The following is a 121,896-nucleotide window of genomic DNA, read 5'->3' as shown; positions in this document are numbered from 1 at the left end:
GGCGCCGCCCCGCGCCGCCCAGCAGCTCCCAGCCCCGGGCTGCAGCCTGCCTTGCTCTTCCAGGACGGCTCGCGAGCACCCACGCGGTGTGACCTTGCTCCGCCGTGGCAGTTTTGACCACCTCGCGTCCCCTTTGGTTTGGGTGCTCTCACAACCCAGCACCGGCAGGTCGGAGCGTCCCTTTGCGAGCCTTCCAAGCAAGTGATGTGTTGGGCACCGGTCCCGCTCGCGGGCTGTTTATGGGCAGGGCTGGACCTCTCCCCAGGGCCCCCTGCTGCCGGAGTCAGCCTCTGTCCCCCAGCCCAATTCCCCTCGTGCTGAGTTAGCTGGAATTTCTGCACAGCGGAGTTTCTCCTGGCGTGGGCTCACAGTAACGTGGCAGCGGGGGATCGTTCTGGGAAGCATTGACCTTTGCAGCGGCGTCCAAACGCCCAGCATGGGTCCTGCGTGGTTTCCAGGAAAGGGGCTTGGCTGGGAAAGCCGGCACGAGCACCGCGCGGCGCTGACGCCGGCTCCGCTCCCAGCGCCGCGCGCTCCCAGGCCGCAGCAGGTGGGCCCAGCCAGCCTCGGATTAATCATGAGTTTAATTAGTTGAAAAGACGAAATAACTTAAGAGGATAAAACCCCCTTTTGGTTTTCAGTGAAGTTTCCGAAGCCCGGAGAGAGAAGAGGAAGAGTCGGCAGCGTGAGCCTCTTCCCGATAATTTAAATCATGGCTTGCCTTACGAGCTGTGCCTAATGACAAGCACATGGTAACGCTGACATGCGGCTGCCGCTGTCTCCCGGGGATGTTCAGCACACAGGCGATCGTTTTCCCAGTGAGCACTACATAAAAAGCCCAAGCCCACGCCGTTCTCCGAGTCGCGTTTCCCTATCAACCTGCGCCGTTAACGGCTTCACCCAGAAAAAAAAAAAAAAAAAAACCCCGCAAACGCACTAGTTTATTTAAACCGCTGAGGCACGGCCACGTGTTCCGGCTGCGACGCCTCTCGCTGCGGCCAGGTGTGGCGGTGACTCAAGGTGTGCTGGTGACTCAGGGTGTCTTCCCAAACCCGGGAAACCGCCGGCGGCAGGAGCCGGCTCGCTCGCCGCGAGAGGAGTTGGGACACGTTACGCTTTGGCGGGCGGAGAACGCCGTGTGCGCTGGCGCGGCACCGCAGGGTTTGAAACGGGGCTAGGTAAGTGATTAATGTTCGTTTAAGGAGTCAGTGGGAGTTTTTCTCCTGAGGTCATACGTAGCCGGCTCACGCCTCGGTGTCACAAGCGAGGCACGCCAGGATCGCTGGAGGAAACCGAGGGGGGATTTTCTGAGGGGTGCAGCGGGGATGGGACCAGTGCAGACTCATCATCTCGCTTGTCGAAACCAGCTCCAGCCACCCTTGCTCCTGGGGTTACCAGGCTCCAGGTACCAGGCACAGGCAGGAACGTTCACTCTTCCGTCTGCAGATTTCCCACGGTTTTGTTCTGCTGGAGGCGGTTCTGTGCCTGCCGCGCTCGGCGGTGGGCTGAGCCCCCGGGCACTGTGGGGGGACGCGCACCACGCTTGTTTGAATTTGCCAATCGCTATTCCCACGAGATGCCGATTTTATCTTCTTCTGAGGCATCTTTTTTCCCTTCTGATTGTAGGTTCTTTCCCCTGATGCTGATCCCGTGTTGCACGCCCAGGCTTTCCCCGCCGAGACGCGTCCCTGGCTGCGGCACGTGTCCTGCCTGCAGTGACCCAACGACGGGACCGCGCTGCGCCGGTGGAGGGTGCCGGCCGTGTCGGCGCAGCAGACGTGAGGCGGGGGAAGTCGATCGTGCCTCGGAGCAGAGCAGAGGGAAAGCTGAAGCGTGCAGGGCAAACCAAGGTGTGCTCAGTTCAGGGCTCCCAGGGGAGGTGCCCTGAGAGGGGGCCCCAGACCCGGGCAGGGAGATGGGTGCCGTGATGCCCGGGATAAAGCCGCCGCCACAGCCCCCACCCGGTATCGCAGCACTGGTGATGCTGCCGGGCCAGACCCAGACCTGCCGCGACGCAGCACCCAGCTTTCGCTCACCCCGCTGTTATTTTCCAGCCCTCCTTTGCTGCAGGAGGTCTTTCTTTGTACACATTTGGTTTTGTCCGCGCTTCCCAAGGCTTTCAGGGGGTGATGTCTCAAGACAAGCAGGAGCAGCAGCAGAAACTGCATCCCTGTTTTACAGAAAACGGTTGCTGAGGTGCGCTGACCCGCTCCGTGTCACCGGCGAGCGTGCTGGCTGCACCAGGGCATCGCGCGTGGCCCGCTCTGCCCGTGGCTGGGCTCAGGTGCCGCCGGCCTCGGGCACACAGGTGGGACCAGGTGGGTGCTCTTGTCCCACGAGCTCTCACCCCTTGTTCCCCTGGCCCCTTTTCTTCCCCTCAGTTTATAATTTCTGTTCCCTTCTGCATTCAAGGAGCTTCCTGGGAGTGGGATGAGCAAATGAGAGAAGGCACAGCCAACGTGACCCATTCCCAGCCTGCGTCAGTGGGACACAGGGAACCGAGAAGTCAGGACCAGGCAGTGCCACGGTGGGCTGGTGTCGGTTTGGGTCCCGGGTGAGGAGCTGGACCACGGGCTCTTGGGCTGAGCGTGGCTCATAACCGTTGATCTGCACCCAGACAGAGCTGGGTGAAACTCTGCGTCCTAATCGCGTCTCTTCATACTTCTTTTAACGAAATGAGAATTTTTGCCTCGTGTCGACCAAAACGAGAATCTGACTGATAGATCCTTTCAGGGAAAAAGTAAAAGCCTTAATGAAAGATGTTAATGAAAAGGAAAGTTCGGTTTGTCGGTATCACTCCTAGTAAAGAAACGGAAGCGCTTGGGCAGCCTGGTGACCCTACAAGCGTTGCCAAAGGGTGCCCACTTCAGAGCCACGTCCGGCCTCGGGGCGCAGTGCGGGCTGGGGCGGTCGCTCCCCCCGCCCCTTCCCTCGCTGCCCAGCTGCCTGCGCTGGTCCCCAAAGGCCCCTTCTTTCCCCCTTGTAAAACGTGATGAGCTTTCTAGGTTCCATGTTTCAGAGGTCTTTGCAGGAAGCATGTTCCAAAAAAGCAAATTATTGCTGCCTGCTGCTGCGTAAGGCGAGAGCAGGTGAGAGCACCTTTCATCCATCATCCCCTAAGTAGGTTCAGTTGTTTGGGAGTGTTCAGTACCCAGCAGACTTGTGACAGCGCTGTAGCACCAAGTCAACAGTTAAAAAGGGAGATAAAGAAAAACTAGCATAATATTGTCTATTTTAACAAGACCGTGGATCCGTGGTGGTTTTTTTTTTTTGTGGCGGTTACAGAGCACAGCACTGTAGCTTTCACTGATTTCCAGCATTCCTTCCAAGCACGCGCTGAGAGGACGGTTAGCCTTTACAGAAAAGCTCGCTTTTGCCCCGAGAGGCTTAAAATGTCACTGATGGGAGTTTGTCCAGCAAACAAGGTCACATCCGAGGCACACTTCTGCTGTTTGCTCAGGCCTTGGTTGGCTCCCCTGAACTGGCTCCCCAGGTACTCGGCCTGTAACGCCCAGCTCTGGGCACTGCCTCCTCCCAGCCTGAATGGAACCAGCACACACCAGTAAACCTTCTGATGCCCTTTAGCTTACATCAGTTTTCTGAGAAACGCGGTCAGGAAGCTTGGAATGACCACAGCTATCAATCACATCCTTACACAACACCCTCGCTGCTGAGAACTGCGAGTACTTCATGTGTTACCGTCTAGGTCAACACAGAATAGGAGGCTTCCAAAGCAACTGTTTGCTTACCCTTTGAAAGCCATGACATTCTCCATCTTACACAACGTTTAGGGAGAGGGCTAGAACAGCCTGCCGTGACTAAGCAGTATTGGACATCCAAGGCCTCGTATTGCCATACGTTTGGGAGGGCAATCAGGGCCTTGGTCGTTGCGTGTTTTGTCCCCTGTCGCCATTCACCCGGGAAGAGCACCAGGCACCCAACGCACCAGGTGCTGGTAGCCTCCCCTGCTCGGTTTGGGGCTTTCCCAGCTGCTCCAAACTCAGCAGAGCTCCAGCTGTGCCATGACGTAGCTGTAACGAGGGGAGTGGGGCCGGGAGATTTGATCATTTTTCTATGGAAGCGCAGGGAATGATGACTTCCCAGCTATCGCTACGAGGACATGAGCTCAGCGAGAACGTGCGTTGGGTGGTCTGGCACCCGAGTCCCAGGCACGCGGACTTAAGGGCTTTTTTAATTATGAAGCGTAAGGGACCAGATAAAGCGTGGAAGAGTTCAGGCCAGCTTCAGGGACAGCCTCCAGTGTGCTTGTTCTGCCTCAGATCACACAGCTTCCCCGATGCTGGTTTCTATTTCTGTCTCTGTACTTCCTCCCGCAATACTGGAGCTCAGCAGGTGATTTATTGGTCTTCTCAGAAGTTAAGACAAGGACTCTTCAGTTGGGAAACTGGAAGATAAGAATAGGAGTGTACATTCCCCACTTCATGACTCTGAACCTGAACAAACCAGCTCTGACACGATGAAACCCCAGTTCTTCTTTCACCCAGTTTCGCGTGTCGCGCACCGATGTGACGTCACGCAGGAACAGCCCAGCCTGTGATTCAGCACCTCTTGTTTACAGAGATCCCCTGCTCTTTGACACCACCGCTGTACTCACGGGACACTTACTGGGTCTGTCACAGCCCACGGCGTAGACCGTCCTGTGATCCTGCCTCGTCTCACAGCAGGGAGATGAGCTGGCAAAATTTCCAGCACGCTGAGGATGTGGGTGCCGGCTCAGGAGAGCCTAATCCTTGCAGAGGACGGGGCTGCGGGAGATTAGTTGCTTTCGATCCAGTAGTTGTCCTTCCCTCTTCCACAAGCGGCCAGCTGCCTTTGCTCCCACCGCTTTCATCTCCAGAGCAAAGATTTTCTGTTGAAAGCACGGTGGTCACTATATGTGAGTGTTGTGCCTCATCTGAAATGTAAAAACAAGGCTTGTTCGTGTCAGAGGAGCAAAATCTTTCAACAGGGTGGGATAACCCTTCGTATCTCACAGGTCATCCTGTTCCCCTGGCAGGAAAGCACATCTGAACAAGCAGTGGGCTTCGCTCACAAACGGGGACACCCAGCAAAACCTGAGAGTGAAATTCGGGGTTCCTGGGTATTCATTCACCTGTTCCCGTTTAATGGGGTAGGCAGCGAGGAGATGCTGTGTGCAATACCAGTTTCTGGGAACAACACATTCCTTATTCCTCTTTATGACTGTCTCATAGAACCCTTGAACCATTCTTTTTTTTTTTCCTTCTTCCTGGGAGCGTGACTCAAAAATTGCTAAAGGATCTACAGATGAGATGGTATCAGGTTATTTGACTTCTAAGAACTAGCAGAGGAGTTTCTGGCTATGAACTGAGCGGGAACACAAGCAGGAACACAGCAGAAACCGTTCTGTAGGTTTCTGTTTCAGCAAAGCATTTAAGGATATCCTTAGTTTACAGTGAATTTAGTTCATCCTCAGAGCAGTGCTTATGGTATTTACCGAATACAGGCGTCCTAAGGCTGCATGGGATCAGAGGTTTAAATTACTTCTTCCAAACGTTTAGCATGAGATCAATCCAGCTGAAGGATGTCTGCCTCAGACCATGACGCTTTACTCGGCAACGCTGTGCTGCCTGTCTGCCAGCACCTCCTCCCCGGCTGCCGGGCGATTCCCTCGCAGAGCGGCAGCGCGTGCCACAAGCTGTGCGTAGCTGCTCGCTGGTGCTTCACCTCCCGGGCACAGCTGGCAGCAGATGATTCTGGCCTGACGAACGCGGGTTTAAGCACTGGAGGCCTCCCTGGTGCGTGCTGGCTCCTGTCATGGCCACAGTGGCTGGACAGAGGACGTGTGAGTGCATTTGTGGATGGCAGAAAGACAGTACCATCTATGGACACGCACCGAAAGAAGTTATTACTCATGAGTTAATAGTGTTAGTAAAGATTGCACATACTTATCCAGCAAGGATTCTGTTCCAAAGAAAGGATGCTTCATCCTGTGAGCTCCTCAGCAAATATATCCACTGCCTCATCTTCACAACTGCTTCAGTTAGCGCGTGACAACATGGCCGTGGGAGAAGTGAGACTGCTGCAGACATCCTCAAAAAAGGATGCGAGGAATGCGGTATTCAACAGAGGACACCGCTAGTGAAATCAAAATTTGGAAACGGCAGCCTTCAGCTTTAAGGAAAGACAACGTCACTGAGAAGGAATGAGGAGATTCCTCCAGAAAGTGATTTTATGTGTTTAAAAATAAATGTCAGGCAAAACTCCACAACTTGGTAATTAACTGCAAATGTTCCTCCTCTTCTTGCTTCTACTTGATGAGCACCTAGTTTTTGGAAGTCATTTGGGTCGTTTTCTCCCCAGTGATGTTGCATGCTGTGCTGCCCAAGTTTTCTGCACCAGTCCTCAGTCATTTTCCTACATGAGGTTCTGACTTTTAGCACCAATTCGTTTCTTTCTTTTATGAGCAAATGTAATTAGCGCTCCCTTCCGAGGTAACGAGTGTCGTGGGTGAAGGCCTGTGACCAGATTTAAATTGCACAGATGCATTCCTATGAGAGCAGGCGCTACTGCCAGCTGGGACTATATCCGTGTGAAGCGGTTTTGGATATAAAAAAGCCTGAGCATGCAGAGAGAAACTAATGGAAAGCCCCCAGGAGTTGCCACGGAAGCTGGTTTTAACCAGAGGAGCAGAAAAACAACTTTAAAAGTGGTTATAAACTTTTTTTTTTTCAGAAGCACAAGAAACAAAACCGAAGGGCAATGCCGCAGCAATGCAGTCCAGCAAACAAAACCAGGAATGTTTCGTGTGGGATTTCCCAGTCATAGAAAATATCAGTGTGAAAAAAGTACCTGCTCTAGTTTCTCTAGCATCCTTTGTTCTGATAAGAGCTTGTCAGAGAGCAAAGGCTGTTCCCACCTCTCCACTGCCTCTTATCTCCCTGGAGATAAGATTTGGCTCAAATCTCAATAGAAAACTGTGTCAAAAGGGGTTTTTGAAAGGACATCCAGCCTATGACCGGTTTTGTGGCAGGGTCAGTTCAGCTTGTTTTTCTTGATTGCCCAAATTGCTTTTGGGAAACCTGTAGCCAAACACTCAGGAGTAATTTCTTTCAGTCTCTGAAAATGGTCCCGAGGCTGACGGCAACCTCAATCTTTTGGTAAAAGCTGAGGAGCACAGCTGCAAGCCAAGGCAGAACCCACCTTCCTGTATATGTGGACACTGCTGTCTGTGGCTGCCAGTTAGTTACCATCTACGTTAATCAGGTTGGTTTGCTTTGGTTTTGTTCGTTTTTTTTTTTTTTTTTTTAATGTAAAGGGATAATGGTCAAGACCAGTGACAGTACGGCTTTTTGCCTTTCTTAGCAGATCCCTCCAGAAGTTCTCTCCTTGAACTAATACCACTTGCCAGCAGAGAAGGCCCTGGATTAAAAAAAAAAAAATTTTAAAAAAAATGCCTAAATCAATTCAGAAACCTGAGTGCTTTGCTCCGGGTTTTTAGCTGAGAGCTGTCGCAACCCTACATCTTCCAAACCCGCAATGGCACCTCACAGCTGTTCAAGAGCACGCACTTCTGGAAATCAGCACTAACCCATCAGTCTCATGCCCAGATAAAGCATCATCACGGAGGAGAAGGAAACTTCAGACTTGCAGCAGCGTCCTTCGCTTGCGAGTGCTATCTGTGGTGTGTAAAGGCAGCTCCTCACCTGGAACGAACTGACGGATGTGCTGGATGCGTTGGTGTACAAACCACGTTACAGAACGTATCAGCAGTCCGGAAGTAGGATCATAACGAGGAAGAGACTAAAAATAGCTCGGTTAGGAATAAAACCACCCTAGAGCCCTGGAAAGGATGTTAAGTCCACTTCTTTAAGCTGAGTTCAGTTTATCAGAGAGTAGGAAGGACGGCCGGGTGGCGCATACCCCATCCCTGCCTTCTGCTTCCTTCTTTGCCTTCCCCTGAACAGGCAGCGCTGGCCAGAGCCTCACAGATGTTGGCCTTAGGTCAAAGCTGTACCTGATCTGTCCCGCTGGTTCCCCTGGTTCTGTGGGAGGGGACGTCACGGCAAGCGGGATAGGCTCCGACATCAGCACCACTGAGACTCAGCCCCTTAGGCCACCGCAGTGCGGCTACTACGTCACTGCTGCCTGGACAAGATTAGGCAGCGTCAGCAAAAAGTGCTGTAACTCACTTATTCTGTGTCTTTCCGTAGCTCCAAATGAAGACGACATTGCCAACGGGTGGATAGCACTGCGATTGAGAGAGTACTCAAAAGGGTCAGAAGTGGGGTTTGTGTTTTGGTTTTTTTTAAGGAGTGCTCTTGCCTCCCACTAACAGCTAAAAAACGTTTGCGTAGCAGGGAAATTCCAGACGGGTGAGAGAAAGTTAATCTCCTGCCAACGTTCAAACAAGGCAAGTAGAATAACTACTATGATCATCAGACACGCAGCTTTACCTCAGTGTAAGGCATGCGAAAGGAAAAAGTGATTACTAAGTAAGTGTAGATGACGAGTCTGTTTTGCCTTGGGAAGATAAAGCAGCTCTTCAGAGAAATAAATTGCTGTGACGAGGCATGGGCAAAACAGGCCCCTCTCAGATGTATCCAAAAATCTGAGAAACAGATTACGTGTGAGCTACTCAGAAACAGCCCCACCTCGGTCCAAGGTCTTGCAGTGGAATCGCTTGCAATGCAGAAGCTTTTTAAATAAGTCTGTGCTTCCTGTAAGGACTTAAATAAAGCACAAGTCTAAAAGATGACAAGTTGTTGATTAAATCAAAATATAAACTAGTTATCAGCTACCAGCACAATATTCTAGACTATCCCACTGGATTTTTTTTTTAGTGGAGCCTATGCATTGACAACCAACCCTTTTAAGAACACCTTTCCATGTGGATTTGGTTCTATTCCACCAGTCTGTACCAAGGTATCCTTAGCAGAACAGACCTGCGCACAGCGACCGAAGCTGCGATAAAACCAGCTGAAGGAGGAAGTCCTCAATATCCTCGCGTAGCCACTTATGACCGTACAGAGCAGATACAACCAAAACCCCCAGCTGATTTAGCAGCACGCCGCTGTCTTTGTGCTTCGTGTAAAGTAACTGCACGTGGTACGTGATCAGCAAGAGCCAAGGCCAGGTTGGGTTTGCACAGCAAGATCTTCGTCTTGCACCTGGCAGCTGATCAAGCTGAGTTCCTTCACTGTGGTCAAGCTGCAGCACGGAGGACACACCAAAGCAGTTCGACATCTGGCTTGACCGTTTACCCGCTGAGCTTCCCCAGCACTCGGGAAATCTTTCCACAGCTTCAGGTAGGTGTAAGGGTGGAAAAATCTGACTGTGAGGCTCTTCCCTAAAACAGACTTTGGGAGCCAAAGAGCTGCATCTGTGTGCCTCACGCAATGGCTGTTACTGCTCTAGAATCTAATTTTGAATTATACCAAACTTTTCACTGCTGGTTTCAGAGAAATTCTCCCCAATTTTTTGTGGACATCAGAGGATGCTCATACTTCTATATCGCAGCTGGTGCATCTTTCTGAAAGACTCTCCCACCCTTGAGAACTTGGCATTCTGAAGTCAAAACGTTTGCTTTAAGACCTCCTGCTGATATGTGCCACAAAGCAGTCTTTGTGTCTAGAAACTTCTGAGAACAGCTATGGCCTGGAGCTCAAAACTGTTTTTTCCTCTCCCTGGTCTCCTAGGGAATAGGAAGAGATCTGAGAAGAGCACGTGGAAAGCCTGGAAAACCCCTGGTGTCCCATTAAACAGGCATTTCAAGTTACTTGACTGAAGTGTTTTGTCTCTCAGCAAGGCACTTTTGTTCACCAGTCACTGTTGCACGCCTTCAGCTTAATTGTTAGCACCAGCCCTGCCAACTGAAACAAGAGCCAGGACCACAGAGATACCTTGAAAACTCTCAGACTTTCGGAGACGGCCAAGTGAGAGATATTTCCCTTCCAGTCAATGGCCACCAGGTACCCAATACTTTTGTAGACTTGAAACACTCAGCCCTACATCACATGCAGCACCTACAGAAAGGGGCGCTTCTCACAGTAGGTGAGTGATCTTTGTGCATTCACAAAGTGCATAAGAAACCTGAGCCGGGTTGCGACAGGAGCCTAATGAGATCTCTGGGGTCTGAGCTAGACCTACTGCAGCTTAATCCTTCCGGGACACGGCGCTGACATTGGCACTATTCAAATTCAGAGTCGGGTACTCTGTCACACCACCTGTGAGCAAACAGAACGGTCACCAGTGCTAGGAGCAACTCAGACATGAGAGGAGCAACACCCACTGCCAAACCACTTTAAAATATATGTAAAAAGAGTAATGCTAGTGATATGTCAGCAGAATTACTAGCTGAGTAGGCTGCATGAGAAGTGAGCTCTATATGACTGAGTTGCCTTTTTGTTCTTTCCTGCATTTCAAAAAACTAGAGGTCTAAGTACCACTACTTCCAAACATCAGTTGTTCCAGCAAGAGAAGTCCAAAGAAGTAGGAAGCTTTATTGCATATTGATTTCTCCCTGCCTAGAGGTTCAGCTTTTGGCCTAGAAAGATCACAGAAAGGGCCTCAATTCATGACAGTTACAGAAGATACCAATTATTCTGACAGTTAAAGAGAATGCACACCAGAGAGATTGGCAGTTAAAGCAAGGCAGTGCTTCTGGAGCTCATGTTCTGTTCAGAACACAACACTGTGCAGTTGCTGGCTTCCATATCTGCATTTACCACAGTTAAAAGTTACAAATCAATATGCCGATGAAAATCGAGTTATAATCAACACTGTCTCTCCCCGTTATACAAACGGCAGCACAACGGGGCCAGTAACACCACCTACAGTAACCACGGGGCCGGAGCAGCAAGGTATCGTCTGTCAGGAGGTACAGCCGTTCCGCAGGCTCCCCTCCCCATTCATGGTCACCTACACAGTTCCTTCAGAAGTTCCTTCATGTCACTGGCCCCTAGCCTGTTAGACTAACAAATCAAGAATCACAAATTAATACAGTAGAAAATTAAGTCCTTTGCATCTGCAACAAAGTGTGCATTGCCACTCGGTCTATGCTCTCAGACCAACGGCTCAATACTTGATGTAAGAGATTCCCACCCCCCACCCAGTTGGAATCCTTTGCTCAAGTTTTTTAGACATAGAAATACAATGTTTGTCTCCAAACTTAGGAAAGAATCAGGTGTAATAGGAATCCGGTGGAACACCTTCTCTAAAGGGAACACAGAACTGTGTGGAAAAAGACTGTCCGTTCCTCGGCTGACTTCCAGCTTCTTACGTGATGTCCTTCTTCCTCGGGGGCCGGTGAATATTCCTCACCACACACTTCACCATCCATTCAATTCCTTCGTTCACGCCTTTGCTAAGGAAATAAGATAAGTAGACAAGATTAAAAAAAAAAAAAAAAAAACAAAAAAAAAACCCTCACAACAACCAACCAAGAACAAAAACATGACTCACGTAGTCCCTAACTGAGCCCTTGGAAGAGCGAGTGAAGGGTTCTGCCCTGCACTGATTAATTGGCATTACTACATTAGTTTCTCATACACGCAACAACGTGGATCTGATTTCATTCTAACTCTGTATGTAAACTCCATCCTTTATTTTTCTAGTGTCTATACAGGTCCACATCCAATTAAGTTAGTCATCAACTCTGTGGAAACCTTGGGATGAACAAGCATCAAACCACTTGACAGTCAGCTGCTTTGAGGTTATTTTTGCTACGAGCCTCAGGCTAGTTCTATCAGATCTTCCAGTCACGGCTCCAACTTTCCTTAATCATCTGTGCTGAGGCAGCTGAGCCCCAACTCAGTGGTCTGCACAGTTTCCCAGTCAGGACTTCCACAATTTATTTTTTTTTTAGTACAAACTCAAACTGAAATTTTGAAAGGAAATTCCACACAGATCAAAACTAGAAGTGTTTGTACAAACCCCACAACAATCGAAAAGGTTGCATTTCATAAGATGATTATCTAATACTTCTCTTCCAGTCAGTGCTTAACCATTGCTCTTGTTCTTGTGGTCATTCATCTGCTTAATGGCATTTGATTCTGAGCAATGCAGACCACAGAGATTTGTCTCATGGTTTAAGAAGGTTTTTTTTTGATACTTTACAGTAGCTTGTATAATAATAAAGCTTTCTTGCTAGATTAAAAAAAGAGATTTCAAAGGTTTGGATTCAGTACAGGCAATAATTCAGACAGGAGTATTTCCAGCCATCTGGAACGGTACTTTTGAGTTACGCCAGACAGCACTTTTCGCTCAAAGAACTGAAAGTGTAACCAAAGTATTTCAAGACTCAATGTGCAAGGTCACGGCATGCAGCTGTCTAGGCCTGGAGAAGAAACACAGCCTCCCAAACTTTGGTCTGTTCTAGTTGTTGTATCTGAAATCACAGGCATCTCCAGCATAACAACGCTCTTGGAGACAGTTATATTATCCACATAACAAAGCTCATCTGCACGACAAAAACTAGGAAAGCAAGAGCGTAATTACTGCGCCAGCAGCAGAACACCACTCATTTCTCTGGCAGTGTCACAAACACCTCTATTTTCCACTGACTTCTTACAGAAAAGCCAGGAGCTGCAGCAAGCCAATGCCTGCAGAGGTTATTGTGTACAGAGAAAGGATGATAAAGGACAACACTCAGCAGCTCCATACACCTCCGAGTCCTGTGCTCCCAGCCAGCAGTACATTTTCATTGTGTTTCACAGCTGGGAGTTACAGCTGAAGTTCCCAACCTAATGTGAGTCCAGGGTTCACGAACAAGTACCTGTCACTGCTGGGAAGGAAGCGCAGCTCCCCCTCAGGGGTTATTAAATCCCGTAGCACGGCTCTGCATGCCCGACGCCCTGCAGCCGTTCAGGTAACCGAAACGCCGTCCATTCTCGTACTTACCCAGTGAGAGCAGAGCAGGCTTGCGTCAGGCAGTCTCTCTTCCCAATTTTGTTAATGCAGTCACTAAACGCCGTCTTGATGTCGGGTATTGACAGACAAGTCTGCAAGGGAAACCAGAGAAGAGCTCACTTTCTGTGCTACAAGAGATGGTGACCTTCTTCCAAAATCCCACCACATCCACAGTTCTGCTTCAGTCAACAACGCTGTTAGGTTAAGCCCCCTCCCCACTAACACAGCAAAATCACTTCTTTACATAAAAAAAACCTGAACGTATTCTTTTTTCACCAAAGAGTTTGCAGTAAGATGTCACTACACCTGTTTTGAGGAACAGCTTTTTCCCCTTGGGATGAAGAACCGTAACACAGCAGAGGGGATAGCACCACTGAACTATCAATTCAGAGAAGTCTTGTTTTAGTGTTCAAGGGGGAGCCATGAACTGGAACCCTGTTTTACAGCAGAGGAGGGGGCAGATTACCCATCACTTCAACTAGGAGCAGTTGAGCTTCTCCCGCTCAGAAGGAAATGTCAGCTGCGGCTTCTAAGTTCCCTTCGTCTCCACCTCCCTGTCTACATTACAAAATATTTGTTTACAGATGTGTTTTGTTTCTCAGCTGAAACCACACAAACCAAGGGCAAACTAGGAAAGCTGGACGTGTGGTCACATACATGGCGTAGTATTACAACAACAAAATCCTCAGACGACCTTTCTGGAATGATGTTACCTGCCATACATTTCAGAGGAATCACACAACTGGAGGAATCGTATTTCTAACTCAACTCCCAGAAATGATGCACTGCAAACCATCCTTCCTTGAAGGCTCTTCAAGGCATAGCCTAGCCAGGACTGACCTGCCTGCACAACTGAATTCCTTTTAGGAAGGGTTCAGAACAGCATTACCCAAATTAAGCCTCAGGAATGCTACATCCAGAAATACATCAAGCAGCACGGCTCCATTTCTGGAGTCACCTGCAGAAAAGCATGAGTGGCTGCTTCAGGCAAAAAAAAAAAGGTTGGATTGTAGAGTCTTTATCTGTTTTCCAAATCCACTCCAGAAAAGACAATGCTGTTGCTTGCCCTCCTCTCAGGATAAAAGCGGAAGTACAGGCTCTTCAGCCACCTCAAGAGTAACGGATCGGGAGAATGAAACTAGAACAGACACAACAGAAAGGTGGCTAGCCTAACTAAAACTATTTAATCAAAAGCCTAACCAACCTGACCTATGTTCTGTGCTATCTCTTTTTACAGCCTTATTTTAATTTAAAACTTCAGCTTGTTTAAATTAAAACAAGCTTATTTAAATTAGAACTAATTTTACAGGGAAGCTGTGGCATTTCTTAGGTTGGAAATCAGAACAACTGTCATGCAGAAAGCTTATTTTCTAGCACCTGTGTGGAAAACGGGTAACACTATCAGTCTTCAAATACATGCTGCTACCCACCACGACTCCTCGTTTTTCAAAGACGAGGCGGCTTTTCAACACTCTGGAGATTTCAAATTAAATTTCCAAAATTCATCTTAAGATTAGGAAGGCAAGACTTCCTCCTAAAGACATCATACAATACCCAGATATTTTCATACGCTTTTTTTTCAGCTCAGTTTTTCCAGTATTTTTAATAGTGTTCCAAAATAAGACATTCTGTCCTCAAGTTTCAACACTTCATTGCACAGCTCAGAAACACAGTGCTTTTATAAACCTTTAAACAGCCGCATTCACATCGAAACAGCAAATATAAATTCTTATCCAGCAGCTTTTTCTGCATGAAACAGTAGGTAAGCCAAACTGCCTAACACTTTCAAAAGCGGCATTCTGACTTGAACGGAGTCCACATGAATTGTTAGGTATTAGACATTTAATTCCCCTACAAAGCAATAGCTTCTGTAATAAAAAACCGAAACAAACTCCCTTCCACAACACACATTTGACCCAGTCTTTTAATTAATTACAAAATAATCCAGTTTTGAAGCTCCCGATAAACACAGAGCATTCTAGTACCCAAAAAAGCCCCAAAACCCCACAGTGCTGTCATGATCTCAGAACTGGTGTTTTCCAGTCTGTTACTGTATTTCATCTGACAACGCCAAACACCACTCGTGCTTGGCAGGGCTCAGTGGATGCATTTTACCCTAGAGCAGTGCTTACTAACAGCAGAATTATTTTCCAGCGTCAGGACCAAAAAATTCTTACATTTCATGCAATTTCAGGCATTGAGTCAGAACTTTGTCATCTTATTGTGACAAATGTAAACTTAAAAAGAATAATAATCTACGTCAGATGTACTCCTTCCAACATATTCCAGCACAAGTCCCCTGCTGGCCTTTAAAGATGTAATCATCAGGAATTATCTTTCATCTGCAAATACCAGCAAGGTTAAGACACCACTTGTCCTCCCTTATCACGATCCACGTTAACGACAGAGGGAGGCCGGTGAGAATTCCCCACTACCGTCACGTGTCTGGAGATCAGAGCAGAAAAATCTCCATCAGTGATAACCCTGTAATGTTCCATTTTCTTCCAGAGGTCTTCAATTCTGCTAGATCAGTGGAAAAGAAACAGATCTTCTAGTTTTCTAAACCTTGCTTAAGTGAACCTGAGTAATTACCGAAAGACAAGCTACAGTGCCTTTAATGTTCTGTTAACAGCATTGATGTCTCTTGGCTCTGTGGCCGTATCCAAGATCGTAACCCAGGCTTAGGCCTCTAAATATACAATTTAGGGATTTCTTACAATTCCTCCAGCCGGTACAGGTTTGCTAATCTCTTGTCACAGTTCTGCGACTGCATGAAGGCACTAAAACTGTGGACTGCTCTTGAACCCTCCAGAATGAGCACGGAGTCAGTCATAGTTTTTATCTGTTCTGAACACCTCTCTCTTGTCGTATAAAGAAGCCCACTCACTCAATCATTTCTCTTCAGTCTGGCTCGGGTGCCAGAGCAGCTGGCGTTTGCAATATACCCAGAACAAAATACGCATATACAGCCATAAGGACAATGGGAACAGCTTCCCAGGTGCCTGCATACGGTTTAATTCTCAACGGCTAAAGGCAAGAGCGCAGACTGCTCCCTGTCGTAAAGCTGTAACGTTGCATGGAAATAGGGGAGATAATATTCTGGTTTCCACATAGGAAAAAACAGTCGATTTCCGTACATACCAGAGTTCACAGCAAAGTCAGGACCAGAAACCAGGACTCCTGTCACTTAATCTCATGGTATCTTTTAAGTGGAACTAATTTCTTTCATTTCTATGACTAGATAATCTCATTATCATCCAAAAAAAAAAAATATCTGTTGTGTTGTGCCCAAATCGTCCTTTAAAGCCTCAAGTATTTCCCACAGGCACACTCACTGAGATAGGTGTAAAGTCCAGGAGAAGGAGCTGGGAAGTATCTGCGCACTTTGAAACAGATCCTGACCACGGCGGCCAGAGGTGGTACTGCGAATTTTACTGACAGTCTCTGGCTCCATCTAGAGATCAATCACTCGAACTGCAGCACTGGAATTCCAAGCACAAAAACATGGGAAAAAAACCACGACCACTTCAGGCACTCTCTTCCACGCCGCAGGAGATGCGGACTGCCCTGGCTGTGTCACTTACACAGTCACACCACAATGCCCACTAACTAGTGAAATACAAAACAAGAGATTGGCAGGTCTGGATACGCTTGAAAGATTTTAAATTCTACTATCAAGAAAAAGCATTCCTTGCCATTCACTGCTGCCGTTGATGGAATGCTCTAGAACAAACAGAAAGTTTCACTGAACAGATCTTATCTGGTTAAGGGAAAAGGGTGCTACTGCTTCACGTACATTTGTTGTGCTGTCCCCAGGTAATAGTAGAGCAGCATAAACAAAGTGCACTAAACATTTTTTTTCTGAATAAACAGTATCAAGATACTAAGTCACGGTACAAGAAAACCCAGCATAGCTACGTAGTCTGTTCTGCTTACATTAAAAGTTCAAAACAGCCGAGATGGTCTCGCCTGTAGTAAGCTCACTTACACCACTGGAAAAGAGTTGGAGGGGAAAGGAAAATATCAAAACTAAATTCTCAGCAATTCTTTCCAGCAGCAGGATATCGCCATAGGATGAGTCCAGGAACGTGAAACAAGTTTAGTGTGAACACAGAGCTCACCATTCCAAGGCTTATTTGCTCACTTAACAAGTAAATCTGCAATAATCTTACCTCTACATCCTGCTTGTTAGCTAACACCAGAATGGGAACCCCTTCCAGAGCTTCGCTGGTAATCATCTTCTCTAGAAAGCACAGAAAGAAAACCAGAGAGGGTTAGCCTGTTTTGGAAGATAAAGGTGTGCAAACGCCTGACAGAGACTATCTGGACACAGGGGTGAAGCAAAAGGCTCCTTCTTGCATTACAGTTTCATTTGATACAATTTTTCAGGTCTATTTTCCTCACAGAATTTTTTCCAGCTCAAACTCCAAACTTTATGTTGATCAACAGGCACGATACTGGGAATTAATGAGGTGATAAATATAGAGTAAGGAATAAAAATTACAAAAGAATTAGCACAAGCACAAAAAGAGATTCCAGGTCATTAGAGGCAACAAAAGTCAGTCCCGTGTCACAGACAGGACAGACTTCAACAGAAAACCCACTACAGATGTGTCAGCAACAGGCCGCACAGCTTACTTGAAGGCCGCAGGAAGAGACGTGACAGTAATGCAAGAACTGTGCCACAACACATCATGAAACGCGGTACAGGGGAACACCATCTACTCACCAAAAGCTCTTTTAGATTCCGAGAGCCTCTCCTCATCAGTGGAGTCAATAACATAGATCACTCCGTGCGATTCAGCGTAGTACTGAAAGGATAACACCAAAATCAGCGTATCTAGCCGGTAGGACCATTTTTTCCTCTTCCCGATTTGTTTTTTTCACTTGACAAAGTTTTGATACACACGGAAGAGATCACAAGGTACAGCCAGCTGTTTCCATAGCATGTCTGGAGAGAAGAGTGGTGGCACACAGCATGCACTGCCTGTTTGCAGGCCTACTGAATGCAACAGGTGAAAAGGCTTATCCATCCCCCCAAAAAGCTCTCTCTCCTGCCACAACCCTCAGATACGGGTCGATAATTGTTGTCTGTAAAGAATAACGCAACTATTAAGCATTCATTTTTGCTAATCTTGCCCAGATATAGTTGAATTCCTGGAAAAGTGTTGATGCTAAATACCAGGGTTACCAATAAAGCCTGCATGATCACTAAATGTTCACACTGCTTCAATTCTAAAAGAGAAAAAAACCTTTATAAGAGAAAAAAAAAAATCTCCAACCTTGTCCCAAAGAGACTGTAGCTCCTCCTGTCCACCAAGATCCCAGAACATTAGCCGCGTTTTGCCAACATCAATAGTACCAACTGGAGGGAGAGAAGAAAAAACAATTCAACAAAAACTAAAGGTGTTCTCTGAAGCACAAACGCCTGCACACACCCCTAAGAAATCTGGGGTAGAACAGTCTTCTGGAGGAACAAACGACATGCTGTGGCTACTTTCAACAACAGAATGACACCTTCACCAAGAGCAATCGCTAATATCAGACAGAGGCGTATCAGCGCACATTAATACCAGAACCAGGCCAACTAATGAACTCCAGAGAAATTTAGCTTCACCTCTGAGCACAGCACTGAAATGCATACACAGTTCTTTCAGGACTTCAGAGTTTTTAACTCTTAGGCTAAGAAAGCCTATTTTTTCTCCCACGAAAAGGCACGGGGAGCTGGGAGATATGATCTCTGTTTCCAGGAACTATTTTGCCCTTGTCGGTTCTTAAACATTTCAAGCAAGAACCAGCTGTTGCCTAACTGTGCAGGAAAGCTGAGAAAATCCCAGACAGGTTTACTTACTGTTTAAGCCTACGGTGGTTGTGATTTTGGACAAACTCATCCCTTTGTAGTTCTTGTTAAATCGAGTTTTAGTTTGTTCGAGGAAGGTCTGAGAAGGAACAAGAAAAAGTATTTACTCTCCAGTATTTTACTGGCTGGGGTAATTCAAACCTAACTCAAACCTGCCTCTGCATTTCTGCACAACCCTGCTCCCACAGACACCGCCCTGTCTGGCCTCGGAACAAGCCGCTCTTCTTGTTCCCTATTTTAGCAAGGAAAGAAGGGATCACAGGTGATTACGGGATTAACAAAGCCTCAGCTACAGCTCTGAAAGCTTATGCTAAATTTAAGTACGAGGGAAAAGTTGCTTCTTTGGCATGACATCACTAAAATAACTCACAACACAGCTGAAGACAGACAGACCTGTCTGTCAGAAGTCTTCTCTTTGGAGGACGTTTAGAATTGCGTGTGCTCTCCACACAGTTGGTAACAAACAGCACTTACAGTTTTACCAGCATTGTCCAAACCGAGGATCAAGATGCAGTACTCGTCCCTCTGGAACATGTACTTATAGAGTCCGGACAGCAGGGTATACATCCTGCTCCTGCAACAAGCACCAGCAAACCATCAACAAACAGGTCACTTCCCAAAGCCTCTCATTCCACGATGCAAGTTTTCCCAACACCAGACACACAAATGACGTTTGTCTTTCATCAGCAACTCTCATATTTAGGCAATCTCAGGACAAAACACGGATCCAAGAGAGATCATCCAAACAGCTCAGGATCAAATCTTCAAATGCACACAAGCGAGGGGAGATAAAGCGACACCAACAGCTGCAGAAGCGCACAGGGGTTTTGTTGTTGGATTTGCACAAACAAGGCAGAGAAGATTTGCTAAGATCCAGGAAGCATCGGTACCAAGTGCTGCAGCTGACTCACACAACATTGCAGCAACTCTTCTGTTTAAATACAAAGGGAACCTCAAGGCAAAGCCTTTGAGAGGCAGCTGTCTTGGAGGAAGCGTGCAGATAAACACTCGCTTTGAAGTCAAACAACATTGCCGAAAGGGAAAGGGAAGAAACCAACGTTCCAGAGCAGAAGTACGGGATTTCTCAGGCTGGAACGGGGGGAGGACAGGGCACCTCCGGGCGCAGGGGCTCTGCCCAGCGAGAGAGTGGGGACCGCTCCCCTCCAGCCGTGCCTGAGGCCCTTTCGGGCCGGCAAGCGACCACCGGCCCGCTCCCCTCAGATCCGAGAGACCCTCCCGCCTCCTTCCCCTGCCACGGCCTGACAGCGGAGAGGGGGAAACCGACACCCCCCCCCAGCCCCCCCGCCAGGTCCCCCCCCCCGGCCCAGCGCCAGCGGCCGGGCCAGGCCGGCGGCGCCTCGCAGGCCCGCCCCACGCCCAGCCGTGCCCCGCGGGCCCCCGCCGCGGCCCTCGCCGTCCCCCGAGCGCGGAAGGCGGGATGACAGAGCCCGAAGCCCCCGGCCCCTCACCAGGTACCGGAGACACCTCCCGTCACACAGCGCCTCACCGCTCCCCGTCCGCACCGGCGCCATCCCTCGCGGGGCGCGCTGGGAAATGTAGTTCCCGCGCCGCCGTGGGGGCGATGCGGGGAGGGCCGAGTGGACTACAGCTCCCAGAATGCTCAGCGCCACGGGCCTCCGGGGACCCCCGAATGCGCAGGCGCAGTGTGGGGAGGGGGAGTCTCGCTGCCGAAGTGGCGTGAGACTTTGGCTGGAGAAGCCGGAAGTGGGGGCGCGGGGGGACCGGAAGTCGGTGGGGTGTCATGGCGGCGGCGGAGTAGGGGAAGGGGGAGCTGAGGCGTGAGCGGGGAGGCCGGGGCCGAGTCAGGTCGGGAGGCTGCTGGGGGCTTCGTGGCGGAGGGGAGAGAGTGCAGGCTGCCCGGGGCGAGGTGCCACGCGTGGGCTCCGTGAGGTCGAGTGGGCGCCGTGGCGGGGGAGGGCAGAGCCCGGCCTCTCCTCGGCCTTTCTCGTCGCCTTTCGCCGCCTCTTCGCTGCAGGAGCATCGCCTGCTTCCTTCCGAGGGAAGAAGCGGGACGGTGGGGTGGATGGTAGCTTCTGCGGACAAGAGCTCGTTACCCAAAAAGTTGCTCCTTTTAAGTGAGCTCTTTGGATGTGTTCTGAGCTCCCGGAAAGGGCGCAGTTGAACGCACCCGTGTTTTGCTGAGAATGGATGAGGAGAGCCTGGAAGCGGCCATTCAGACCTACAATGCCCAGCTGCAGCAAGTGGAGCTGGCTTTAGGGGCAGGCCTGGACCCGTCGCAGCAGTCGGACTTGATCCAGTTGCAGGAAGATTTAAAGCAGCTGATAGAACTGACTGAATCCAGCCTGGTGTCTGTTAAAAAGAGCAAACTTCTGGCTACGTTAGATACAAATGCCGCCTCCTCCTCTCCGGCAGGTCTGGAGCAGGACGCCAACCCGGAGAGCTCTGCCCACGATGAGGAGTACGCTGCCTTTAAGGAAGCCATTGCTGAGCTTGGAACCGACAAGAAGCCTTCAGCTGATAACGATGAGACCTCATCAAGGGGGGACAGAGAAACTGGTGACAAAAATGAATCAAAGTGCAGTGAAGGGGAGGAGGAGTCTGACAGAGAGGAGGAGGAGGAGGAACTGAGTGGAATGAAGGTTAAAGCCCCCTACTACAGTTCCTGGGGGACCCTGGAGTACCATAATGCCATGATCGTGGGGACAGAGGACTTGGAAGACGGCAGCGCCGGGGTCAGAGTGCTGTATCTCTACCCAACTCACAAGTCTCTGAAGCCGTGCCCGTTCTTCCTGGATGACAAATGCAGATTCAAAGAGAACTGTCGGTAAAAAGAAAAAGGAGTGGGAGGGGGGCTTGTGTCCTTCCTGCAGCTAACAGCGTTGTCCTTCGGAGGGATAAACCTCCTCTGGAAGGACCGTGTTTGGCTTTTGTACCCAATGACATTTTTCCCTGTTGTTTTTGTTTTTAAAAGTGTTATGGTAAGCAGTGGCATCGGTTTGGCTGGTTTCTGCAGCTAATGCAGAGGCGAAATGGGAAATCCTGTGGGAAAGCCGCAGAGATTTTACATAATCACTCGAGTGACTAAGTTAATCATCGGTTGAGTGTTTTAAAATAAAACTGCAGAGCTTCTCTGTCGATAGCGCATACATTCCAGTTGCAGAGAGGCTGTAGAGGCTCCGTTCCGCAGAGCTTAACGAGGCGAGGCCTCGAGCAACCCGCTGGGTCTGTGGGGTCGGTTGCGCTTTGAGCAGCAGGGTGGACCGCAGCCTGCACGTCGCTGCGGTCCTGTTTTATCTCAGAGGGCTTGTGAACGTTTTTACTGGATGTGTCACTAGCAAAGAAAGCTTCATGCTCTGGGGTGGGATGCGTGCTTTGTTACACGGCCTAAATAATACGCTTAAGGTGAAAAACAGATAACTTGTGTAATTGGAATAACGCGCGACAAAGCTTCCGTAGTTACTGGTGAGGATTCATCACAGCTGGCAGCTGGTTTGCATTTCCTTTCAGGAGAGGGGGCATTTTTACGTTAAACCTGCTCGAATGAGGCAGAGCTGATTTCTCTTCCGCCTTCCCCGGCAGGTTTTCGCATGGTCAGGTGGTCTCCGCGGAAGAGCTTCAGCCGTTTCAGGAGCCGGATCTGGGCGCGCTGGAGGTGGGCTCGGCCTGCCTGGCGAAGCACAGCGATGGAATCTGGTACACTGCAAAAATCACCGGTGAGCCGCGCGCGGGGCTGCTTTGCTGGGCTTCTGTGCGGAACGGGAGGGCTGACGCTCGAGTGAATATAAAGCTTGACGGAAAAACGTTGAGTGTGTAGCTGCATCCTTAAACTGACAGAGCTGGGAAAACGCTCTGAGTTTTGTCAGGCTTGGGAAGGGAATGGGCGGGGAAACAGGAGAGCGTTAGACAAAAAGGAGACGTAAGAGCAGGAATGTGGAAAGGAAATGACTGCGGAAGGGAAGAGGCAGGTGTTGCAGGAATTTGCCTGCAGATCAGGTCAGAATTGCAATAATCAGCACTTCCTTAAACGAAAGCTGGAGGAGGTGGCTCTGCCCATCAGCTGCTGATACAGGCTTCCCCGTGTCCTGGGGAGGGTCGGGGTTTAGCCTCTCTTCCCGTCTTTCTTTGACTGTTGGCAGGTCAGAGCGGCGCAGGTTAACTTCTCTTTAATTCTATTTCTGAGCAGCCCACCTTCCTTCATTTTTAGAAAGAAACCTTTAAGTGTCAGCACAGGCATTGTGGAAAGAGCTTTTCATCGCAGTAGGTGTTTCTCCCTCCCAGAGAAAAATCTAAAGCACAAAGAAAAAGCAGAATGTTTTAAAACACACGTTCCTTGGACCTTCCCCCCGTCCCGTGCCGTTCCACGGGAGCTGACCCTGTTTTAGAAAGCCCCCTGCCAGTTGTGCCTTGGAGACTGACTTGAGCTCTTGTTCCCTGTTTTTCCCCCTGGAGACATCGACAGCGGGTACTACACTGTGAAGTTCGATTCCTTGCTGCTGAAGGAGGCTGTTGTGGAAGGAGATAGCATCATTCCCCCCCTGCGAAGCGACGACGCTGCCGACTCTGCCGAGTCCGATGAAGACAGCGTTGATGATGCTGGTTACGCTAAAGGTAAGAGTGGGGACGGGGTGAGCCGAAGCGGTGCCTCGGTGAGGCAGCAGTAACTGCCGTGCCCTGTTTTGTTACTGGAAGCTGGTACAGAGAGAGACCAAGTGACTTCTTTGAGATTACGCAGACCGCGGTGTCCCTGTGCCCGTGCCAGTTACGTCACAGGGACAAAGTTGTGTCCTGCAGCTCTTTAATTTAGCCTGATAGACAGCACTGCATCCTAATAACGCAAAATTAGCATTGTGGCCTAGAGGGCCTCGTGCCAGAGACGTGAGCTGGATGCCCAGAGGACGTATTACGTGCCGCAGTGCCAGACTTTACTCCGATGGCGTATGTCAGTCTGTATCGCCAGCCTGGAAGGAAGGAAAGGAAGCGTACGCACGTCTGGATGGTTCTGCCCGGAACTGTCGAGTGAGATCTCCCATTTAGGTGACTCGCTACGCAGTGCTCGTAAAAGGTGACGGCTCAGTAGGGACCAAGTAAGGCTGGAGGAGCTGCTGGATGGTTCTAGGGTGGGAGAAGGACGTTGTACTGCCTCCTGAGGGGTTTTCCTGTGGTGTGCCCGCCCCAGGTGGAGCTTTTGCCTAGCAGCTTTGTTTCTGTGTTTGATTCTTCTCTTCTGTGCCACAGTGATAGATTCAGGAGTTCCGGAGAGCGGGGAATGGATTCCTGCGTGCAGTTCCTCTTTCGGCGGCTGGGAAGCCCATACTCGTGGCATTGGCTCCAAACTGCTTGTTCGGATGGGGTACGAGTTTGGAAAAGGTAAGGGGAGAAGGCGGTCCTGGCGGCGTGAGGGCCTGACTGCCACGTCGTCTCGGCCTCCCTAGAGCTAGTTAAGAAAACCAAGACTTTTTGGATGAATCTAAAACTTTTCTTTGCTGAGGGGCCTGTTAGCTAAGGCTCAAGCTGGGCGGTGAGTCGCCTGCGTGGAAGTGTTCGAAGGAACGGGTATTTAATCGAAGTGCGGGCGTAGCGCGCACCAGCCCCTGTGTGGCAATAGCAGAAATTGGGGGCGTTTGGAGCCGTGGTCAGGTTCATGATTAAAGCCCTGAGAACTGTTGTATGAGGTGTTCAAAGGCTTTAGGTAGAAGGGAACTGATCTGTGAAGCTTCTGATGTCTGTGTCAAAGCATCTCCTGGCTCCAGACGCAGACTTCAAAGCCTGCTGAACTAGCGTCTCACTGCACAAATTGTGTTGAGCCTGGGGGCTTGAGGAGGGCAGCCTGCTGCCTGCGTTTGTCTCCAGTTTTCCCGGAGGAGCCAAACCAGTTTTAAGAAAAACCTGAATTGAGAAGCTGAGAATGTCGGGCTGAACCTACTTTCACAGAAGCCAGCCTGGCAGATGGCCTCGGGCGTTTGACCGCATCTCTCGGCTGTAGAAGGCTCCTGTCGCAGCGTCCGCGTCCGCCGTGCTGTGGCCTTCGCCGCTGCCCTTGCCTTGGGTGGCGGTGGCGCCTTTTTGTACCTCAGAAGCCCGCGTGCTCGTTCTGAGCCTGGGGCTGTCGGCGTGAGCTTGTGGTGGGAGGTGACTCGAGAGGGGATGTCCTGGCTTGCGGTAATCGCTTGGTGTCTCTCCTCAGGGTTAGGGAAGAATTCAGAGGGCCGAGTGGAGCCGGTGCAGGCTGTGGTACTTCCTCGAGGGAAGTCCCTTGACCAGTGTGCCGAGGTGCTTCAGAGGAAGAAGCAGGGGAAGCTGGACCCAGGGAAATCGAGGAAATGCCGAGCAAAGGGAAACGGCTCTGGGCAGTTCCCTGCGGGCCGCCGTAAGCCTCCCCACAATGTGTTTGACTTCTTGAATGAGAAACTGCGAGGGAAGAGCAGTGGGGAGAAGGCTGGAGGGATGGCACTGCCGGAGAGGAACAGCAAAGAGATCTACCACGCTAGCAAGAGCACCAAGAAGGCCCTGAGCGTCCGCCTCTTCCAGACAGTGGAGAAGATTGAACAAACGCAGAGGGATATCAGAGGCATCCAGCAGGCCCTGGCACGCAACATCGGACGGTAGGAAAACGTTCTCTTTGGGACTGTAGGGTGAACTGAGACTTCTTGGTGCTTCTGGGAAGGGGTGGGCTTGAAATGAGGTGTGGGAGGGAGGAGTGAAACATACCTGGCTGGGACCTAGGAGGAGCTGGAGGAGAGAGACTTTAGCCTGTGCTTCAGAGCAGCTTGGACACTGGTGGATGTGTCCGGGGTCCTTTGGCTGGAATTCAGGCTGTGGCAGAGAGGAGCTCTCTGAGAAAAGGTGCTGGAGTCCTTTCCTTCTCGTGCCTGTCTCTGCGTGCTCCTGTTGAGCATCACAGGAGGACGTTTTCTAGCCCAGATTGTGCTGAGCATCAGGTTCTTCCTGGCTTTCAGCAGGTCACTTGCGCTGATCCCACAGGAAAGGGCACACCCCCCTGGGATGATGGCAAGTCTTTGGTCTTATCCCACAGGATGATATTGTAATTTTTTTTTGGTTTTCAGGCACAGCATTGCTACGGCTCAGCTGGAGGAGAAGCTGGCTAACGCACACAGGCAGCTGGGGCAGCTGCAGGCCCAGGAAGCCAGTCTGCAGCGGGAGCAGAAGAAGGCAGACACGCATAAGAAGATGACGGAGTTTTAGTCTCTGAGGAAGGCGCTGGACTGCAGTGATTGTCCGTCTAGGCAGCCTCAGAGCCTGGGTCAGCTGTCCTGCTCCTGTGGGCCTCAGGCTGCCCAGCCCAAAAGCTGGGCTGAAAAGCACCAGTTTCTGAAACTGGATGCCTCTGAGCTCTGCTGGGAGCGGGAGGCGTGCACACCCGTCCAGGCCTGGAAGCATTCGGCAAGCCTGAGCCTTGTGTAAGGACTAGCGACAAGAAATACGGTTCTCTGCTCTCTTGCACGCTTCTTTCCTCTGTTATCGCTGCAGTAGCACCTCCATCCAGAGTCGGTAGCTACTGGGGTGGTAACGTTGGCTCCGAACCAGCTGAGGAGGGGCTTTGAAAGCCCCACATCCTGCCATCAACTGTGGCTTGTGTTTGCAGCCAACTGACGAGCGCGAGTGGCGGCAGGGTCCCGAGCACATTCCGGTGAAGCAGGAAAGGCTTCTGCTGGGTGAAAACAGCAAAGGCAAATCGCTTCAGCTGCTCTCTACCCTCTGGTGTTTGCTGTGGGATTTATCTGAGAACTTCCCTTTTTCTGGGGAGCAGTTCTTGGGAGCCCCGGTGCGATGGGTAGAAAACTGGCAGCTTGGAGGGGGGTACTGGTGGCCTCGAGCATCGGATTTCATCAGTGTGGCTGTAAGAGTATCCCTGGGACATGCTGTAGCCTAGCTCGTTGCCTTGGCATGGGAGGCTGCGTGGTTCCACAAGAGGAGTGCCAAAGCTGGGGGAACAAGGCAGCAGAGTAACAGATTCTCAAACCTCCTAGCTAGGAACAACTCCCCAGGGAACCTTAGAATTTTTGCCATCGCTACTTGAGTTTTTCGGTCCTAGGCAGCTCCCTGAACACAGGTCCTTTTATTAAAAATCCTCAGGACCCAGACCCGGCTCAGACTGGGCCCCGGATGAGCACAAAGATCAGGAGGGCTGCGTGTGCCCAGCATGCCGCCCTCTCCGCGGCAGAGCTCCAGGCTCCGCTGGAAGCGCAGTGCCCTTCCCGGCAGCGTGGTCAGGCTTCGGACAGGAGGGATGTCGTCTCCCCTAGGTTGTGTTCTGCGGTGGCAGCAGCCGGTCCTTGCCCCAGGGGAGATGGTGGTTTCATCAGACTCGGTTTCTGGTGGGACTTGTGTGGGTTCTGGTGGGACTTGCTTCTTTTTTTATTTAAAAAAAAAAAAGTTTGCAATTTCATGCCAATATCTTAAGAACATGTTTTTTTTTTTTTTTTCTTAATTTAAGAAATTGGTTTCATTTTATTCTGTGAGTCATTTTTCTGATGAAAAGTTTTGCTCCTGTAGTATCACCTTTTTTATCTATTCCTAAGAAAACTTACGAAGCCGTCACCCTAGGCAGGGCTGCACCTACTTGTAGGGTCAGGCTGCCAAACTCACCAGAAAAATCTAAGGCTGAAGGAGATACGATCAGAGTTCAAGTCATGTGGGATTCAACGTTGCTGCAGACACACCTCAGAAAACCCAGAGCGCCAGCGAAAATAAACGAGATGAACGTCTTGAGGAAAGCTGTTGGAGTGACTCTGTCCCCCTGGAAAGCGCTTGGATCCGGCCGGGATGGGCACCGTGCAGATGTGAAAGGGGGCGTGGGCTGCCCGGGGCACTGCAGCGTCCGTCGGTTTCTAAACTGCCCGGACGATCTTCGTTGTTCTGAGCGCGTGTTCTCCACGCGCTGGGCTTGACTCGAGGGTTTGACAACGGTTGCTCAGTGCCCTTCCCTCACAAGTGGCTGCTTGTTTCCCACACTCGAGCGGTGACAAGAATTAATGTCTCCAGCAACGAGTGCTCACTGAAGTGGCCCGTGGTGCGCTGAGCTGGGTAGAGCAATCTCTCGGGTTGGTTTTGTGCTCTGATGCTATTTAACATCATCCTCTCTTTAAGAACTGGGTGTTTTAGCCCTGTCTACTGGCTCAGTCGTATTTTGACCCTTCCTTGAGATTTCCACAGCCTCGCTCGTCTGACTTGTACTCGAATAGCTGCTGCCTCGCACCCAAGGCGGGTCACGTCCCTGGTGAATAAAGTCGGGTTTTGTTTTTTCCCCTCTGTCCTTGTAAGGCGTTGTTCATTTGCAAGGTAACGATGACGTGCGGCGACCCGTTCTTTCCTTATGTTCACCTGCGGCTGGAGAGCCGGCGCTAAAACCGGCTGGGTGGGGAGCGGGGCGCGGCAGAGGGTGCTCTGCGTGCGGGGTGCCCGCGGAGCCCGTCTGCAGCGCTGCTTGGCAGCCGAGGCGGGGAGAAACCCAGCCTACCGTTGGGTGAAGGCACCACCTCTGCAGGCCAGGAAGCGAGCTGCGGTGTGTGCTGCGTGCGATCTGCTCGGGGCTGTCTGCTCTAGACGGAGCTGAGGAGGAGTGGGAGAGCTCGGATCACGATGTTTGAAATGTTCGGGAGTTAGGAGGAACCGCGGGATAAAAGAGACAAAATTCTGCAGGTTGGCTGGCAATGAAGAGAGCATGATCGGATTCCCGCTCCTCACGCTCATCAGCCCTTGAGTCTCTGCGCAGTAAGTGGTGGTGGCTTTCCTACCTGGCAAACCTGGGTACCTGCACCTAAACCGGGGGATGAAAAATACTTTAAAAACCTCTGGTCTGTACAGAAACTGCGGCGGGGTTGGAGATGCTGTTGCAGCTAGCTAGACTGGACAGGCAGGATTCCTCCTGCAGTGGAGAAGCATCGGCTGGGTTAAACTTTCGGTCGGCTGCGAGGAGGGCTGCAAGCTGTGTGCCGGTTAATGCTCCATGCTCTGGAAGGGACTGGGCTTAGAAAGGAAGAGAAGGTGGCTGAGCTCGGCAGCGCTGCTGGGGTCCCGTGGCTTGCGTCTCGAGGTTGAGTGGGGACCGATGGCTTGCGTGGCGAATGAGTTGTTGAGTTCAGGGGTGTGGGGCATTGCTTTGCTCAACAGAAAAATTCCCAGTTGTCTTGCGGGGAGGAGGACTGGATTTTTTGCTTGTATGTGGAACAGCTCTTGGGGAACTGCTGAGCTCCTGGCTGCAGGTGAGGAGGCTTGAGAGAGCGTGGTCATTGAAACACTGTAAATCTGAAATTCTGTAAAACTGCTGAGTTTCTGGCAAGAAAAAAAAAACACTGTGGTAGGCAGGTGATTCTCGAGAGAACATGCATCTCCTTAACGCGCCCATCCTGCATTTTGGAGTCTGGCTTCCCGTGACTGCAGCACCGAGGTCGTGCCAGAGCCGGTGTCCTGCCGCCCCTCGGTTCTGCAGAAAACCTCTAGCAGGTTCTGGACTCCTAGTCAGAAGCGCGGTTCTCTGAGCGTTTCCAGCGGTCGCGGAAGGGTGGGAAGAAGAAAAAGGCTGAAACGATGTCAGCCTTGACCAAAGCCGCGCGGTGGGAGCAGGCAGGTCGCTCCCCTTAGGGTTTTAAAGTCATATTTTCTCAAAAGCTGCTCCAGCACACGAGTAGCGACCAGGACCGTTACTGCGAGCGTGCATCCAAGTTTCGTGACGGCGTTTAGAAATGTGGTTGGCCCTTTCTAAATGAAACGGCTCCAGAGGAGTTTGACACCGAAATCTCTCCCTCCCGCTGCAGAAACGCAGCTGGAGAAGGTGAGACCTGTGCCTGCTCCGTGTTTGAAACAGTCTTAAAACTCACTAACCGTGGCCCGTGGCCTAGGGCGGATTCGGTGTTGTTGACTAGCTGTTACGGGGCTTTCCCTTTTCGTAATTGAAAAGGAAAAAAAAAAAGATTTACTTCTCCTTCTTGGGCCTTTTTTTCAGTACAACTCCCCAGGGTGCCTGAGCTGTCTTTGCAGCCATGCTCGCAAGCGCTGATGGAAATCAGCCTGTCAGGCTTGTCCTGGTTTCTCGCAAACGCGCTCGCGGTAGTTTCGTAGACTTTCTTCTCGTCGCTCTGCGCCGAGCGCTCTGTGCGGTTTTATCTGGGTAGATGAATCAGAGGCCGGGCACAGTCAGCAGCAGCTCTTAATGTGACAGTAAATTTAATCTTCTTTTCACGAAGCCCAGCTGAGAAACTTGCGCCTTTTGTAGGAGTCACAAAAACCTCCCGCGCCCTGGAATAACAAACCAACTGCGTTTGCCGTGCCTGCGCTCGGGTGTCACAAAAAGCAGCTCTCCCCTCCTCGGCGGGCCCTGGGCGTGCGTCGCACATACGCAGCGGCTGCGGCCGCGCTCATCTTCAAAGCCATCTTGGCTCGCGGAGCCAGCGCCTTACGAAATGCCGTCTGCTGCGTCTCCTGCCCCTGAGGACAGCCCCGGGACGGGGAGATGTGGATGACTTTGTTGGCAGGAAATTCAGGTGCACCTTTCAGGAGGTCTGTTTGAGACTTTGCCGTGTGAACAGCTCAGTCCTGCCTGAGCGGCTCAGCCAGGCGCTGGATTTTCCTCTCGGATTGGTGATTCCGGGAGAGCCAGCGTCTCGTCCCAAAGTGCCTCCTCCCAGTGACTGCCGTGCCCGAAAGAGCGTGGACTGGGCGTTCCTGCGGGTCAGAAACCCAGGAGCAACCAGCAGCCTCCTGCCCAAGAGAAAGTAGGTCAGAAGAATTTCTCTGTATTAATTTAAACTTAGGAAGCCTCTCCCTTCATTCTTCAATCTTAAAAATTCAGAGGTGGAGAATCCCCCCGCTGCGGGACAAGCTGCCTCGCGTGTGCCTGCTGAAAGCTCCCGCGGAAGGCCAGCTGCCGGCCGCCGTACCTCGTTGTAGTTTTGCCTGCGGAACCTCGCAGCCTGCTCAGCTCTGCCCTGAGCGCGGTGGCTTCGGCCGCCTGCGATCCCGACGCTGTAATGAGCTGAAGGAGTTCAGCCAGGGCTGTCTGAAGCGACTGCAGGTAATCCTCGTAATTAACGTACGCCCAGGCAGAAGAGCAGTGTTGTCTAATTAAACCGTCGTTGGGGAGGGAACAGCTTCCCTTCCCAGCTCTGATCTGAGCCAGTCCATCCAGCCCAGTTAGTCCCTAAAACCTCTCTGTCTCGGTTTCCGCGCTGGAATAATTGCTCTGCAGATGTTAAGGCTTCAGCGGGGGACGTTTCCAAGGACGTGGGAAGTTCTCGGAGAAAAGGGTGCTGCCAGCGGGCAGGGACTCGCTGCTCGGTGGGGCAGAGATGCACCAGCGACGCTGCCGTGTGACGGGGGAGCGGGGGCGCGAGGTCGGTCCCTCCGCGGGCGCAGAGCCCGCTCGCCCTTGGGCCGGGGCTGCCGTAGCACCCGAGGTTCACCCGACGCGGGGCGGCTTCTCACCGGAGCTCGCCTCATCTTTCCCAGCCGGATTTCAGGCACGTAAGAAGGTAAGAGGTGTGCGGCGTGCCCCACGGGCTGCGCGTCCCCAGCGGCGCCGGTGGCGGCTGTCCTGCTCGGCTGTGCCACCCCGATCCAGCCGTCTGGATCAGTTATCCTGGCTTCTTCGAGCCGTGCTGGGAAACTGCCTCGCTCCCCCTTCGGACCGGGAAAGGCGTGGGATCCTGATGGGCCGGGGAGCATCTGATCTCTCTGTGTCGGGCTCCCCGGCACCTTCCCACTCTGCTCCGCTTGCTCTGGCCTCGCCGCTGCCGCGGTTTGGAATGGGCGCGTGGAGGAAGGCCAGCTTTGAGCAAGGCACGGCTTTTTCTTCAGGTGGAGGACAGTGGTCGGAAGGTCAGGCGTTTTCTGCTCTCGCGGGGCGGCGCGGGGCGGCTGCAGAGCCGGGGTCGCGGTGCGGGGGTCTGTCCGTGCCGTGAGCTGGCCCGTGCTTGGCCACGATGCCGCAGCTCCTGGCCCCAGCGCGGGTTGAGCCGGGATGCTGCAGGGAGCGAGCCGGGTTCCCGCGAGAGCAGAAATCACGGTGGGGTGTGCGGGGCTGGGCTGGGCTCAGCCCCCCGGGAGTTCGGCGCTGCAAACTGGGGGACACTGGTGACGCCGGCAGCACTGTCGCTCCCACCCGGGATTTTCTCCCCGGTGTCCCATGGCAGGGGTGGATGGGGCTGAACCCTGTGGGGCTCAGAGGGGGAGAGGGCGAGACCCGCTGCAGAAGGAGGGTGTCCCGGTGCGGGCAGCCGAGGGAGAGGAGGGAGAGGCGACGGCGAGGCTGAAGCTCGCCCCGTTTCCGGGAAGCTGAGTCATCTGTTTGCCCATCCCGTCGGGGCCACCCCACAGCCCGCGCTGAGGAGCGGTGCCACCCCTGTCCCGCAGCCTGGGGCGGTGTCCCGGTGTCCCCAGAAGGCACACAGGCATTTTTGGGATGTCTCCAGAGGGTTTTCAGGGCCCCTGGGCATCGCCTTCTCAGCATCTCAGTGGCAGCTTGAATCCTGTTGGGTTTATTCCGTGGAGATTTTTTTAAAGAAGAACCAAAATCAGAAGTTTTTCTGGGGAGTGGCAGAGCTCTCACTGCGGGGTGTCTGCACCGGGCTGGCCAGAGCAGCGGAGGTGTCACGGTCACCCCCGGGAGGGCAGCGACTGGCCAGAAAATGGGGCCCCTGGCGCAGATCCCCCTCTCCAGAGCACCCAGAGAGACCCCCTGCCCAGGGGGCTGCACTGCAGGGGTCCCAGCAAGCCCCCCAGCCACAGATTGCTGTTGCAAGCCCTGGTGAGCCTGGCTGCACCCCAACTTGTGTTTTCTCTCCCCAGAACTTGGCCCCACAGCTGTGTCGGAAGCGAGTTCCCCATGGCCGCGGCCGGTGGCGAGGGGCCAGCGTGGACCCCGCTCCTGCCAGCCGGTGCTGCGCTGGCCCTGCTGGGTGTCCTGGTCTACCTGGGCGCCCTGTGTGCTGCCTGCAGACGGTACGTGCTGCCCGCAGCCCCTCTGCTCTCCCTCGGGGCTGGGGTCCCCTCGGTGGCGTTTGGTGGCTGCCCCTGGAGACCCCCGGGATCTGCTGCTCCGCTCGCGCCCAAGCCCCGGCTGCAGCCCCCCCTGCAAACTGGCCTGGCCCGATCCTGCACCCCCATCCCTCGCTGCCCTTCGCTGCACCCCTCGCGCCCAAAGGAGCCGGGACCAGCTGGGGACAGGGGCCGTGGTGTCGCAGGAGGAGCCCGGCGGGATGGGCGATGGGGCGATGCTGGGGACACCGACGCGGCTCAGCGGGGCGCAGGATGCACTTGAGCCCCCAGCCAGCGCGGACCCTGCTGCGGGGCTGGCGAAGGAGCGGGGTTGGGGGTTTGGGGGTGCCGCTGCTGCAGCGAGGGGCGATGCCCGTCGTGGCCAGGTCGGGGTCCCGGGGCACCTGCTCCTTGTCCGCCCGCCCCGCGCTCATCCCTCCTCTCCCGGCAGCAAGGGCAGGAAGAAGACGGTCCCTCCGGACGGGGTGAAGCTGGTGGACGAGGTAAGCGCGTGCTGGGGCCGAGGGGTCGGGGTCTGCCCCCGCTCCCAGCTGTCAGCCTGAGGGTGTGCGTTCCCCCCGCTGCAGTCCCTGCTCAGACAGACGCAGCTGCGGTCGCTCAGCAGGTCGGACACCAGGCTGCATGAGCTGTACCGCGTGAAGGCCGGGGATGACGGTGAGTGGCCGGCGAGCCAGTGGCCCTTGGCGGGTGCCCGCGCTCCCCGCACCTCCCGGCGAGCGCGTCGCAGCGTGCGCCCATGTGCCGCGGTGCCCGCGGGGCGCCAGCGCAGGGGTCGGTGCTTGCTGCATCCCCGCATCCCCCTCCTCTCCTCTCCCCGCAGCCCAGCGGCCGGCCAGCCTGAATTTCCCCTGCGTCGTGCCCCCCTCCGCCGCGGCTGACTCCCTTCACAGCTCCGGCGTCAGCGTCCTCCTGCACCGTGAGCTGCCCCAGATCCCCGGCCCTGCGCCCCCGGCCGCCTCCCCGGCCCCCGACCAGACCTACTCCAACCTGCTCTTCGCCCCGCTGCGGAAACCGGTGCCGGACACCGTCTACGAGTGCCTGGCGGTGGGGGGTAAGGACGCCACGGTGCCCCCCGCGCCCACCGGCACCCAGGTGTCCCCTCCGCGTGCCAAGCACGGGGCAGCCGATTACGCCTGTGTCCGGAAAGTGAAGAAGACGATGCCGGCAGAGGCGCAGGACGGGGCCGTGGCGGGGCCTCCCGCAGCCCTGCGGTGCTGGGACGGCGAGGGCGATGCCCCCCGGGCCAAGGTACCGCTCGGGGTGGGGGAGCGCAAGGACGAGGTGTGGGGCCGGTGCTGCGGGCAGTGGATGGGGCACATGGGGGGACCACATAACGCCCTGACACCCCGTAACGCCCGTGTTCGGAGCGGGGTGTCGAATATCTGCTCCCTTTCTGGTGGAGCTTTCAGGGGGTGCAGGATGGAGCCAAGGACCTGGGGGCAGGCGATGCCCCCGGTGCTGTGCTCCGTGCCCCACAAAAGGCTCCCTGGGTTGTGGAAAAAGCGGGATCCTGTGGTGAATCCGCAGGCGGGATCCTCCTGGGTGCCATGGGAAGCTGGGGAGAGGAGGGACGTGGGCACGGGGATACCCCGCAGGGGGCAGGGATCCCCCCCAAACACCCACCTTCGTTTTGCAGCTGGAAGAGATGTACTCGACAGTGTGCAAAGCCACCAAGAAGAAAACCCATGTCCCTGCGTCGTCCCCGAGGGAGGCGGGTGCTGGGTGGCCACCCCCCCGCCGCGAGGAGGGTGCCCCGGCCGGGACCTGGTCCCTGGCAGCCCAAACACCCCCCGACCCCTGCTACGAGTCCATCAGCGACAGAGCCTGGACTGCTCAGGGCCGCAGCCCCGACCCAGACTATGAGGCCGTGGACGTTCACTGGAAGAAGGCGGCGAAACGGGGGGACAAGCCAGGGAAGCCCTGCGCCCCTGAGAACTTGTATGAAAGCGTGGGCGAGATTTGGGCGGGGGAGTCCCGGCGAGGCTCGGCCCGGATGGCAGCCAACGGGCTGGAGGTGTACATCACCAACCTATAGCAGCCCCCGGCAGCGGGGTCCTCCCGTGGCACGGGCCCTCTCTGGCCGGATGCCATTGGGGAGGGGGGCCGAGACCCCAGGGTCGGGCGCACACGAGCCCCGTGCCGGCCGCATGGCTGCACCCCCGCAAGCGCTTTCCGTAGAGCTTTTACGTTACTTTTCTTTAAGCATCCTTGTCCCAGCCCCGCCCGGTGCCAGGAGGTTGACGTTGGGACGCCCTGAGGTGGGCAGTTTGGGGGTGCTGGGGGCCACCTGGGAGCCCAGTGGGACAGAGGTGATGGTGCTGCCACCAAGATGGGAACTGTGTTGGGACCAGTCGTGTTTTGGGATGGGCTGCAGGCCAGCCCCATGGCCCTGGGCAGCAGGATCAGGCCCCTTCATGAGTGGGGGTCTCCGTCCTCCTCGCTCTGCCTGGGGGGAGAGCAGGGCCCCGTCCACCCCCGGGAAGCCTGGAGCAGCTTTGCTCCGGTCACCGAATGTCCCTGGTTCTGGGGCGCAAGGGGCGGGCTCAGCTCTGGCCTCCGCTGCCCACTCCCACTTTTGGGACCGGTACAAGGGTGCCTCCGTGAGCAGCCGTCTCCCAAACACCATTAAAAGGCTGAGAGGGGGCGGGAGAAAGTGCTCTTAAACGGGATCCAAACCCCTGCTTCTGGTGGGCGCAGCCCCGCAGCGGTGCCGGTGTGGGAGAGCAGCTTGACGCAGCGCAATTGAGGGGGGGGGGGGAGGGGGGTGCAGCCGTCCTGCACGGATGGTTTTTGCGCCCTCGAGGTGGGGATGTGTGGCCGAGATGGGGTGGCCCATCCCAGAGCTGTGACGTGCTCTGGGACCCTGCGCGGGGCCGGTGGCGGAGCGTGTTTGCGCAGCGCTTGCTGCCCGCTCCCCTCCGTGGCGCTCCCATGGGTGCCGTGGCCGTAGCGGGTGCCAAAAACGCTCGGGACAGCGGGGTACGCACCCGGAGCCCTCGGACCCTGGGACTCAAACTTTCCTACTCTCCTGCCCGGGGAGAGTTCGGCACCCCTGCCCCACGGGACGCGCGGGGCGCTGCGCCTTGGGGTGGCTGTGAGGCGGCCGATGGTGGCCCCAGTTTCATGGGACGCCGCACGGCCGCTTTGCGCGGGTCCCCACCTGGCTCCACGGCGGCCTGGCGCCGCGCCGCGCGGCAGGCAGGAAGCCACGTACCCGCCCTCGGTGGCTTCACCCCCTCCGTCGAAGCGATGAAAACCCAAAACAAGGCGCTCGGCACAACCCGTTGCAGGCTGAGGACGTTGGAGCCGGGAGGCGGCTCGAGCGCTCGTGCCGCTTCGTCAGCCCCGCGCGCGGTGCCAAACCGCAGCCGCTCGAGATAGAGGAGCCGGCCCCGGCAGCTGCTCCCATCCCCCTGCGAGATAAGGGCGCCGATAGAAAACGGCGCGGGGCGGCTGGCGCCCGTGCCGCCGCGCTCTTCCTGCTGCCAGCCGCGCCGCACCGGCGCGTGGGCTCCTGCCCTCGGCCGCATCCTGCTCCCCGTCCCACCCCGCAGCTCTCCGGCCTACCACCCCAATCCCCTGGGAGCTGCCTTTGGGCAGCCTGGGAGCACCCTGTCCTTGCGGGACCAGGGCCGCGTGGCTCCCCAGGGCCGGTGCTGCCCATGGGGGTCGGGATGTGGGCATCGCTGCGCCGCTTCCCTGGGGAAAAGCAGGCTCGGCAGGCCGTGGGGCCGTGCCGGGGCTGGGGACAGCTTCTGCTCTGACGGCCAAAGCGTCTCCCAAACCCATCCCAACGGCAGCGGGAAAAGCCCTGCGTGCAGGGCTGCCCGGTCGTTTCCCCGCTCCGGAGAGCTGGACCTGCGTTTAAAGGCGAGAGCAACCCCCCCAGCGCTTGGGGCAAGGGAAAAGTGCCTGGGGCTCCGGCCGGAGGCTCAAAAACCGGGCGGCGAATGAAGGATCCATCCCAAAAACATCGCGTGGAGTCTCGTGGGCTGGCCGGCGAGGTTGGGGCCAGTGTCGGAGTGAGAAGAGCTGGGGACAGCCGGGTGCTGGGGCCCGGGCCTGTGGGCCCCTCGCCCCTCATCGCCGGCCGGGAGCCCACCCAAGGCCTGGCTTCCCGTCACGCTGCGAGGGGAGGGCGCTGCGAGGGGACGGCACCGCACAGTGCAGTTCCCACAAAGGGCAGCGAGCAGCAGCCCAGCGCATGCTGCACGGAGCTGCGTGCCGTGCGGTGCCGCACCCCGTAGGGTGTTGCATGGCGCCGCCTCGTGCATCGCACGCTGCAAGGTGTTGCACGCTGCTGTAAGGATCCGCGCCCCGTGTGGCTCTGCACGCTCCGTGGCTGCATGCAGCGTACGGCTCTGCACCCAAACCAGCTCTGCACCCAGACGGCTCCGCACGCCGTGCCGCTCCGGACCCTGTACGGTCCCATACCCCACACAGCTTCACGCCCCGGACGGCCCCGTACCCCATACGGCCCCGGGGGGACAGATGGCGCAGGCAAGGCCCCGGCTCCCTTTGCGACTCCACCCCGGAGCCGGACACCACCGCTCAGCCTGGAGCCGGCCACAGCGAGGGCATTTGGGTACCACGGGGGCACCCCCCAGGGATGCCGGACCCGGGACGCCGCCCTGCAGAGCCACCCCGCCTGGGAAGTTGGGTGGGGAGGAGGTGGGCTGGTGGCACCGAGCCCTTGTGCAAGGGGCAGGCGATGCTCGCAGGCGATGCTCGCGGGAGTTGCGCAAGACCGAAGCTGCTGGAGCGGCCAGCTCGGCGCTTGGGCCGGCGTTAACGATTAAACCGGAGCGAGGGGCGGCCGACGGAGCCACTGCCCGCGTCCCGCTGCGGCGGAGCCCCGGCTGGTGACCGTCCCTCCGGGGGCTGGAGAGGCGGCATGCCGGCCGCCGGTGCCGCGGGGGCCGGGCCGTAGGCTCCTCCGGGGCGGCGCTAACGAGGGCCGCGGGGCCAGGGCCCAGGACGGAGCTGCGGGATGGGGACGAAGGCTGCTCCGACCGCGCTCCTCCTCCTCTGCTCCCCACCAGCCACTGAGGATGCTCCTGGTCCCCAGTCCCTTGGCCAGGCACGTGGGGTCTTTCCCAGTTTGCTGCTTTTTTTCCACACTTACAAAAGCACCTGGACCCCAGGGTGGGGGTGACACCCCCCCCAGCCACCCCCGAGGGTGGGGGGCAATGGGTGGCCAAGGGCCTCGGGACCCCTGTCCCTCCGCCAGGCTGGGGGCACTGCCCCTCAAGACGGGGGATCCCCGAGACCCTGGCCCCAACACCCCCACGGCCCTGAGCCGTGTTGGGGGGACGGCCAGGGGGGGCCAGGCAGGGGCCACCAGCCCCCGCCGCCGCCCGGACTCTGTCCCGGCCTTCAGGCTGCGGGGCGGAAAATCAAACAGCAGCGGGGCCTGGGCGGCCCCACGCCAGCCCCCGTGGGACCGCGGGCCTGGGGGCACGCGAGAGGAGAGCACGGGTTTGGGGCCAGCCCGAGCACCCCGGTACCCCATGTACCCCAGGAACCCAGGTACCCCACACACCCCACGTGCCCCACGCACCCTGGTACCCCACACCCAGCCCTGCCGTTCGGGGTGCCTTTCGGCAGCGGCTCCTCGCGGCGGGCAGCGCTGACCCGACGCCATGCGGGGCTGGGGACCCCATTCCTGCTGGGAACAGCTCTCCCTCGCCAGGAATCCAGCGATCCCGCCCCGCTCCCCCCCAGCAGGAGGACACTGTCACTTTTGGGGGAGCCCTCTGACTTCCAGTGGGTCTGAAGCTTTGGGGTGACGTTGGGGGGATCCCTACCACTTTGGGGGTGTACAACTTTGTGAGGAGCTGTGCAGCCTCTGGAGAACCCCTACAGCCTATCGAAAGGCCTCTAACTTGGGAGGGGCGGGGGGGGGGTGTAACTTTTGGGGGGGACCCCGCGCGTTCTAACTCTGTGAGTTTCAACCGCGGAACTTCGGAGGAGCTGTCGGAGTTCCGGGGGTCCCCGAACCGGGGGGGGAACTCTTCGTTCCGCCCGGTAAGAATAAAATCGGAACTTTTTTGGGGACACCCTGCAACTTTTGGGGAGCCGCCCCGGGTTTGGAGGGCGGGGGGCACTTTGCGGGGTCCGCCCGCCGCTCCCGGAGGTAACGAGGGGGTCCGGGCTCGCCGGTTTAAGGGGTGTGGGGGGGGTGGGTTTAGGGGGGCGGCGGAGGGCGGGGCGGGCGAAGATGGCCGCTGCCGGCGGGGGCGTGCCGCGGCGGGGGGGCGTGTCCCGTCGAGGGGCGTGTCTCGGCGCGTAAAGTGGCAGCTCGAGACAGCCAATGGAAAGCGGCGAAAGCGGCGGCCGCCTTCCAACCCGCGTTCTTTGACCAATGGCGGCGGGCGGAGGGGGCGTGGCCTGGCCGGCGCCGACACCGGGCCGAGCGCGGCGGAGCCCGCTCCCCCGCCGGGCCCGGCCGCGGCCGCCGCCGCCGCCGCCGCCGTTTCCCTCATGGAGCCCCCGCGCCCTCCCGCGGTGCTGCTGGCCGCCGCCCGCCGCCGCCGCCGCGATCCTCCGCCTCCTCCTCCTCCTCCTCCTCCTCCTCTTCCTCCCGCTCCTCCTCCCCCTCCCCAGCCCGGCGGCGGCGGGGCCGCCCCGAAGGTACCGGGGGCGGCGGCGGTGACCGGGGGAAACGCGGGAGGGGGGCGGTGACAGCTGACAGCGGCCCGCCCGAAACTTTCCCCGCTGCTAAAATGGCGCCGCTCGGGGATAAACTTTGGGGGGCGGGCGGGAGGGGGCCGGCGGGGGGGGCGTGGGGGGTGTGTCCCCCTCCCCGCCCCGGTGCGAACGGGAAATCCCCTGGGATCGGCTCGGAGCGGGAGGAGGGTCTGCTGGGGGGGATCCGGTGGCTGGGGGCAGCCGGTGGCCTGGGGATTCGGTGGCCAGGAGAGGGATCCACTGGAGATCCAGTGGCCCAGAGAGGGATCTGGTGGCCTGGGGGGAATCCAGTGGCCCAGAGAGGGATCCAGTGGCCGGGAGATGGCTCCACTTGCTTGGCAAGGGATCCAGTGGCCTGGGGAGGGATCCAGTGGCCGGGAGATCCCACGAGCAGGAGAGGGATCCAGTGGCCAGGAGATCCAGTGGCCTGGAGAGGGATCCAGTGGCCGGGAGATCCAGTGGCCGGGAGATCCACTGGCCTGGCAAGGGATCAGCTGGCCTGGCAAGGGATCCAGTGGCCCGAAGAGGGATCCAGTGGCCTGGCAATCCAGTGGCCCAAGGAGGGATCCACTGGTCTGGGGAGGGATCCCCCAACTGCCGGTGCATAATCCAGTGGGTGCCAGCGCCGGGCACAGCCTGGCAGGAGGGTGCTGACCGTTGGAGGAGTCCCTGCTAGGTCCCAGCCACAGCCTGGTGGGATCCATTGGGATCTACCCCAGAGAGACCCCCCGGGAGTCCTTGGGATCCACCGGGATTCCGGCCGCAGCCCTGCCTGGAGGCATCACGCCGGCTGCCCTGGGCCACTTGCCCTCCTCGCCGCGATCAGGGGAATCCCAGTGGGATCCGGTGCCCGGGGGATCCCCCGCCGCTGCCCGCCCATCTCTCCCGCAGATTCCTCTCCCCTGGCCGCCGACGGGAGCCGAAACCTGGCTGCCACAGCTGGGAGAACCGCTGCCGCGCCGGGAGCCGGCCAGCCGCGAAGCGATGCTGCGGGTGCTGGACGCCGGCTTGGAGCGATGCTTGGCGCTGCATTCGGCGTACATCCCCGTGCCCCGCCACAGGTAGGACCACCGCGGCGGCGGGATGGACGACCGTTGTGGCCACCGCCTTGCTGAAACCTCCTGGTTTCGCCGCGCCAAGCCGGGCTTTTTTATTTTTTTCTCCGTTGGCTGCAAAAGGAGGACTTTGGCCGCTCGGCCGCAGCGGCGGGGTCTCTGGCTGTGACCGGCTGACCCGTGTACGGCAGCACCGAGGGCTCTGCCCGGCCGTGGCCCTGCCGGGGTGGTGAAGCAAGGTGCCACCTACGAGCCCTCGAGCCCTACAAGCCCTTGCTGAGCGCCGCAACCGCTCGAGGGCTCAGAAGGCATTGCCCCTCCCCAGCACCACATTTATCCCTCCCCACAGCACGAGAGATTTGCAAAATGGCTTCTGTTGCTCCTGACCTCTCGCTTTTTTTTTTAATTTACATTTTTTTTTATAGTTTTTTTTTTTTTTTCCACTTCAGGAAGTTGTTTGGCCCAGCCAACAGTGAGCAAACCCCGTGTTTCTCGGCGCTCGCGGCAGGATGCAGGTGCCGGTACCCTCCGGCGCGGCGCTGCGGACGCGCAGGGTCCCCCCCCCGCCAGTGCGTCAGAGCGGGAAACAGCGGCGTTTTGGCTGGTTCCCCGCACCGCGGGGTTTCCAGTCTGGGTGGCTTCGCCCCCAGCACCGTGTGGCCACGTCCCCCCACCTCAAACCACCCTCGGGGTGGGTGCAGACGCGATCGCTCTGGGTAGGGGGTCCCAGCACCTCGCTGTGGGATGGAAGGGGATGGAGAGTCCCAGAGAGGGGGCTCGTCCGGCCGCGCCGCAGCCCCCACTTCGCTCTCCCTGGCAGGAAGCTCTCGGGCAAGGCGGGCATCGACGAGGTGATGGCAGCCACCGTGCTCACCAGCCTCTCCACCAGCCCCCTGGTGCTCGCTCACCCGCCGGCCACCCCCGCCCCAGGTAAAATCGTGCCCCTGTCCCCACCCCACCCCATCCCTGGACACGTGTCTCATGGCAGGACCTGGCCTTCCTCCTTCTCCTCCTCGCCAGAGCCCAGCGGTGAGGTCTGGAAGGAGGCGCCCGCCATGTCCTCCAGCTGCAGCAGCAGCAGCAACACCAGCGGGGACTGGAGCTGGGACCCGCCCAGCGACCGCTCCACCCCCTCCACCCCGTCGCCCCCGCTCTCCAGCCACGTCCCCAGCACCTTCCTGCCCGCCCCGCTGCCGGACGAGGGCCCCGACGAGCCCGACGGCACCCACTTCGTCTTCGGAGAGCCCATCCCGCGGAAGAGGAAGGTGGGATGGAGCTGGGGATGAGGCTGGAGATGATGGTGGGGATGGGGATGAGGCTGGAGATGATGGTGGGGATGGGGATGAGGTTGGGGATGATGATGATGATGGGGATGAGGTGGGAGTCGGGGATGAGGTTGGGGATGGGGATAGCGAGGGTGGGGATGAGGATGATGATGGGGATGAGGTTGGGGGTGACAATGAGGATGATGCTGGTGATGGGGATGGCAGTGGGGTTGGGATGGGGATGAGACTGGAGATGATGGTGGGGATAGGGACGAGGATGAGGTTGGGGATGACAGTGGGGCTGGAGATGAGGTTGGGGTGGGGATTATGCTGGCGATTGGGTCGGGAATGACGATGGGGATGACGCGGGGACGGGGCTGCCAGCCTGACGCCTCCCTCCTGCAGAACTCCACCAAGGTGATGTTTAAGTGCTTGTGGAAGAGCTGCGGCAAAGTCCTCAGCAGCTCCTCAGGGATGCAGAAGCACATCCGAACCGTGCACCTTGGGTAAGTGCCTGGGGTCCCCCCGACACCCCCAGACCCCTCCGGTGCCGCTGCGGGGTCCGGCCGTGCAGGGAGAGAGCCGCCCCAGCCGGACCCCGCTCCCTCCGCAGCCGCAAAGCCGACCTCGAGCAGAGCGATGGCGAGGAGGACTTCTACTACACGGAGCTGGACGTGGACGTGGACTCGCTGACGGACGGGCTCTCCAGCCTGACACCCGTCTCGCCCACCTCCTCGGTGCCGCCCGCCTTCCCCGGCCCCGAGGTGCAGGCTCCGGTGCCGCCGCCGCTGCCGATCCCCGACCCGGCGCTGGCGTCCCCCCGCAGCCCCCCGGCCCCCTCCGGCCTCTGCCACGTCCACACCGACCACGCGTACCAGGTGAGCGGGGTGGGCCGCGGGGACGGAGGGGCTGCTGCTGCGCTCTGCCCCATCGCCGTCACCCTTCGGGGGCCCCGGTGACGCGGGGCTGCGTCCCCTCTCTTGGCAGGGCTGCCCGGCCCCACCGCGGCCGCCGGCGCCCCCCGCGCCCGCGCCGCTGCCGCCCAAGCTGCCTGCCGTCCCCAGGTGAGCCGTCGCCGTCCCCTCGTGTCCGCGCGTGTCCCCCACAAGCTCTTGACCCCCGTGACCGGCCCCTCTGCCCGCAGGAGGCCGCGGGGGGAGGCCAAGAAGTGCCGCAAGGTGTACGGCATGGAGAACCGGGAGATGTGGTGCACGGCGTGCCGCTGGAAGAAGGCCTGCCAGCGCTTCCTCGACTGACGCCGCCGCGGCCGCGGCCCTCCCTCCTTCTTGCACATTTTGCACTCGAGGTGCCTTCGCGCCCCCGCCCCCACCCCCACCCCCGCCACCCCGGGGCCCCCCCAGACTCAGGGAACGGCCCCCCCCCGAAAGCTTTATGCACACAGCCCTCCCTGCCACGGAGCTTGTGTCCCCCCTTTTATTTTTTCCTTTGAAAATAAGCTAAATCTACCCCGCCTTGCCGGCACCGCGGCGGGGGCTGGCGGGGGGCAGCCCCCTCCCCGTGCCGAACCGGGGACCCCCCCCGGGGCCGGGGGCCACCCATCACTCAAATAAGCTGTGCCTGCGGCTGGCGGGGGCTCGGAAAAGGGGGTGTCCGTTCCTGCCCCCGCCACTTGCTCCCGGGGGGACCCCCAGTGCCCAGGGCAGAGGTGGGCGCCTGCCCCCCTCCCCTTCCCCCCCCCGGGGGTTTTTACTCTTTCTAGCGTCGGTTTTCTCTACTTTTCGTACCGGGGAGCAGCTGCTCCCGCCGGGGCGATGCTCCGGGAAGTGCCTGCAGGAACGCGCCCATTTGCACTAAGCCAAACTGCACAAAGAGGTTTCTTTTTTTTTTTTTTTTTAATTTTGTCCCTTCTTTTTTTTTTTTTTCTCCCCCCCCCCCCCGTGTGTTTTTATTTTTTAAATAAAAATATATGAAAATTCATATTTTTAAATACTCCCTCGCAGGGCACGGGAGCGCGCTGGCCGCGGCACTGCGGCAGCGTGCTGCCTCCCGCCCCGGGCGGGGTTTTAAGGGGCTTTATTCCCCTCAAACCCCTTTCCCTGCCCCCAAAACCCCCGTTTCCCCCCAAACCCCGTCTCCCCTCTCCTGTCACTCGCTTGCCCGGGGGCAGTGGCTCAGGCCGGGGTTTGGCCGGGCCCCCCCCTCCCCACGCCAGGCTGGGGCACCGCCACCCTGCCCAGCCTCGCACCAGGGCAGGACCCCCCTTGCAGGGGGGGCTCCCTTAGCACCAGGGACCCCCCCCCGCTGTTTGCGGGGTCCCCCCCTTCGCAGGGGGTCGCACAGCTCCAGCCCCACGGGCCGGGCCGGTGCAGTGCCGGGCTGGGCCCCTGCTTGACCCCGCCGCAACGCCGACAGGGATTTGATGTGTCAGATCCAGAAGAAAAAAAAAAAAAATAAATATTTGGAAATTTTTTTTTTTTAAATTATTGTGGTTCTTTACTTACTTTTCAGACAGGCTCTGCACTGCAGGGTGGGGAGCCCCAGGCCCCTCCTGCATCCTGCTGGGATGGCATCGCCTCCTCCATCCTCCCGGGAGCTGGGAGAAAGGGATTGTAATCTCGAATAAAGCCCTAAAAATAGGGGAATTGCCCCCACCCCCCCACCACGGGGGACGAACCACAGGCGCCTGGGTGGGACGGGCATGGGGAAGGTGAAGGTGAAGGCAGCATCGCCCCTCGGCCAGGCTCCCCGCGGGGGCCGGGGGGGATTTTGGGGAGCGGGGTCCCTGCTGCAGCCCCACCTCAGCACCCAGGGGCGCGGGGGGTGCAGGGCCCCGCAGCATCGCTGGGCCGCAGCTGGGGGGGGGGGTGCCCACGGCCCCCAGTCGGCAGCGTGAGAGTACCGGATCCGTACAGCGCGCAGTGGGGAGGAAAAAATTGTCGTATTTTTAAAAAAAAAAAAAAAAACAAACCAAAACCAAGACAAAATTTTAGCAGCAACTTCCCAATTTATTGAAACTGATTGATTTTTGCAAGGATGTCTACGCTAAACCCATCACAAAGCCATCATCACCCAGAGGCGCGCCTGCCGCACGCCCGGCGGGCGAGGACGCGGGAGAGCGACTGGAAAAGGTCAAATTTACCTGAACTACATTTACAGAAAACCAGTACAACACAGCCCTCTTCTCCCACCGACTTCTGGTTACCAAAACCTCCTCCACCTCCCCAAAATATTAAACACATCTTCAATACAAACACAGGTTTATAATAATTAATATAAAGTCAGTATAATATAGAATATTCCCAGAAAAAAAAAATAATAATCAACAATCTTCAAACGCTGTCCTTTGTCTGTTTAGCTTTATTTTCGTAGACAGGTTTAAAGCAGGTTGAAAAATAAATATATATGAAAGCATACACACAGCACTCCTACTACGCGGAACTGAAAAAAGGCAGGAATTCCAAACAACAATATAGAATCTGAAAAATAAAAAGAACCATGACGTATGGCTTTCTCAGGAGCTGCACGTGTCACGGAATGAGCTCAAAGATTATCTTTCACCATATTGCAAAAAAAATCCAGTTTTTGCATTATTTTCACGGAGTTTCTTTCCTAAAGGGCGATGTGCAAACGGGGAAGCATCCAGGCCGGGGCGGGGGGCTGAGCCCCGCCCAGGTCACTGATCCCGAACGCGGAGCAAACCCCAACGCAAGGCGGCCTTGGCTTTGGAGAAGCGGAGTGTTTAAAGGCAGGAGCCGGGGGAAGAAATGCAACGGGACCTGACGCCACGGCGGCTTGCCTTAAATACGGAAAACATTCCTGTTGCAGTCCAGACGCTGATTTTTCACTAAAGAACAGAAAAGCGAGGAGAAGGAGAGTCACCTCACAAACCTTCCGCAGCCCCCTCACCTCCCAGAGTCGCTCTGCAACTGCCAGGCTCAGGGTGACCCTAAACCACGCCAAACCGGGACACTTATGAGTTTTAAAGAAAAGGTTCGGAAATAACAAATGGACAGAAGGCCACGCAAGGACCGCACTTGTCTCCGTCGGCCGAGACCCCTCCCCGGGGAGCGCCCGGCCAGGGCCACCTCGCGGACGTTTCGGGAGGGCGACGCTGGGCGCAAAGCGCGGCTGGCAACGCTCTGTGCGCGCCTGGCTTTTAAAAATGAGGGCAGTAACGAAATTCAGGGGGGGACACTTACAAGTAGGTATGAGCACTTGAAAAAAAATCAGTCGTGAGTTCTTGAGACCAAGCGTAAGTTTTTTACCTACAAGGGAGTTATTTTTTTTTTTTTTTGAAACTACATCTGTACATACATACACACACATAGATATATTTAGAAAAAATTAAAAAAAAAGGGAACCTCAGTGAAGTATACAAAGCCCTGAAATACAAATACAGAGGCGAGACGGGCTGGGCAGGACGGGCAGAGTCACCGGGGTTTTGCTGAAATCTCCGAGAGCAGACGTTTGCATAGGCAGCGGCTCCGCCAGGCGCCCGGAGAGGAGCCCGAGCGTCCGGTCGCGCGGAGAAACTGATGGGAGTTTTAGACAGTTTCGGCATAAAAAAAAAAAAAAAAAAGAAAAAAAAGCCCAAATGCCCTTTTCCACCCCAAGCCTCAGGAAGCGCCGGCGGGAGCAGGGAGGTTTAAAGCCCAATTCCTGCGTTTCCAGACCCGCACACCTCCATCCACCCAGAGCACGTGAAGCACGCACCGGGCGCTAGGAGTTTATTTGGCACACAGTGTGCGTTAGCCGTCGCAGCTCGTGCTACATTACGCGGTAGCATTGCAAAAGTTCCCTTTTCCAAGGATTTTTCCGGTTTTCTCTCCTTTTTTGGGCTGATTTTTTGCATCCTCGGCTCAAAGAGCTTCAAAGCGGCATGGCTAGGAAACACTTCCGCGAGCCTCCCTTCCGAAAACAAGGAAAGAAAAGAAAAAAAAAAACATTTCCAAAGGAATTGCAAAGTAAAGCTAAGCCTCCCGCCACCCCGATTGCAGATTTCGGGTCACCCAAGGGCGAGGGCGGGGAGCAGCGAGGAAGAGGACAGAAGAGGACGCGGAGCAGCATGTCCCGCTCCTCCCCGAAGGTACGGCAGCGGACGCAGGCGGGCAGCGGAGCAGCCGGGCGAGACGGAATGTCACCGAAACCGAGGGCTGTCGAACAGTTTGGGGTTTCAATTTTTTTTTTTTTAAATAGAATTTTACATACAAAAAGCAAAGCTACAGGTATCTCTGAAGTACTGTACGTATTTGTCTACAGGTACCGGGAGAGGCTGGAGGTTCAGGGCCTCAGACACCCCCTGCCCCCTCCGTATTTACAGGATAACTGACAATAAATACACAGCCGCACCCCGAGGGGCAAAGTCCGGGTAACGCAACGGCCACCTCGCTGCGGGACCCCCGGCCGCTGCGGCCGCGGGGGAAAACGGTACACGAAGGTCCAACGGTGAAACACCGGCTGGATGCCTTTTAAGTAGGGTAGGAGGGCTTCACAGGAAGCTAAAAAGCAAAATCAAATTGTTTTACAGATCAATAAAAGCGTTTCTGCGTGACCTGTTCCTTCAGGAGCGGCGCGGTCCGTTCTCCCTGGCCACAAGCGACCAGGCCACCTCGCTCCCTCAGCCCGGCGGAACGGCAGCGGGGACGGCGCTGGCACGGCCTCGCCGAGCCCAACCCAGGATTCGCGGCAAGACCCACGTTCCCAAGTCGTCGGCGCGCGACAAAACCGAGGGACCGGGAGCCCGGGAGGCTCCCAGCGAAGGCGATGGGCGGCGTGAAGCGGGGAAACGCCCGCGGAGAGAAGGCGGGAAGGGATGGAGAAGCAGGGAGGGGAACCACGGAATCACAGAACGGTTAGGGCTGGAAGGGACCCGAACGGAACGCCGTAAACCGGGATGCGACTCAAACCGGGGATGGAGGAAGGACCGGCTACCGCAGGTGCCGGGATCGGGGCTCCCGCCGCGCTCCACCAAACCCCGGCGCTGGGTGGCTTAAATCCTCCAGGCTTATTTGCTTGACTGGGGTTTACTGTACTTGTGATTTCCTTCGCTGGGGGAACGAGGCTTTCGGCCCTGCAGGAACGCCCCCCACCCGCAGGGCTCGCCCGCCCCACCACGGAGGAAGAGAGGGAAACAGCACCTTTAGTCGCTTGGCTTTCCGGCAACGGGCTGTCCTCTGCGGGACACTCCAGAACCACCACCCACGCGGCACAGCAAACTGCTCCGCAGCAGGGACAGAGGGAGGTCTTCAGCTTTTTTTTTTTTTTTCCTTTTTTTTTTTTTTTAAAAAAAAAAAAGCACCAGAAGCAAAGAGGAGAAGGGTGAAACAAACTTCTCGGAACAGGACACTTCCACCGCGCTTTGTCACCGCTGTCATTTAGGTGCAGCCGGAAAAGGCAACAGCGGCCGATACGAACAAGGAGAATCCAACCACCGGGAGCTGCCCCACAGAGACTGGCAGGAGATGCTGGGAGAGAAAGCTGGCTCTTACACTTGGGAAAAAAAGGAAAAGGGGGAAAAAAAAGGAAAAGGGGGAAAAAAAAGGAAAAGGGGGGGAAAAAAAGGAAAAGGGGGGGAAAAAAAGGAAAAGGGGGGGAAAAAAAAGGAAAAGGGGGGGAAAAAAAAGGAAAAGGGGGGGGAAAAAAGGAAAAGAGGAGGGGAAAAAGGAAAAGAGGGGGGGAAAAGGAAAAGGGGGGGGAAAAAAGGAAAAGAGGGGGGAAAAAGGAAAAGGGGGGGGAAAAAAGGAAAAGGGGGGGGGAAAAGGAAAAGGGGGGGAAAAAAAGGAAAAGGGGGAAAAAAAAAGGAAAAGGGTGGGGGGAAAAGGAAAAGGGGGAGGGGAAGGAAAAGGGGGGAAGGAAAAGGAAAAGGAAAAAGGAAAAGGGGGGGGGGAGGAAAAGGGGGATAAATTAAATTTTTGAGATTGGCAAGGGAAGACCAGTGCAGGCAGGCGAAAACGCGGCCCCAGCAAAGCCTACGGGGGGAGCAGCAGCGTCCCGCCCAGCTGGGACCTCCTCACCCTGGCTCCTCGCGCTTCCCCGCTCACCCTGCACTTGGCTAAACGCCTCGTTCTGCGACGGTTTGCATATATTCATGAAAAAGGCAGCAAGGAGGACAGGCAGAGCTGCCTGCGTCCCTCACAGCGCAGCATTTCGGCGACCGCGATGAGCAAGGCTGGAAGACGGGACGTGGGCAAGGCGCCAGCAGGCCCAAGAAACGCCATGACCTTTCCTTCTTCGATGGAGATTCTTTTGGAAGCTAAGAACCGGAGGAAAGAATTCATAAGGCTGTAATCTGACTTGCCTTTTGATCTATTTGGCTCCACAAAAACCAACAAAACCTCTCTTTAAATAACTCCGCAGAAGGCCTGCAGGACCAAGGGAAGCCCTCCAGCACACCGATTTGCTTTCACGACGTTGGCTCGTCCCCGCTGCCGCTGGGACCGCAGCGCGCAGACAAGCTGTTGGAAATACAACCACCACCAGAAAAACCAAACCGGCGTCGGACACGAACCCCCCCGGTGCCGGGGCCAGGGCGGGAAGGGCGCGAGGACTCGGGCTTCACCCGGGCTGCAGGAGCTCCACCGCACGCGCGTGCGGCCCGGCGGTCTCGGCCGCGGCCGGGGCCGCTCGGGAAGGGGAAGGCGAAGTCAGCCGTGCCGCTGGCGGCGACACCGCTAGGACAGCATCCGAGTGGGACAGAGAAGGACTTGTTTAGAAAACACAAGAGTTATTTTGCACACATGGACGACAACAAGGCTACTGAGTTTTTCCAACATACTCCTTCCTCCCCCACCCTCCCTCCCCCTACAAACAACAGAGCAAAACAAAAACCGGAAAAAAAAAAAAAAATCCCTAAGAAATCCAAGTAAAATCCTTGTCGTTCTCCCCAGAGTTGTCCTGCTCCTGCGGAGAGTCGACGTCTTTGTCATCATCTAAAATCACATCATCCTGTGACATGCCCACGTCGTCCTTCCACTTGATGTCGTCGTCGTCTCCCATCTCTTCGTCTCCTTCCACTTTGATGTCGTCCGGGTCTTCCATGTACGGCCCCTCCCCGGGGTAGCACTCGTCCGGAGAGCCTTCTCCTCCGTTGTGGTCCAGGTGGCCGGCCACGCCTCGGCCGGAGCAATCGGCACAAACGCCGTGGCGGCGAGAGCCGTGCTTTATCCCCACGCTGGCCGCAGACATGAACACTCGGTTGCACACTTTGCAGACGTATTTTTTATCTTTGCTGTGCACCTGGAAGAGGAGAACGACCAGAAGAGTTAATGTCGCAGGGAAGGACGCGCTCCCCCGTCCGCCTGCAAAGGCAAAGCCGCCGTCGCGGGCTTCCGTCGTCACCTCAAACCCACCACAGTTAATTCAACCCTGTGCCGTTACTGGAAAATGATTCTGAGACTGCCTTTCAATCAAACTGGTAGTTCTGAGAGGAACTTTTTAATTTTTTTTCTCCCCTTTTCTTCTCATTTTCCTGGGGTGCAATAGTTGCGTTGTACCACCACCAGGTGGAAAAATCTTAAAAAGGAAAAAAAAAACGCCACCATCCCCAGGCGCCAGTTCTCTGCAGAGCAGGGTGGAGCAACCCAGGATCAAACCGCTGGGAATGTCGCGGCAATTCAGTGCGGGAGTGGGATCTCCCTCCCGATCCCGCTGCTGCCGAGAACCAAAGAGCGGGAGCGCTGTGAATGCATCCCCTATAGCTAAAAAAAAAAAAAAAAAAAACAAAAGCCAGCCAAATGCACGTCTAACCTTATTTCTGACTAGTCTGGTGGCTGAAACATGGTTTGTCACAAACGCTGCTGGTCTATAAATCACGCTGCACTCCACGTCCAGGAACACCCGGGCACGGAGCTATCGCACTTCAGTGGGAAAACGCTCGGCAGGACACCAGGAATCACTTCAGGACTCAAACTTCACCACACAACGAGCAAAATCACGCGCTTGGAGAAGCACAAACCACCTCGTCAGAGGTGAAATGTGTGGCCGGCTGCTTTTGCCGTGTGTGGAGGGCAAGGAGCCTGCTCAAAACGCTCACCCGCTCCTCTCCCAAAGGAAACGGCCAACCGGTGCAGGGAGAGCTCCTCAATTCCACCACCACCACACTCGTCAGGTTCTTTCATTTTTTTTATATATATACACACACACAGAGTACACTTACAAATACATAGATATTGATTTTATTTATGTATATAATATTTCAGTTGGAAGGGACCTACAACCATCATCTAGCCCAACTGCCTGACTACTTCAGGGCTGACTAATATATACTATACATGTATCTTTTATTTTTGATATATATATAATTTTTTCTATATATCCTAATGCCACAGCGGGACAGCCCAGGAGCTCACCGTGGCCAGTGCCCCGTCGCTGGCACTGCTCAGAGGAGACGCTTTGGGAAGCGGTGTAGAAGTGGAGAAGGCTCCACCTTTCACCACGCCGCTCAGCGGCCAGCAATTTGGGGGTCGTCCAGAGCGAGCCGTTTGGTGCACGCCATCAGCTACCAGAGCCTCTGGGCACGTCCTGCCCGTGCCGAATCCTTTTCTGAACTCATTTATCCTTTCCCTACCCAGAGCGGCCCGCGGGGAAGGGTTTTGCTAGTTAAACACGCCCTGTGTGGAGAAGCCCTTCCTTTTATTCTAACCCAGCTGCCTGGCGAGGCCAGTTCCCCGCTCCTGCCCCAGCACGGGACCATCTGCTCTGCAGCCGGATTCTCCGTCACCCTCCGCTCCCTGCTCGTCCGAACGCTCATCTGAACAAAAGGTATTTGGGAAGCAGACAAGCTGACCCCCTCAGCCCTCGCTACCGCAGGACGCTCGCTCAGGCTTTGTGTTGCGCCGGTCCTGACCGCACTCAAAGCCCGCGAGCGCTTCTGATGTGCTCTGGCTCCGGGCTCCCTTTGCTCTCAACTGCAAGCAAAGTAATTGTAGTTTTCCTTTTTCTTTCTTTTCTTTTTTTTTTTTTTTTTAAACTATGTGCAAGCTCTTTTTAAAGCAGGTAGACAGGTCAAAGTAATCTAACAGGACCTACAGGCATCATTCATTTTTAACTGTTAGAAGAACCATTTTCAGGAATCAGGAGCTGAATAGCGTTACAGAGGGTGGTCGAGGGCGCAGAAAAAGGGCTAAAAGAGCCCTACAGAAAAAAAGAAATTACAAAACAGGTACCAAACTGATGCATAACCGAACTAGCTGTTTAAAAATCCTGACCACAACGCTGCCAGTTTAGTCGGTGTATTCCGACTAAACTACGTTACCGGGCTGCAGTTCACACATTCCGTGTGAACGACGCTACCGGGTGCAGCCGAGCAGAAATTGATCCTGCTTCCCTCATCACCAAAGTAGCGAGTGATAAACACAGCAACGGAGCTTGGCCCTCAGGATCTGAAAACGCCGTTAGAAAGACGGCATTCTGACTGACTGAATACAAATATTCCCAAGGGAGAGAGGGGGAAATCTTGTGCTGACAACACCCTACATTTCTGGGGGGACAAAAAAAAAAATGCTGCAGAATGAGTAACAGGGCTCGAAACCCGCGTGCTCGCAGCGGGACCAAGCCCACCGCTCGGATCTGCCTCCACGACACCAGCCCCGGGATGTCGCGGGGAGCGGGCCGTCCCCCGAGCAGATGGCCGGGTGCTGCGCCGAGCGGACGCGCGCACGTGCGCGGGCGGAAGGAAGGAAGCGGCGGTAGGCGGTGGGGTTTTGAACACCGGAGCAGCTCGTCGCGTGAGCCCCTCCATCATCCCGGTGCCGGGCACCGGGGCGCAGGCAGCACCGCCGGCACCCACGGCAAGCGGACAACCGGCTTCCAGCGGAGCGGGCAGCAGCGCTTCCCAGGAACGCAGGCGATGGCAGCAGCGGCACGGCCGGAGCAAGCCGCGTGGGTGGTGTAATGCCTGCTGCAATAACCAAGTTTGCTACGGATCTTTTAAAATAATTTTTAAAAATTATTTTGAAAAGCTATTGCAAGGAAATAGAAGCTCAGTACACAAACACAAACTCTTTCCCATCTGAATGTATCCTTTTAAGGCATTTGCAGTCACTTGCGATGCTGTGACGGACCAGGTAAGAAAGTTCAGTAGATACAGGATGACACGGGACAAGTCACTTCAAACTAGAACCAAGAAACTTTCGGTTAAGCGGTTCAGGGTTTTTTTTTGTTGGTTTGTTATTTTTTTTTAAGCTGAAAACCTTGAGGGTATTACATGGGTAGGACTTCCTTCTGGACACGGCCCGGTCACTGCAACGGGGCGAGAAACCTCGGCTTCCGCTCTGCCACCACCAAGGGAAGCACCGCTTGAGATGCAAAGATTTTAGAAAGAAAATCTTGATTTTACTTCAATATTGCAATTCCGAGAAAACAAGTGTTTCTATTCAATTCAAATTTTATATAAAGACTATAAAAATAGGCTTTTTAATCTGAGTTAAACTAAACCAGTCCCTTTTGTCTTTGGTTATCAGTTAAGGAACTGAGAAAAACAAGGGTTTTGGGGCGTTAAACCTACTTCCTTTTCCTACACGTTTTTATAACACGTCTTTTTATTTGATGCACACCAGCATTCACCTCTGCAGATTCACCTGAGAGCTGACAACTAAGCCCCGAAATGTCTGACGCACCAGAAATAAGAGGAGAGAAGCAAAGGCAGGAATCCAGCAGTTAACCCTGCCACCAGCACTTCAGACAGCTGCACAACTGCTTTTGTACAGGAAGATCACAGCGTCATCTGCATGAAAGGAAACACCCCGTTTTGCAGCTTAATTTTAAAAGAAACTTCAGATAAATGACAAAACAGGAATTCTTCCGGGACCTCACAACCCCCCAAATCTCCGTCCTGATCTGTTCAGCACATCCATTCCACGACAGCGCTGAGCCACTTACGGCTCTCTGGAAACGAGAGCAGATCTGTGTTGTCAGGGCCGCTCTTTTTCCAGGAACTGGCACTAGAAATTCGTAATCCAGCTGGTATTTTCTAAACTAGCTTCACTCCTGACACAAAAGAAGTCAGACAGATTCAGACGGACCCGTATCCTCTCCTGCGTGCGTTCACAAAGAGCCGATTTCACCGCCCCGGGTGTAAAACAGAACTTGAACTTAGTTCTCAGCAGAAAGAAGTCAGTTTACCAAGAATGATTCCAGCAGCAAAAAAAAAAAAAACCCTGAGAACTGAAATTAATTTGCAGATCACCTCCTTTTCTCTCCTGGAGGGTACAGGGCGTTCTCCTGTCCTCCTCACGGCGTGCAAAGACATCCCGATTCTCCTCGGTACAGAAGCGTACAGAGCAAGAAAAGGAATTGCAAGTTTTGTTACACTGGAACCAAGCTGCTGCTATTAAATTGCGTTACCGCTATTAAACGGCGCTACCGCTATTAAACGGCCTTCGCAGGAAGGTACGCAAGGGGACGCACGCGCCTGCAGGACTGGGATGAGGGAATTAAAAGTTCTTTGTGGCTTTTTGAGAACTGCAACCAGGAAAACACTAATTACTCTATGCACACCTCCTCCAGTTAGATAGTCTTTACATTCAAAATTTAATAGATAATACAAATATGACATTCAAAATTTAATAGATAATATAAATATGACATGGAGAGATAATATAAATATGGGAAAAGTTATTTAAATGACCTCAAGAAATCAATTCTTAGCCACTGAACTGCCAACGCTCATGTATTTTTTTAATATCTCACTGTATTTGAACCTCACAGCTACGATCCCCAGTATTTAAAAGAAAAAAAAAAAAATCAAATTTTCTCTACAAGCTTAATTAGAGAGGCAACAGAACTTGCTGGCGTGCACTACTGAAATAATTACGTAGAAACTATTTGCTCTTCCACAATATCACCTCTATATCAAACTTTGAGAAAGGTAGGGCAAAAAAAATAATAGGGAAGTCTTCAGAGGAGCCCCAGAAGGGAAAACAAAATCCAGACCCAAATGAGACGAAGCTCCCGTTCCCTCCAACGGGAAGGAACGGGCGGTTCCCACCCAGCGCCCGCCCCCTTACCAAGGTGTGCCGCTTCATGTGCTCCCGGCGGGTGAACTTCTTCCCGCAGATCTCGCAGGGATAGGGTCTCTCCCCGGTGTGGGACCGCATGTGCCTCTTCAGGATGCACTGGTGCATGGCGGAGAAACTGCAGTACGGGCACTTGAACTTCTTCCTGATGACCGTGAACTCGTTGACTGTAAGAGAGCAAGCGAGACACCCAGGTTACGTCAGGAACGCCCCAAAACGGTCACTCTTCTCGTTGACTATTTCACCGCTAAATTAGTTCACTATAAAATCACGCTCTCACCTCTTGCCCATCTTTATTTTTTTAATCCTCATGGCACTTTTAATCCTTATATTACTGCACTTATACTACATCATTAAAGTGAGGAACTTCAAGCACCTGCATCGCAGAAGCTTTTGAACAAAGCGGCACACAAACACTCAGCAACAGCCGGTAACAGACACTGCCGATTGCCTGCTAAACGGCAAACAGAGAGGGCTGACAAGCTGCTGTAATTCTGATTTATTAGAATTCATTACCTTAAATGCCAAGATCTAAAATTGTACCACCATTATTCGTGGAAGAAGTTGCTGGCCGTGACCAGAAGCCCACAAACCGAACACCCCGACGGTGCCACGCGCTTTTGTTTTATTTACGGGGCGACGCAAGAAGATCACACGCTCCAGGAGGATCCCAAAGAGACCAAAGCTCACCCAGAAGAAACAGGACAGCTACGACAAACATACACTACGTTACCCAACTCAACCAGTATTACCGCTGGGCATGGATACAGAAACAGGAAGGGATGCGTGACGTTGAACTACAGCACGAGCCCTGCAAGCCTCCTTACAAGACAACGGCACACAGACTTCACGGACATTTTTTTCTGTCCCTCCCAATCGTATTTGGCTGAACTAGAAAAGAGATGCATCCTTTCAAGTCATTCTGACATCGCTGATCCTTTTCTTCTGGTCACCTCCTTAGAACGCGCCGACAGTGGGCCCAGGGGACACGTACATATCCACAGCCCACGGGTCAAGATCTTAAAAGTTGCCATGATATGAGTTTTGTCTTCACCTTTGTTTTGACTATTTGGGATTAAAGATAGCCTCCACACAGGTAACTTTGTGGGAAAAAAAAAAAAATACTCCCTTTGATGAGCAGTTTGAATTGGATCCAATATTCTTACACTCTTCTCTCGTGCTCCTAACTTGCTGCTTTGGGCTGCTCAGCAGCTGTGGTGGCCCAACCTATGGGTGCTTTTTTTTTTGGTGAGGTTTTTTCAGCACATTTGTAAAGCTGTCAAGAGAATTTCCTAGCCCAAGGGGGGAAAAAAAAAAAAAAAAAAGAGCCCACTCACCTGGGCCATGGCTGCGATAGTGATGACGGGGAAAGCGAACGCTAAGGGTGTTTTTCTCACCCGTCAGCAAAGATTACTGGCTGCGGTCAGGCAGAATTCTGAAGGGCCGGTTTCAGGCGACTGCGTGCTCGCACGGCTTTGGGAACCTCCCAGAGCAGAGCCGGGAACGGCCTGGAACCTCCCTGGAGCCTCCCGGCGCCCAGAGCCCGGGGCAAGCTCTGGTTGATGGCCCACAGCTCGGCCGGGCTGCACGGCCCTTCTCCTACCCCATGCCTAACTTCTAATTTGCAGTATTTTTTTAAACAAATATAACAGAGAAAGAGTTTTCATATTCTGTAATGGAAAAGTATTTTTTGCTTTATTTTCTCCTTTGGATTTGACACCCCCTCGTCTGTACAATCAGAGGCAAGGAGCTCACTTTTCCTACAGGTCCTTAAGCAAGGACCACTTTTACGACACAAAGCTAGTTACGATGAATACGATTCCGGTTTCATCTCGTAACGGCTCGGTTATTAGCGACAGGCCACACAAACACTTCTCTTCCCCAGGATCACCGTAAACCTATTAGCACGGAGTCTAGACAAGGTAAGCAAGCTGTAAGCCGATCGCGGGAAGTCAAGAGGGGACACGTAACCTCCTCCCACCCACCCAAGGCCGCGTCCAGTACTGAACAGCACGAACACACGATGCGTGCAGACCGCAGGGCGAGCCGCTCGGCACGCCAGGTACAACCACCTCACCTGGGAGAAAATGGACACACTCACAGGAACCAGACACCAAGACCACAAAGCGGAAGCGCTTTGGAGAAGAGAATACCGCAAAATCCCGTGTTTCCTGCGTGCCCAGCCCGTACCCCATCCCGTCCCCTCCTACACGACCAGATGCCTGCTCTCGCTCACTGTCCGTACCTGTCCCGTCACTGCACTGCTGAGCTACGGGGCACCACCTGTACCACGCACACCCAGCCGCCTACGCGTTTGTGTTTCCAACAGCGTATTCGTAACACCTGCCGATTTCAAGATCCCTCGTGCTCGCTTCTCCCTGTATTCAGCTGGAGAACATTTTCAGCTTCTACTGTGCTTATATTTAAAAATAGTCAGGGAACACTTTTTGCAGCTGTAGTTTTATTGAAAACTATTTTTTTCACCAAACAGCCATTTATTTAATTTGTTTATCTACAAAAAGTAAACACCCGAAAAAGAACATCGTGAGAAAAATATTGCAGAGTCAGCATTTTCACAGTGCTGTTCAATATATGCACCCACAAGTACATACATTGAGCGAACAACATACCAGCCTTGTACAGGTATAACCTTTTGTCTAAATGACAGTATTTTATAGAGCTCAGGTATAGCAGCATTAAGGTCCTAAGAAACGATCTTTAACAAGATCGCGGAGACCGTTAACAGTAGCGCCACGGATAACGAGCTACGGCACACAGCTACGGGAAGAACAGCGCCAAGAAACGCCGACCGTCACACAAACAGTGCCACAGCAAAACCCTGTGTACTAAACTTCGCTGAAGTATTTACAGAAGATGTGCATTTTTAAAACCAACACAATAATGCCTGGAAAAAAGCCTTCGGGAGGTTATCTCAAGTAACTTTCCTTACCTCACGGAGGCTGTGAAACGAAACCCCTGAGCTGAGAGAAGTAAAACCCCCGTGCCACGCTGCCCGGTAGAGCTCCGTATTAACCCCGCGAACGGTCCGTAGTGAACCATCACTGAAATGCTACACTCGTTTGGTTATTAGGAAGAACCCACAAACTTGAAGAGAATCCTTGTCCACTTAATTCTCATTATATGTGAGATTAGAAATAGCAAGGTGCAATGTAGCTGTCAAACTTGCACTTCCCAGCATCTTCCCACGCCATTTTCTAACACAAAAATCCTGCTTTTAAAAAGTTTTCTGCACATACTCCGTAAGCCTCTGCCATGCTATACGCTACGTGCTAACCTTTCAAAAAACCTGCTCTGGGTCCTGAGGTAACACTGGAAATGCTGCGTGCAGGAACGAGGGAGCACTCTGATGCACAGGCCAAGCAAAATACTACTTAAACCTCTACGAGAGAGAATGAGCTGACCTGACTACAGCAAAATAGTTCCATGTTTAATTAAATTCTCAAATATGAGAAAAATGAACAAACATGAAACGCCATTAACTACTATCACGTGAACAAAGCCTTTTGAAATTCACTGGAATTGCTTTTGCTGGTATCTTTCTTTTCCGATTCAGACAACGCTACTACCACGCTGCTCCCAAATTTCCAGATTTTGGTCACACTTCCTTTTGTGGCTCAGCTTTCTCCTTCCTCACTTACTGGCCATTTAAGAACAAAACAAATTACGAAGCAATTAAACCGACACCTGTAATGAGGGAAGCTGACAGACAATAAACTGTACACATTCACAGACAGCCCCGATCCACAATGCCAAAGACGTCAATGGGAACAAGAGCGAAAAAAATGAACGTGACTTTGGGAAAAAAAAAATAAATAAATTAAATGATTGAAGTGTGGTGTACTACACTGATTATACAGGAACACATTCTCAACTCTGACCTCGCTCAGACGAAGAGTAAGAGCTAAGCCAAGCAGGGAAGCTCTGGCTTCCCAGCCCTGAGGCGGCACGGAGCCACCTCCCCGGAGCTCCGACTCTCAGCAGGAACGGGCAGAGCAGCGCCGCACCGGAATATACCTGTTCCCTCTCCAGGAGGGCAAGGGAAGCGGGCACCGGATCATCCCTCTCATCCAGCTTTCCACAGGACACAGCCTTGCAAGCAGCTCTCCACCGGAGACCTCCAGGCTGCTCAGAGTCACCTTGTGCACAAACAAGTATTTCTCATTTTGTCTCCCTGAGATGCAACAGTATCACGAGAAAGAAATTTTCTGAAGAACTCTAAAGATCATTTGTAGAAGCTGCTCTCGTCTCCTCAGCTGCCTCCCTGGGACACCAAGGAAAGCAACCCCACAACGCTGAAGCTGCAGCTGCTGACAAGCCGTGTTGTACGCCGAGCAGCTGGGGAGCACTACACTTGACTACGCTACTTTTCATTTCACAGTTGCTATAATCTCTTTTTGCATGTAAATATATAGCAAGAGACACAGAAATAATTTCATCTTTTAAAAAAATAAATTAAGTTCATGTAATAAAATAGGAATTACGGTAAGACTTCTACCCTCCAGTAACAGCCATTCCACTATATAAAACAAACGAGTCAGAAAAATGTACAGAACTCCTGAAAGCCACAGCCATACTCCAGTATGTTTTTAAGAGAGTCCTAAAAATACCCAAAGGTAATTATCAATAAAATCCACAAGCCTTGCGACAGCTTTCAATATACCCTGCTGCACACATGAACACGCAGCATGCTTTACTCTTTAAACGACACAGAAAAAACAGAGTTTATAAACGGCTTACGGGGCTGAGTAACCCAGTGCTTCCACAGCTCCTAAGCTCAGGCTGAAAAACCCCAAAACGCCCGAATTGTCTCACGGACAGAGCACTAGACCAGAACTCAGAAGGCTGAATTCTATCATTAAGTCTCTCGCTAACACGCTCAACGAGCTGAGGTATGTTATTTTCCCAGGGAACGTGAGGAAAACATCACCATTTCTTTTATAAAGCACTTTGAGATCTACTGATAAAAGAACGTTCAGGGCAGTATAAGCACTCAGTGTCACCACAGCAGCCAGACAGCCAAAGGCCCACGACACGGACGGACCCAAGTTATCTTTGCGCAACAACCGCACCGCAGCTGCACTCGCACAGCACCTGGAACCAGCGCGTTACCGACCCCATCAGCTTTGGGAGTCACGCTGTTGTATTACACCCCCGGCACGTTTATTAGCAGCAAGAGAACAAGGGAACAATTTGCTTTTCCTGATTTAAGAGAAGTGTCTCACACACACAACGGTAGCTACGCATCCTCGGGATCCTCGTTTTGTCCCACCCTGTCCAAAAGCTCCCACCCGCCCGGCCGGGCAGAGCCCAGGTAACACGCCTTCACGTGGTTAGCGAGGTTCTTCTGCGTGCCAAAGCCCCTGCCACAGAAGAGACACGCAAAAGTACGCTCGCCCGAGTGCACAGACAGCAGGTGCCGGTTTAAGTCTGTCTTGTCTCGAAACAGCTTGGCACACTTAGGACACTGCATCTTCTTACAGTTGAAGTGGATGGTCTTCTCGTGCCGATCCATGTTGGATTTCAGAGTGAAGCTCGCGGGGCATTTGGAGCACTGGAAGCGGGGGAGCTGGCCGGGAAGCACGCTGTCGGGTTGGGAGCAGCCAACCAAGTCGAAGGGGAGCAGCATGGAGAAAGCGTGCTCGTGGATGTGCTCCTTCAGCTCTTCCGCACGCCGGAAAACCCTCCTGCAGAAACCACAGGTCAGGCTCTTGGCGAGGGCTGCATCCAGGAACAGGCCATCAGTGCCTGCGTCCGTGTCTTCCGATCTCGAGAAACTGGTATCTGGAGCAGAGATACACACACACAGGTACAAATCAGTGACTTCTGGTATGAAATAATGAGAGTTTAAAAAAATATTTTTCCCTCTATTTACCTGAATCAGAGTTATCAAAGTGCCACAGTGCCAAAAATCCATCGTAAGCGGCCTGCAAATGAAAAGTACATTTAGGTTAAGACAAGCATTGACGAGAACGCATCTTTGTAGTCAGTGCTCAGACTCCCACCTTATCCCTGCCTTCACCCCGTCTTTAGGGGAGGCTCACCATTCGGCTTGGCAACTCTATGTGCCTTTACAAAGCTCTCACTGTCAATGCAGCTAAGTTAACTGGGCCATATTTTGAAAACTGGTGTTTTCAAGACAATAATCAACACATCTATTTAGGTCCTGGGTATCTGCTCAGTTTTCAGCCTCGCTAAGCAGCTGTAGCTCCCACTGAGGCCAACGGGAAAGCAACGCTGGATAGAAAACGTCTAGCAGATACAACAGGACTGGAAATTTTTCCTTTAACCCTACATAAATATTTTTTTCTTTCCCCACATAAAAGCCTGTAGAAAACAAACACCTTCTGGGTAGTTCCCTTTATGCAACGCTCTCTGGCATGGCTGACTATAACTATAAATAAAAGCTTTTTCTTTTTTTTTCTTCTTTCCCCGTAAAGCATTTGCAATGTGCCAGCGCGTGGCAGATGGCAGCCCTCTAGGAGCAGAGGCACGGCACAGCCTGGGCAGGGCTGCCGGAGAGCGGGGAAGCGGCCACCAGCCGCTCTGACCCGCTCGCTTTGCTGCAAAGGAAAATCCGCGTTTCCACCCGTTTGGTTAACGCAACTGAAGTATCACTCAAAAATCTCAAGAATAAGAAATGGCGCAGGAAGCTATGGATTTTATGGCAAACTCCTGGCTCCCGTAACAGAGAAAGCCAGCCTGCTTCCATCCGAATTTAGACAGTTACAAGAAACTCAAATGCAAAACAGAAGCGGGCAGTGGATAGCTGGGGTCTCGGCGATCGTTATGCCATTATTATGTTCTCGTATGCAATGTTTTGCAAACAAAGGGATTTACCATAAAAAGGGAATGTATACTTTAAAAAAAAAAAAAAAACAAACCACAACAGTTTTTTGTACGCAACTTCTGTTGAGGCAAGGCAGAAAGGATAGAATTAGGACAGCACCAGCCCTGACCTCAACAGACCTCTAGTTTTAAAATAACCTATAGTTAAAAACCCAAAAAAGCTAACAGATCAAAGTATAAGGTATTACGGTCTTTCAAAGCACTCCTAACTGGGGAGAACTTGATGGAACAGATATCTTTGTATTTAAATCTCTTTGCTTTTCCCCCCCGATCTTACCTGGGTTGAGGAAGGCACCTCTCCTTTCATGGGGGTTTCTGGTGACACTTCACCAGAAGAGCAGACCTCAGGGGGGCTCTGAGTGGCAAGGTGTGCTGAAGGCAGCGGGGGAGACGGCGCTTCCACTTTGCCATCACGTTCGCCCCTTGAACGATTCGAGTTGGTGCCAGGCCCTGGGGAACACAGGAAACGAATCTCACCCACGTGAACCAGCACCAGCTGGCGGTGTTAGAACAGGCCGGGCAAAGGCATCGCCGCTTATCTTCTGTCACTGGGAGAGAACGCAGCGGGACAGCGACGCCGGGCTTTTTTGCGGGGTGGGGTTTTTTTTGGCTTTTAAAACCAGCCTCCCCACCCAAAATGCCTCGTCTGTGCACGATGTACGTGGAATTGTATCGCGTGGCACGGTCACTACAGAGTCCGTCGGGAGAAAGCAGCACAGTGTAGCACAAGTATCCAGAGCAATCCCACTTCTGAAAGACACCTCTTGGAGAAGCACCGTTTCAAACACACATGTTTCCATCTTTAAGTAACGTACACACAAACTTTATTCTCCTACTACCTTTGTTGAAAATTCACGTCCAAGCTTCAGACCTCAGGATTCGGCGGCGGTGTTTTATTGAGTACAGTACTGTCAGTCCTTGATCTCAAAGTGCTTTACAAAAGATGGGAAAAGATATTCCTCTCATTCTACAGTTAGCAAGCAGGGAAGTTCAAATATTTGTACAAAACTATTCAGTTACCCCTGCCAGTTGTTACATTCTAAAAATCTACCACAGTTAAAAAGGAAAACATTATTTGCCCTCTTGCACACACTGCAGCAACAGCCGAATAGCAAGCAATATTCCAGAAACGGCACCGATAATCAATGACCAATCTGCACACCAGTAAAGACCGCGGAATCAAGATCAGCGTACATCACAGATCATTAAACAAACTTAAACACCTTGACTGAATCTTGGAATGACATATTGGGCAGGTCAGTATATTTGAAAAGCAAGCAGGGAAAATCAGAAGGAAATATGGCATAAAAGTAAATAAATTCATATTTAAAGCACTATGCCCTAAAGGGTTTTTTTATTCCTAACATAAAAGAGCCTGACTGAGACCTTTTCAGATATAAAAACACACTCTTTAATGCAGCTACAAATAACAAGTCAAAGTTTACACTACGGCTGAACACAACACGCTGTGATCTGGGTCACAACAAAGCATCGCGTGAAACCGCACAAAGGCTTCGAACCGCGAGCAATCCCAAAGCTAACTTTTTATCAGCTACCAAAGGAAATTCTGCTCTTGTGCCACCGGCTGGATGTTTGATTTACCTTCCTCCGCTTTGATCGCAGATTGAAATCTCTCACAACTCAGTTAACTCCATCCAAGCATGGTAACAGTACCTCGGGTTCTCATTCTGGCGGGGCTCGTCTATTGCTGTTACGATTCCAAGGCAGGACAATAAAATGCTAAAAGCCCATAAGTTGGGGACAGGGAAAAACGGAGGCGGGTGAAGTGAATTCCTGCCTAGCCACCCACACGTTCCTGTTCTCCTGAACATCCCAAACGGATTCAAACTGCCCTGTTTACATCGAAGCTCCCCACTGGGACCAGCAGCAACTTAGTGGCATCTCTGGGTTGCACTTCCTTAAACAAACGGTATTTTGGCATACAGTAAAGATAACCCAGAGGAGTCTGGCTTGATTAATTCTTTATCAGCACCCCTGCGGAGTCATCCAGGTTCCTAAGAAACCACGCATCTTGTAAAGGAAGAGTTAAGGCTAATGAACGAGCAATCAAACAGATAGAGTAAGGAGAGACAATAAACTCCAGCCTCCAACATGAGCCACGAAGATGCACAAAGCAACAACATACAACGATGATTTTTAAAACAACAATGAATATTTATTTGGTTTCAACAACTGGAAGTAACACAAGAAGAGAAACTCACAGAAGTGACCCAGACTTTGTACGGGAGAACGCAAACAGCACCTGAACTGACGTTTTGTCCCTCTCTGACTAGTGCTATAGGAAACCTTTTTCCCTCTTAAATTTGTATTGAAATGAATTTTAACAAAAAGCATTTTAATGTCTAAATCAGAAACCGAAAGCGCTTTCCTTCAGTCAGCTTTGTGTACGGAGGGTGACGCACTGGTTTAGCAGTGTTTACAGGGCTACAGTGTTCCCTGACAGCCGGACAGTACGCTATTATGGAAAAGAGAACGGCAAAAGTTCTTGTATCTCATTTCAAATTGCATCCCCTCTCCCCTAAATCTTCGTTTACCATGTACTGAAATTCCACGCCAAACTGAACACCTCTAACTCCTTCCTAGGGAAGCTGACCCCTGTGTAAAATGTATCCTGTTAACATCCAGTGCAAGTACCAATTATTGGCTCCAATGGGCCACCCACTAAAAATAACCTATTAGCTGGTTTGCCCAAAAGAAAAGGGCTCTGTGTACCGTGTAATCACTTGGACAGCAAGCTTCAGAGGAATTGCTTCTATAAACAGTTCCAGTTGCAACAGGGTAAACAGGAAAAGCCAAACTTAGACATATAAAAAATACGCAATGTCCTAGTCTGAAAATGTGGAAGAGCTGCCCTTTAAGGCAGTCCGTCGCCCCAAAATCTGAAAGTTTTCTGACTTCTTTTTTAAATGAGAAAATGAGGATGTAAGCTAACCAACTCATTTTCTAACAAACATTCAAATTCTCATTCTCTTGATTATCCTTGGCGAAACCAGCCAAAAACATTCAACTGAAGCCTCTGAGACTTCGTAGATGTGGTGTAACCGCACGGAACAACGCTGCCAAAGTTCAGTACCAGAAATGAAGCAAGACACACATTATTAAACCAATGAGCTCAGAACAGCGCCGGTGAAGGTGGAAATTGGGAAGGAACAATCTGCTTTTACAGACAAACCATGAAAACGTGTACAGATGAGGAAAACCGAACCTCCTGTAAAGTCTCATCCGAAAGACAGCCCAACGACAAACTGGGCAGGCGCCACGGCACCCCAGACGATCTCGGTGGCACCCAGGAATAACCGACACGGACTTTTTCCTGCAAAACCTGCAGGTTCTTTAGATTTCGGACAAGCTTACAAACAACGTCAGTCTTGACGCACGCAATTCATGTAATAAATTCTCAGAGCCCTTCAGCTGCAGGTTATCTGGCAACCGCGTTACCCAAACGGCAAGATATTAACATTTTCCCTCCCAATTATCAATTAGTTTGAACTGGTTAACTTTGGAAACACTGTACTTACGTTTGACTACATCACAGTGATACAGCAGCCCACCCCAGGCTCCGTCTTCCACCAGCAGAATGTTAAATAATTGCACACTTCATACAATCATTACAACACACAACGAATCAGGAAAAAGAACCGGGGGTAAAATGAAAGCCCTGGGGTGCCCTCTATTAACTTTTACAACAGCATGAACCACGCGGAAGAAAAAATGCAAACTTGTACGCAGTAACTTGGTGAGTAATATCCCCTTTAGAAACGGCTCATCAGAATTTTAAAGATGTGTAATATACTCTTCAGATCTGTTCATCCTCATTAAATCTTTTCCTCCAGAAGAGAAAAATAAACGGGAACGCTGCTCCTTGAGTCAGTTACTTACTGGAGTGCTTCCTAAGAGAGTACGAAGACAATCCAGTGACAGCAGTTAACATTAGAAACACACTGCACATCTTATAAACTCAAGAGAGATGGATCACTTAAAATCCTTGAAATTAGTGCATTTTCTTTTCAAATTGGACAGATGAAAACTGTGCTGATTTTGGCTTTTTTTTTTTTTAAATAAGATATATCTATATCTGTATATATATATATCTATCTATCTATATATATATATATCAAATCTTGTTCACTGTGCCCCTGCCTATTCCCCCCAGCTTTTTTTTGCATATAACCTAAGACTTAAAATGACTCAACATCCTCAAATTGTGTTTAAAGAAAAATGTGAAAAACACCTACCAAGCTCCCATCAACCTAGACTGCGCTTTTAGATCTCCAGCATCTCCTTTCCATCTGCTGTCCTGTCGCTTTACACGCTGAAAATTCTCATTAAACTTCATCTCCTATTGTATTCAGAAATGACCACTTAAAAGCAAACAAGTCTTATATCAGAAGATCTCTTCAAGTGATTAAAATAAATCAATACCTGTGAATCCTGAGTAAGATTAAAAAATGTGTCTCAACTCCTTGCTTCTGCGCAAAGCCTCTCACCAGGCCACAGCCACATCCACCTACGGTGTCAGAGCCACACACCAAGGAGCAGTTGCTTTTGTCTTACAGAATTCACTTTGCTTCCACGAAGATGAGATACTCGAAGCTCAGCCGAATGAAATTCAAGTAACAGTGAGGTGACTGGAAAACAGGGACCTCAAACACAGGCTGGAAGGACCTCCTCAGTCATCGCCCCCCTCACTGAGCTATCATTCACCCCCTTTCCCAAATCTATCAAGCTTTAGTTCAAACCCAGCTGGTCTTCTGCCCACACCGTGTCTGCTCCCGAACCCCGCTTCTCAGCTGGTCCGGCAGTCTCTAATTTCTAGCCCAAATTTATGACTGTCCTGTCCTCATTTGTCTTTATGCCAAGTGGTCCTTCAGCTTTTAAGTAAAATCTGAAATCCTCCAACCAAGAGAAGGATGATGGATAGAGGGCAGCCCCAACGTTACTCCAGTTTATCATGACAGACGATGAAACCGCTGATTTCACCCGTCACGAGTCGCAGACCGGAACACGCGGCGCATAAATCACGCTCGCAGCCGTGCATGGATCTATGCTCCCAGCCGTGCCGGTGCCAGCTGAGGGCACTCTTCTCACCGCACGCGCGCCCGGCGATGGAGCTGCTGCACGGGAGCTTGGCTGCTTCCTGGCGAGGAAGGGACGGGCAGCCTAGGAGCCCGGTTTGAACCGTCGCAATCTGATCTCGGTGCAGACCATTCAGGAAGCGAACTACTGTGCAAGTAACATTGCATTTGCAATTTCCCCCCAAACATTAAAGCTGCAGAGTAAGGTACAAAAGTTCTTTTTCCCTCTACATTTACAAAGATTTTTTTAAAAAATAATTCAACTGTTCAGACACGAGAAGCAAAAGAAGACAGTAAGTCTGACATTATGTTGTGCAATTATTTCCCTTTATCATACAATGTAAGTGACCATTAAAAGTTCTCTTTTTTTGTCATTAAGGAAACTAAAAATAAGTATCTCAAGTGAACTTTTAATTCTACTTAATTGGTCAGTTTTCTCAGTATAGATTAAAACAAATCTTTTCTGCTGAAAAGTAACATCTAATACTCAGAAAGCCACCACTTGCTCTTGTTCTATTTTATGTCATAAATGATATCCCCGTCTTCTGAGAGTATTATTAAAATACAGCAGTAACCATTTCTCTCTCTTTGTGCACTAGAGAATCAAACTGTTTTCTGACTGCAATGAAGAAAATACAAAAGTATGCTGAAAAATAAGCTGTCCACACGTAACGGTACACATCGGCTGTCTCCAACAGATCTCTAGTAGAAAACATTCATTTCCACGTGCAAGGATAACAAAACAATCAATAGCTGCTCGATCCTGAGAGAGAGGTCTAAAAGGAAACAGCAAGAAGTAAGGATCATGCGATCTACGAAATCACAGCTGTTTCTATGGCCGCAGGACCAACAGCCAAGCCTTTCAACGTTAGCCAGTTTTGGATCTAAAACCTTTGGAGCCACTTCTTTTACCGTAAGGACTCAAATGCTTCTTGTTCTGTTTGTCAAGTACCATTTTGCAAACAAGTAAACCAGAAATTTGAGGACAAGAGCTACATGCATATGCACTAAATCCTTCAGATGCAAGTTTTCAAGTTTTATGGAAAGTGGGATTAAGCAGGACTTAACAAGTGGATATAAACATAGCAGCAGCAACAAACGAGACAGTGACCTGGATTTTCTTCTCACTCAAGATTTCACTTAAAGTATCAGTAAACAAAAAATATAAAAATACAAACTTACGAGAGAGAGAATGCGTGCCTTTGGGTAAGTACTCAAAGAGCAGAGAACTATCCTCTCCCAGCATGTCGGCTTTCAGAGACAGCAAACTGTTCTTACTCATGAGAGCCGCGCGCAGGTTGGCGACGGTGGCAGCCTGGAGCGCGTCCTCCTTCTCCGGAGTGAGGGGCTGAGAGATGTAGCTGGCTTCCCCGCCGATGAGGGCTTCGTCGACGTTGGCGTAGGGGTCCGACCGCTCCACCCTGCTGTCAGAGCTGCTGGGCTCTGTGACTGTCACATCAGCACCTGCGGGACGAAAGACGCCGTCAGAGACGCAAACAAACTCCTGAGACACGGCACGCCGACCACGCGCGCCAGTCTAACCGTGGGTCCCAATAACAGAGAACGGGGAACTTATCACCACCTGTTCTGGCCTTATTGTCACCGTTCACCCGTCTCGATCCCCTTTTCCCAGAGTCTGAAGATGAACGTGGCCGTTCAGAGGCTCGATGGAAAGCGTGCCCACCCCACAGCTGGGGGTTCTGCTCTTCCAGCCGCTGCCCATCTGGGTAGTGCCCACCACTTTGCTTCTGCCCCATCAACTGGGCTCCGCTTCGGCACCCCACAGTAGGAAGGCAGGGCAGAGGGAAAGAGAGGTGTTCCGCCTTCCCCACAGCCAACAACTGGATAAAACCGTATTTATTTATTTTAAACTAACGTTTCAGGATAGTCTGCTAGTACTGAAATGACTTTCAAACTTCTAAGTTCTGGGGTTTTTTCCATAATTTTACACTGGTAGTCTGAATTTTCATCCTTTCATGTCTTCCCCATGATGAAGGTTCTGAAAAATCCAGTAATAAACAGCCTGTAATAGTGGACTGCTAATTAGTAAATTCCTTGGAGTCATTTATTTGAAAAACACACAGTAATCAGTGGTTCCCAGCTTATTTCTACACAGAAGTGATACCAAACCCCAGAGATTAGCCAGCTTACAACAGGTGGCTGCTAAGAAACTGTATCAAAACATAGCACACCATTAACAAAAATAAGAACCAGTCAACCTAGTCAACCCAAACAAAAATGAAAAAGCTATGATAAGGTTAACGCCTCCCTGCCAAAACAGCATTTATTTTTGTGGGTTTGGGAGGTCTAGTTAGAGCCTCTCTGTTTGAACTCTGACTCTCTGTAGTCTTCGATAACCTGTGTATTTCTTATGTCAAGGAAAGTGACTCATCCTTCTCTCTACTCTTCACACAAAGCAATACATCCTCTACCAAGTTACCCCATTTTCGAAGCGTTTCAAACTCACCGCAGCGCCCCAGCCCAGAATCCGCAGCAGCGGCACACGGCTGACGGGCTCAAACCCCGGCCGAGCACCCAGCAAACAGGGCACTGCACATTTTATTGCCTCCTAGTCCAACGTGCGTTTAAAATTACTTAACGCAAGAGGCAGCTGTTACCGTAACACCAATGGTGGTGTTACACGGACAAAATGAACACTTTACAAACTCCCCTGGCACTTCCCAGGGCAAGGAATTCAGTGCTGCCCCTACACACCACTGCAACGAACCCATTCCCGTACAGGTTTCCTTACGAAGAGGGAGGAGGAGGAGTGCGGCACACCCGCACGCAGCTGTAGCGTTCAACAACTTCCAACCAGGGCACGGCACCAATCTGCACAGCCTTATTAAAAACGCTAACGAGGACACGGGCGCAGTGCCTACCTTCTGTAACCTGGAAAGCTGCTCACGGAAGATCCGTATTTTTATCCCCACTTCACAGGCAGTAAGTGCTGGAGAAAGACGGGGTGACTTGCTCAAGGAGCCCAGCCTGCGGAGCCAGGATCAGAGCTTCCCAGTCCCAGCCCAGAGCACATCAGGCTCCCTAACAGGTTCAGATGGGCTTCGCTAAGCTGTACCGTACTGCCAGTACCTCTCGCTGTTAACTTTTTCCACTTCCGTTAAAAAACAAAAAGCCTCAAAGCAAACAATCAGGAAAACAATCACTAGCAGAGGGCTCCTACACCCCGGCGATGTAAGGAATCCCCAAGGCTGGGGGCCACAGACACAGCAGCAGCTACGGAAACTATCAGAGATGCTCTCTCTTTAAATCAAACCATCTTCCCTCCTCTGCCTGTGTTTTGCCTGTACAGTCTCGTATTATCAGTTTTATTAAATCTTAGCCAAGCAGAAAAACTCAACTGCTTTGAATTTTTACATATTTTGCCATCCCTCTGTTACTGAGCGCGCAGCTAACAAGTATGTACATTTTTTTAGATGATAATGAAGTTCATTTTAAAAAAACCAAACATATTCCGCAGAAAGGGAAGTTACAAGAGTTTAAAAACCAGCAGCTGGTACAAAAGGTGGCAGAGAAAGTAAATCCTAGCCCATTAAACTGGTCGTGTCACAGACAGCCTCACCAAATCAAAGGCGTGATGATAGCGCTAGTCCTCTGCTCCTCGCCACCCTCACGGCAGGTCACGGCGAAGAACGCGGGCCAGAAAGGGTGTTTGTCAGCAGAAGGGTGCTGCCAAATCACCGGGCAGGCAACAAACCACCTTGGGTTTTCTCCCGTCCCTTTCCAGAGCCAGTTACAGATGCTGACTGACAGTCGCCAGAGTCTGTTGCTGCCTGCTGCACATAAACACTAATTGCTAAAACACACGCAGATTAATTGCAACCACAACAAGACATTAAATGTTCCTCAAAAGCCAAGAACAGAGACAGACAGCGAAAGAGAGGCTTTAGAGCTTCCAGTATTTATAGCTGATGTCACCTAATCAAATACATATTAAGGCAAAATAAATATCCACTTAGTCACAGAAGTACTAAAACATTCTCAGCACACCAAAACCCAAAAACACACGAGGTTCCTCCTCACAGCATCTCCAAAACCACTTCTCTCTTTTCTCTAGAATACAGCCTCTTTCAACAAGATTTAGCCCAAGAATTCTATGAATCAAGAGTATCCGTCACCGCCCAGTAATCTAAACTGTTTACTACAGGGCTGCAGCAGGACGTAAACCAAGCTGTAGTAAACGAGCTTCTCTTTTGCAATTATTCAAGGCAGCGGGTCAGGCAGCAGCCCGAGAGCTCCATCCAGCTCCTCCACATCTCATTTTTCACGCCGCTGAGACGGTCCCTGCCACTGCGCGGCTTCCAGGCACCGCTCGCAGGATATCCCGGCCGGGGCGGCAAGCTAAACACGGCAGGATTAATGCTGCTCGAAAAAACTGAGCTCATTAGTCTCTTTAGCAAATAATTACTTTGCAGTTATTCTACTACACCAGCCTGCTTTCCAAAACACAGGAGCTTTAGAAAAGCTTCAGTAGTTTGTTGACTTGGATGAGTATTTTTTATTACTATTTTTTTATTTTCAAATAAAACACAGGGCCTTTTTGGTTTTTGGTTTGGTTTGGTTTGGTTTTTGGTTTGTTTTTTTTTACATTTTTGGCAACGGTATTTCCATGCATCTCGAACTCTGAAAGCAACACTTAACTGGTAAAGTTCTTATCTACACATGAGAGCCTAATGTAAAAGGAATTTAGGAAGCCCGATTACAAGCACCTTCTCCCGGAGGCCACAGAGCCCAGCTGAGCTCGCTTCGTCCCCCGCCACGCGGACCAGGCAGGCTTTCGCAGAGCTCCGAACGGGAACGACGCTCGCGCCAGCGGAACACGAGCACGCAACATCCCGAACGCACAGAGGGCGGCTTTGCTACGCAACGCAAAGCCCAAATCCCGCTCAGAAATCCCATTTATCAGCAGGCATACCACTGCTACCATTAAATTAAAAAAAAAGGCGGGGGGGGGAATACTTGAAAGTCATACGAACTGGGCTCCTGTCACACAGCCAGGTACGAGAAAACCAAAGCCAAAGGTATCAGCGTACCAGCATCGAGGTCATCACTGGTGAGAAAGTCGGTGTCACACACATTTGTGGCTCCCTCTCTTTTTTTACAACATTAAGTTGTACTAGTCAAAAGGAAAGGAAAGAAAACAAAACAAAACAAAAATATCACAAAGTACTGCAGACATCTGGCAGCCCCTTGGAACAGGTACGGCAGAAATAAAGGTGATGCAACTTACTAAGAGCATCCGGCTGAAACGTTAATGCGATGAATTGTTTTCCAAGATCCAGGGGAAAACTGACGGTGAAAAGCATTAAACCCAGTCAAACAACTGAAAAAACACACCCGTCAGCTCAGAAAAATCAAGGAAAGCCTTCTCCATTTTAAATAATCAATCTGAACACCTTAATTAATTACTTTAATACACAAAACGTTTTTTTTCCTTGTATTTCTTCTCCCTGCTTCAGTCACTTTTCCGTTACAGCCGTTACCAAGCCACCTCCTCAGCGCCTGCCTCTCTCGCACCACTCGGTTCTTGCTGGTATGCTGCTTTACCTTCTCAGAAACCCCCGGTGGTGTTCTCTTTTGTTTCCCAGACTCCCAATGCTTCCAATTCCCTTTCATAATTTGGTTGTTTGTTTTTTTTTTTTTAAATACTTTTTCCTCTTTCAGCTTTTATCCCTGCGCTGTCATGTACATAGTTGAATGTCTTCTGGAAACGCGCAGCTGGAGGACTAAACCAGTGAGAGCAGAGAAAGGTGGGAATAAAAACCACCCAAGATCACATCCGCTGCTGGAAAATCCAAAGCAGAAGCAAGCTCTTCCCTGGGAGCCAAAGGCAACGCTTTGCCAGGTCGCTATTCCTCAATATTGCTCTTTTCACGACAGTCCCAAGGTAAGAGGAGATCCGAGAAGCCTTGTCATCTTCTCTTCAAAGTCCCTTCTGTTTGGCAGAAACACAAAGCAGTCATGTTTCTCCCTCGGTCTCCTGCGTTTCCAGGATGATGAGGTCGCGTGACACGCGTCGTCAAGCGACTGCCTCCCTAATCAAAGCCACCCAGCCGCCGGCGCGGCGGGGGAAGTCAGCCAGCACACTCGGCAGTCCTCGGACAGAGCGCAACGGTATTCAGCTTACCATTCACCGCCAGAGCTTTATCCGGTCTCTGTAAGTCTTCTCCATCACCCTGGCAAAGTTCAGGAAGCTTTTAGGAGCCCTTCCCACCTCTCCTCGACCCCCTCCTTGAATTCAGCGTATTTTCACACAGCACAAGCCATCCCTGGAAACATTCCAGGCCAGGTCAGCTGGGGCTCTGAGCAACCTGATCTGGTTGGAGACGTCCCTGCTCCTCTCAGGGACGCTGGACTGGAGGGGCTTTGAAGGTCCCTTCCCACCCAAACCAGTCGCTGATTCCGTGATCCCTCCAAGCACACCTTTCTGAACGGGAGGTTACCACTGCTCAACACCTGGACTGAACTCTTTACAAGTCCCCTCAGCCTCCGAAGACAATGGCAATTCAAGCCACCTCCTGTCACAAAAAGCATCCCTACCCCTTCCGCAGAGCTCACCCCATCGCACAGCTCCACGACCTGCTCTGGCAGAACTTAAGCCTTTACGTGCTTCAGCAGAACGAACGCTGTTGTCCCACCGGTTTCACCAGCATCCCTTAACCCAACACCAGTGACCCTGTCAACTAAACCCAGCCAGGGTCTCTGGCTGCCTGCATGCTGTGGACACTTGCCAAAGCTATGGGTGACAGCAAGATCCCACAACTATCTGGAGCTAATTAAAGAAACACTGCTTAATCTTATATCCCGCTCTTATTTATAAAGCGCACTCGACTGTACAGGAGTCGCGGTGTCAGAAACAGAAATCAAGCATCAAGGAAAGCCCAGTTTGAAAACAACAGCAGCTGAAATTTTTTCATAAGTGGTGTCACCAAAGACAGTGAGCGAGGAGCTGTCCCGATTTGTGACAGCGTTACTGCTGTATTCCCTGGATCCATTTCTAAGAATCGCAGAATAAATTAGGTTGAATGTGACTTCAGGGCTACTGTTAGAGCTAGATCTCATTGCTCAGGGGCTTGTACAACCAAGTTATGAATATCTACAGGGAGAGAGAAACCACAACTTCTCCAGGCCCTTCTCCATCACTCGACCACTCTGTGAAGAATTTCCTCAATTTACTACATGAGAATTTCCCTTCGTGTAACTTGTGTCCATTACCTCTCATCCTTTCTCCATGCACATCTGGCTCTGGACAATCCATGGAATCACAGAACAGCCTAGAAAGGGATCCTTAAAGGTCATCTAATCCAGCCTCCCTGCAAGGAGCAGGGACATCTCCAACTGGATCCATCCACCTCCCTTCTCCTCAAGGTTAAACCAAGCTGTCTCAGCCTCTCCTCATACACAACATCTCGATGGCCTTGGCTGGGCTTGCTCAAACTTGTCAAAGCCTTTCTTGTCCTAGAGATCTCCACACTGGACCTTGTACTCCAAAGGGGGTCTTATTTCCCTCAAGGCGCTAGGTACACTCTTCGTACGGGACCTGAGCAGGCAGCCAGGCTTCGCTGCCGCGAGGGCACGCAGACCCCTCTCCACCTCGCCACTCACCAGAACGCATTTCCTGCAAAGCTGCTTTCTCGCTCCTTGGCTGCCAACCCATACCGATGCGCGAGGTTATTCTGTCCCACACGCAGGACTGCACGCTTGTCTTCGCTGAATTCACGCCTTTTCTGGCGCCACTGCCCTCCAGCAAACCATTCCTCCCAGGGCTCACTCCATCCCACCGCCCAAGATGTTAATGAACAAAGTAAAACAGCATGGGCCCTGCAAGGTACCTGTGACGGCGGCAGGCACCGTGCTTTCTGGGGCAGCTGTTTAGGATCTCTTGCACACAGCTGGGAAACTTTACTGTGGTGGCAAATGTAATTTTTTGTTTTGTTTTGTTTACAACATGACAGGCAGAAAGGGGTGAGGGAAGAGCTCCCAGCATCAGTAGCCTCTCCCACCCCAAACGCTCATTCCTGCATCCTCCCCTGCTCCTCCCTCAGTTGTACCAGGACTCTCGTGTGTACAGCTGTGAGGTGAACCTGAGACAGGAACCAATACGTTAAAAATAAACTGGTTTATTAAAAAAAGTTATTTTTAAACCCAGATCAGTTCCCCAATCTGGTTCACTAAGGGTTGCACAGATGTTTTCACCGGAACAACTGCAGCAGAGCGTGGGGGTGCAATTAAGTACCAAGGGAAAGTGGGAACCACTTAAACCAAGCTTTTCTTTCAAGGGCTCTGTCAAATTATGACCTGAACCGAATGCTTCTGAAAAAAAACAAAACAAAACAAAACAAAACAACAACCAAAAAAAACCAACTTAGGTGAAATCAAAGACTTAAGGTTCTTCCACCTATTTGTGTCAAGTATCTCTACAGATCTGCATAGCAGTAGATTTAGTCTAAAATTTCAGGGATGATGTTTCTTGTATAAACTTCGGAAATTTGGCTCGATCTCCTTACATGCAAAACACATAATTAATTTTTAAACTCACAAGGAAAAAAAAGCCTTCATTTCCTCGTGTTTTTTCTCGGGAATAAAGGAAAAAAAAAAGAGCATCAGGGCTGGTAGAAAAATGACAATCTTTTACCAGCTGCTAAAAATATCCTTGCAGTGTGTATTTCAGATACTCCCTCCTTTCTAGCAGGAATTCTTCAAAAGCATTTCACAACTCTGGATTCGTTAAGCATCCTGTAATATTTACAGAGAGAAGCGAAGCCATGAGCTATATCGGTTTTGATTAGCACTATTTCATGGACATAACAGTATACACATGGATGTAATAAGTGTGCACAGCATTTAAAATAAACCCCAATTTCACAACTCGGGAAACTATCAGGCAAACACAGACATGTAACCACAACATCTGTGATCATTAAAACCCACCTTGATGTTAAAAGCCTGTAAGCTAACTTAAGTGAAGTGTAGAAGTACCTTAAGCCACACTGTTTTTTCCTCAAAATAGAGTAGACTATTTTCAAACAGACTATCACTTTAAAAATATTAAGGTCGACTGTGAGCTTAACCTCTTTTTCCAAGTCTCACAGCTCACACCAAAAGGACTGATGCTACTCTGCTGCTCCTCAGCACAGAGATGGTCTCTGCCCGCACATCTGCAGGTGAACACGCGCAGACACGAAGGGACAGAAACACAACAGCCCAGCACCACCCAAAATACAAACACTAGTACTCGTGAAACGACAGGATGCTGAGTTACAGCCCTTGAAAATCCTCGAGAACCTTTTGAAACAAAAGCCTGTGAGAAACGTACAAAACAATAAACCTGAGATCAACAGAACCAAGGAGATCTTTGCGCTCGATTCCTAGACACCGCGTCTAAAGAACGAATGCCCACCATGATTTAACGCAAAAGCAGCACTTCAAATCGGAAAGTGAAAGCCTTGAATGGTGATGATCACAAGAAGGATCAGAACTTTTATGTTACAATTCTAAAACTTTCTTGATTTCTCACTTGTAATTTCAGTAAAGAAACCAAAAAGGGTAATTTTTTTTTTTTTTTTTAAGTTGAGATCTCTGTAGAGATGAGCCCAGCGTAACCCTGGCACGAGGAACAAATAACAGAGCGAGCAGGGCACTCAAGAGAGGGGAAGTGCCTCTGATCTCTGGAGTTAAAGCAGCTTAACAGAATCAGGGCTGTTACCATAGGGAGGAGGAAGAGGAGGAGGGCGGCTTTGGAGCCTGGGGAAAATGGAATGCAGGGTGGGGAAAGGAAACAGACACTGAGCTCTGAGCTAAAGCTGGGTCAGGGTGGAACCATTTTAAAGCCAGGGTGTAGCCAGGGAGTAAGTGTCTGGGTTTAAAGTGATGATTTTCACTTCCAAACTTGAAAACAACCTGACCTAACCCTTTAATAACAAAAACTCAAGAGTTATTCCTGCGTCCTAATAATTTTGTTAGGCTGTAACTGTGGCGATGGGGAGAACCTGAATTATTCACTGAGCTCTCGCTGCCGCGTTTCTGCAAAATTCAGGATCCGGACACAGAGGTCAGGGGGTTGTGCGCTGGGTTTTTCCGCTTGCTCGCTTTTGCATTTTGCTGCCACTGGCAGCTCCCTCCACGGAGCAAACCGGACGTTTTGTGCACATGAGGAGGGGACCAAAGACAGTGCAGAGAGCGGGGCAACTCCCTGAGCCAGAGGAATGCAGAACACCGGCTAAGCTGATTTCGGTGCTAAGAAAGAATTCTGGGGGTGGCATTAGAGCACACAGCTGTAACCCCTCCAGGCCTGGCTGCAGAAAAAAGCCTGGCGTCACCGACTGCCGCTGCTTAAGGTATCAAAATATCTCCCCAATAAAAACACCACTAAACCCCCCTCAATCGAAGCAAATGAAATTTTGCACCGTAACTACGACTTCACAAAAAGCAGGTGGAAAAATGCAGTAATTAAGTTAATTTTCCAAGTGGCAGGCAATTTGTAATTTACTCTTACCTGCCCTCAAAAATACGCCAACACCTTTCCAATTAGCTGAACAGTCTGGTTCAAAACATCTGTCCCCTTAAAAAGTGAGCATAAAAGAATGATCTAAATAATGAACTAACAGTAGGAAATTATTAAAATTTGAGTGTGTGTTTTTTTAGGACATCAGACACTAATCTGACAACTGAAGTTTTAACCGCTCTCGTTTTCATTCAGGGCTGTAACGAACAGTTGAACACCTGCCTTCAGCCTTACACTGCAAGCAGAGCCCAGCCCACCAGCGTGCCCCAACGCCCAACAGGTATTCCCAGTACAGCCGCCCTCTGGTTTAACCTGCCTCCCTCAGCTCTTCAGCCTGTCTCAAATACCACCTTTACTACACCAAACTCAGGCTCTCTGTTCTCAGAGCTTGCTCTCACTTCTCTTTGCCCATTCGCTCTCTTCCCGCTCCTTATTCTCTTCTCTCCTGCCCCACGCTGCCTCTCCTTCCCTTTCCCTGTCTCCATTTCGTGTTGGCAGAATCCTCCACACCCAATAGCCTCCGTCGCTGACTGCAAAGCCCAATTCTTTCCAAGCTCCTTCTTTAATTCTTCATTAATATTAGCCTTCAGTGCTAGCCTGCAGGTCCGTCATCTTTCTTCTCTCAAATACCAGCTCTTCCGGACAGGTAAACCGATTACTTATAAAGCATCACGTAGAGTCAGGAGTATTACACAGGTTTTGCAGAACAAAAATCTTGAAGAGTTCCTTAAACACTAACTATAAACACCATGTTCAATTTTTCCCTCTTCTCATCATGCAAGGCCTCTATTCCACTACTTCAACTAACGTGCCTGCCAAATATCACCACAGAAACAATGGAATTTTCACTGTTTAAAAAAAAAAAATAATAATAATAATTTTAAAAATCAAGGAAAGACTTGAAGATTTGCATTGAAAAGGTGAAAGAGCTACAGGAAGCTCGGTAGCTTGCTGAGAAAAAGGCTTTTTTGCAAGAATAAAATAATCTACACATTCACCTACCTGTACTCAGACAGGTCCAGAGACCTCACCTGCACAAAACCAGCTCAGAGCTCATCTACAGAGACTTCTTTCTTGCCTCCCTCCGAAGCCTTCTGAAATGCAAGCTCACTACAGGATCCAACTGTTAAGCATCCATGCTCGCCAACAACTCCTGTAATCATGATTTGCTCTCTAGAAATCAAGAGAGAAAGAGGGACACGAAAAGGCGTACGACACCAGCTGCCTCCAGTCCTCACGGAGAGCCAGCAGCACAACTCCCTGCAGCGGGCACTGAAATCAGATTGTGTCTCTGGAAAATGATGAACTCGAACGTCTCCTCATCGTGAGGGAGGAAAATTGTGCGTAATTAAAGGTTTTGACGGGAAAATATTAAAGGAACTTGGAACTCAGCAAAATCAGAAGGATACAGCAAAGTCCTGTCCACCCCTCCGGTGAAGATCACTACTCTGGGCTTACTGGAGTCCTGAAGCTCTTCTTACAGAACACAACAATTTCACTACGTGCAACCAAAGTGAAGCGAAAAGTTCCCAAACCGTAGCAGCTTTACAAACGACCGTTCTGTTTTGAAAATAATTAGCTTCATTTCGCAGTCAATTGGCACACAAAAATTCACTTGCAGCTTTAGGGCGCAAACACTCAGAAGATGTGTGGGAGTAGTTCCTTAGAAATAAATTTCTGAATAATCACTACTATGCTTGAACTAACACACTAATAAATCCATCAATAAATTCTTCAAAAGACACCCTCCAACTGCCAGCGTTTTCCATTATACGAAGAGGCAAAACCAGTAACATTTTGCTAGCTCAACAGCTCTTCTCATGAAGATAACTGTCCTCTTGGTGGGAGCGTTTTAAATACCTGTAGCCCGGGCACTCAGGATGTCTAATCCTGTAAAAACTTTGTCCAGCAATGTTAAAGGAACAGCAACCTAAGGAAAATTAACACGCTCAAGGCACAAGACTATTTCTGCACTTCAGAAGCATCTTTGATATTAAGACTAACAAACAGCAAGATATTTCTTCAGAAAACCTAAGAAATTCAAGAAAAAAAAAAAGGCTAAAATAAAAGGCAGACCTGTTATTTTGGCAAGTCGGTGGACGAAATTCTTCTTGGCTCAGTTATGAAGAAAGTTATTATTTATGAAACCCCATCCTTCAGTTTACTTTGGAGAACTGCTGTTCCAAGTTACTGTGGTTTGGTGAGGAAAACATATGTATGAATGTTTCACAGAAGGAATGACAGACTGACATCCTGAACAGCGCAAACAGGATGAGAAAGATGTGTTTTACGCTAAACAGAGAATTCAAATTAATAAACTGAAACTAGCATGACAAGATGGTCCTCATCAAGCTTTGTGCTTGACGGACACCTCCCTGTAGAAACCGAGAGCTTAATCACATTCTCAATCTAGCGTCTCAACTTCGTTTGCATTCTTTTGCAAATCCTGTTTGGTCATTATTTCTCGGATGAAGAAGATACACTCTTTATGGCAGACATTAAGAATCTCGTGCTTCAGTTGCTATTTCCAGGATGTTAGAATACCATTAATAAGATTACTCCAAACACTCCTCTTTATTTTAATCTGTAGCGTGCTCAAATTCAAAGACTCTCAGCAGCACCCCACCAGCATCTGGAAAAGAATCAATTGTTTCGTAAAGAATTTTCTAATCTTTTCTTATTTATTATACTACCAAGTGTAAACGAGCTGTTAATTGTTTTAAAAGCAAAGTTTCAGTGACTGCAATGTGCTTCTTTGTAACATAACATAACATAACATAAATTAAATAATCCTGTATGATACAGGAGTAACAGAGTATATTCAATCTGTGAAGCATACTGCCCCAAGTACTCACTGAATTTAAAGGGTGATTCAATGGTTACTCACAAAAATGTTGCTTGCACATTGCTGAAACGCAATGCTGCTTGCAAGCAAGACCAAACGAGTACCTTGCACAATTCAGGAGGAAGACACGGACACTGAACTTCTAGGATGGACTCTCTTAAATCAGCTGCTGCACTGCCAGAAGGTCTGTGTTAGTCCCCCATATAGAGGCCTCTGCAAACGGTACCCAAATTATCCCGCAACGAGGGCTTTCCGACTTAACAAGCAGCAGCTTAACGTAACTGAATAAATCAGAAAAGGGAATGAGCCTCAAAGAACAAAGAGATCCAGGTAACTTTTTTCTTCTTAGCTACCTAGGAAAGAACATTCAACACCCCTTTCCTCAGCAAACAAGGACCTTTTCTTCTTAGCTATGAACAAAATGGATAGGGATGCTTACCAATAAATGAGGTAAAAGAGCCCTAGACTGTGAAGTCTGTTTTGAAGAATGAAGCCTGACACTACTAAATCAAAGACAACCTCAAGCTGAAATTTAAACACATCCGAGATACTCATTACACAGTGCAGACACTTGCCATTACCCATTTTCACACAAGAGAATCATTTTTTCTCCATCCATAGGAGCTAAGCTTGCAACACCCCTAGACTGCTTCTGAATTCTAGCGGGAGAGGGAAGAACCCGGGGTGCCAATAACCATCCAAAGCAGAACCCTGCAGCTTGGCATCTCGGGAGACGGAGCAGGCTTGCTTCCACCTGCTGGGACGGGCAATATTAATGTGAGACCAAAAGACCTACTGCTTGTAGGGACCAAGACGGAAAGGAGAAACTCATCTCTACTCACCTCTCCAGATGGCCAGTACGGGGGAACCGTGGGCAGCCCGGTCTCCAGACATCCCCCTCGCTCAGCTCGGGTACCTTTACTTTGCGCACACCGCTCTGGGAGCGGCAGCCGGACCAGCTGGCCGCTGCCAACATCCGCAGCCCCCGCGCCTCTTCAATCCTGGCATTCCTCTCCTTTCGGACACTGAGAAGTGCTGCTAGTCAGTTTTTCCTTTTGCTTTACCAGCACTAGTGGAATATTGAAACTACTTCCCCAGGCACTGCCATTCGGCTTCCCCTTTCCCACCATTAGAAACACCTCTTTTATTGGAAACCGCATTTAAGACAAGATTTGGAACAAATAATTTGATTGTGCCTGCCGATGCGCTGCCTCAGCGCTGCGCTGAGTCAACACCAGAAGCTGTCTTCCTCTCATCTGCAAACAGCTATAAAGAAAAAGGCCGCTTCTATTTAATCCCTTAACGATTAGGGGTTAAAGAAGCGAAACATCACTCAGCTTTCAGTAATACAATCTCTATTTTGCACTGCTTTCAGGTTCAGTAAAGACGCTCAACCCATAACCAGTTTTCTAAGACCATCAGAGCCGCAGTCCTGTTTCTGCAGTCGCTCCAACACGCGTGGTTTGCTTCATGCACCTGCCCAAACCCGCACACCGCACAGCACAAGTGACTGAGTTGTTTTTATGGGACGCCGCCGAAGTGACAAATATTTGTGCGTGAACGGCACACCAGGCAATCCCTGCTGAATCGTCCTTCAAAACAATCTTAAAATACACATAAGAACAAGATTCATCATAAATCACTGTTATCTCAAGTTATCTCACATTTTTCTTCTAACTGACGTTGTTTAGATGTTATCATCAGCCAATTAGAATAATTACACGCAAGCTTACTGCAGCAGATAACTGTAACACATAACAAATCTAGAGACATTCGTAGAGAGTTATCCACTCAATGAAAACCACATTTAAACTTCAGCATGTGAGCGGCTTAAACATCCTTTTTCATCCCCTGAAGACTCTTCAGACTTTCACTACTATTTATATTGCTTTTTTCATCCGAATTTGGCAGCGTAAGGGGATATAATCTCACACGCCCTTCTCCTGGCTGACTTGGCCTCTGGTATGCAATGGAACACAGACCAACCCGCAGCACAGAATAAGTGCTTCAAGACAGCTTGAGGGAGTTTAATACCACACTCCCGTAAAGCCCTCAGGAAAAAACCACCCAAACTCCCATATCAGTAGCATTCCTGGATCTATTAATTGCCAGTGATTAATGAATCAAACAGGATAGTTATCTTGAGACAGAAAAATAACTACCAAAGCCTCAGAAGAAGTCAAGAAAACATTTTTTTCTCCCCGGCTATACACTTTAAAAGTAGTCACACATCAAAATACATTTTAAGCCTTAGTAGTACCTTAAAAAACCGCATTATGCTTAAGAGTTACCAAACAACTTTCTCACCATTACCAGCAACAAGCTCTGGTGGCTTTCTTACACTGAGAAAGCGACACCTGAACACCAGGAAGTGCTGTTAAGATTAAATTACACTTGTGTGGGATGTCACTACATCATCCATGCACCGCGCAAGGAAAATTCTTCTTGACATCAGTTTGCACACCTGCTAAAATAAATTCCAGCCTTTTCTCTCGTTAATTCCAACAATCACCATCGTGTTTTGGGGGCGATTTAGGCCATCGTGTGTTAAAGGCTAAAACAAAAACACCAACTTCTTTCACAGGAGAACTGGCTTGCGTTGCTGTGACAGCGAGGTTCCTGACTGAACCGTACAGTGCTTGGTTCTTTCAGCTGTTGGCAACACAGGTTTCTACACTTTTCCGTTTCTGGCGAGCTAATATATTTCACAGATGAGTAAGATCATACCATAAACAGATCTAATAAACTCAACTTTTTAAATTTCAGCCACGAAAATCAGAAGAATGACTTACTTGGGTCTCGACTGCTGTACGGCCATCCTGAGGCAGGCAAAAAAGACGGCATCGGAGAACTTGCCCTGCTGTCATCCTCCACTTGCTGCGTAATATGCCGCACAGTCTCTTTATTTTTCCTGTTCTTCCTGCGCCCAGTGGGTTGCCAGCCATCCCCTACTCCTTGCTCTGAGAAGGCATTCTGTATTGCACTATCCTTTGCAGAATGTAGTTCACTCCCTCCGTAATGTGGCGGTGAAACCTGTTCCTCTTTGATACGTAAAGACCCATAGCCCATGTCACTAGACCAAAGAGACTGGGACGAAACGTCTTCGTGGCTGTCTGTTTTTGGTTCTTGATCCTCTTTTCCGTAACTGCTCCCTCCTTCGTGGCAGCTGGCAATAGCTGAATCTCCAGAGGAGTTTGCTGGACTTGTTCGCCGCGCTAACCAGGGAGATATACTCCTGCCAGCCACGACTGCCGAAATCAAAGCATCCGTACTACTGCTGGAAGGGGCTCCAAGTTCATAATCCACGAGGTCGTCCGAGGCGTCAGACTTTATGCTTATGTCCAGAGCCGCTTTTATGAAATTGTGGCAGGCTTGCACGATATCTGTCATTTGCAGATAGCTAGCAGCCGACATCACCTCAATGACGTTTCTGCTGGTCAGCGCGAGGTGTGCGGAATACATGAAGTCAATGATGGCTTTGAAGCCTTGTGCAGTGACGATGTCCAGATGGGTGACTGTGGCCTGGTCGGAGGTTTTCTGTACCTGGCAGTAGAGCGTTTTGAAGTAGCGACTACTCCCAAGCAGAACGTTTTTGTGAGCCTTAAATATCTTCCCCTCCACTATGATGCAAACATCACACAGGATGCCGTGTTGTCTCTGCTCGTTAAGCTCACGCAGCAGATGACGGTAGTGGGAAGCAATCTCCATATCTTCCTTTCGGTTATTCATTTGGAAATCTTTGTGTTTCCTCTTCCACAGGTCCTGTGTGGGGAAGGACACGACAGTATTACAAAATCCATGCAATCCGTGTTTTTTCAAAGACTGAGACAAACTCCAAGTTGTAGCAAATTAAGTAACAGGTTCATCTTGAACGAATGCCACAACATACAACTACTGCCTAGAAAGGCTGCACGTTCGTTAGACATGCAGCTTATTTTTACCAGACTTCAAATAATCTACATTAAAAGGGACTAGATTTGAAGCTCAATTCTCCAGTGGCTCGTAACATCCTAGAGAAATACTTACTTGAATTACTACAGACTTGTAAGAAAACCTGTCTTAAGTTACTCGGGTAAAACAGCTGCCAGCTTTTACTGTTTGGGTTCGGTTAAGTTTGATTTTGAGAGAAGTATTGCACTTGAAAGCATGCTGATGGAGACAAACTATTGAGGAGCACTCTGTAACACGATTTCCTCAAGGGAGCAAGCGTTATGTACAGCACACGGAGTAGCTGAAACCCTCCAACAGCAAAAGCCGATTGAAACCAGCGATTTCCCTCGCTATATTGCCGATGAGGGGCTATAAATACTGTTTTCAAGCCAGAAAAGCGACAGGCAAATCCAAGACCAGAGATCACAGAATTTTAAGTTCCCACCCAAACTAAACTAGCAATAGGTCAGAACTATGAAATTAATGGTATCTGAAGCTCACCTACTTGTAATCACAGTATTCTAAACTTTACAGTAAAATGTTGTATTTCCTCGGCTTTACATCTCCAAGTTCACCCCACAACCATCCTAAGACCCTGAGTAGAGAAACTCTAATATAATCACCTAAACATTGATGTTTAGAAAGGATGCTCATGACCAAAATAACAAAGCATCCATCAGGCTGATAAGAATTCACAGGACTTTTGATCACCTTCCACAAAATTTGGCAGTACGCCCCTAAAAAAGGCTAGTTAGGGTCAGTAGCATGGCAGAGACCCATATCTCGTAAGTTAGGCCCAAAATTATCCTCCTTACACACCAAAACGGGGAAAAAAGGTCTTAAACATGGATATATTGACAGCAGTCAGTGGCGCTAATACTTGCAGATTGGATTTTGTCCTGCCTGCAAAGTACAAACACGGGAGAAGTAAAACACGAACACGGACGAGCGCGCGCACATTCCTCGCGGCGCTCAGCAGGTCACTCCTCCACGCAGCCGAATCCGTTGTCCGCTCAGCATCACCGAGAACTCCCCGCCCTCCGCCTCCCCCGGCAACCACTGCCACCAGGCATCTCAGCCGAGATCACTTCACCCTCACAACACACGAGGTGTTACGGATGGACGCCGGCAGCACCCGAACAGAGCGATGAAGCACTCTCCGCGACACCGTACCTCAGCAGTTGCTACCTTTGCAACTCCACACTCGCCTTCGCTGCCCCAGCCTCACAAATTCCTTGACGTTAATTTCTGTCACTTTTTTCTAGCTTGTAACACTTATTTGGAACTTACTTGGTAAGATTTATACACCAGGTAACAACGGTTTAACGGTCCAACTAATTAAGAGCACCGAGCTGCCACACAGCATGAAGGGTATCTGCTCCTCTCTCTCAAAAACTTTGATTTGTTCCAATAGGAGAAGCTCCAACTGTAAAACTGATACATGGGCCCACACATCAACACAGAGCTGTAAAATGGGTACGTGCTGACAAGACCAAATTCCCAATGTAACCATGGGCCGGCGCGCACACCAGAAGCCTGGGTTTAGGCTGCTGGTGCTTGCTGATAAAATCAAAACCACTCTGCTTCTGAGATCTTACGGTCCCGAAGCGTACACAGTTAAACGTAAGCGCAGTGAGGAGGCTGATGCGAGCCTGCAGCCGCTTGTACCGTACATCAGGTTCAAACACACCTTCGGTCCCGTCTCTTCAGCCCGGCTCGCAGCAGCGGGCAGTCCCAGGACTGACACATGCAAGCGGGTTTCCTGTACCGCAGAATACAGATCCGTAAGACCCCTGCCCCTTCCCCTGGTCTGCGCCATTATCATCACCTACAGGAGCAAAACTGCTAGTTTAGGCAGCACCATCGGCGAGAAAACCACCTCAGCCCCCAGAACACGCGAGACACGCAGGATCTGACCTTTCCTCTGGAGAGCCACCTGATGATTCGAAAGTTCACGTCAGGGAAGATTGCCTGCACAAGCTTCCCCAGTTCCGCAAGAACGGAGCTGTCTCGTCGGCAGCCTCAGAAATGCTGATTTGCAAGACCAGCTGGTCCCTGATCATTGTGAAGCATTTGCTTCCCTCAAGAGAGGAAGGACCATCTTCCTTCCTGCAACACAAACAGGCTGAGCTGGTGTTCATCTATATCCAATCCACACAGCTTTTCTACAGAATTAGGCACAGAATGCACAGAGAAGCTGACTTTTTTTTAAATTTGAACTAGAAGAAGTCAACAAAAGCGCAGCTTTACGCTATCTGAATGACACTACCTATTTACCATTGAAATCTGCCTGGAGGCCTCAAATCAAATTCTCACACAGAAGCCATCTCCATCTCCAATAAATGAAATAAATAAATAAAACTGAAACCGAGAATCGGAGTTGGGGAGCAAGGTGGAAGGAAAAAAAAAAGCCTAAAAAAGGAGAGAATTGATTTTTCAAGTGTTTGGCCTGAAAAGGCTGTGACGGAACGAGCCAGCAGCCAGCACAGCAGCTCTCTAACCCCGGCTCTGAAGGTGGCTGCCACCGCTTCCCAACATCTTTGTGTTTGAGAGAACCACCTCTTAAGGCAGAATGACAGTTCAGTTTTGTCTTTATTCCAGAAACCACTACTGCATCTACTTTTAGGAGCTGAAGAGTCAGCTTAGTCCCCTCAGGAAATACAAATTGCCACATAGGATAAAGTGAGTTGTCCATCACCAATCCTGTCTTCAACAGCTGCCATATCCACAGGACCCAAGGCAAGACGCAAGAAAAACCTCACAGCACACAACCATGACACGATCGGAAGGTTTCAGCTATGGCATTTCCTTTTGCTGTTCCTTCATGGGTACAGAATCATAGAACGGTTTGGGTGGGAAGGGACCGTTAAAGCCCACCCAGCCCAACCCCCTGCACGGAGCAGGGACATCTCCAACCGGATCAGGTTGCTCAGAGCCCCGGCCAACCTGGTCTGGAATGTTTCCGGGGATGGGGCATCCACTGCCTCTCTGGGTGACCTGGGCCAGTGCTCCACCGCCCTCAGCGTAAAAATTTTTTTCCTAATATCCAGTCTGAATCTGCCTCCCTCTATTTTGAAACCACTACCCCTCGTCGTGTCACACCAGGCCCTGCTGAAGAGTCTCTCCCCACCTTTCCTGCAGCCCCCTTTGGGCACTGGGAGCCGCTCTCAGGTCTCCCCGGAGCCTCCTCTTCTCCAGGCTGAACAGCCCCAGCTCTCTCAGCCTGGCCTCACAGGAGGTCAAAAACAGAAGCACTGTAAGAATCATCACCTTTTTCCTAGGAGAGGTATAAAAATCCATATTCCAAGACATCAACTCCCTGGAATTGTTTGGGGAAGCGGGGAGGAGAAATCTCCTGCAAGGATAATTTTCTCTTCCTCAATTTAATACCGAAAGGCATCAGGAATATTTGTCAATGTCTTCATCTGCTTTTGTGAATTTATGCAACAACAGCTTTTCTTCTCTAGTGTTTTTCACCTGGAAATTACACCGATTCCTTGAGACTTTATTTCTTTACTATTTCACACATTTATTCAGCTTAGTTCAGTGGGCTGGGTTACCCCTCGGTGTTGATAGCAGTCTATTTTAGATACACTTCGTCTTTTCTTCAAGCTGCCTACGGCAGAAACCCAGATTAAAATATTTATCTCTTGCTACCTGTGGTTTAGGCTGGACCAGTATGAGGTTCAGGCATTGACTAACCTGGTGCTTCTTACAGATGAAGCACTTGCTAGCCTCTTCATGAAACAGCTTTTTTTCTGACTTTATTTTCTATCGAGGGACTTTTACTAAACACACACACATTAAAAAAAAATAAAACCAAACCACTATATAAGATTCCTTACTGGCCTCCCTCCCACCCACCAAGCTCTTGACAGAAGACACCCTTCGGGCAAGCCACGGATGAACAAAAGCGTGTCACTACAGTAAGGTCACACAGTCCTGGTGTCTCACTTGCCCACATTTCCAAGGACACTGGGGACAAAAGCAGAAGATTGGTAGGTACCTCTTGGACAAGAAAGCAAAAATATCTGGCGTTCTAAAATATAATGAAAACAAGAAAACAAAGTAAAAACAATGAGAATACACATTCCTCTCTGCAAAGGGAAGACAACTTGCCCTTGTTCCAAAGTACTTTAAGTGTAAAGAGACAGAGAGATGGACGGGGAGGGTGCCCAGCACAGCGAGCAGTACCCTTCCCGCTGACAGGCGGGCGCGTTACAGCACCTTCGAGTACACAGGCAGCGACGTGGAGACTCCCGTGTTCGCTCTCATCAATGAAACCCAATGTCTTCCAAACCAGCAGTTATTGTAGATGTCTTGATCTTCCCCTGTCTAAAGGTCTGCTACCTTACAGACATTGTTCCACATTCAACATTTGTCACAGCTTTGTACCTTTTAAATGAGAGGTCTTTGGGGGAGAAAATTAAATATGCCTCAAATTCAGAGGAATTAATTAGTTTTCTGTCTATCCATGTCAAACCAGAACATCCGTTTAATGCCGAGGATCACCAGGGAATTACTCCAAGTTAAATTTAAGGCAATTTGCTAGTAGTTAAAAATTCAGGAAGCTTCAAAACCCTGTGCTCTTGTTTTCCAGTTTTTCATGCTCTTTTGTGGCTTGGTGGTGGTGATTTTTTTTCCCTTTTCCTGGTTACAATATTTATCCCCACTTAAAAAATGTTGTGGAAAGATTTGTTCAGAAAAGCAGTACCCTTCAAACTTCCAGTGCAAGCATGGTAAAGATGGAATAAACCATGGAGATTTTTTAGAAACAGACCCCAAAGATCAGTGATATGTTTCTTGGTTTATCTCAGGTTTTTTTAATACACTGTGTCGTAGTTTAGCCCTGCTCAGGACCAGACTATGCAGTCTCTCTCTCACTCCTCCCACACTCCAAGAGAACAGGGAGAGATAATATAAGGAAAAAAAAGGCTCGAGGTTTGAGATAAGGACAGGGAGAAATCCTTGAAGATACCGTTACGGGCAAAATAGCCTCGACATGGGGAAAACTATTCATTTATTACTAAAACCAAAGCAGGATAATGAGAAAGAGAACAAGATAACCTCCCTCCACCCCTCCCTCTTCCCAGGCTTAACATTATCTCTACCTCCTTCCCCCTGCAAGGGGCACAGGGGGGAAGAGGGAATGGGGGCTGCGGTCAGTTCATCACACATTGCTTTATGCAGCTCCTTCCTCCTCGGGGGAAGAACTCCTCACATTCCTCCCCTGCTCCGTCATGGGGTCCCTCCCACGGGCTGCAGTCCTTTGTGAAACTGCTCCGGCGTGGGTCATCTCTTCAAGGGGTGCAGCCCCTCCAGAGTTGGGCCCAGGCGGCCAGAGGGCGAGGCCTGCAAGGCCCACAAGGCTCGCACCTCCCCCTCTCTGCTTCTTCACTTTTTTTTTTTTTTTAAATTATTATTATTATTCTCCCCTTCTTAAATACGTTATCACAGAGGCGTTATCAAGGAACACTTTGCTACCAACTGGCTCCACCCTGGCCAGTGCCGAGTCCACTGAACAAAGGGGAAACAGCTTCTGGAAGCTTCTTACAGAAGCCACCACCGCAGCCCCCCCCCACTAAATAAAACCAGAACACACTGAAGGATTTCAAAGTTGAGCACCTACTAAAATCCTTTAGGCCTGGGCCTGCGATGACAGCACATGGCCACAACACAGCTTTCCAAGAAGCCAATGAACCATGAAAGTGCATCTGTAGATTTTCCACAAAATAAATCGTACAAGATCAGGCTTTCTCCACAAGTCAATTTGCAGACAGTACAGCAATTCAAGTCTATTGCTTTTCCACAAATAACTAAAATTAAAAAAAAATTTGTCCCTAAACAAGCAACACTTGCATGTAACAGCAAAAAGAACAAAACATGAGCAGATTTAAAAATCAATTTCATGCAAAGTTCTGCCAAGATACAAGCCAGCTTTTTATTTTTCATGCTGTTAAAAACTTGGTCTTAAAGTCAGCATTAATAATTTGTATACTCTGTAACCCTAGCTAGAATGAGCCTAGTTCTACAACTATAGCATCTATGAAAACTGTTTATTTTGCACTACCAGTACAGTTATTTGAACATGAAAGTATCACCTGATGGCATAAGAAGAGTCTAAATAAACATAACCTTCACCTAATGTTGGAAAGGTTTTAAAAAGAGTAACCAGTAGTACTTACAAAGCCATCCTCTCAGCGTACGTACCCATAAAAAGTCTCCCGACCAGAATCTTAACACCAGTAAAATTAAGGGGTATAAACTTGCTGCTTCCAAAACTCAGTGCGTTATTTGAATTTTGACAAAAAGCCACAGACAAGAAATGGAGTACACAGATGAAAGCCTCTACAGTACAGTCCCCTGGGAAATAGCAGGGACAAAAATAAACTCCCTTCTCTTAGAAGGAAAACAGGAAAAAAGAAAAAAAAAAAAAAAAAAAAAGACTAGAGGGGTTTTTCAGGTTTTTGTTGTTGATAGGGTTTTTGTTTGTTTGTTTACTTTTTGCTCTCAGAATATAAGTGAACCAAAGATTTAAATTACATGACATTTAGTCTGTTACGATTTTCTTAAGGTTTGTCTACACCTAACGCTAAGGACACAGCAACAGAACACCAAAATCTTCACAGCACTCCTCCACCAGCTACTCTGTGCTCCCTAGAGAAAACATGCCAACTGGAATTTAACCAAAAATGTGTTGTTTCCTCCCCCCTCTCCCTTCAGAGAAAAGTAAAAACAGATTAAGGAAGAACTCAAATTCACTCCAATGGTTTATTATACGAAAAACCAACAAACACGCCCTACTTCCCTGCTTCCCCTGTGTCCTGTCCATGCCTCCACTCCCAAGACATTCCAACATTTTCTGAATTCCTCTGCAAAGGAGCTCCGTAAGGTGAGATTGGGCTCAAAACGCCTCCTTGCACAACCAGAGTGTATACGAGTTTCACTTTTATCCAATGAAAGACAACAGAAATGCACAGGATTCCTCCTGTCCATGTGCCCTGCGCTGAAAAGAACGGAGAACAAAAAAATCCCAACGCAACCTTGGCAACTGAAAAGGACAGTACCTTATACTCCTAAATACTTATTCTCCTAAATGAGAGAAAAAGCGGAAGACTTGGGATATTAACGGATGATAACTCCCTGCAAAGACACCACTCATGAGCTTTACAAGTACAAGTCTCCAGAAGGAAAGTGTTTTCTCATGCGTTTGAAGAAGAGTTTTAATTTCTTGACACTAGATACCCCCAAATTATATACGTATGCTCAGCGTTGTTCAAAGTAGATGCAAGTAAAAGCTAACGAAAATGAACAGTTGCCAAAAGAAAGGAAACCCTTCTACCCTGTTCTGCTCCATGAAACGATCATTTGTTGTTTAAGTTGGTCATTCCAACCACAACTCTGAATGCAAAGAGAAAGAGGCAGATGTTTGTAAACAGACCAAAGCAGACCCTTGGGCCAAAGAGGTTACTCACAACTCAGGGTTTCGTGAAAACAGCAGAGTACCACTTTTCCCTTATGTCTGGGGACGAGAATGTTTAAGTACAGCCCAACAGTGCACGTTCACTCTTATGGGCTAGGAGTCACAGGAAGAAAATAAAAGCTTCATCATTCAGTTTGATAAATATTATAGAGTTACAGAAAAGGCAGGAATTTGGGAGGCAAACGATTTTTCAGTGAACTTAAAAAACCCCAAACTAGTTATATTTTTATTATTAGATTTGAGAGACGCACTCAATTCTCAATGATTGTGGGGGGGAAAAAAAACCAAAACAAAACAACACAAGCACCTACCAGTGTCTAATCAGAATCTGCCTGATGAGGATTCAGTAAAATTTCTCCAATTTCAAGTCAATGCTACCCATCAGCGCCAGCATCAAAACTACATCTCTGTTCAGCATCTCTGCAGTAGTTACAATACAGAAAGTCCACAAGTAAAGTTCAAGCAGCAGCAGCAGGGCAAGCATTGCACCTTCAGCAGCTGTCGCACACCGGCAGGGAAATCACGCGCTCCAACCGCCAGTTCTCAGGGCGTGCAAAGAGAGCTCGGCTCCCCGTCTGTCCAGCTCAGATTTACTCAGGAAATACAAAACATTTCAGACCAGACTGGGAGTTTACAATTGCTTCTACCAGGAAAACGCATAGATCCAAGTGCAATGAGGAGTTTAAAAAAGGCCAGTTTCAGAAAAAAGACATGCAAAACACTACACATTTCCGGTCACTCATATCAGCAAAGCTTCGTTTCTGCAACCCAAACACGAACCACCAGCAAAACCTAACTCCAGTAAGCAGAACACATAATAACAGGGAGCTACCGTTAAACATTTTACTCTCTGTACTCTAAAACTTCAAACCAGAGATGTGGCTTTGGCCTTTGACCTGTCGAACCGTCTACCTGATGTTACGGGGCAGAAGCCGGACACTACAAAAGTGCAACCAAAGGACGGGGTTTCTGAAGGTAGCTTAGAAAAATCCATTTGTTAACCTTCAGTAACTCTGACAGCGCATGGAGAATTTCAAGAGAAAACCAGGTCTGAAAACGAAAGCTAAGGGAAAAAAGCTTCCAGATTATGGAAGGAGGACAATTAGAAATTAGAATTAAAAATTTAGAAACTCCAAAGTTAAAAATAGGAGGGAAAACAAATACAAAGACAAAAAAAAAAACAACAGGAAAGACCAGAGATTTACATTTTGCTATAGTGTTCTTAAAGTAAAAAGCAGTGAAGAGATGTTTAGTGATTTTGCTGGAGAAAGCAAGCAAACTTTAATATTTAAATTTAAAAAAAAAAATCCAAGACAGTTACTTCTTACCAGTAACAAACTGGGTTCCAGGTCTAGCGTTTCTCCTGCACCAGCTGAGGACATCAACGGCCCCAGGGCAGCACAGGTAGTGCACTGTTCCGCGACCTCCCGACAGCACTGGTGTGAGCTGCTGTAGGAGAAAGCCAGAACTCCGTTAAAACACAAAGCCAGAAGTTGTTATTACCATTAAACTCCCAGACTATCGCTGTATCACTGAACAACAGCGGTGCATCTTGAGTCCTCTCCCTCCAAACTCACAGTTTTGACGCCCCTACGTATGAGCTAACGAACCCCCCAGGCAGGTGAACTCAAAGCATACCAATACAGTGCGGGTAATTAAAGCCTGGTTACCTTTTTACAGTAATACAAACAAGAGTTACTTCTTAAAGTATGGGAAAAAAAAAGTCTAATTTTAGATACTGAAACTTCAAACAGATCCTTGAAACAACAGTGCTTCCTGTTTGGTAGCTTTTCAAAACATTCTCACTTTAATGACTTCTTTAAGAGACATTTGTGGCCTGAAGGACACTAATTCACCTTATCTGACCTATAAAACACTGAGGTTAAAAAGCTACCAATGCAACTCCTGAAAATAAATAAATAAATAAATAGATCAAGTTTGCAATGGAATATTCAAGAGAATTTCCTCTTGAAATGTTTAATGGGTCAGTTTCTACTGGCTGATGCCACCTGAGGTTAAGAGACTAAACAATCCCAAGATTTTGAAAATTCTGTGTAAAATGTAGATACTTAGGTACAGTAAGGCATATTCACAGACCGATTTCTCAGATAAAATATTAACATCTGTGATTAAAATGTATAAGGAATCGGAATAGCTCATCTACACAAAGGTATTTCATCTGTGAGGGCACATCCACTACAACTATCATCTCGTACACCTGGCTTTCCTTAAACAAAAGACACTGTTTTCCTCAGAGTAACATTCACTACACCCACAACATTTAACTTCAACTAAAACTTCAAACTATACATTTTTCAGAACTTTATACTGTTTATCTACTGTTAGTCATCACAGCCAAATATTTGCCCCATATTTCTGATCTCTGCGTTTCACACATCTTCAATATACAGATTAGCGCTCCTAAGGAAAATAAGCTGTAAATCAATACTGCTGATTTCAAGACTGACCTTCTGTAGTAACAGACTGTGAAAGAAAACATGGGAAGATAAAAATTAAGCAAGCTTTTCCAATACAAACTGATGTCATTATAAACGGTGAAATAACAGATCTCATAAACAAATGAAGTAAGAAGGAAAATCCAAGCATTCTTAGGGCAACAAGCAGAACTGTGAAAATCCTGAAAACAAATACGACCCAACTGAAGCAAATACCACAGAATTCGTTCTCCATTTCTATTTCAGGCTGCCAAGTCTCCCCTTTCTCTAGTTCTGACTGCTTCTCCGTAGCAATCGCTTTGGCTAGTGCTTTCTAGTCCTGTTATTTAGACAGTTTAAAAAAATTAAAATGGGGAACTGAGGGAGCCAGACCAACACAGAGACATGGGAAATCACCTTGTTAGCAAAGTGTAACAGTAATACGTATTTTCGTGTATTTTTGTTAGTGTCAAGACTCTCATTTGCACCGCTGTCCCAGAGCCACCAAAGCAGCCAGAATCGTCCTGTAAGAACAGTAAAGCCGAGACCTACACTGTTTTGCGCTGCTCTGCATTTTCTCTTCTTGCTTTGAGCTCCGCACCTGTTTTCCCCTTCTGACCGCACAGAAGCGAACCAAGTGACCATGATTAATGGAGGCACCTCTACCACAGGGCAGCAGCAGAATAACAGCCAGGAGTGTTTCTTCAGCTTTTGCAGTCGGGTAAGATTCCTAACCGACCCTTTGTTATCAACCTTAAGTCAAATTTCATAAAGAACTGCAAGTCCTCGCGGCAATGTTATCTCCAGCCACTCTTTCTGTTTCCCTTACCACATCACACAAACATCTTCAAATGCTGCGAACTTACCAAGATTTGAAAATGTTTCCTGTTAGCAAAAATAAACGTCACAGTGTTTCACAGCTGGATAGTGCATGTTTTGATGAGTAGAGGAGAACGGTCTCTAGCAACAAGCTCCAAGAGGTTCATCACATGTCCTGTATTTGGGAGTGGAAAGAATAGAAGGCAAAAATTAAAATCTAAACTGCAACTTAATACAAAAAACCTTCAGTGTCACATAACTACAAGCAACAGTTAAAACAACTGTACATTTACAACACTGTTTGCCATTTCCAACAAGAAATATTCTGAAATATTTCTATAATTAAACATATGAGAAGAATTCTTTAGCCCTTAAGTTAAAGAAAGAGTTTAACATACAAATTTTAAGACTCTTAGCAACTTCTGACTGTGCTTCCAGAGAGCGGTGCTTCAAAGAGGTCACCATAAAAAAAAAAAAAAAACAAAAACCCCAGTACTCTGTATGAGGATTTGAAACAGTTTTAACAACACTGTTTGTTCTAGTTAAGATCATAAAGTTTCAGTTAAGGTTTCTGTGACACTTGCCATCCACACACTTTAAATGGGGTTAGTATCAATCTAACCTCATAGTTACAGTGATTCCCCTCCAAACCGAAATATTTGCCTACGGTTACAGAAAAATTATGTGCCCACATTAAATAAAAGTAAGATATTTGAGTTCTATTCCCACCCAACTCGACTGAATCACAGCCTTCAGAAGCCAGTGTCACCCTCAAGCTGAAGAACAGCGTGCAAAGCAGTTCGTTCCTCTTACAAGATTTTAAAATTTTGAAAGAAAGAAAAACCACAAAGATACAGAAAAAGATGCCAATACCTAACAGAGGCAAAATTTTTATTTTCCACGCCCGTAAAAGCTACGCAGCCCGAAATACAATGTTCCAGCTGGTAACAATCTGCTAATCCAACAGGATGCACCTTTCCCACAGGGCAGTAGGTGCACGCTCCCCGCTCCAAACGCTTACTTGCAGGAATATTTCCACTGCGCTCTGCATTTCCTCTGCATTTCCCTTATTCATTTCCCCACAACTTCCAGCCCTGCCCACGAGCCCATCTCAGCTCCATCACGTTGCTGGTATCATTCCCCCACTTTTGATCTCCGTGCTCTCTCATCTGGTCGCATCCAGAGGAGAACAGATCCAGCAGCACCCATGCGACGGAGCTCGCGGAACGCAGCGATCATACGGGAGAGCTAGCCAGCGCTTAAAAAGCAAGTATCTTACAGGGTGCCAGGCTTGAGAAGTCTGGTGATATTAAAAAAAAAAAAAAAAATCTATAAGAACTTGGCTACAGATATATCTGCTACAGTACCAGTGAAGATGAAAAAACACCCTGAAAAAATCCAAATGCCTGTGGCTAGTATGACACTTACCTGTCCAAGCGCCATTAACTCCTACAAGACCTTAAGCTTCCACTTAAAAGAAAAAAAGTCACAAAAGTAATCTAGGCAAAAAGACTTTGTCCTTGTCCATCTTTTAGAAAAAAAAAAAAAACCAACCAAAAAAACACAACATAAAAAGCACCCAAAAAAAAAAAAAAAAAAAAAGAGGATTAAAGAACTGCAAGCACATCACACTGGGAATTGCCCTGAAGAACGGTTCCCCCCAAACTTTCTCACTGGTTTTTGGCTTTTTAACTAGGGGATCTTTGCGAAAGTTCCCAAGCTCAGTACGTAAAAAGGGAGGGAGCCAGAGAAGGAGGAAGAATCATGAGGTAATTTTTAAAGAGAAGTACAGCAGTGGGAGGAACCAAGGGAAAGAGCACCTAGGAGATAGAAAAGACACATAGGGAGTTGGGAATAATCCAAGAGTGAAAAAGAAATCAACCAGTGCAAAACTAAAGACAACATACGAGGTGCTCTGTGAACAATCCAATTGCGCCTGTGTGACTCGTGGCACCAGCACTTAGTGCCCCGGGTAAGTATCCCTGTCTACTTTTTAGTATAAATCTCATAATCCATATTTGATCAACCAGATTTGAAGAAGAAAAAAAAAAAAAAAAAAAAAAAAAAAGAAGTGGAGTGAAGCCAAGAAGGATCCAGCGGGAATGAGAAGGAAGTCAATAAGCCAGTTTTATATTTAGCCGCCGCCTCATTCCCCAACGCTACCGCGGCAGGGCTGTCAGTGCCGCATCCCCACTGCCGCCTTTATCAGCACTCCACCCGGCCGGGCTCGGGTTGGGGTATTTTAAGCGCCTCACGGCTACTACAGACCATGGATTCTTCTCTTCCAGAGCACGGTTTGGGCACTAGTCAGGAAGGTATTTCCTCCGGCGGTGTATTAGTGCAAAAAGTGCAGGTTTTGTTTAACCCTTTCCTCAAAGAGAGCGAGCTCACAGCCTGAAATAACGACTTTCTGCAAAGTTGTTCAGCAGAGGGTGAGAAATACCAGAAAGCAAACTCACTGGGATGGAATAAGCAGTTTGTTTAACACATGAGGAGGAAATAATTAGGAAAGATAACTAGGTATTTAAGTGCACGCAGGTATAAACATATTCCTTAACACGTAAAACCCCACTCACTTTTCCAAGTATGGTTCTTCAGCAGCTAAGTTCCCAGCACACACACTGACGTTGCTACCCAATTTATTTTGATCCATACACAAGCTAGTAGCCGTGTTTGCAGAATATTTCTGATTGCCTCCCTCCATCACAGGAGACCCCAACTCAGTTTTACTCCAACGCAAATGCTAGGCAACTTCCAACAGCTGCAGAACGTTCCTCTTCCCCAGCGCACACGCAAGCCAAACGGCTAACGGGACAGAAGGGATCCCCGCTGCGCGGGCTGGAAGGAAAGTGAGCCCCATCCCCAAAAACAAGGCAAGAAGGTGAGTTTCAGCTCTAACTCGGCGTCTACCTGTTACACATACACCCTTACCTACGCGCAACAGAACACCGCGAAGTGGAACGCATTTCCATCTAATTAGAATTACTGCCCAGGATCCCGTCCTGCCTGCGAAGCACTCGGAAAGCGATTCAAAACCAACATTTCAAGAGAAGCCAAAACACAAGCGGACGTTTCTTAAATACATGGGTATGAAAGAAAGTTAAAGCAACTGTTCAGAAAATAACTGCACCACAGCTAACTTGGTAAGGGACAGAAAACCCCACCCACGAGCCTCTGAGCTCCGCCGTACCGAGCAGGAAATTCAGCGAGGATTTCAGGCTAGTCTGCATTTATGAAGAATAAGCGGTTTTTAGCACAACCATGATTTTTCATCAGTATAATACAGGATGTTTTGGAAAAGCCGAGTAAAATCCGGCTCCCGTGTTTCAGAGGAGGGGAGAAGCAGGTACAACACCAGAAGGCTCACTCGACAGCGATGGGATGGGAACTGAATCCCAAGCAGCGATCCCTGTGAACTGGACATCGCTGTGCATCCAAACACACCGCAGCACAACCGTACTGCCCATCGAAACCAAAACTCCTCAGGGAGGACTTCACTAGTTTCACTAGGCGATAAAAGTGAAGTTCTGAAGCAAGAAATTTTAACGCCGCAGTCCTGACAGCGTCATCGTACTTGACTGAAATGTCCTAAAAACGCAGGCGGAGATCCTCAGGCAAGGAGGAAGAGCACAGTACCTCACGCAGCCCAAACACCTCCTCCCTCTGTCCCACAGCCGTGGCAGGTCCTCGTACCCTCGCCTAACGCGACCCCTGCTATCTACACACAACCCCCCAGCACGCTCGCTTTCCCTATCCGGACATTTCTAAGCTTCAAATATCACACGCGTGAAACACAGGTAAGCCACACACTTAGGAATATTCAAGCCAGCCGTAAGGCAGGAGCAAAACATAAACACAAATATTAATAATTAACAAATATTAATCCTTCCGTGCCAAGTGTCAGAATTTTCTAGGGTAACGCTCACAGCCAGGAATGGGCACGAACCGCCGGCTCCTGGGAATTGCAACGCGCGTGTGGGATAACCATTACAGCTGCAGGTAGCTCCTCGAAGGCTTAAACTAAGCCCTCTCTTCGCCCTTTTGTTTGCCCGTTAAACTAAGCACACAGGAGCAAGGAAAAGCCCTGCGTATGCTTTTCCCCAATTTAGGGGGAGCGTAGAGAGCGTTACAGAGCGCTCTGGAGCAGCCAGCAAAACCGGCAAGAACATTAAGGGAAAAATGTCCTGGGAAAGGGTGAGCTGTTTATGAAGTAATTCTGCTCTGAAAGCAAGCAGCAGCAGCTTGGACGGGGTGTCAGCCTGCCGCTGCGCTGCTGGGAGGACAGGAAACTTTGCTTAGAAACTTCAAAAAACACATATCTAAAACAAAAAAAATAAAAATTCACACAAGTGGATAGCGAAGACAAAAAGAATACGCTCAGCCTCAGCAACACAACGCGCTGCGGGGGGAAAGCAGGCGTATTAACAGTAAATAACGGATCTCACACACGAGGCGTTTTCCTTTTGACGGAGGACTGCTGGGGGGCGGGGGGGCTGCTAAACTAGTTTTCCTCTAAGCACTTCCAGTTATTAAAAAAAAAAAAAAAAAAAAATTCCTCTTGCGAAGAACATACCCACTGTTGTACAACTGTCCCAGAAAACAGAGACCACGGGGAGAAAGTGGCCCATTTTCTCCAGTCTCCAAGAACCCCGTGTACAGGTCATGTTTTCAGAGGCTCAACCCCTCGCTCTCCAGAATGAAACAGCACTTACAGTGCACGGCTGCACAGCCAGCGTTCGCTTTGTAACACCCCGCTTCTGGTACCGCACTAAAATTGACTCAGCTACACCAGAGCCAGCACACAGCCTCTGAAACAACCGCGAGAGAAGTTTAGCTGGGAGTGAGTTTCCCCCTCCTGGACAGGCTGCATCAAAAACAAAAGACGACTTTTCAGTTTCCGTTACAGTTATCGCACCGGCGTACCCAAACGAGCACTATTTTTCAGGAACGTACGACGGGGAGCTCCCCCAAATACCGTCTGTAGCTCTCCCTCCAGCCCACGGGGCCGGCTTCTCTACCCGTTTCTTGTCAGTTCCCAAAAAACACCTTAAAGCAATAATTTGTCACCACATGTTGAAAATATTGTGACTAATAATATACTCCACCCATTTTTCCATCACTAAGGATTTCAAAATATTAAACTTGACAAACAGTGACAGAAGCTAGAGGGAATTTAGAAGGGGAAAGTCAAGTCTTATTTCCAATTAAAAGATGCTATAAAAACATAAAATGTTCAAGCAAGGTATTGACAGAAGAAGAGCTGTTCTCTCACAGCAAGCTTCTTCCTCTAAATTAGGTTTCTCACTCTTCTTGGTTAACGCAGCTTTTCCTTTTAATCCTCACAGAAAAAAAAAAAAAAGAAAGAAAAAATACTCCCTCCCCTTTTTGAGAAAATACATTTAATGCATTAGTAGCAGGGCAGCTCCACGCACACGGAGAACCCACACTTGCCATAAATACTTGATCGAGTTCAAGAACCGAGACCTAGATCTGTATTACAGTGACTAGATGCTAAAAATGATGCCAGTGATGCAATTAAAATGCACGCAAGAACTTTGGTACAGGTGTCTACACCACCACTGTTTGCAAAACACATCTCCTAATTAGCATGGCTTTAAACAATGCTGATAATAATCCGCTCCTGCAAGGCTTGCCAAATGAATCATTGAGATTGCAAAATAAAAAGCATGAGGAATTCATTAAAGAGCCGTTAAACTCTCCTCTGTTTATCTTGCCTCTGTCAGGTGTAAAAATAAATAAATATGGGTTTTATCTCTGGATTTCTTCTGAACGCTCAGCTTCACAATAACGCGCCGGTGAAGAACCTCCTCAGGAGGTACCAAGCGTTTGGTTTTGTTTTTTTTTTTTCCTCTCCTCTGCTCTCCGTTTCAAAAGAGAAATCCTCCCACTATTACAGTCCTGAAAATCTGCTCCATTCTCTATTTGTCATCCGGGATTGAGTTATCAGACACTACTTGTATTACTTTGGGAACTGACATGTCTATTTACAGAGACACAAAGGCAATCCAGCAGCACAGCCCCGCTCTCACCAGCACCTTTCCCAGCACCTCTCCTTCCCCCCTCTGCCAAATTTTTACCAACACTTTCTTCTGGGGAGGGAGGAGGACGCCTCACTAGTTTCCCAGCATGACAGAAAACATTTCCAGCCACTTTTGCACTTGTTACAGCCTTATGAAAAATCACCTATATCCTCCCAAAGGAACAGCATTATTTCTTTTTTTTTTTGTTTGGTGGTGGGTTTTCCTTTTTTTTTTTTTTAAATAAAAAAGAGGGTCACTTCCCCCATTTCAGCCTGCAATTAAAATGGAGGCAAGGCCAGGCGATCTATGTCTGGCTTTAGGGGGAGACAATAACCCAAAACAGGCCTGGCTTTTAAAAAAAAAAAAAAAAAAAAAAAAAAAAAAAAAGAGAGAGAGGAGAGGGAGAAAGAGAGAGAGACAGGCAGAAAGAGAGAAATACAACATGCTTCACCAGTATTATTACCTCATCCCTTTTTCCAAGCAGTTTTGAACCACACTCCTGACAAACTCTTGGTCCAACTTGCACGGATGCTGGTTTTTGGGGGGCGGAAAGGGTTTTAAGGCAGGAGCCGGGCTCGAGCCTGGCGATTCGCGAGTGGAGCTGCTGGTAAAATGCCCCCTTGTCTCTTCTCCTCTCCCTTGAGCTGGGTGTTGACGCAGCAGAAATTACCAGCTGGAAAATTCCCCTTTTGGAGGTTACGGGGGGGGGTGAGGGGGGGGGCGGGCGGAGGAGGGAGGGGAGGGGAGGGCCGGGGGAGGGGGGTTAAACCCTGCCACTTACCAAGTTAAGCCATCCACCCACACCAAATAAGACATCGCGTCCCACGGACGGCACCGTGCCCCCCTCGGCGGGCGGGGAGGAGGGGCCGGGGGGCGATAACAACGCTGATCACAAATGAGGGGAAACGGGGGGGGGGGGGCTCCCCGCCGCCCCCCCCCCCCTTCCGCCCCCAGCGCTGCCCGCCTCGCCTCAGGGCGGCCGCGGGGATGGGGGCGGCCATGGCGACCCCCCCCTTCTTCTTCTTCCTCCTCCTCCTCCTCCTCCCTCCTCCTCCTCCTCCTCCGCTCGCCTCAGGGGGCGGCGCGCTTACCTGGGCCCCATGGAGGAGAGCGGGGTCTCGGAGCGGCCGGAGCTGTGGCTCCGTCGGTCACTCCGCGCCTCTCCTCCCGGGTGGGGTGGGGAGGGGAAGGGGGGAGGAGGGCGGAGGGGGGGGGAAAAGCCGGCGGAGAGGTGGGGGGGTGGGGGGGGAAGGGAGGGGGGTGGGCGCCCGGGCGCGCTCCCGCCGCTCCCTCGGGCGCGCGGGGCGCGAGCCCGCGGATTGGTGGGGGGGGGGGGGGGGGGGAGGCTGGTGGGCGGTGCCGCGCGGCGCGTGCCGGCGCTTTCCCCGCCCCTTCTCCCCCACTCTTCCCCTCCCCTCCCCGCCGGCGGCCGCTGATTGGGCGGCGGCGGGCACGGGCCTCCCGTAAGCACCGCCCCTTTTCCCCGCCCCCAATCCCCTCGCGCCGGCGGGGGGGCGGAGAGCGGGGGCGCCGCCGCCGCCGGCAGCTCTGCCACTGCCGGACACCGGAAGTGAGGGAGGGCGGGGGCGCGCGCCCGGGCTCGGCGGCGCGGGGCACGACGGGACGGGGCTGAGGCGGGCGGCGCCCCCGGCCCCGCTCCCGCCGCCCCGCTCACCCCCCCGGTCCGGTCCGGTCCGGTCCGGTCCGGGGCCCCTCGGGCGTCCGCTGCCCGCCCTCACCGCGGGTGGGCCCAGCCCGAGGAGGGGCCGCGCCGCGCCGCTGCGGCCGGTTGTCTTCCTCCCCCCCCCCCCGCCGTGGGCAGGGCGCGTCCCCTCGGGGCCATGGCGGTCTCCCCGGGAGCCGCGCCCGGGCCGCGGCGAGGAGCAGCCGAGGTGAGGGAGAAGCGGGTTTGCTCGTCACGGGAGCCGCTGCCCGCGCAGGCTGCAGCCTCCTCGGCACCTTGCAGGGCGAAAAACCGAAAAATCGCTTTTCCCCCTTAAGAAATAGGCTGTGTTTCGCACACACCGTGGAAAAGAAAAGCCCCAAAATGACAGAGCAGGCATCAGAGCCCCTGCCTGGGCTGGGCAGCGGGCGCAGGCCCGGCGTAACGGCCGGAGAAGGTGGCTGGAGGTCTGCGGAGCGAGGTTCTGCCGCTGCGACGTGGAAATCGTAGTTCAGATCCAGGATGAAAAACCTCCTCTCGCAGCAAAGGGCAGGGTTTTGCCCTTTTGCCTGCCGCGCTGAAGGATCTGACAGAACCTGCCCTATATTTCAAAGGACAGAGCTTAACAGGACAGGATAGGTCTGGAGCGTGGAGGGAGCCAGCGCCGAGCGTACGATTGCTGCGGCGAGCGACGGAACCGCTCTTGAGCTCTGCGCGGTTGCTGGATTGTGAAAGCGGGAGCCGGTCCAGCGAATAAAATCTTTGCAAACCGTTTCTCAGCGCTGGCGTACTGTGATTGCGCCCCAAACTGGGGAAATGGGCACGCCAGTGAGTGGGGCTGGCCGTTTGTTTGCGGAGTTAGCTGGCTTCGGTGTGTAATCGCAGTCATTGCCCGGATAATTGCCTGCCTAAGGTTTAAAAATTTCCCCCGTGGTTTCCTTTCCCTCATCCTATAGATTTCCTTCGCCTCTGGCTTTCAAGTAGGCAGACCTGCTGCTGAAGCCTTGGCGTCGACTTCTGTGCTTACGCTCTGCTCAGATCCATTTCTACAAGGTGTGTTCAGTCTCTAGGATGCCACCTCACAAAAAGTGTATTTTCCACTTTTTGATCTGTGGTTTAAATAAGCAGATGTTCCGTCATGTGTCTTCCTCCCCCCCCATTTCCTCCTGCGTACCCTAAATACCTTTAATTTTGAAAAGGCTTGTGAATAAACCTAATTAATGACAATGAAATGTCTTTTAACTGCAGCCTGTTTTTAATTACCCCTTTATTTTATATTGCGACAGAGTCCGCGCAGCACCTTCCTAGAAAGAGCTCCGTTAAAAGGCAGATGAAGGCTTTGCAGAAGTTGTCTGTTGATGCCACGAAGGACACAATTTCTCAGACTTGAGCAACACAAAATCATCGCCAGGCAGGGTTCCCCGCTGCCGCCTCCTCCCCCTGCACGCGCAATCCTGTCTGTCCGCCACGTCGTTCGCATGGTTTCCAGTCTCCGTCACCTGTGGGTGCAGAGCACCGGAACTAAACACCCAAAATCCTTTTTCCCCCCAAAATGCTCGGGCTGGTTTTCACATGAAGCTATTCCCCCTGTGTCTGCAGGTGTTAAAACCTTCAGTGCTTTCAGTCTTTCTCCGTTTTGGGCTCCACGCTGAAGCGTGACGGTTCTCTAACTGATGGAGCTATGTCTTTCAGCAAATTCATATATTTTGCAGAAAAACTATGTTACACCTGGTTGCAGCTGTAACCCCTCCTGCCTTTCCTCGCTCCTCCGTGTTCGAGATGGAGCTTCCCGCCGTCACCCTGCAGCTCTGCGCGTTCAGCACCTGTGTTCCCTCCCTCTCCTACCCCGGGTTTCTTCCTCAGGTCTTTGTTGGAAGAAAGTATTTATTTCTGTCGTATTTATTTGTGTGTCAGGCTGGGCTGACTCCCCCGGAGCAGCAGCAGCTGCAGCCTGGGCACTGCCCTGGGGAACGCTCTCCGAGAGGGGGAGGGTGGCGGCAGGCCGAGTTTCCCAAAGCCGTTCCGCACAAAGGATTTCAGGAGACTTGAAAAGCTTTCGTATTCTTTCGCCGGTCACATCCCCCCTCCGTCTCCTTTAATTAGAAGTTTGCATTGGATTTTAGGTAAATGCTGCGATCGCTCAGTCTCTCCTTAGAAGAGAGGTGGTTTCTTCTCATAAGAATGTGCGTGGAAAAAAGAAGAGGGTAGGAAAAATGGTGAGCTGGAGGAAAAGTCAGGGTAGTTCGTGTGATTTTTGGTGTGCAAAGCGCCAGAAACAAGATGCGCAAAGGCGAGGCTAAGAGCGTAAGGATGCACCTCTTCAGAGAAATGTCAGGGAAGGGGGACCACGTGTTTCCAGCCCGAGTGGCACGCTGCCCCCCCACAGATCTCATCAAGGCGGAGACCGCGGGGGCGAGGACTTTGGGCGCACCACTGGTGGGTTTTGGCCGCTGAGGAAAGGGGTAAGAGTCATGTTCCTGTGGCGAAGGGAGTTTGGAATGGCCCCGACACGTCCCTTTGCTTTCTCCTCGCAGAGCGTGTGAGTGCTTGAAGCCAGGCTGAGGCCACGTGCCAGCGCTTCGCGGGCGTACGCGCGTGTCCTCGAGCTCTGCTGCCTGCTCTGCGTCCCTGTGCCCTGTAATCGCTCACTCGGACAATCTCAGAGACCTTACTGGTGCTGGAACGGCAGCGCTCGTGTGCACCGTCCTCCCGCTGTCCCCCGCGCCGGGGTAAGGTGGGAGCGGACGGGGAACAGCGCTAGGGGAAAGCTGCCTGGGTTGCTGCACTCACGTTGTGTCCCGTTTGCAAAACCATCCGTAACGCTGAAGCCTTCGTTGCAGGTCCTCTCTTCAGCTCTGCCCTGCCTTATACTCATTTGATAAATCAAAACGATTTCTTGTGTGTCCTCGTGAGAGGACAGCTGGGAAGCGCGTTCAAAGACCCGAGTGGCCTATTTACTCTGGTTTTTCCCCCACAAAATTTCATGCTCTGAAACAGAGGTGCCAAAAAAAATCCGGAGCGATCTCTGATCTGTAAGCTGCACTCGCGGCGCTCCCCCTTGTCCTCCCATGTTCCGTAGACAGTAGACGCGGATCTCCCACCACCGAAGCCTGTTCCTCCCTGACTACAGCAGGAAGAAAGCTGCTTTGCTGGGCTCTGCTCCTACCCTTCCGCCAGCTCTGGATCCCTGAAAATCCTGGGACCACCAACTTCGCCATCCAAGCTGGAGCAGCTCGCCGAGTCGGAGCGAAAGGGTTAAGGGACCCACATTCCTGTCCCTGAGGCTCCGATCAAAGGTCAGGCGGTTTTTAGGTGAAGGAAGGGAGGGAGGTGGTGTGCAGCCCTGACCAGGTCACTTGGGGAGTAAACCACATCTGAGGCGAGCTAATGAAGCAGTGTTTGTCTCTCTGGCAGGCGCATACTCCCGCTCTGTGCCGGGCAAGTTGGAATTCCTTCTCTAGTGGGAGTGAAGATGTCGATTGTGTTTTTTCCATGATGTGTATTGAGGCATTTGCTAGGTTGTGGGAGTAAACACTTGGGGGAATTCTCCATCAGCTAGCAAGGGCAAGTCACAAGCCTACTAAATATGGTGAATAAAGATCACAAAAAAAACCCCTGGGGAATAAAACTCCCTCTTTCCACCCCATCTCCCCACCGCTGCCACCCCCGCGTATTTTTTCTCACTATGGTGCGGTGCTGTGTCCCTGCTCGCCGGGTGAATCCATTGCCGTCTGTGTGACTGAACACATCGCGCTGCTTTCGTTTTTATTTTCTGAACTGAAGGGCAGCGCTGGGGTGGCCCTTCCCGTCTCCACCGCTAACCGGGACGCACCGCGCCGTCCCGCTCGAGAAAGCAGAGACACCAGGCATTCGACGGGGAGGGGAACGGCAGGAAATGCTCTCAGGTCTGTAAATACTTGAGGGGGTGAGAGATGATGTTCATGTACAAAATATTTGAGCAGCCGCATCCCACTGACCTCCTTTGGTGCTGCTCTTGAAAGGGATTGGCCCGAGTCAGAAACAGTTGATCTTTAATGCTCCAAAAATACATTCCCTTTCAAAGCCTCTCAAGTGGAGAAGCATCCCGGCTGCCAAATTCGGTCCCCGCTCCCGGCTCCTCATGGCCTGGGCGAGCTCAGCTCCCGGTGTTTGTTTCGGTTGACCCAAGGCCGTGGGTGATGCTAAGGACGAAAGGTGACGGGGCTGCGGCACGGAGGGGTGTGGGGGGCACAGGCTCTGGCCCCAGAGCTTCTCCTGGCCGCCCCGTCCCCGGCTCGGTCTCATCTCTAACCTGCTCCCCGCCCTGGGGCGGCCCAGCAGCAGCCGAGCTCTGGGCCTGCAGGCCCCGTTGGCAGCCTAGAGCCCCTTCCATTCCCACCCGGAATTTTGTTGCCGGTCCAGGCTCAAGCGGATCACTCTGTACTGCGCTGACATCGCCCTCCTCTCGCAGTAAGGGGTCTCTGCTTTCCTTTTCCCGAGCTTGGGCTCTTCTCAGGGTTGCTCTCTGCTGCATTTTGTATCGTGGTGCTCTGGCGCTTCATCCCCCTGTCGTTTCCTCCTTTCCCAGGTTGGCATCCGGAGCAGCTCACCGCTCTGCGTTTCGGGTCGCGCCCTTTGCAGCTCTTCGCTGGCGTTCGCCTCTCTGCGTCTGCGAAGAGCCGGCGCCCGGGCCGCGCTTTCTCCCGAGACCGACAGCGCAGCGCTGACGCGTTCAGAATAAATTTTGATCTTTCCTCTTCCAGTGTCGCCGTCCTTCATGCCTGCAACCTTCCCCCGCTGTTACCCAGCCCCTTCAGAAACAGAGAAACCCATTTCTCTTCTCAGCGGACAGAAACAGGGACATTCCCGCCGTGCTGGCATCCTTCGGAGTCTGGCTCGGCTCTCGGTCGCTCTGCAGCCTTTTTGCTACCGCACCTCAAGCTGCTCAGCGTTTAAGAGAGATTTGCTGAAATACAGCCTTCCGTTTGCAAAGGTTTTGTTTTCTGCGGCGCCCGACGAAGTTGCAGGGCTGCGCGCGAGTCCTTTGGTTCACGCGATCCGTATAAATAGCGCGCGTAACGGAGCCCCGCTTGGACAGGGCAGGAACGGCACCGAAAATATCTGTAACGGCTGGAGTCTGGGACGTGTGGCCTGGGGTTTAGGCCGGGATGGTTAGGCCGGTTCGTTAGGCCGAACGACCCGAGCCACGGTTGGGGTTTAGCTGGGTTAAATACGGCAAAGTCCAGTTTTGCTCTGATTTTTGTGGAGCTCGGGCTGGCCCGTGCTGGGGGAATTAACGCCACCTCCCTTCCCGTCCCGCTCGGCTCCGCTGGGATGGAGAGCTCTGGCTCCGATCCTTCCTTTCGGTGCTCCCTCCACTGTCCTGGATTCGCTCAGAGAACCCGAATTTTGGGGTCCCACACGGGGCAGTGCCTGGAGCTGGGCTGGGGGGGCACAGTGGCAGATCTCTGCGATTGCTTCCCGGTCTAAAATAATAATAACAAGAGAAATTAGGACTTTGGCAAAACATTCCCAAAATGCTCTGAAGAGAATCGAAGCGTTTTGCGTGATATTTGAATTTCTGTGGAACTGGCTGTGACGAGGAGCGGCGAGGCTGTCAGTAGCTGGGTTTATGCTACGGGCTGCTCGACGGCGGCCGAGAGCGTCGAGCGTCACCGGGCCGTTCCGCGAGCAGCCGCGCTGACGACGCCTGGTTCCTGCACCGCGGTGGGCGGCATCTTCCTGCCTCCGTGCTCGCGGCTGCCCTCTCCTCCCACCTTCCCCGACGGGAAAGCGGCTCATTTAAGTGCAAAAAAAGCGTTCTCGATGGTGTGAACGGCACACGTGTGGGTGATGGGTGTCTGCCGTGGGCACCTCACGGTGGTCTCCACGCCCTCTCCCCCCATTTCTCCCTGCTCACCCCGGCTTTCCCCCTCTGCCCAGAGCTGCCTGGCCTGCTGACGCGACCCGTAGCCAAAATCCCGGTGCTGCCAGACCCCGGGGAGAGCCCGGCCTCTGTTCCCAGCCCTCGGCTCCCACAGGATTTCCTATCCGGGCAGAGCCGGGGTCAGCAGGGAGGGGTCCTGCCGGACGCCCCGCAGCCCCCAGCCCCGGCCCTGCCGCAGGAAGCGCTGCCGGGTGCGCGGGGTGGGGTGGGGAAAGGAGGGGAGAGGAGGAAAATGGGGAGTGACGGGGGGAGCCGCCAGACAAGGCTGGACTGGAAACGCCGGACGGATACGGGCCCGGGCCGGGGCTGGGACCTGCGCCCCGGTCACTTCCCTCGTGCCGCCCGGCCGGAGCCGTTACGGGAGCCCAGGGATGAAATTCCAGCCAGGGAGACCAGCACCTGAGCTGGGGCCGGGCTGGCTCGGGCAGCACATGGCAAGCAGGCGGTGGAAAATCCCTCCCGGAGCCAGCCGCGCTCTGGTACGGCCGCGAAGGGCACGGGCAGAGCCGCGGCCGGGGGAGATCTATCCGGTGGGGTGCGGGGGGCCGGGGGAGGCAGAGCCCCACGTCCCCTGGGGCCTGGCTGTTACCAAGCACCAGCAGCGATGAATCCCACCTCCGCCTTCGTCCCTGGTGCCTGCTCAGCCCCGCGCCGCAGCCCTCCCGCCCGGCCGTCCCATCCGACCCCGTTTCAACCCTTGGATGGGAAAATAGTCACTGGATGAGCCCGGCCGGAGCTGTGCCGGTGGGGCCGGCGCCTGTGGGGCAGGGATGCAGGCAAAGACAGCTGCCTTCTTGATTTTCTTTCCCCCTGGATTTAGCAATTCCAAACCCCTCCAGAAATTTCCCTGGTCCCTAAACCCAACCTGCTCGCTCTTATCACTCCCCCGGGATTCGGTTCCCTGCGTTATCCGCTCCCAGCGTTGCCACACCGGTGCCCGACCCTTCCACAGGTTTGGTTCCTGCCCCGCACTGGTTCCAGCAGCCCCGCGGTGCCTCCCCCCAGTCAGATCCCGCTCCGTCCTCGCTTTTCCGGAGCAGCCATCGCCTTGCACCCTGCTCCTTTGTCTCCGGCCTCCAAGGGATTTTTGGGGCGAGGGGAGCAGAGCTGCCCTGGCAGAGGTGGGCTCCCAGCCCCGCCTGTCCCAGAGCCCCCCCCAGCACCCCATGGGCGCGGGCAGGGTGGGACCCTCGGGGGGTGCAGGCAAACCCCGAAGCCGCCGTGTTTCCCCTGCCCCAGCCGGGTTAGCGAGCGGCAGGCACCGCGTGGTTTCGGTGCAATCTGCAGGGGAATCTTCACACCTTCCGTTGCTCTTCTCCTCGCCAGCCCCTGCGCCTGCTTGGCGGGGGCAGCTGCCCGTCTGGTGGCCGCTGTGGGTTTTAAAAAATATTTTTCTCTTTTTTTAACAGGTTTTTCTCCCTCTGTCTTCCCCCTCCACCCATGCAGCCCCCTCTGCCCCGCTCCACTGCCCCTCGCGGGCACCTCTCCGTCCTCCGCGCGTTTGTTGCCGGCGCAGCGCGGATACAGCTCGGTGGGCCGAGGGGAGGCTGGAGGGATGCTGTACCGCCGCCGGGGCTCGGATTTGACTCTCCCAACCCCCAGTTCCGTGAAGAGAGCAGCTCCCGGCCTTGCACGCGCGTGTGAGCAGAGCCTGCTCCTCCGCCTGGGAGAGGGCGACGGCAGCGGACGCGTGGCCTCCTCGTTCTGCGAGGGGCGAGAAGGGGTATCGCCTGCATCCGTGCAGCCGCGAGCTTGTTTATTCTTACCAGATAGTTCGATGGCTTTATCTGATGGCAGGTTTTCCTGAGGAAGGAAGGGTGAGTCTGACTCACTTGAAAACGGGGGCCCGGCACCTCTGGGTATGACTGGTGGGGCCGGGGACGTCGGCAGAGCCCCGGGGGCTCCGTGCCGGGCGGGCATCGCCGCGGCGGTTGATGGACCCCCGATCCCACACGAGGTGTCGGAGGATGCGACGCCCGGGAGCGAGACGGCTCACCGCATCCGTGGGGTGCGGGGCGGGGAGCTGCCGGGACGATGCCCCCGCTGCAGAAAACACCAGCGCAAGCAAATTGAAAGTGAGAGATAAAATCTAGCAGCAATTGATAAATTCAGCAGAGAGACAGGTTCACGTCCTCCGAGGAGAAAACCAAGATAATTAAACTCCCTGGTTCTGCTCAGGCTTTCCGGGAGGGGCCGGAGGAGCCAGCCCGTGCGAGATCACCGGCGTCCGGGGCGCCGGGGGCTGAGGGGCACGGGGGGCTCACCGGGACGTGGGGAAGGGCAGCCGGGGGGAACCGCTCCGGCTCCTCGAAACCGGGGAGCGGGGCGGGGGTCCAGGCCATCCCCTGCTCCACGAGCCCGCCGGTGACCAGCGTCCCTCGCAGCTGGCCCCGCGGCTCGGAAAACCCGTGAATTTTCCATCCAGCGCCCTTGAAGCGCTGGCACGCGGCGTGTCATGGAAAGCAGGGCCTTCCAAAGCCGTGTGGGCCCAGGCAGGCTGCGGCGAGGGGAGCGGGGCGGGCGACGCCGAGCTGCCGGATGCGCGTGGAGCCGGGCCCCTGGGGTCCGGAATTACTAGGACGGAGCGGGGGCCGGTCCCTGCCCGTTTTATTTATGGGAACCAGGCCAGTGAGGTTCCCTCAGCTCTCAGAAACGGTCACATCGCCCCTGCTCTGCGCTGCCCACGGCCGGGACCTTGCTAAATGGGTCAGTGCCCGGCCCCCGCCGTGCACCCGGGGGGAGACGCTGGCCCCGCGGGAGCTGTCACCCCCAAAATGTGGCCTCGTGCCCGCTGTGGGAGCTGCCCGTGAGAAAGGACCCACGGGAACTCCACCGAAAATCCCCCAAACGGCGAGCGAGCGCTGGGCACCCCCTGCTCCCCGCTTCCGAGAAAGGAGCCGTGTCCCCGGCGCCGAGGTGACATTTGCCTCACGCTCCAAACCCGGCCCCCGGGGCACCGGCTGGCAGCGGGGCTGGACACCCCAAAACAGGAACCGAAAGTGGAGCTCTGCTTGGTTTCTTTATTATTTTTTTTAATGATTTTTTTTTTTTAGCTGTTTCCTGGTGCCAGATCGCAGGCACGGCCTCACCACGATCGCCGCCACGATGGCATCGCCGCCCGTCCCGCTCGGCAGCCCCCGGGCCACCGAAGCATCCCCGCGGTGGTACCCGGAGGGGAGGGATGCTGAGCCCAGGGCCAGATCCTGCCAGGGGAAATCCAGGCATCCCTCCCAATTTATCCAGAGGAATCGGGGGTTTGCATCCCGGGAGCGGGGTGCTTCGCCGGGCAGCACCCTTGGGTGATTTCGGCACAAAGGCTCCCAGCAGCAGGGGCTGGGGAGGCCCTTAGGCACCCAAGAGCACCAAGAGGATGGAAAATGGTGTAAAACACGGGACGCTTTTTGGGCGGGCGAGGACAGGCATCACGCTGCGCGGGCAGCACCTCCCCGCTCCTGCACCGTCCCGGGCTGAAGCGGGAGAGATCCCAGGCTCGGCCCAAGCGCGGCGATGGCTCGGGTCAATCCGTGCCGTTGCCGAAAGCGCGTTATCGGCGTCTGCGTTTGGCGATTACGGAGCGAGGCGTTCCCAGTGAGTCAGTGGCGGAGCTGGGAGCAGCTGGGTTCCTCTCCCCACCCCGCGGCCCCGGCACGGCATCTCCCTCCCCGCTTCCTTCCCTGCCGATAACCAGCCAGGTTTGTTCTCCCGCAGCCCTCGGCTTTGTGGTTCCCGGTGATTTCTCCCGGCACGCCATTTCCCCGGTTGGCTGCTGGGAGGGAGATGTGAGACCCGCGCCAGCTCCCGCCATGGGAAATGACCGCGGGCGGCCCCGGGAGCGGGGAACTGGGCAGGCGTTTCCCAAAAATCCCATGGCCGGGGGCGGCCGGGGGCAAGGGGCAGCGGTGCCCTTTGCCGGCGCAGGAAATCCTCCCCCGGGGCTCCAGGAGCGTCTCAGCTCTGCCCTCCCGCGTTCCTCAGCCCGGGGCAGGGTGGTGGACGTGGGCGGGGGTCCCACGCTGCCGTCCCACTCCGGTGGGGACCAGCGGCCGCGAGAGGCTGCCCACTCGCCAGGCAAGGATGACAAAAGGCTCCGGCCGCCCTTCCTGCGGCTCCCGACGGAGGGGCCGCTTCCAAACCCACGGCCTCAGCCCGATCCCGACCGCGGCTGCTGCGGGGGTCCTCTGCGCCTTCGTGTTCTCGGTCCCTGCATCCGCGGTTCCGGGCTGGGGGGAACGGCTGGGGCAGAGCTGGGCACCGGCTGGGAATTGGGGTGTTTTTGCCTCGCCGCCCCCGCAGCCTCACTCCCCCCAGCTCCCTTCTCCTCCGGCTCCGTTGCCATTTTGCCGCGCGGGTGGAATATCCCCGTTTGGTGTCATCTCCTAGGGCTGCCCAGCGTGCGGCGCACGGCCTGGGGCTGTTTGCTCTTTCCAGGAAAAGAAGCACCTGAAGTCTTAAAAAAGGCTAAGAATAAATTAATTCAATGAATAGCAGGAGCCCTGTTAGAGTACGGCCGTTATTTACCGAAAGGGGGAATTTGCCAAGTGTTATAAACCTGGAGCACTTTTATCTCGTCCTCGCGGCGCGGCGGAGGGTACAATTAGCCGTTCGTTATTTCCAGCGATGACACGTGTGTTTGTCAGGAGCCGGGCAGGGCTCAGGCCGCTTCCCCTGGCCCTTGGCGGGGCGTTTTGCCGCAGAGCAGCTCCCTCGGCACAGGGAGAGCCTTGCCGTCCTGCGAACGGCGCTCGGCGTCTCCGCGGCCCGTTACCGGCGCAAACCCATTAACGGTGAGGATGGAGCTCCTGGTTCACGGGTCGCAGGGACGCGGGTCTCGGGGGCGACGGAGCGGAACGCAGCACGATGAGAAATGGCGGCTGCCGGCGGCCCCGCGCACGGGAGGGCAGCGAGGAGCCGGCGAGAGCAGATGGAGAAGGGCGGGCGGTGATGGAAACGGTGCCCGGGGCCGGCTGGCAGCATCCTGGCAGCTGAGCCGCTTCCCCTCCTGGCAGCAGCCAGCGGGCCGGGGTCGGGGAGCGGGGGTCTCCCAGCGCAGCGGAGAAGGGTCCGGCGTCCCCCGCACAGCTCCAGTTCCCATTGGGAGCCATCCCATCCCCGCTGGAGCATCCCCAGCTGCTCCAGCCCTGGCTGCCCGCCCTGGAAGATTTTGTTTAACACAAGCCAGAGCCTCCCATGGGTCCCTGTCCCCCACCTCCCCAGGGTGGGACCCCCTGGGACCCACAGCATCGCCTGCTTGCCCCATCCCGCCCGGACCAGAGATCCTTGGGGATGGATTTCAGCCAGGGCGCCCCTCCCCGGGACTCGGGGCGTGCTCCCACCGTGGCCCTGGCCTGGTGCCCCCGGTTGGGTGGGGAACCACAGCTCCTATTTCTGGTTTTCTCCCTGGGAGGTGCTCCAGGAGGGAGGACGGGAACACCCTGACCTGGTCCCCGAGGTCCCCGAGGTCCCATCTCCGGGATGGCTCGAACACGCCCGTGCGGCTGTGCCGGGAACAGGGAGGGCAGACGTCCTGCCCCTCTCCCCTTCCCCGTCCCTCCTCCCTGCGGTCAGTGCCCTCCCTGTCCCCATCCCCATCCCTCTCCCCATCCCTGTCCCTGTCCCTGTCCCTGGCTGGAGCCACCGCTGGCCCCACCAAGTCCCTGCAGCAGGGAGGCCCCGGGAGGCTGCTCAGTGTGTGGGGGCACAGAGGGATGCAGGGCACAGAGGGACGCAGGGCACAGAGGGTCGCAGGGCATGGAGGGATGGAGGAATGCAGGGATGCAGGGGAATGCAGGGATGGAGCAGCACAGAGGGATGCAGGGATGCAGGGGAATGGAGGGATGCGGGGATGCAGGGGAATGGAGGGATGGGGGGAAGCAGGGCACAGAGGGATGCAGGGATGCAGTGGCCGTGCTCATCCTGGGTTACCTTGGAAACGGCGCCCGAGCCACACATCCCTGTCACCACCGAGGGACCAGCCAGCGCAGTGGCGAGGCCAAACCCTGCTCACTGGCTCGGGGAGACAGCAGGGTGCCCCCCCATCCTGCTCGGCGCTGCTGGGCAGGGGGAGGAGAGGCTGCAAAGGGCAAACATCGGGCAGGGGGGCATCGCCCAGCCCCAGGAATGGGGAAAAGCCCCTGCCTGGGCGGCCGGCAGCTCTCGCCGGCAGCCGGATCCCTCGCTGCAGGACACGCACATCCCGCAAAGATGCTGCTTTAAATAAATAACGAGCTGCCACGCTGGGAGCCCTCCCAGCGGCCCCCGCTCTCCGAAACACTGGGAACGGGGACGGCGGCTGCTGGGAGCTCGACTGGGGTAGGGGGGGAGCCAGGGGAAAGGGGCTGGCGATCCTGGGGGGTCGGTGGGACCCTGGCAGGGTCAGCGCTGGCCGCTGGCGTCTGCCCCCCCTCTCGGAAGCCGCCTGTGACGGAGCATCACAACCTGGCCTTGAAAATGTGATTTAGAGGCCGAAGGTGGGCGGGGGAGAGAAGCCCCCCGTGCCCACCCAGGGCTGCAGGCAGGGCCCAGGGATACCACCCAGCTTTTCTTGCTGGAAAAGCCGCTTCGCTGCGATCCGGTTTGCGGGCTGGAATGCTCCAGAAGCCAGCGCAGGCTGGGGGAGGCGGGGGGGGGGTTGCAGGCAGAGGCCAGGCGAGCAGCTCACCGGCGAGCCAAGGAGCCCCAAAGGGTGGCCACAGGCTCCCAGTAGCCAAGGAGCGACGGCAAAATCCTGCCTTAACCAGAACCTCACCCGGCATCGCTTGCCCGGCGCCGTCGGGGCGTCGAGGGGATGGAGGGGCCGGGGGATGCGGGCGGGCAGGGGGCTGGCGTGGCCGGGGTGGGGGCTGCCGGGGGGGAGCAGGGCTGGGCTCTGCTCCGAAAGCAGCTGAGAGGAAGGAAGAAGCAGCTAAAATAAGCAGGTGGGTGGGCAGGGAGGAAATAATAGCGAGGCTGATAACGAAAGGGGATGGGGGAAAAGAATCCAAATGTCCCCAGGAAATGGGAACAGGTCCCCGGGGAGCGGGGGGAGGCGGCGGGGGGCAGCGGCACGGAGAGGGCATTCTGAGGGAGGAGGGATGGGGGGAACCGAGGGGACGTGGGGGTCCTGCGCTGCCGGAGGAGGGGCAGGTGCGCGGGCAGGGTGTTCTGCCCGGCGGCGTGGGAACGGGGTCGGTCCCAGCCCCCCCCCCCCCCCACTTTAGGCAGGGGGACAGTGGGAGGGGGGTGCAGGCAGAGGCACCTCGGGCATCCCTGGGGAGCCGTGGGAGCCCACGGGCGAGCCCCCCGGGAATGAAACGTGGGGAAGAGGCCGGCGGCTCTGGGGGGGTTTGGGCGCCGGCTTCGCTCCGGGAATGGCCCCGCTCCGCCGCGGTGGGGGCACAGGGACACGAACCAGCTGCCCGGCACGGAACGGGCGATTTGGGCCGGACCCGAGGGAGATGGGGCAGGGGGTGGAGGGGGACGAAACGCTCCCCCAGGGCCCTTCCCTCCCTCTCCCGCCGGCCCCCAGCACCCCGGGCTCCCCGGCAGCATCCCACCGCCCCGCCGGATACCGAAGGCGGCGGCGGGGGGGGGGGGGGGGACACGGATGCCAGGGAGGGCCCGGGGCCGTGGGGCTGGGGTCAGGACAAACCCCGGGGGGGGATGCTGGGGATGGGGGGGCCCGGAGGGGGGGTGGGGGGCGTAGCCCCTGCCACGGGGAGCAGCTTGGCCGGAGCGCAGGATGCGCAGGGGCGGCTGCGGCCGCTGCCCTGGGAGTTTCCGCACGAACCGCACGCCCTGCCCCTGCCCCGCAGCGTTTTCCCCTCCCGGGGCCGCTGCCGGGGGTTATTTCCTGCCCTTTGCGCTCCCCCCACCGCCCCCCCCCCCGCCGCCCCGGCCTGCCCCAGCCCGGCTGCTTCCTCTCGGCCGCCCCGGGGGCTTTCCATGCTGCCAGAAAATGAATCTCGTGCTATTTTTAACGGAGGGGAAAACGCCAAGGTCTCTCCTCCAGCCCGGGCTGCCGCGGCGCTGGGTGCGGACGGGCACCCCCGGGGAGATGGGGGGGGGGGAGGAAGAGGATGGGGGAGGGATGCGGGCGGGCAGGGGAAAGGAGCCCCACTTCCATCTCCCTGCCTTCGGGCAGGATTCCGGGGAAGGCAGAGGAGCTGGGCGCTGGGGGACCCCCTTCCCCTCCACCAGCAGAGATTTGCCCCCCTCCAAAACGCGGCGACCACGGCCCTCCTGGCACAGGGGGCACCCACGCAGGGGGGTGGCCACGGTGCCCACCCTGCGCCGGGGCCCTGGGAGGGTCCCCCGGGGTCAGGGCCGGGGCTGTTGCTGTTTTTAACCCCCGTAAGTGCCTTAGGGAGGCTGCGAGCGGGATCAAGCGGCTAATGCGCGGCGGGGGCAGAGGGGGGCTGGGGAGTGGATGGAGCCGACCACAACCGGGGGGCACGGAGAGGCCCCCCCCACCTCATCCCTGCTCAAAACTGGGCCACCACCATCCCCTGTCAGCCATCCCCCCCTCTCGCCCCTCCAGCATCTTTCCGGCGACGTGCACGTTCCCGTGACTCCAGGAGCGGGGGGATTTATTCTTTGCAAGGCTCCTGCTAAAAATCTTTTCGCCTGCCCCCGTGCCCCCCAGCCCTCCCGTCTGGGCGGGAGGGGGTCCCCGCTCTCCTTCTCCCGCAGGGAGATGTTGCTCAAAGGCCCCTGGCCGGCGGAAACGCGGGGAGAAAAGCAGGGAGAGGAGAGGAGCCGCTTCCAAGCGCCGGGTGGGAGGCGAGCGGCAAACAGGAGGTGGAGGTGGAAATGTCAACCCCAGCCCCCCCTGCCCCCCCCGGGGCTGCCTGTGCCAGGGACGCGGCGCTCGCCAGCGGTTTTTGTCCTTGCCCCTTGTCACCAAGGCCGCCTGTGCCTCCGGTGCCCAAGGTGGCACACGCCGTGGCGTGGCCATCGCCGCCGGCACCCGCGGCTCAGCCCGTGCCAGAACTTTCTGGGAAAACTGGAGCTCCGCGTTCCCAGCCCGGCTGCCTCCGGCCGCCTTTGACGCCGCTTTCCTGCGGCGTGGGGAGGAAGGGGGACATCCCATCGATGTCCCCCCCCGGTCCCATGGGTGTCCCCCCCGGTCCCATGGGTATCCCCGGGGTGGCTGGCAGGTGCCCGGGGGTCGAAGCCCCATGCGGCCGGGGGCTGCCCGGGGGTCTCCTCCCCGGCTGGGGAAGGGGGAATCGTTTTGCTCCAGCTCAGCCGACATCCCAGCATCGACGCAGGCCGGGCATTTCCAGCGCCGGGAGCGGGGCAGCCCCTCTGCCCTGCGGCACCCGCAAAGCTCCAGGCTGGGCCCGATCCCGCCCGCAAACAGCCCAGAGCATCCCTGGGGATTTGCCCCAGGAAGGGGGATAACCGGAGTTTGGAGACTATCCCCATCGTAGGGCGTGCTGGGATCACCCGGAGCGGGCCTGATCCTGCGCCAGGGGCCTGTTCCTGCGGCAGGACCGGTGCCGAGGGGCTCTGCCCGCGGCCAGATGGCTCGCGGGAGCCCTAAGCCCCTCATAATGCCCCTGATTGTCCCAAAGCGCGGGAGCGGGCGGCCCAGCCCAGCTGGTGCCTGCATCCCCCCGTGGCGGTGGCTCTGGGACCTCTGGCTATTTTTAATCCCGGGAAGCTATTTTTGAGGAGTGAGGCCGTTTTCCCTGCCCGCGGCCCATCCTGTCTTGCTTTTCAGCCTTACCCAGCTATTTGCCGGGGCCGGGTGACCGGCAGCTCCCTGCTTGGGGCAGTCCGCATCCAGGAGGATTCGGGGCAGGAGGAATTGGGTGGGAAGTGCCAGCGGGGATGGGGGGATCCTGCACCCTCTGTCCCACTCTGCCGGGTCCCCGCGCGGGGACGGGGCTGCTGGGTGCCGGGCGATGGCCAAACCCTTTGGTCCTCCCCGTGGAGGGGAACGTGCCCCATTTGGGGACCGAAGCTGCCGGTCCCCCCTCCTCCCCTATCCCATGGGAAGGCCGTCAAAGGATGGGGATGCCAGAGGTGACGGGGCCACGTGTCCCCTGGGCGCTGTGGGGACTGCGGGGTCCTGGGAGCACCGGTGAACTGGGATTGAACTGGAAGCAGGTGTTGGGCACATCCCGGAGGAAAGGGGCTGGTGGGGAGGAAGGGTGGAGGGTGTGGGGGGGCCAAGGGGGCTGCAGCCCACGGCGGGGGGGAGCGGGGGGCACATCTGGCAGCGGAGGGGTGGCAGGAAGCGTCGTGCTCGGCCGCCTCGGGGTCCCGGGGGGGTTGTGCCGCTGCCAGATGTTGTGCAGCTGTCTCCGGCGCTTCCTCTCCCCCCACGCCCCGCGTCCTCCGGGAAGCTCTCCCCTACGCTTCCTCAGCAGGGAGACCCCCCCGGCCCCCTGCTCCTCTGGCCCTGGCTTCCTGAGCCCCCGGCTCTGTCTGCTCCCGCGCTCGGCTCTTTTCACCCCCGCCTCAGCCCCGCCATCTCCTCTCCCACCTCTCCCGGCCCCTCGCTCCATTTCTTCTCCCGCCATGGTCCAGAGCTCATCCCGCTCCCTGGGGCGGAGAGGAGGGCAGGGAGGCGGAAGCATTGCCCATCATTTATTCCTTCTCTTCCCTTTTCTCTCCAAGCATTTTGCATTTTCCCGCAGCGCAGGGGCTGGGCTGGCTGGATCCCATCCCGCGCCCAGCCAGCCCCGGCATCGCGGGCAGGGAAAAGCCGGGAGAAGCGGCAGCGAGCGCGGCTGTGGGCTGGCGGGGAGCGTGGGCTGCGGGAGATGCTGGGCGGCGGCGGCGGCTCACGACGACTGCGGGACGCAGATAGGATTCGGGGATTAGAGCAGCTTAGGGAGCGGGGTTTTTCCAAGCGGCAGATGGTGCTGGATGGATCCCAGGGCGAGGTTAGCGGGGTGGGAAGCAGGTCCTGGAGCAGCCCTGGGCAGGGCAGGGGAAAATCAGGCAGCAGGAGGGAGGAGGAGGATTTTTGCCCAGCCTGTTTCCGGACAGGAGCACAAGGGAGGGCTGGAGGGCCGGATCCTTCCTCCAGCTCCATGGCATGTTGGCTGCCAGCGAGGATGGCCCGCGCTGACGGCTGGAGCCCGTCACAGCCACGGCAGAGCGACTCCTGCACCCCGGGAAGCAGCCCCGGCCCTGCAGCCGGAGCTCAAGGTCGCCGGGGTCGACGTGGCTCCGTCAGCCATTCGGTCCTTCGGCTGCACTTCCCCCGGCCCCACGAGTGCCCTGCTCCACGGCGCTGGCAGCTCCACGGGCTCCACTGCAACTGTGGAGAGGAGCAGCTTCACCCCAAACGCTGCCGGGGGAATTCCCGGTGACGAGGGTGGAAAGGAGCTGGCTCAAGAGGGGGCGAGGTGGGGACCGGAGAGAAACCCCAGGGCCGGGCGTCCTCGGGCAGCCCCAGAGCAGCTCAGAGCAGCCGAACGAGCCGGGACGATGAAGCAGAAAGCGGGGGACCCATTTCCAGGCGGAGGGTGGCAACGACGGGCTCCAAAACCGGCCCCAGAGGAAGCCAGAGGATGGAGGCCGCTTGGCTGTGGAGAGGAGTCCGACCTGCTCCAGTCGGGATCAGTCCCACAGCTCCAGAGGGCATTGGGATGGGAATGGGGAGACTGGCTGCAGGTGGGGAAGCCCAGCCGCCAGCCAGGGAGTCACCGACACTTTCCAGGGGAAGAGCGGGATCCGGGTGGGAAGGTGGGCGCGGGGACCCTCAGGAGGTGCCGGAATGCCAGCCCACCCCAGGCTGCTCCATGGGATGGAGCCCCGCAGTCCGCGTGTCCGCACCAAGCCATCCGCTCCGGCGGGGAGCGGGCGATTTGGGGGATGCCGGGTGGCTCCAGGCAACGAGTCGGGCATTCCGCAGGGGATGCTCCGGATCCAGCCCACGGGCCTGGCGTCTGTCATCCGGCCCCAGCAGCTGCGCCCATGTCCCCTCGGTCCAGCCCGGCTCGAGAGTCCCCGTCCCTTCCCCAGCAGCAGCGGCAGTGGCTCGGAAAGAGGAAGCGTCGCCCCCGGCGTCCCCCCACCGCAGCCCGGGGGTTATTTTGGGTTTGGAGAAAGCGGAAGGCAGCACCGGGGGGGGCGGCTGCTGCGGTGGCGGGCAGGCAATGCCCCGCAGCACGCAGGGGACGGCAGCGGACGGGGAAAGAGGAACGCCAACGCCGCCCCGCGCCCCCCGCTCCCACCCAGGGGACGCGGAAAGAGGATCCGTCTCACCTGAGGCGTAAAAAGGGATTTTTTGGGGCACGCAAGGGCGGCTCGGGCAGCCCCCGGGGCGATGGCTGGGGACTGGCGCTTGCAGGGAACCCCCCCAGTGGGGTCTGGCTCTGCCGAGGAGCCACGGATGGGTGGGTGGATGGATGGACGGACACCGGGATGGGTGGATGGATGGACAGAGGGATGGATGGATGGACAAATGGATGGGCAGATGGACACAGGGATGGGTGGATGGACAGACAAATGGATGGATGGACAGAGGGATGGATGGATGGATGGACACAGGCATGGGTGGATGGATGGACTGACAGACAAATGGATGGATGGACACAGGGATGGATGGACAGACAAATGGATGGATGGATGGATGGATGGACAAACGGATGGGCAGATGGACACAGGGATGGGCGGGTGGATGGATGGATGGATGGATGGACAAATGGGTGGGCAGATGGACACAGAGACGGACAGATGGATGGATGGACTGACACACGGATGCAAGCAAGGATGGAAGGATGGATGGAGAGGCGGACGGGCAGATGGACACAGGGATGAGCGGGTGGATGGATGGAAGGATGGATGGACAGGCGGACGGGCAGATGGACACAGGGATGGGCGGGTGGATGGATGGAAGGATGGATGGACAGGCGGACGGGCAGATGTGTAGATGGAATGATGGATGGACAGACAGGCAGCACAGTCCCGCTGCACCCGCACTCCACTGGACGCCGTCCAGCCGTGCTCCCGCCCCGCTGCACCCCTCAGGGCGATGCTGTGCCCCCGCTGTGTCACCCCGTGCCGGGGCCGAGGGGCGCGCCACGCCGGGGCCGGGGGGCACTGCCATGGGGGGAGCAGGCAGGACCGAGAACTGGCTGCAGGCCATCACCGCTGCGTTTGGGCGCCCGTCTGCAGGGCAGAGATAGCCTCACCGGCCGCCCCTCCTGCTCCGCTAGCGCCTCGCGCCTGGGAATGGTGCTCGGCCGCGCCGAACGCGATAGGGCTCTATCAGCTGGCGCAGGCCGGCTCCCGGCGGGGCGAGCGGCCACCGGCTGAACCAGCGCGAGCCAGGCGGCTCCGCTGGGCCCGTTCCAGCGCCGGGGAGAGCGGAGCCTGGCCGGCTTTGCAGTGGGCAGGGAAATCTAGGTCAGGGCTCGCTTTAAAAGGGGGCACGGAGCCCACGTCGCGTCGGCTTCCAAGCAAAGTCAAGGAGCAGCGGCGCCCGCCCAAGCCCGGCGCGGACGCAGGGAACCGACGGCCGGGAAATGCCTGCGCTCAACCCACAGCATCCCCGTCCCGGGAGCCGCGGCGCGCGGGGACGCCCACGGGTGCCACTTCCCG

The 121,896-nt window shown here is 53.0% G+C and overlaps 5 protein-coding genes across 17 annotated transcripts; 3 read left to right on the top strand and 2 right to left on the bottom strand.

Moving 5' to 3' along the window:
- Positions 1–10,461: 10,461 nt before the first annotated feature.
- On the bottom strand, positions 10,462–20,355 carry ARFRP1 (ARF related protein 1). Its single transcript, XM_086760609.1, has 8 exons — positions 20,218–20,355; positions 19,223–19,322; positions 18,740–18,827; positions 18,171–18,253; positions 17,618–17,699; positions 17,061–17,131; positions 12,880–12,980; positions 10,462–11,344 (listed from the first exon to the last, which is right to left on the bottom strand). The coding sequence occupies exons 2-8, from the start codon at positions 19,313–19,315 to the stop codon at positions 11,257–11,259; spliced, it is 606 nt and encodes a 201-aa protein (XP_086616735.1). The 5' UTR covers positions 19,316–19,322; positions 20,218–20,355; the 3' UTR covers positions 10,462–11,256.
- Positions 20,356–20,570: 215 nt separating this feature from the next.
- Positions 20,571–28,000, top strand: ZGPAT (zinc finger CCCH-type and G-patch domain containing). Its single transcript, XM_010116365.2, has 6 exons — positions 20,571–21,554; positions 22,310–22,443; positions 23,180–23,338; positions 23,966–24,097; positions 24,915–25,332; positions 25,795–28,000. The coding sequence occupies exons 1-6, from the start codon at positions 20,914–20,916 to the stop codon at positions 25,931–25,933; spliced, it is 1,623 nt and encodes a 540-aa protein (XP_010114667.2). The 5' UTR covers positions 20,571–20,913; the 3' UTR covers positions 25,934–28,000.
- Positions 28,001–28,379: 379 nt separating this feature from the next.
- On the top strand, positions 28,380–35,205 carry LIME1 (Lck interacting transmembrane adaptor 1). The gene is made up of 6 exons (XM_086760901.1): positions 28,380–28,462; positions 32,534–32,686; positions 33,174–33,225; positions 33,310–33,397; positions 33,564–33,991; positions 34,380–35,205. The coding sequence occupies exons 2-6, from the start codon at positions 32,571–32,573 to the stop codon at positions 34,776–34,778; spliced, it is 1,083 nt and encodes a 360-aa protein (XP_086617027.1). The 5' UTR covers positions 28,380–28,462; positions 32,534–32,570; the 3' UTR covers positions 34,779–35,205.
- A 3,963-nt stretch (positions 35,206–39,168) lies between these two features.
- Positions 39,169–44,183, top strand: SLC2A4RG (SLC2A4 regulator). 2 transcript variants are annotated; one of them, XM_086760634.1, is made up of 8 exons: positions 39,169–39,376; positions 40,325–40,494; positions 41,309–41,418; positions 41,509–41,753; positions 42,159–42,259; positions 42,367–42,631; positions 42,741–42,817; positions 42,898–44,183. In XM_086760634.1, the coding sequence occupies exons 1-8, from the start codon at positions 39,227–39,229 to the stop codon at positions 43,007–43,009; spliced, it is 1,230 nt and encodes a 409-aa protein (XP_086616760.1). In that variant the 5' UTR covers positions 39,169–39,226; the 3' UTR covers positions 43,010–44,183. The 2 variants fall into 2 exon arrangements, with proteins under 2 accessions (XP_086616760.1, XP_086616761.1); XM_086760635.1 differs by lacking the exon at positions 39,169–39,376 and adding an exon at positions 39,951–40,045.
- A 515-nt stretch (positions 44,184–44,698) lies between these two features.
- Positions 44,699–101,949, bottom strand: ZBTB46 (zinc finger and BTB domain containing 46). 12 transcript variants are annotated; one of them, XM_086760558.1, is made up of 13 exons: positions 101,547–101,778; positions 101,229–101,409; positions 95,746–96,024; positions 94,772–94,899; positions 92,799–92,919; positions 82,850–83,819; positions 67,873–68,154; positions 61,872–62,044; positions 60,621–60,672; positions 60,227–60,529; positions 54,719–54,894; positions 48,755–49,949; positions 44,699–48,203 (listed from the first exon to the last, which is right to left on the bottom strand). In XM_086760558.1, the coding sequence occupies exons 5-12, from the start codon at positions 92,850–92,852 to the stop codon at positions 49,563–49,565; spliced, it is 2,397 nt and encodes a 798-aa protein (XP_086616684.1). In that variant the 5' UTR covers positions 92,853–92,919; positions 94,772–94,899; positions 95,746–96,024; positions 101,229–101,409; positions 101,547–101,778; the 3' UTR covers positions 44,699–48,203; positions 48,755–49,562. The 12 variants fall into 12 exon arrangements, with proteins under 12 accessions (XP_086616684.1, XP_086616683.1, XP_086616682.1 ...); XM_086760557.1 differs by lacking the exon at positions 95,746–96,024 and having other exon boundaries at positions 44,699–47,212; positions 47,852–48,203; XM_086760556.1 differs by lacking the exons at positions 95,746–96,024; positions 101,547–101,778 and adding an exon at positions 101,857–101,949.
- Positions 101,950–121,896: the final 19,947 nt, after the last annotated feature.

The sequence above is a fragment of the Chlamydotis macqueenii genome, chromosome 16 (assembly GCF_036417535.1).
Source record: "Chlamydotis macqueenii isolate bChlMac1 chromosome 16, bChlMac1.mat, whole genome shotgun sequence".
NCBI classification, from domain to species: Eukaryota; Metazoa; Chordata; class Aves; order Otidiformes; family Otididae; genus Chlamydotis; species Chlamydotis macqueenii.
This window is presented reverse-complemented; position numbering and strand designations above follow the sequence as displayed.

Coding starts and splice junctions, on each gene's coding strand:
- ARFRP1 (XM_086760609.1), bottom strand. CDS start 19,315: ATGTATACCCTGCTGTCCGGACTCTATAAGTACATGTTCCAGAGGGAC. Junction 18,828..19,222: donor TGGACAATGCTGGTAAAACT/GTAAGTGCTGTT, acceptor GTTCCTTCTCAG/ACCTTCCTCGAACAAACTAA. Junction 17,700..18,170: donor TACAGTCTCTTTGGGACAAG/GTTGGAGATTTT, acceptor TTATCCTTTCAG/TACTACGCTGAATCGCACGG.
- ZGPAT (XM_010116365.2), top strand. CDS start 20,914: ATGGATGAGGAGAGCCTGGAAGCGGCCATTCAGACCTACAATGCCCAG. Junction 22,444..23,179: donor GTACACTGCAAAAATCACCG/GTGAGCCGCGCG, acceptor TTCCCCCTGGAG/ACATCGACAGCGGGTACTAC. Junction 23,339..23,965: donor TGATGCTGGTTACGCTAAAG/GTAAGAGTGGGG, acceptor TCTGTGCCACAG/TGATAGATTCAGGAGTTCCG.
- LIME1 (XM_086760901.1), top strand. CDS start 32,571: ATGGCCGCGGCCGGTGGCGAGGGGCCAGCGTGGACCCCGCTCCTGCCA. Junction 32,687..33,173: donor CTGTGTGCTGCCTGCAGACG/GTACGTGCTGCC, acceptor CTCTCCCGGCAG/CAAGGGCAGGAAGAAGACGG. Junction 33,398..33,563: donor CGTGAAGGCCGGGGATGACG/GTGAGTGGCCGG, acceptor CTCTCCCCGCAG/CCCAGCGGCCGGCCAGCCTG.
- SLC2A4RG (XM_086760634.1), top strand. CDS start 39,227: ATGGAGCCCCCGCGCCCTCCCGCGGTGCTGCTGGCCGCCGCCCGCCGC. Junction 41,419..41,508: donor GCCGGCCACCCCCGCCCCAG/GTAAAATCGTGC, acceptor CCTCCTCGCCAG/AGCCCAGCGGTGAGGTCTGG. Junction 42,260..42,366: donor ATCCGAACCGTGCACCTTGG/GTAAGTGCCTGG, acceptor CTCCCTCCGCAG/CCGCAAAGCCGACCTCGAGC.
- ZBTB46 (XM_086760556.1), bottom strand. CDS start 92,852: ATGTCCTCAGCTGGTGCAGGAGAAACGCTAGACCTGGAACCCAGTTTG. Junction 83,820..92,798: donor TGGAACCCAGTTTGTTACTG/GTAAGAAGTAAC, acceptor TTCCCCACACAG/GACCTGTGGAAGAGGAAACA. Junction 54,895..60,226: donor GAAGACCATCCACTTCAACT/GTAAGAAGATGC, acceptor GCTCTCTTACAG/TCAACGAGTTCACGGTCATC.